Source organism: Cryptomeria japonica, chromosome 2, assembly GCF_030272615.1.
Source record: "Cryptomeria japonica chromosome 2, Sugi_1.0, whole genome shotgun sequence".
Taxonomy (NCBI): Eukaryota; Viridiplantae; Streptophyta; class Pinopsida; order Cupressales; family Cupressaceae; genus Cryptomeria; species Cryptomeria japonica.
In genome coordinates, this window is record NC_081406.1 from 426,325,593 (window position 1) to 426,469,771 (window position 144,179).

The 144,179-nt window shown below is 37.8% G+C and overlaps 1 protein-coding gene across 1 annotated transcript; it reads right to left on the reverse strand.

Annotated features, from left to right (window-relative positions):
* Positions 1-2,105: 2,105 nt before the first annotated feature.
* LOC131061966 (DEAD-box ATP-dependent RNA helicase FANCM) lies at positions 2,106-118,635 on the reverse strand. Its single transcript, XM_057995800.2, has 21 exons — positions 118,420-118,635; positions 117,903-118,092; positions 116,170-116,535; positions 102,226-102,589; positions 101,707-101,850; positions 96,351-96,433; positions 96,080-96,194; positions 95,670-95,761; positions 95,430-95,484; positions 95,134-95,255; positions 94,933-95,046; positions 74,495-74,688; positions 62,656-62,786; positions 14,333-14,393; positions 7,110-7,180; positions 6,882-6,931; positions 6,630-6,795; positions 6,350-6,477; positions 5,802-6,146; positions 5,630-5,696; positions 2,106-2,194 (listed from the first exon to the last, which is right to left on the reverse strand). The coding sequence occupies exons 3-21, from the start codon at positions 116,194-116,196 to the stop codon at positions 2,106-2,108; spliced, it is 2,418 nt and encodes an 805-aa protein (XP_057851783.1). The 5' UTR covers positions 116,197-116,535; positions 117,903-118,092; positions 118,420-118,635.
* Positions 118,636-144,179: the final 25,544 nt, after the last annotated feature.

Consider the following 144,179-nt stretch of genomic DNA (forward strand, 5'->3'; position numbering starts at 1 on the left):
GCTGTTCTCAGTGGCCCCCACACATGGAATAATATAAAGTCAGGTTTTCATTGACAGATATTCAATTTATTAAAGACCTGATACTCTAATGTTTGCCTTCAATAAATCAATCCTTCTCTAGAAACTGTTAACCTGGACAAATAGGAAACACCTGCAAATCCTATTATATTTCTGCATCTATGTGCTCAATTTAATGATCTTGAATTATCATTCAATGTGCACAATATAGTTTTCAGATATGTTTCTGTATCTGCCTTTGTATTTGGTACACTTAATACATAATGTTTTCATCTGATTAATTGCTGATAGAAGTATGCTTTCCATCTGATAATCCCTTCTGTGGATTTTAAATCTGATTTGTTATATTTATTTATTTCCTTAATAGTTCAAACCTGGTTCCTTGAATTTGTCATGAATCACTTGTTCCTACTCTGTATAAGGATGATCATAAAACTGCTACGTAGCAATCTCATTTGTTATTAATTTGTGCTGTGTCAAAGGTTCTTTCTGTAACTGAAGTCCACAGTCTCATCATAACATTTGATGCTCAATGTAATCTTCATAGTAACAATAACTATGAATGATGTCTCGATCTGCATTGTCTTTAGCAACAAAGGAATTATGAAGAATGTGTGTAACAATGATAATGAAGAATATATGAAACAATGGCAATGAGATTTGCAACATATTCCTCAATAAGTCCTTGACATCAATGTAAAACTTGTCATCGCAACTTTGACATCAATGACAATATTTCCAACAGGGGGACATTTCCGAGACTTGCGAACTTGGGGAAAACGTCCCCATACAACACCACCACTTCCACCACTTCTGGCGAGGACATTGTTGGGTCGCTTCCTATATGTTACATGCTGTTACATATTGATTGCAACCTTTAACTTCGTGAAAAGGAGTTGGCCTTTCATGGGGCACTCATAGAGATGTTATATTGCAGATTTTGCCTCGAAGATTTCAATTCAGCTCTATTTTTTATATCAGCACCACACCCCCCACCACCACTCTGCTGCCCATCCCCCCATCGTCCCCTAATTGTCCCCAAATTTAGGCCCTTGGTACCCCCATCACCTAGTTAGGAAACTTTGTGGAACACTGAAAGGAATAGACTTACTACCTCTAGGAGAGTAGAGAATCTTGGACCTATTCAAAGTGCTTTGTGTCTCATTGACTTCCATCTACACATAACACTAGATGGTGATCGGAGGGAAAGACATTGACTTATGCAAAGTCTTGTCGGAGCAACTAGTAGAAAATATCCAAAGCACAAAGAACGCACATTATCTATTCTAGTATGTAACATTAATCATTTGCTAAGCATTTTATTTTATGTATACATTATCATCACTTGTTGGAAAATTTTGGCAAAAGAACATATCAATAGCAACCCAAATCAATGAGCATATGCAATATTTCAAAGATACCACCACCTACAATGTGGTGTATTGGGCATTCTTCAAATCCTTTTAACAGAAAATGAAGCATTGGAAAAGAACATTAAATGATATCGTTTTCCTTTAAGATAAAGACTACACTAATGATGCAAGCAATCGAGCCTTCATGGATCTTGAAACTTCCATATGCAGATAGTGATGAGCTGATAGATTCATATGCTACAACACTATTAAAACTACCAAAGGACCTCATGAGGAGCACACGATTATACATCTTATTACTTGATCTTATATATATACAACATAGATGTACACTCTAGTGAGATGAGAAAATCAACTAATAATTGAAGCAATAAACAAATATCTGTGGCCTCCTCCGCTATCTTGGGCAGCATAATTGAAACATTTTTGAAGCAACTCACCCCATCTATTGAGTAAAAAAGGGAGAAAGGAGCAAAGGTAGAGGAAAACATGAGGAAACAATCATTGGAAGAAGTCGATCCAACCCTATTTGAAAACAAAAAGAAAGACTACCACAATAGTAGGCAAAGGGTTTAAAACAAAGGCTAGTTACACTGGCACGACGCCAAGACACTAAGACAAGGATCCAAGAAGAGATTAGTGTGGTCACAAAATGAGCTTATGTAGTATTGATACAAGAAGAAGATAATGCTCAAGAGAGTAAAGTAAAAATTTCTAAAAATCTCCATGAAGCAAAATAGCAGGAAGCTCCATATCAATGGTAAGAGCACCCACATCTCCTAGAAGGTCAAGAGCTTCCACCTCTACATCACCCATATAGGTCAGAAAAGATTTTCTAACTTAGAAAAATCCTAAGTTGTCAGATTCTACGAAAAATCCCACGGGTCCTGGTTCGGTTCGCAACAAATACTGGTCCGTTACAAATTCTCCCCAAATTCTGTCAAGGTTCGATTTTGGCCCAAGAAATTCTCTCAGAGGAACCTTGGCCGAATTTTGAAATATTTTGGACGAATTTCAGTGCCAGCGACAGAAACCAGGACGAATCTGGGTGAAAAAGACATTTTTTTTAACTTTTTTAAAGTTTATTTTTTGCCTAATTTAGTCTATTTGACCCTCAAACCCTAAATTAGACCACTAAAAAGGTCAAATAGGTAAAACCTATCTCATTTGTTCAGTGATGGCTGATTGTTAATGTTGACATTATTATTTTTGAACATAAACATTGATATGGTGGTGTATATTGGCATTTTGCTATGTTATTTGCCATTTGGACTAAAAGTCTACAACATTAATATATATGGTGGTGTATTTTGCTATTTATTTGCTGCTGCATATATGTATATATTTTTATTTTTTTATTTCTATATGTTTTTGTGCGGACAAACCCAAAGCGAACCCGAACCCACCCCCCCCAAAAAAAGGAACGAATTTGCTAACCCGAATCTCGAACCAAAATCCGAACCGGCAACTTAGGAAAAATCTATAATCCCTCGAGTTTCGGGAATGGGGACAGCAGGGGATGGCAAGACACATTTCTAGTATGGGGGTACTTTTTGGCCATCTTTTAGGGGACGATGAGAAATGGCTATTAAAAAATGGGAATTTTTTTTTAAAATTCGAGAAATTTCAACTATTCATATCATAACACAAATAAAATCATTCATCATAGAAATTATAGAAGCTTAATACATAACATTAGACTTGAGTTGACATTTCACATGAAAATTGACATGTGTTTCATTGGAATACAATGTTCTTAGGATCTACATGAAGTAACTTTATTGAAAGGGATATATAAACTTAAAACCATATTCAATAGAAAATTATCCAATCTAATCATATTACAATTACCAATAATATGCTTGTTCAGAGTTACTGGAATATTACTAGGACATGTAATCTCAAAGAAGGGAAATTGCATATTCATATTCAAAATTGCATGAGTATGCTAGATTTGCACCGACATCCATCCGGCCTTTTATTTCCATGTTGCTAGGCCCTTCTCGCAGGGTTGGGTTTTCTTCGTGTCAAGAACTTTGGGAAGCGTAAGGTTTTGTGGTTGGCCAAAAAAAATCCTCATTTATGTTCTTATGTTTGATTTGCAAAGGACCATTGAGGCTTAATGGTGACTGAAGACTTCATTATTTGTATTTCATTATATATGTATCATTGATGAAAAATTTTATTGAATTTGTATTTCATACTTGTTTAGATGAGTTTGCATGGCATGACAACCAAGATGTAGCATTGTACTTACATATATGTGCTTATACTTGCATCTACCACAATTACATGGGAAATGTAATTATATCATTAATATTTATATGAAAATCATTTCATTTTACAAATTGTACAAAATTGAGTATTTACTGATTGTGGAAATTGTTTGGAAATTGGGAGACACTTACAAACCCATGCAGAAAAATGCACTTCAATATGGAATTTACTCATAAGAATCGATTCATACTTTGATAAAAATCATGCAAACAATGAAGAGGTCCAGTGAGAAACCACCCCACAATTGGCTACAGTTCCAAAACATATGCACTAAATATGAAGGTACAATGAAGATTATAGAATAGACAATATGTATTATATACAATATGCCCTATGGGCCACTCAAAAATATATAGAACTCAACCAACATATGCTAACCAACTAAAAATCAGTCTAATTGTAGAAACTATACAGTACAGTTTATCCCATTTGTTTATACCCAACTATGCATATGATTTCAGCCACAACTCTAGCTATGACTTCAACAACCTTTGCAAACCCAAAAATTTCATTTTTATATACACATAGTGACACTAGATCTTTCGACAAGTGTAGAAACTAGATGGTCTCTTCTATGCCTCTTCAAAATGTAAATTTCCCTATGTGATGAAGGGACTTGGTGTTACAACATGATCCACTCTTCTTATTGTGTTTTTACCTTTCCATGGATCAGCCTTCTAGAATTTGTTTTTCTATTGCTATATCATTAGACTCTTTCAAAAGACCCTTAGACTCCGGGATCATTCGCTGCAGCGCCCCTCGCACCCTCAATCTTGCCAGCTCATTACCTCCTTCTTCTCCAGGCTTCCTCCCACGCGCGGTGCCAAAAGACAATCGAATACCTCTCCCAATCGCTCTAGATAGGTGAAGCCCCGTAGAGTGGTCACACCTCCAGTCAGACTCGGATTACCCAATGGCATTGTCCTACAGCTTACCCCTCGGTATTGAGGTTTTTCTCCACTGCTCCGGCTTCCTAGGGTTTGCTTGGTTGGCTTGTTGGCCTCGGCTCATTTTGTTGTTTTGTTCTTTGTGGACACCATTTGGTGTCCCTGCTGGTGACGGCCCTCCTCTTTTGTAACCTCCAGTCCCTTTGACCCGTTTGTGGTCACTTGCTGGACATTAATAATTTTATCTTATCTATACATACTAATAACCTTTGTTGTTGCTCTTGCACGGTTTTCTTCGCAAAATATCCATGTTTATGAAACACAAAGCATCTAAAAGGCACATTTTCATAACTCAATAGTTTGTTCCCATTTACTCGCACTTGTTTCCAATACTAATCTGTTAGATAGGTGTTTGTTAGGATATAGGCTTACAAACATGCATGCATATTTGAGGACTCGTAGATTTCTTATGAACTCTAAAGCTAACACATACTCTCATGGTATCTTCAATCTTCTTCAAAGCATTTTCATTCCAATATATTCTCAGATGCAACCTTACCCAAACTGGAACAATGTGGCAGATATGATCAATTTTAGGTCAGCAACCAGTATTTAAGTAGTGCACATGATTTTTTAACAATCCATGACATATTCACTGTCTAATTTTCTTGATAAAATTGTCATGTTTTATCCGCTCAGATTTCAAAAGTTTTGAGCTCTACTAGACTAATATCAATAAAGTTTTACATTCAAGGAAAGTCCCCTGAATCTGAATTGTCGGGCTCATTCTTTCAAAATCCCGAATTGGTATTCCTCATCCATTGAGAATGAAATCTTTGGAAGAGTGTTCATCTTCAGGTAACTGTTCTTCTACAAGATATTGGACAAATCCATGTAGTTCTAGTAAACTGGTCACATCTCACTCATTACATTTGAATTATAAAGCATTGTAGTCATCTATTGCAACTAATCACTTGCCATAAGGATTTTCTATTGTTTGTAGGTTTCCAGTGTCTATAAAATTAAAAGAGTAAGTTAAGCTCCTGTCAGTTGCACTCATTCATAACAATTTACCTTTTAATTCAGTTTTGTTTGCATCATCCGGAACATGCTGCGAATTCTCCATTGAAGAAGCTCCAACCTGTTACAGAAAAGAATATAAATAAAGCTCAACAAAAGTTTACAAATGATAACCAACATATAATATAAAAAATATACTACAACAAATAACAGCAAAGTATACTACCTCATTGTTTGGGAGGAGACTTTTAGGAACAAACAAAGATGCTTTGTGCTCTTTAAGGGATTGTAACGTGTCAATCAGCATTTCTGTTGTTCTGAATGAATGCTTTACATTATACACACGTGATGGAAACAACTGGTAGTGAGGAAATGCAATAATTGATGGTGTCCAGAACCCCTTATTGCTAGAACCAAAATATTTGCCAAGTAAATCCATTTCTGACTCAGACAAATCATCACCCTCTGGATCTATAGATGCAGCATCCCCTCTTACCTTCCTCCCCCGATGAACAAACTTTTCAATTGACATCTCAACAAACTGCACCTCTGGTTGATAACTATGTGGAACCTACAACAACATTCCATATGTATTTTATTTAATGAAATTGTTTCAAGTGCTTTCCAACTCCCTAAATGACCATTTCTCAAAAACGTTAAATTACCAATAAGAAAATCTTAAACATCTTTGCCTCCAGGATAGACAATTACATATTGACTTAGACATCGCTTAATCAAAGAAATAAATAAATGTTAAGACTGCACTAGAAATACCATACGCGGGCTGGAATGGAAATTGAAGCTATTGATGCCTCCATTGTGCATGTGCTTTCCTAATGCCTTGCCTTTAGCTTGCTTTTGCAAATAGCCCTGCAATTCTGATCCTTCACTAGCTAGAATGAGTAGAAAGTTGTGTCAAAGAAACCTCATATAAGCATATCAAGCATCACTAAATATTTTGAAAAGCAGTGATCCTTAAAATTTAATATACAAAATTAAAACTGAACTTTAAAAATATCCGAAACAGTCACTAATTTATGTTAAGAAAGGATATCAACTCGGCCATCACGTTTCCTTCCTGTTCTTCCCATGCGTTGGATCATCCTTAACGGTGAAACATTTGCATCAAAACATATTACAAGATCAACTTCCATTATATCCAAACCCTCTTCACCAATAGATGTTGCAACAATGGTGTTGTATCCACCTGCACGAAATTTCTGAAAAAACAAATAAATGTATATAATCAGTAACTGTAATGCTGAGCACATGACATTTAAACTGCAAACTTGTTTCATGACTCTACCTGCAAAACCTCTTGTTGAACTTTCTGACTCTGACCTTTGGAAGCTTTTCCTGACAAAGTGCAAATTGTGCTTTTTGAAATGTGCAAACAGCTCCGAAGAGAATTATGTATAAACTATGTAGTTATGCATTAATCCCTAATTGTTAAAAATATATAAAAATATAATTTATTAGAAGAAGAACAAAAGCTATTGACAAAAATATATATTAAAAGTTATCGCAAGCACACCGGAGCTTTGGCCAATAAATTCCATGGCTTTTACTGCATGCCCAAGAGTTGCCAGACAACCCATAATATCCCTGTAACTCGTCAAATATTGCATTCTCTTAGAATTTATATCACATTCGATAAATAGTTAATTTGTATAAAAGAAATAATCCAAAATAACAGAATTTAAACACTAAAGATACCAAAAGAAGAGAACGGATTTAAAAGTATATGGATTTCCAAAGTTAATTACAATAAGAAAATTTAGAGAATTGATAATACCAAGAATGCAGTTGGATCAGTGAAAAATTAACTACCATTAATATATATTTTACAAGAGCCCATGCATCAGACTCCCTAAGGTGGAAAATAAATGTGATAAAACTCAACGAACAAATAAGTTAATGGCAAATATGCACTTTTGAGAATAAAATTAATATTATTTCTGTATCTGTTAGGAAAATGTAACACATTTAAAACAACTAACTTTGAGGTAGCACATCAAAACAGGCTGAAAAACATATGAAACAAGCCAATATTAACAAGCTGCAGAGTTAATATCTTTTTCTGGATCTTTATCCAAAATAAGGTGTTGACTTTGGACAACCTCCAAAAGCGTGGATTTGTTTTTCCTAACAAGTGTTCTCTTTGTTGCAGGGAAGAAGAGTCAGCTTGCCATATTCTCCACCAGTGTACTTTCAGCCAGGAAATTTGGAAAATTATTTTTAGTAGGTGGAAGCTGAACTGGATTTTTCCGAACTCTCTAGGGGAGTCCTGGCAGCAATGATATTGTCCTAACCCCAACCCTAAGATTGTGGAGCTTTGGAAACTTACTTTCCCTAATGTTATCTGGAACATCTGGAAGAAGCGCAATAATAAGATTTTTAGGGATAAAATTGCTAATCTTGAAGTTGTGGTGGATAAAATATACAGAAGTATATTTGAATGTCTCAATGGTACCGATCATGGTCTAGCAGCTAAAGAAGACTTTAATGATAGGTGGAACCTTTCTACAACCAAATCTAGTAAGGAGAAGGGTAGGGAAGGTCTAGTGTGGTGTTTTCCTCTTCAGGGATGGATAAAGGCCAACTTTGATGGGGCGTCGAAGGGGAATCGAGGTAAAGCTGGTTATGGGGGCATAGTCAGGAATTTTGCTGGAAGTTGCCTAGTGGCGGTTGCTGGCCCTCTGGGTAGTCAAACCAATCATTATGTTGAAGCTCCAGTTGCTTTGAACACTTTGATTATTGCTAAGAACATAAATCATGACAACTTATGGCTAGAGGGAGACTCACTAAATATTATCAAGTGCTTGAAGGGGGAAACCGAGCCATCGTGGTCTATTGAAAACATAATTCTGAAAGCAAGAGAAATTATTGCTAGTTTTAAAGTTATCATAATTGAACATGCCTTTAGGGAAAAAAATTTGGTTGCGGATGGCTTGGCAAACCTAGGCGTTAACTCCGAAGCTCAAACCATTTGGCACGGGGAAGATAATATTAATCTTAGTATTAAAGATCTTCTAAGAAAGGATAGATTCACGGGGAAAGAAGGATCGCATAATCATGATAGTTGAAATAAGTAATTTATGCATTTATAGAAAGGTGATGATTACATGGCAAAGTGGCAGAATTGCAATCAAAGATATTAACACTCCGCACACTTTGTGGGTTATCATTTTCAAAATTTCGAGAGACAACGGGAAGAAAGCTTTGAGCTCGCAGAAAAACAGAGGTGACATTCTGAAACTGAATATGGGAGGGGATCTCAGAAGGGAGGAACCAGACAACATTTCCAGATGGAAAGAAATGCCAAAAGTTTGGAAGAAGCTGGAAAAAGGGTCCCTGACAAATTTTATGGAGAAGCTGGTTGGTTACGATAAAGGTAGGGTCAATCTCGCAGTTTCCAAAATAACTGGAAATTGGAGTAACGGGCCTTTTAAAATCTATGGTGTGAGGTTCAATTTGGACGCGGGCCTCATTGCGACTATAATAGGTATGCCCCACTCAGGGCTCAATTTCTTTAGAGATCTTAAAGTTTCCAATAATGCGGTTAAACTCTTCCCGCGTAAGGAAAAGGAGAGGGCTAAAATTGGTAAAGCCACAGGGGGTTATTATGATGCCTCTAACATCAAGAAAATTTGGGGTTGGGTGTTGAATGCGATCATGGAATACATAACTGTTGAGGGGCGTTTTACTAGGGCCCATACATACCACTTTGTGCTATTAAACCACTTCAGGCATGAAAAAAGGGTTTCCCTGCCCTACTATCTTTTCAGGTCTTTGTCAAGGTCCCTCAACAAACACAGCAAGAACCCCTCGAACTCGGTGCTTCACTGTGGCCTCATTCAGCTCATTTATGAGCATTGCAAAATCCTTGCCATTCAGGAAAACAAGAGGTTGTCGGCTTCTCCAAGGAAAGGCAAGAGAAAACTGGAGGAAGGCGGACCTAGCCAGGAAGAGTCAATTCAGAGCAAAAAAAGCAAGAGTGCCATTGGGATGAAAACCCAAGATGACAAGAATGACACAGTAAACTAGAAAAGAGGGCAGTGAAATGGAAACGGACGAGTCGAGAGGTGAGGAAAGTTGGAAAGATGAGGACGTGGGGGCAGAGGAAGATGAAGCTAAGGACGTGTCCGACCAAGATAGTCCAATTCACAGTGCTAGCTTAGGCAATGACAATAGCCAGCCTATGGTGGAGAAGGATGATAAGGTTAATGAAGAAAAAGAAATTGATTCTGGGATGGAGAAGAATAAGGAACCTGAGAAGGAAACGGCTAAGGATAATCTGGGTAAGGATAAGGAGCATGTTGGAGAAGGGTTATTCCTGGATAACCTCAAAAACCTTACCGAGGCTAGATTGGGGTTGGATAGATGGACTTATGAAGTAGTGAAGAATTTGGAAAAAAATGGGAAGTAGATGGATGAGAAAAGGAAGGAAGACGACAAGACCCAAAAGCAATGGAAGCAGGACATGGAGGAAAAAGCCAAAAAGATGGCAGCTCAGATTGACTATCTGGAAGAAGGTAAAGAGGCAATGAAAAACCTATTGGGAATGATCCCGAATATCTTGTCTGTTGTTACAAAGAACCTAGAGGATATTTCTAAGATCCTTGAAAGTTCCAGCTCTCCCAAACCGTTGGTGGACCTCGACATTGATGATGATATCGAGACTGGGAGTGGGGAGGCTATGCCTGGTGGAGCAGCTAAGAGAACTAGGGCGAGTGTGAAGAAAGCAGTTGCGGCATCTACTAAAGAAATCCCTAGTCTTAGGGATAATATCAAAGATTTGCATGGGATTAGCAGCAACTTGGCTAATGCCCTGAAAAACATAAACTAGTTCCTTTTTTGTGCTTTGTCTGGTCTGGCTAGTTCTCGCTGGTTTTTTGGGGCTTTTTAGCTGGTCTTTTCTAGTTGTTTTGCTGGTTATTCTCATGTTAGTTCCTTTCGGTCTCTTAAATGCTTTTATCTCGTAAGGCTCTATTGTAAAGGGTTTCGAGGCCCCTTCAAAACCTGTTTTTACCTTAATCAAAAACAAGCTGCAAAGTACTCTCTACGAATTCTACCAACTCCATCTCAAGCTTCTCACTTTAATTTATAAAAACAATAATAAGTGGAAAACTTTTTAAAAGTCCAGATACCAAAACTAACAAAACATGCAGAAATTGTTCTTCTCCATTTTAAGTCAGTCAAATAATTTAATCAAGGTACAAATACATCAAGAATTTGTCTCCCATCACAATTTCTCAATCATGAGATTATTTAAAGACCAACAAGCAAACAATTTAGGCAGTCCAAAAGATGAAAAAAATGGACACAATGAAAAATAAACATGTTAGGGGAGTTATTAAGGAAACTCTCAAACAAACACAATGCAATGTTGTAGATTGCTCCATTCATCAGAAAAAATTGGTCCCTAGAAGCAAATTCTACACTAAAAGATCCTTGATGGATCTCTTTTGCTGATCTGCTGTAATTTTTATTATTTTAAATTGATTTTTCCCGTTTATTAATATTTTCTTTCAGAAATAGACAGAAATTGCAGAAGGGTTGGATTATTTTTGTGTTTTGATGATTTTTCAACAAGTAATAAATGAAGTACAAGTACATGAACAAAGTACTGAAAATGAAGTTCATATATAGCCAAAACAAATTCGATTCAAGGCAGATTTCTGAATATAAAATCAAATACTTGACCAGATGAAGATTTCCAATAATTTCAGGAAGATTACAATCAGGAATGAACCCAACCTGGATGATGAAAGAGTAATATAACCAGGAATGAAGCTGCGGCAAGATTCCAGCCCTCCAAGTGCTGCACGTGGGAAGGAAAGTGGCTGCCAGGTACAGCCGTACGGCTGCCAAGTACACCCAACTGGATAGAAACCCCCAAACCCCACGCTAAACTCTGTCAGAATCACTGAAATCTCCAGAAAGTGTGTCGTACAATCTCCAAGATGCTAATAACTGCAAGCAAATCCAAACCACTGTATTGGGGGCTACGTCCCAAACAGGCAAGGCATTGGGGTTGCCGTCCCAGATGCTGAAAAGCTCTTCCAGAGCCAAAATCTCAAATTCAAAATGTAAAATGTGTAGAAGATACTTGATAATTAGGTTACCATCTCCTTATAACTCCTTCCCTCTAGCTCGAACCCTAAAAGTGTATGAAAAGTGTGCTTAGGCGTCTTATTTCTCATTTTTAGTTGCCAAGTATAGAGAAAACGCCACTTTTTTAATATAAAAGAATTCCGTTCATCAAAAGGGTCCCTGTCAAATGAGAAACATTTAGAAAAGTTCAAGACCTTTCCAACGAGCTATAACACATGGGCATATGCATCCAGATGAAGCCAAAAACCCCTTATTACTCCAAAATGGCTATAAACATAGCCTTATTTAATTAATTAAACGCTAACTTAGGAAATATTTAAATATATTAAAAATATAACCCAAATAGCTGCAGAAGGCTCAAATGACTTCGAAAGTCTGAAACGGAACCTGTCACCTGTCTGTGACTGATGTCGGAAATCATAGATCAACTGGCAGTCTCATCCCTAAAATCTAGGGATGCTCCTAGAAACTAGGAAACATACCCAAATCTCCTGAAACTGAAACCAAGGAATGGTCTCATGGAACCCCAACCCTGGACGCTGTCACAACCTCCTAAAAAGTAGGAACTGCCTCCTAAAATGTAGGAACTGCCTCCTAAACTCAAGGAACTGCTCCAAACTGGTCTACTACTGCCAAAAACACCAAATCCAAACACTGAATATCTTGACTGAGTCTCTATCCACCATTGCCAACCTACAAGACTCCATAATAGGCTAACTCACATGTCTCTGCTAGACAGAGCTAAAGAGGGGACATTACATACACACAGCCCTTTCCCTCAAATAAACTTCTTCAAAAGGGATTTAATCAGCCCACGAATATTACTTTCAAAAAAGAGGAGACCAAGAACAAGTTATCAAGCACACCACACTTGGAATGATATGCTTGATTCAAAGTGAATGAAGCAAACTGTAATGTCCCCTTTTTCGAATGATATGGTTTATGATTGGATTAGCCTATTATTGACCCTCGTAGGCTAAGACTGACAGTTAGAGGGTTCCAGTTGGCAATGCAAGAGGCTTATTCCCATTCTGGAGGTCAGAAATGTTCAGGACTGCTCTTCATTTGGTTCAAATTGGACTTCGTTTGGGCTCAGTTTCATATACTTACTATTTATAGTAAGTCAGGAGGAGGCGATCGAGAGGGACCTTTTCTATTTTTAGTAAGTCAGTGGGTTGGACAGAGGACAAAATGGTCAATGCCCCGGTGCAAACAGAATGAAGAAATATTGATTAATCATGGAGTTATGCTTATTTGATTATTAATAAAGTGATAACTTTATTAATAAATTTTATTATGAGGCCATTTAATGTGATATTATAAATTATTATTATTTCATAAAGAAAGGGTCATACTCATCATTAAAATGGGGCCATGTTTTAATAAATTATTGAGCACCTAGCCAAGGAGGAAATTAAATGACATAAAGTGCAAATATAAAATTATATTATTAAAGATTTATTAGAAGATTTTAGATGGCTGACTTCATAAGGAGGAATTAAAAGTAAAGGAGGATTTATCCCACATTGAGCATGGAGATTGATTTGGACTTTGAGGAGTCTTTATAAACAAACCTTGTCTTCCTTCAAGAGGATGTTATGAGATTATTTCATTGAAGCTATTTCTCCATTGTTGCTGGAAATCAGTGACTGGATTGTTCTAAGGACGAAAAACCCTTTGATTTCTTGTTGTTGGCGGAAACCCAAGCACCATTGTGAGGTGGTTTCACTCAGAAATCACTATGGAGTTTATTGCAGATTCTTAATTGATGCTTTTAGCATAATGGCAGCTAGGGTCTGCACACAAATTCATATTATCAGCTGCATATTTTTCCTAAAATGTTACAGCAGGGTTTGAGAGCAAATTAAAAGGGAAAAACATTGCAGATTGAAGAACTCTTTACCAGCAAGCGCACCATCAAGTATTTTCAACAGCAAACTGCCATTACTTTCTAGGTTTCTCATTATATATTAACATCATTTAGTTTGGCACATTGTACTTGGCCTTGGCATTCGAAAATAAGGAGTTACAAGGTTGCTCAATAATTGTTTGATGAAATGTCTTTGTTGTAGTTATTCATTTCAGCTTATATTGAATCACTAGTATGCATGCCAAGTGTTTGTCTAAATGCCTATTGGCTGTAAGTGACTATTTGCATAGAGTTTTACGTCATGACAAAGTGTCGTTGTTGTACCTTCATTTCGGAATTGAATAAATGCTTGCCAAGTGTTTGTATCAATGTCTAGTTGTTGTAGGAGCATTTTGGCTAACTTACGATGCATGCTATATGTTTGACAAAATGTCAACTAACTGAATATGATATTATTATGCATTCTTAGTTGGTAAATCTATTTTTAGATTCATCGCATTGCATTCATATGATCAAACAGCCAAAACCCAAAGAAAACTGCATAAGATGCAGAATTAGGCTAGCTGTCCAAACTGCATAACACGCAAGTTATTCAGTCTGAAAAACAGGAACAGCAGGCTATCAGACATCGTTTTCTCACAAATCAATTAAAGCAAATACTCATTCCTGAATGAAAAATATGCAATACAACATCAAAAAACAACAAAAAGTAAATGAATAAGAATCTTTTTCCATATTCCAAGAATACAAGTGTGAAAGGATTTCCTCACTTGACACTCTCTCTGAAATTTGTGAATATGATAACCCTTGAGTTTCCAGCATCTTTTGAATCTGTTTCAGAAGTAAACAAATCATTTCCCTCAGACTGCAAATATATTGTCACGTGAAAAGCAATAATGTCATATACATTGGCACTGTACACATGCAAAGACTAAAACATGAAATCATTACATTTAATAAACCAGCTCCTCTCAACTGCACAACTAATGCATAAAGCATTTATTAATAGCAAAAGTATTGTCAAAAAGATAAATCTTATTTGACTAATAACGATTACACAATTTGCAATTAATGAGATAAAAAATAATATTTTGGTAATCGACAAAGATGTCGAATTTGTATGTGGTGGGTAGGCTATATTAAGCTGAACAATACTAGAAGAGCCAAAGATAGTCACACTGATGAAATGTCCCTTTTCTATAGCCTTTCCAGTATCTTCAAACACTCCAACTTTCTTGGAGAATGACAATCTTTTCAACATAGAATTCCAACAATGGCAGTGAGTTTTAGAAATCAAGGCAAGTTTCATGGTTTTTTCTTAATGCAATTCACACATTCTAGGAGCATTCCACGCTTCTTGGAAAAGTTTGCTATTTTAGGAAGCACCAATTTAATATTTTTTGTAATTTTGGCTAGATGAGTAGAAAATAATTTAATAATTAAAGTTAATTGTTAAGTTGTCGAAAAAGTAAAAATTAAACGACAACTTATGTTGATTATTTAAATGGAATCTAAAGTTACTTTTTGGAGAGGAAATTAAGAGGACAAAAATAATACTATCTTATTATTCCAAAAACTGCTTATAAAAGGGGATTTGGAGGAAAGAAAGTTCATTCTTGGCATTTGAAATTTTATTGAAACCCCAGTTGTGGAGTTGAACAAATTTCTACCACCCCAGGGCAAAGACCCTCAAGTGAAGATTGGTTTCAAGAGTGAAACATCTTCTGTATCAGCTAATATCTCACAAATCATTGTATGTTTGAATATTTGCTTCAGCAACTTTTATGATAAATGTTTGTCAAAATTTCTATACATTATTCCATGTTTTCAAATTGTTTATGAAAATGTCTATGATCATACGTGAAGATTGCAGCTGATCTACATTGCAGAAACTCAGAAATAATGTTATTTGTTGTTCTACCAATTTTTTAATGAAATGTCTGAGAGCCAAAAAAATGATTTGAATGTTTAAATCACACATCAGCTCAGTCATCTCTATTCAAGCAAATCAACAATCTTATTAGCAGCAGTTTGAGGCATTCCAAGTCAAAACAATAATCCACTCTATTATATATTAATTCCAAATTTGTATTGGCAACTCCAGTTTTAATACCATTGGGAACTCTGTAAATTTATCCAAAAATTAATGGGATCAGCCTTTCAATGTTACTTTTGAAACTTGAGTGATCATTCAAGTGTGAAATTGCAATGATCCACCCCTGGATCTTTAATGCAAGTCTGATTTTTTTTGTTTGGAAATTTTCTGCTTTTCTGATTTTTTTTGTTGTGTGTAGTTTTTCTTTTTCTTTTTTTGAGTTTTTTGCTTGGTTTTGACTAAGAAGAAATGCAATACAAAATAAAGAATACTGAAAGGAATATTAGAGTAATCAATTCTTTTAGTCAGTTACCTTTTTAGCAGTGTTCCACCGGTGTTGGGAACGGGGGGACGCGGGAAAGGGTTTTCGAGACGGGGGGACCAAGGGCCTAAGTTTGGGGATGGCGGGGGGATGGCGGTGGGGGGGTGGCGGGGTGGTGGTGCTGATATAGTTATACATATACATATAGTACTTGAAAAACTAGTTTTGAAAAGATGTATGACAGTAGAATAGTATAAGAATTACATTTCAAAAGAAACTATAGGAAATTTGAAATACTAAATCTAAATACCAAGATTTTTTCAATGCTAATTGCTCAATAAAATTTGACAAATGAAATTGTCAAATTGGAGATTTCTATTATATAGAAAAAGGAAAATATAAATATCTGATGCCATTGCAAAGTCTATAATAATAAAGATGAATACATGATTCATCATTACAATGAGTAGCCAAATACAAATACTAATAGCAATAGCATTACAAAAGAGAGTAGAGTCAAAGACAAAATGACAAAACTCACTTTTTTTTTAAATTTTAATTTTAAACATTGCATATACGTCGGGGTGACGGGAGACGTCTGGGCATCTCCCCGTCCCTCAAGAGACATTTGGGTCTCCCAAGGAGACGTCTCCCCATCTCCGGCGGCGCTTGGGTGGCAGTGGCGGGGGACATCGTGTCCTCGTCCCCCCGTCCCCGTCTCCGAGACGCGGCCAAAAAGGCGGGGGGGGGGGGGGAGGGCCGCGTTCCCGTGGAACACTGCATTTTAGCTTCATGTTGAGGCTTTAGATTAACAGTTTGTTCATTTTAGAACACTATCTTGTAATTCCTTTATATACGGTTGTATATCTACAATTAATAGATCCGATTATTGAATATCATTCAATTATTTTTCATGGTATCAGACGGTGTCGATGGGATTCTTTAGGATGTGGCGAATTTTTTAAGAAAAATTCAAGCCTCCCTACCTGGAAATAATTTTCCAAAATTTTTTTTGTTCGATTTTTTTATGAAAAAATTTCGAGGTTTATTTTGGCACGACTTTTCTGGCCGGCTACAAACTTTCTTTCATGGAGTGTTTTCATGGCTCCCGGTCTTTGCATCGTGGGTTTTCTAAAAAAAATTATGGGCGCCCAAGATTTCCACGCATTTTTGTGACCTTCCTGCGTTTTTTCTGACAGCGATTTTATGTATTTCCGTGCAACTAGGGCTCATGTTTCTCTGCGACGGGAGTTCGTTTTTGGATCACGATTTTTTGGCAGAAGTGTCCAACCCATGTTGGCATTTTCCAAGTCTTGTCTATTATTTCCAGCGTTGCATTTTTCCTAGTCTCTCAACTCTGCAAATTGCGATTTTTATCTTCGTTTTGTTTGGCCACGCAGTTTTCGCGACTCTACGCACATATTTCACAGATCGTTTGGATACTCGCCTTCCCCACAGTCTATTTGCGTGCAACCAGTATTTTCGCGAGGGTATTTGTCTTCTGCGACCTATGCAATGTGGGTGCTTTTCTCTGCTATTCGTGTTTTTGGGTCCTCCGCACATTTTTTGCGCGTTAGGGTTTTTTGGTGACACTTAAAAATCTCAGACGGATTTGTTTTTTTTAATTTTTTCTCAAAAAAGAAATCATGCTATTTCCAGACTTGCGGATTCTGCTCTAATTTTCATGGTCTTTTAATAAAAAAATTTCTTTAAAAAAAAATTATTTGTTTGGGTTTTTATAAAAAAAATTCTCCATAAAAAATAATTATTTTTCAAGTTTTATAATTTTTGTCCCTTAAAAAGAATTATGTCTAGGTTTTTATGATATTTCCCAAAATAAATTATTTCTGGGTTTTTATAATTTTTCCTCAAAAATTATTTATGGGTTTTCTGGTTTATTGCCCCAAAAAACATGGGAGGGTTTTCACGATTTTTTCCTGAAAAATTGTTTGAGGGTTTTCACGATTTTTTTCTAAAAAATTGTTCGTTGGTTATTTCGATTTTTCCTCAAAAATCATTTGTAATTCACGAAGTTCGTGTGGGATTTTGGTTATCTGGGTTTTACCCTTTTTTTTCCACAGAAACAATGATTTATAAATCCAGTTTTCAGGGCTTGATAGTTTTTTACACAAAAATCGTGCTTTGTTGCAGTCAAGTTTGGGTCGCACATGGAGCTGCTAGGGCGAACATCTGCAACCATGGTATCTTGCAATCAGTTTTCGAGTTGCCGGAGCAAACAGTGCTAAGTACTCTTCTACAAAAAAAATTGTGGTTTTTGTTGAAGTCATGTTTGTTGCTCTTTGGAGGGTTTGCTGATTTTTCCTCAAAATCGTGGTTTCAGACTTCTATAATTTGCATGTGACAGTTTTATAATTCACATGTGAGGGTTACATCAGTTGGGCAGAATCAACTATTCTTGGTCATTAACACTTTGCAGATCCTGGGAGGGACTCCACAGCAGTGTTCTTGTGTTTGTGATCAAAAAACCTGCAGTGTCTTTTATCGGGTACTTAGTTGATACAATGACCATTAAGGGAGAGTATTAGAATAATTAATTCTTTTAGTTAGTTACCACTTTAGTGGTTCTATTAATGGTCATTTAGTTAGTCATTTAGCTTTTTAGTTCGTCATCTTAGTTATCAACTTATTTAGCTTTTAATTCGTTTAGTCTTTTAAGTGCAACTATTGCAATGCATAGTTTGCTTTTTAGTGTTTAGCTTTTTAGCTTTATTTAGTGCTTTAAACATTTTAGCTTCATGTTCAAGCTTTAGATTAACGATTCGTTCTTTTTAGAACACCGTCTTGTAATTCCTTTATATACGGTTGTATATTCGTAATTAATAAATCCGATTATTGAATATCATTCAATTATTTTTCAAGGAAATGGTACAACAAATAAACACACACAATACATAATTTTTTATGAGCCTTTATTGAGTGATTTGCTGGTTACATACCCCTGATCAGCATGTATAGGTCTGATACAAGATCTGGAACAGCAAACTTGCCTTGATGAGTTAGATATTTCACCCAAGAACGTTGTCCATGTGTCTGATCCGCATTATCAGGCTCATATAAGGTTTGATTAGCTCCATTAAAGGTCTGAAACCCCAAGTCCCAACTAGGGATTGGCTGCAAATGTTCCCAAGAAGGTATAGATGTAGGGACCAATATATGGTGGCAATTGGCTCAAATCTGCAAATTACTTCTTCAAACTTGCCCTTCACCCTTACTAATCTCTGATTCTTTCACCAATAAATCTGAAAATAGAATAATAACCTGTGAGAATACCCTTGGATGGTCTTCCACACCTGTAGTCTCTCAATCCTTTGAGAGTTTTCGTTCTCAAAATCTGATTTTCTACTAAAACCCTTGCTCTAGAGCTCCAAATCCAAGTAGCTGATGTAAAAAAAATTCATGAATGCCAAAATGGGCCCCCCAAAAGTCACCTTGTTGACATTAACCCTAATTGAACTCTTTTAGGGTTGCAAGATTTTAATTTATTAAATTTTAAATTGCCTCCTAAGACTGATCGAACTTTCCCATGAGGCCCTTATTAATCATTAAATTGTTTTTAAAAAAACATCTTATATCTCCTACGACCGTACCCCTCATGGTGGCCCCTATTATTCGTTACTTTATTAAATTTATGAGTGACTTTATTTAATAAAGCAACTTATTAATTTAATTAAAATATTAAAGTCATTACTTTAATATTTCATTGTCTATTCTGAAATCATCACATGTCCTCTCCAACTACAAACGGATACTGCAACTAGTCCCAGGGTGATGTCTAGAGATGTCTGGATGAAGCAAGCCAGCTGCCAATCTCCTCCCTAAAAATACGGGACTTCCTAAAAAATAGGGGACTACCTCTGATCATCTGAAAAATGCTCATAAGGCCTTCTGCTACGCTCCACAAGATCCGAGTGGTCGACAAGTTAACTGCCAATCCCCTCCTAAAAAATAGTAGACTAGCCTTGAGCTCCTGAAATGCCTCCCAAAACTCCCCAAAGGATCACAAGACCCCTGAATGGGCTCCCTACCCCACATATTAGCCTACAAGAACATTGTTGATAGGCTAACCTTGCTAAAAAAATTGACACAAAGGAAGGCGCAAAAATGGGGACATTACAAAAATGGATTCCCAATGGGGTTAAAAACTATTTGTGCTTGTTGGTATTCCGAACAGGGCACAACTCAATGGAGAATCATATTGTGAGTGTATAATGGAATGTAAAAGATTGTGAGCATAAGTGGCACTTGGATATGTTGACAAAATCTGCTATCATTTACCATTCTTTGTAATCAAAGAAATTATTAGTAACTGTAAACTAGCAGATGCCAATTCATGGAGGTTAAATAATTCATTGTTTTGTTGTTGGCTGTCCTCCAAGGGAACTTTGTACGACTCAAAACACCTATTTTTGCAACAATTTATTTTGATAACAGCAATATGCAAGCCTGGAACATATTTAACGAGCCGCCCAAGAAGGCTTAAAGAAAACCAAGCTTGTATTGAATGGGTGCATAAGATCAGAAGGACTTAAATTTAGATATAGTTATTTTAGCACCTTCAAATATGTGCAATCGATTTCACACTTCCAATGGTTAGTGATGCAATTGTCATATTGTATGTTGTGTCATTGTAAGCAATGCAATTTTGTCAAACACTTGTAAAATGCACCCAACAAATTACTTATTCCAGGATGACCAAAACATTATAAGGGGTCATTTCATGGAGGTCATTGTGAACATTCAAATTTTAAATACAGATTTTCATGGTGCAGCCACTTATTGTAAGAAGTGATATCATTAAAGGTCATTTCCATATATAAATGTTGTTGCTCTACTTACTTCAATAGGTCAATTTGCACATTTGATGCCTTATCCTCATCCATCCAACCCATCCACAAAATATTAAGTGAGTTGGATTGCTGATTTTGTCTAAAACAATTTTGTACGAGGGTTTGAACTTTTATCGCTACTTATACTAGTATTTTGTAAGTGCCATATTGTCACAATATCAATAATATCATTTGGTTAAGAAAGTGTTTCATAGTTTTCAAATTCAGCTGGGAATGTTTCAATGTTCTTGGTGAGCTCAATTCTCAATTTCAGTGGGTTTTGACAGCAATTTCTATTTATAGTAAGTGTCTGCATGGCCTCAATCTTTCTAGCTTTTTTTGGGTTTGTTCTCTTTGATCCTCAAAGAACAATACTATTTATAATAAGCAGTTGCATTGCACCAACTTTGATCCTTGAAGAACACTGCTATTTATAGTATGAGCTCATGTCGGCATCAATTATCATCTGCCAGCTTCAATTGGTTCCAGCATGTTTGATTCTTTTTTTTTTTTTTTTTGATCGGTAAAAGGCCGAAGCCAAAATTTTATTAATATTAAAAATAATTTTTACAGTATAACCCCACTCGCTGCGGGCGCTGGTAGGAAAGAGTGTGGTCGAGAAAACCTCCAGCCTTGCCCGGGACAAAAGTCCTATACCTGATATAGAAATATACGTGGGCATTCCCACGACTCGAGCTTTGTCGAGATTTCATAAATACATAGGTCCGTGGGCATACCCACTACCGAAAAAATTAACAATTAACAATTTACAAATTATAATGACAATGATAGTTACAATTTTGATCATATTTTGAGATATCATTCTGCGGTCCTATAACTTCAAAGGGAGCTTATACTTGGTGCCGAGTTGAGTCCTTCCTCCTGAAATGCATAACACTTTCCTTGACAACCAATGGTCAACTTATCAACTTTAAGAATAAATTTACCTTAGGCAGTGAGACCTTGTTCCGAGAGTACCTCATTAGAAATCATGGTTAGGAATTTAGAGCATAAATAATCATCCTAAACAGACCATAAAGGAGTGGGATACATACTGGTAAGATAAAAATACAAAAATACATGTAATCTTATTTATAAACATTAGTGACATCTACCTAATCTTACTAAATAAATAAATTAAAACTACAAGTAATAATCTAGATATCATTATGCAGTTAATCGTTAGTAGAGGACCTAATGAAAGAGAACCAGAAATAACCATTAAAACATCAAGCCGCCCAAATCTACATCATGACTACAAATAATGAACCTAGATTAATTCTAGCATTAACAACTTATAGTACTATTAAGGTCCTTAGGAGAACAGTCAGTCATATGGAGAGACCTCTATATAGGTATAGACTGGTGACTCTAGAAAGATCTAGTAAGCTCCATCGATAGCTGGAAGAGTTAAGAAGGCGGTACACATGTAGGGGTGAGCACGATCAAGGGAACGAGTGTCGAGTAATTATATGCCACAAGCAAATGCATATATTAATGATGGCAAATCCAACTAATAGTTCAGCACCGCAATCATTCTCTAAAAGGGAAAGCGGAGTAAGCAAAATCCCCTAATGCTAACAACATCTCAAAAGGAGGATACAATCAATATTGAAACTATAAGTTATCAAGACTAGGTATAAAAATATAGGAGAAAACCAAAATTAAATTATTCCAAAATGGATATACCATTTGCTCCTAAATTAGCTAGATTGTCTGCGTCAGAATTGCCCTCCCGATAGGTGTGTTTTACAAGAATCTCAGGGAAGGACTCAAGAATGTGATTAATTTCTTCAATTTTAGAATTTAGTATCCAATTTGGTGTCTTTTTAGTTCTGATGGCATTAATGATAATTTGAGAATCTCCTTCAATAATTAATTTTGGAAAATTGAGTCTTTTGCAGATTTTAAGGCCTTCGAGTGCCGCCAGGCATTCTGCCATGTTATTTGTAGTGGGTTTGATGGGTTGAGAGAATTTAGAGATAATTTCTCCCATCCAGTTCCTGATAATCCCACCAATACCTGCAACCCCAGGGTTGCCTCTGGAGGCCCCATCAAAATTTAGCTTGACCCAACCTTTCTCCGGTGGGATCCAGGTGCAATTAGACCTATTTGATTTTGATTTGTTACCTCCTTTACCAAAAAGTTTCGGTACGATCAATGAGGGCCATTTTAGTCTGATCTTGTTGTCCCAAGTTCTGAAAGAGTCTTCGTAGCACGTAGTGTCTCGCAGTTTGCTATTGATCTTTTCTGATATTGAAGCTTGGATTTTATTAGTGATGCTATTCCAATCTAATTTATGGTTTGTAAAGATTCTTCTGTTACGTTCCTTCCAGACTTCCCAAACTAGGATGGAGGGGGATATAATCCATATGTCCTTATATAGGTTGTCTTTGTACAGAGCTGGCCAGGTTTTGAGGTGGCCCAACAGGTCCGCAGGTAGAGCAGACTTCCAATCGAGGGACTGTTGCAGCCAATTCCAGCACTTCTGGGTGAAGGGGCAGCTTAACAGGAGATGATTCACATCCTCTTCCTGGTTTTCACATAAGGGGCACCTAGAAGGCCCCTCGAAGCCTAGTTTACGAATCCTATCAGCGGTTAAGATTCTGTCCTGCAAAGCTGCCCAAAGAAACATCCCAGCCTTGGGAAGGCAGGCTTTGTTCCAACAGAGATTAAGGGGAATGTCTAAATGATCCATATGATTCTCGCGAATTATGGTCTTATATCCATCCTTAACTGAGTATTCCCCATTATTGGATCCGGCCCATATAAGGGAATCCGAACGATTTTTGGTAGTGATGCTTCTATCCTTTATAATATTGAATAATTTCTGACTTTGTAGATCTGAAGGAAGACCTCTTGAGTTTAATACATCATCTTCATTTATTTTAATATAGTCTTTAAGGTAAATCCCAAATCTATCTTTACAAGTTTCTATGAAATTGGGCGAGAAACCTTCCTTGAGTAGCGAGGGGAAACCTGCCCAGGAGTCCTCCCAAAACAAAGCTCGGTCCCCAAGACCCACATCCCAAGTGAGGTACTTGCTGATTATGCCAATAGAGTCCTTAATGAAATTCCAGACACACAATCCTTTAACATGGGATTGGGCCCTAAAGATATTAATGGGATCGGCCTGTGGGATATACTTGTGTAGCAAAATAGAAGCCCATTTAGTGTTAGGCTCCTTGAAGAGTCGCCAAACTAGCTTGGCACCTAGGGCACGGTTTTGCCACAGTAAATTCTTAATCCCTAGCCCACCCATAGAAACAGGTTTACAAAGGTTATCCCACTTAATTAAGGCAAGTTTCTTTTCCTCAGATGAGCCTTGCCAATAAAATTCTCTCAACATCCTATCTAAGTCGTGCTTGATAGTAGTAGGTAGCGGGAGAATAGACATTTGATAAGTTGGTATGGCAGATAAAACTGATTTAATCATTATGGTTCTTCCTGGCTTAGTGAGCCACTTACCTTTCCAAGAACTCTTCTTATCTTGGACCTTTGCTAGTACTTGTTTCCAAAGTTTGGAAGATTGTAGACCTTTATCTAACTCGATACCAAGATATTTACAAGGGAAACTGCCTGGTTTAAAACCAAAGATATCACAGATTTTCTTTTCCAAATAAGGCAAGGTATTAATATAGAAGATCTCTGATTTTTGAGAGTTGACTTGTTGACCAGAGGCCTTCATATAAAGGTTAAGGACATCTTTGAAGGCCTTCGCCTCTTGACAGTTGGCGGATCCAGGGAGGATTGTATCATCCGCGAATTGTTGGTGTGTAATGTACGGAATGTTATCTGCAGCTTTTAAACCTGTAATCTTACCTTCTGATTGTTTCCTTGTGATAGTTCTCCCTAGGGCTTCCGCCATGATAACATATAGAAAGGGCGACAATGGGTCACCTTGTCTGATGCCTTGCGATATACCAAAAAAACCTTCTGGAGTACCATTAACGAGGACCGAGATCTTAGGGGTAGAGATACATTTGAAGATGAGATTGATCCATTGCTTGGAAAATCCAAAGGCTTCCAGGCATTTGCAAAGAAATCTCCAGTCCACCTTGTCATATGCCTTTTGAATATCAATTTTAATAAACATACTTGGTTCCTTGGTCGCTTGTGCGGTATGGACTAATTCTTGGGCATGTTTGATTCTTTGTTCACTATACCTCGACGAGTTTTTGTAAGGTGATAGAAATTATTTTAATATTTGCACTCGAGTGTTTCAAAAGTGACTTTAAGTGTCAGACATGCTTTAAAAGTAAAATAAATCACTTGTTGTAGCTATAAGGTTTATTAAATAAATAAAGTTATTTTATAATGGAGTTTCTAGAAAATTCCCAAAAAGACTTGTAACTAAGGAGTTTGAGAGCTCATTTGGTATGTTGAGATTTATTATTTCTCTCTGAAAACACTTGTAATTCTGGAGATTGGACTTGGTTTATCTCAGCCTTCCGAAGGACGAAAAACCCTTTTGGAGAAGAATGGCTTCGATGGTGAAAGATCTACCTTGACTAATGTTTTGACGGAGTCACTAAAATTTTGTAGCTGGATTTGATAGTGCAACAATTCCGCCCTAACTAATTTGCTGGAGACATCATTCAAGTCTTTCACAATGCATTCAAGGTTGAGCTATCAAACTCATGTTGTCTCTACAATGACGAATTTGCAGGAAATCGGGATAAATTGCTACATTTTTTTAATCTGGATTTCAGGAGGCTTTGGGCATCTACATTTGCTACATCATCTTGGTGTCTTATTGTGCTTGGCAAGGGATCCTCTATCATGGCATGAAGCTAATATTCTCTCTTGACATGAGAGATTATGACATTAAGGTCTCACCATTTTCTTCCATCTTTGGCATGGAAGCTCAAAACTTTGGACGTCACTGCAAATTTTTTCAGCATTATTGATGATTAAATATACTCAGAAGCATTCTCAGATTAATGTTGACTTATACTTTGCTGGCCACAAGGGTTTGGGAAGTTATAACTCAGATTTGGGCGGTGCTATATCAGACCTCTGAAGGAATATAATACTCTCTATTGCTAGTGCTTTTTGGATGCCATTAGAAGATATTTCTGGGTGTTGTTATATCAGTCATATCTCTGCACTTAAAATGAGACCTGGGCAGATTTAGAGGAGGTTTTTGAGCTTTGGCACTTGCTTTTGAATATCTCTTCTATATATCCGTTAGTTGAAAATTTAGTACACCTGGGAAGATGTGCAAATTTGTGGTTTCAGCCACAGTGTGTGAGTATAAAACTCTCCTAATTTAGGGAAGGCTCCCCCTTTTCTAATACTTAATTAAAACTGACTTAATCTAATATGGGTAGGACTAACTAACTAACTATAACTTATTCAAATTACATTTCTATTGCTAACTAACTTGTAATTTGTTTATAATTACAATTTACAAAGTTGCTAGTGAAAATTCACTTGTAATCATGAATCCTAACATTACATGTAATTTGTCAAAAACAAAATGCATATACAAAAAGTGAGTGTCAAAAGACACTTTTATTCTTTTCCATTTCTGGCCATGAAGGATTGGAAACTGTCGATGGATTTCTGCAATTCATCGGGATCAGGACCTGTTGTATTCTTGGCAACGGCAACTGTCTTGATGACATCAAAGTATCTCACTGTTGCCTCCCTGTGCTCCTCCAGAACAGTTTGCATTTTATCGAAAAACACTTGATAACTTACAAACTTATGGATCGAATCCACAGTAAACTGTTCTAACTCTAGCCCCTGTTAAATTTAAGCAATCAGATGTTAATCTAACTAATTAAATTATAATCAGACTGAGAATAAGCAGTAATAACAATAAAGCACAAGACACAAGACACAAGTACCCTAGGAAAACCTCCCTCTTGGAGGAAAAACCCAACATCAAAGATTCAGATCAGATCCTTTATTTATAAGCAGATTACATGAACAGTATATATCAGATTACCTATCTGATTGTAGTGCCAATATAAGGCAGATTCAAACCAAGTATATGCAGCTGTAGTATATCTTTAGAGGGGGCAGAATATCGACATCACTTGGAGAAGAAGATCGCTGAAGTATAAGGACACCAATTTGCCCAGCAAGCTGCCCAATGGATTCGCTCAATGATCAGATAGACTCGCAGCAGTATGAAGACTTAGATCGCTTTCTATCCTTCCAAGTTTGCTGATTAAATTCGCATAAGGCTAAGGCTTATGGTATATTTGCTTGATGAAGATAAATTGTGTTTGAAGTGTGAAATGAATCTTGTTTATATACAAGATTCATGTTCATGTTTTTTTTCCCAAGTCGTCTTTAACAAGATTGCCGCCATTTTACATATTTTAGGTTTGCCCTTTTTGGCGCCCAATTTGAGGCCGACATAAATTACAAGTTATACCACGTTTCATTTTGGGCCTAACCCTATTAGACATGTAATCGCTTAAACTTATTACAATATGATTAATATTTTAATTGCCACTAGGCATCATTAAAATATAATCCGAACTTAGCTATCCATTTCAACAACCCATAGCGAAGACTTGATACCAATTCAATAAGTATCGAATCTGCTACGAGCAACTCTCCATCATGACTTATAATCTTGTAAGACATTTTGTCAAAATTAGAGAGTATATCATGTTCCACATCATCACTCATTTCAAGTGTAGCTTGTACATCTTTGATGAAGTCTTTGATAACCAATGACTTCTTTGTCAAAAGTTCATCAAATTCTATATATCTCTCTCTGCCAGGTATCACCATATTGTCGCACACGATTTCCAATTTGATCCGATCCATCTCATGCCAGATTTTTGGATCTTTCTCAATTGAACCTAGACTTTGATTAAAAGCCTCTCAAGTCTAATTCAACTTTAACTTTGCTACTTTTACATTACTCAATACCTACAATGCCTTCTTAACCACTTGAGTACTTTGATCAATTAATTGATCTACCCAAGAATCAACTACCCCAGTCTTCTGAGCAGCTCTCTCTAATCATTTGACAGATTCTTCAGATGTGAAGGAGGTCAAAGGGTCAACCTATTCTGAAAAAATTAGTGATCTTCTGGATCACCGAGATGACCTATGAATTTTTCTCCTTGAGCTCATTCTTCTTTGCCAGTAGCTCATCATAACTTTGGACCAATGAAGCCATTGAATCCATCGCATCGTGGGTGATACCTGTATGTGTCTGCTTCCCAAGTTCTATCTTGGTGAGCTTATAATCTGACAGCTACATTTCTTCTGGCGGTTTCTCAACTAAAGGCTCGGCCACTTCTGCATATTTCATTTTATTGCTATCTACCACCACCCGCAAAACCATCTTTGCCTTCTTAGTAGCCCTTGGCTTAGGTCTCTTGAGTTGTTGGAAATTAAATATGTCAGGAGAGATCTCCTGCTTCTTCCTTTTGGGTGTAATTGAACTCAACCAAGGGGGTAATTCTAATGAGTTCACATCTGAGACTGCAACTGTGGTTTGTGAAGAAAGAGGCTCTACCTGTACCACAGTTGTAACTCTAGGAGAAGTCTTTGTCTGGACCGCGTCAAGCATCTGTTCGGATGTCAAATCATGACTAGCTTCTATCATGAACTTATCAAAACTCATAGCAGAAGTATCAACCTCAGAAAAAGATACACTAGACAAGATGGCATTTGAAGGATTCGCGTCGAAGACATTCTCCAAGCCACCCTGAGAGATCTCAATAAGCACTTTTATGCTAGCACAAGCAGATGTACTTGGCTCCATAGGTTCCACATGAACGATGGAGAAAGAGTCCACATTCGTATCAATTGGAGACATGGGGACATCCCATGGCAATTGGGGAACGGTTGTACGAGGAGAATCTGAACCTATTGAAGGTAATGATCCTGCTATATTCTCCTCATGAGTATCATTGTCAACATCAATAACATGTATTTGCATCTGTTGTTTCTCCTTCCCTTTCAGTGACATTTTCGGTGGAGAAATAACCAAAGTCCTACTGACCCTTAGCTTGATTCTAGTGCTGGAAGAAGCACCTTCTTTGGATTTGACCCTAACTTCAAATCTTCGCCCAATAGGTCCAGCTGAATCACCTTTTGTTCCACCTTTAATCTTTATAGTCTTCACGTTATTGTTCTTTAGCCAAGTGTTGGTGTTAGCAACAATGGGCTGAAATCTGTCAAAAATTGAATCACGTTCCTTCTTTGACCATTGAGAAGGAAGAGGGGCTTCAGCAACTCTTTGCTCTATGTACTCTGGATCAAGGATATTTCCATCACCCACCATCCCTTCTAGAATCTTGATCAAATCAAGATCTACAATCTGCTCCAAGGTAAGCCTGTTGTAGTACATTCTTCTGATATCTTCCTCAGTGCGAAGATCAACCTATATATCCTCGAGGCGATGAACATGAGTGAAGGCCCTCTTGATTTTGTCCTTCATCCCTCGATAATCAAAATCTTTCCCGTCCATGAACTTCCTCAATTTGATTTCTTGAAATTCAGTTTCCATTGCCTTAGCCCTTGCTGAGGTGGTCAAAGAATACCGACCAATCTAAAAAGGATTATGAGAGGAAATATTGATACCCAACTTGTGATTGGCAAGTTGTATTGCATAAACTGCCATCAATTGTCTTGCCAATTCCATCAAGAGTCAAGGGGATACTGGGGTAACATGTATGGTTGGCCTTCAAAACATCCAACTCTCATATAGGTGAAAGTTGGGAACTGTAGGAACAGACATCCGTATTCATTCCCTTTTCCCCATGCCGCCTAAGAGACTCTTATGTTCTTGAGTGTTTTGTCAAAAAGGCACATGAAGTGACTAAAGAATGCATCCCGCACCCTTCTGTAATGAATCTTGTTGGGTGTGAGAGTGAGTTGCTCATAGTATTTCCATACTGGCACCAGTGACCTGTCACCCTTGGTAGAAAGACCGGGAAATTGTCTGAGTGACGCCGTGATATACACCAAATATGAATTCACGTAGAAAGTGAGGGTGGTTGGAACTTGTGACAGCTTCTCACACAAGTTGTCACTGATAACTTCTCTCTAGAAAATGTGAGATTGCCCCTTCCTCATGATCACAATATACTTGTACATTCAGATTTCAAACCCATTATTCTGCTTAGAAGAGTGATCATGTCGCCAACTTCTTCAATGAATTCAGGGCGATACAACTTGGGCCATCTTGAAAAGCAAGTCCTGGGAATATTAAGCCATTTAGCATTAATGCGTCTAATGCAATCAGATCTTCTCTGGTTATAATAATCCAGAGCACTCTTCATGGTGATGTCTACATACACAGGAGTTGCAGGAACCTTGAAGATCTTGTCAATGGTCTCTGGATCTAACCTAATTATGACATTACCATTATCATCCTTGATTGTTCTAGATTCCTTATCAAAATGACAGCCACATGCAAGCACGAACTCAGGTTCCAGGGCAGCCACAAGGAAAGAAGAGACTAGATGGATATGACTATTCAAAAGCAACTGCATACCATGTGTTGGTGATCCCTCTGTTCTTTCCAAGAACTCAAACATGTCAACATGTCCGATCTCTGTGTCTCGGATCTCATCATTGAGAGAGACCACCTGAGTGAGAGAAATCTCATTTTGATACTTATCATACTTATACTTCATCTTCTTGTTTGGAGATGATGTCGGCTCTTCTGTCATCGAACAGGAATCCGCAACACTGTGATGAAAACTCAAGAGAGTAAGAACATCTTCAACAGGTATTGGGGATTCCATAATGCCCAAACCTTTGAAAACCAATGCTCACACCAACACTTGGGTAGGTTTTATCATGAAACAACTTGCACTGACTCAAAGATGCTTTGTGGATAAGCTTGGACAGCGATAGGATGGAAATCGGATCTCAAAGGGTTGGTTGCAAGCAATGGGACCTTTACAACTCACACTTGTAATCAGGTCTTAAAGACCCCACTACAAGTGATATAACTTGGAAGTGAATGAAAGGGGAAAGCTTGCAATCGGGCCTTGAGGACACGATTGCAAATGAACAATATGCAATATCATTTAGGGGAGCACTTTGAGTATAGATAGGTGGGATTACAAATGAAACGCACTTGATGTTGACAATAAGCCTCTACTTGAAGTCGAGTCTTCAAGACCCGATTGCATATGTGTAAAAATCGCAAAGAGGAAACATGAACTTGCTAATGGACGTAGGGATCCGATTTGGGTCACAAAACACAAAACATAAGCTTGCATGCGGGTCTTCCAAACCCAAATGCAAGTTTTTGAACTAGACATTTAAAGAAATAAGCCATGGCAATACAAAACAAAATGCACAATGAAGACATGATTAAGCAAATAAGCTTGCAATGCGTATAATAACAATCACGGAAAAAGCCTTCAAATTTGCCAATGATTTCATATTGAAAGAAACGACTTGCAAGGGGATGACAAAATCCGAAAGAGAGAAAAACGCACTTGCCTTGAGAAAGAAAACCCCAAGAAAAGAGATGCAACCCACTTTGATCCCCACAATGCCTCAAAGGAGAAGAGAAAATGATCTCAAAACCCCAACATCTTCCTCAAATAGACAAATGAAGAGGAGCACTCCTAATAAGCGACAACAACATTGGAGACAAACTCCAAGAAAAAGGCAAAAGAAGAAGGGCAAAGAGGTCGAGTTATGAATGACCTGATGCAAGCAAAGAGATTTCAAAACAAGTTGAGTTTTAAGAAGCCCGATACATCTTGAAAACATCTACTTGGTCTTCTTTTCAAAATGCACTTATAATCGGGTTATGAATGACCCGATGCAAGTGCATTTAAATCTTCTTTTTTTAAAAAGAGTGACTTAGCCTGTAATCGAGTCTTACGGGTTAAGCACTTTAACTTGCATCACAAAAGTATCACTTGTAATCTGGCTTTGAACCCCCAATTACAAGTTACTAAAAATCATAAAATAACAAAGACTTAAAAACTTGTAATTGGGGTTCAAAGTACCGATTACAAGTAAGTAATGTTACTTTTTGTTTAGAGGAAAAGACCCCCAACATGCACTCCAAGCCTTCAAACCCGTTTTTGCACCAAGGAAGACAAAACATACAAACAACAAACAACTGAAATACAGAAAAGAAAGCCAAAACTTGCACAAACGACCAAACAAGAATTAATGCCAAATTTTACGTTGGAATGCGTGCATTTAGAGAAGCAATAATATGAATTTTTGAGGAAAAATTCGTAAGGGTTGCCTCATTTTTTGTTTACAAAAATGAGGACAACAATATCCATCATTGGAGCTTCAGGAAGAACATAACTGAATAAAGAAGTTAGAAGTATTCACTGCTGCTGTATCTATTTCAGTTTGGCAAAACTCCTATAAGAGTCCTGCTATGATTTTCTGAGTGCTTCAATTTAAAGAAGGTTAGACTTCTAATTTTGCTCTGTAATAATTCTTCAGCTATTGCTTAATAAGAATAAACAATTATCTATTTCAGTTCTGTGTCGATGTTTATTTTAATTATTCAGTCAATTAATGTTCATCTTCATTTATGAGCAAAGAAACTGTTTAATTAAACTACTCTTGCAACTTTAAACAATACAACAAAACCGTTTGACAAAATTACTCACTCAGGAAAAGTGAAGAAAAATTGGGTGACATCAATAAGGGATCTTACAAGTACATTCAAAAGGACAAAAACACTCATTTTGTTTGAGATTTGGGAAGACAAAAGTTCTCTTAGAATCCACATTGTGATCAAGGATGAAAGCCCTTGTTTCCCATATCAGGTGTTTCCATCTATGGATCACAATTGTCTTGATTCATTGAGCATTTAAATTTTAAAGACAATTTTTAGCTTTCTACAATGGCACAGTAGTGCTTGCTGTTTATTTTTTTGAAGATCTCGTACCAAATTCCAGCGAAAGGGTGATTTGGTTTGCAAAAAGAGGGTTACTTTGTCTGCACTTCATTTTGGGAGGTTTCTACAGCAATTTCATAACTTTGTATGAGCAGCCTAGAATCATTATTCAATGGATCTAAGGAGTTGCACCATTTTGGAGAACACTAACTGCTACTCCAGCAATCTTTGGAGGGTTTTTATCAGAGTTACTTTACTCGCAAGTTTTTTTTCCTAGCCATTGTTAGGGGTAAATAACATGTGTTTATGTTGTGTTTATGATTATGTTGCGTTGCCAAGAGGTTCCCGTCGGGTAGTTGGGAGTTGGTGACGGTTGGCAACTTGGCCAACCGTCAGGTCTATATATTGTTCGGATGGAACCTCGGCAGGGGAGATTATGTATGGATATATTCTCGATAATTCAATAAAAATATAACTCTTCCGGTCTAGTTGTTTATCATTATTACTTATGTTGTGATATGTGAATGTTCTGTTAAATGAATAACTGGTACGTGTGGAAAACACTGTGTTATCTGTGAGTGTTACCAACCTTACATTAAGGACTAAACATTTTGGCGCCATTGCCTGAACGAACCTGGAGATAACCATGGCAACGGGCGGAAGGAATTAATGGGCCGGCCATTCAACCAGCAATTACTTGTCGTGGACAGCGACACACACGAAGAAAGTACCACAAAAGAGACCCGAGAGGATCAGTTGACGGTAGACTTGGTAGAGTTGTGGGACGTGTCGGTCACGCAATACGTGTAGAGAAAGGCTCGGGAGAGAGCCGTCTCGAAAAGCACCCTACGTGGTGAACTCACCGTCAGCACTCCCGTCTTTGACTTGCTCGGAAGTATTCCAAGGTTACTCGCCAAAAATCTGATTGCACTTCAAAACCAAAGGGAGGAAATTGCACGAGAACTCCATCGGCAACAAGTACTACGAAGGTACAAGGAGCGGAGCCGTAGGGAGGAAGAGGAGAGGGAGGCTAGTCGACACCGTACCTCTGGCACTTGATGCCCCTACGGCCAAACAAGGATAAATGTACCACTGCCACCGAAGGAGTAGACGAGGGAACTGTACGGAGATCTCTCCACATAAAAGAACAAGCCGAACGGAGACGACGGCTAAGGGAGGTTGTTGACTCAAAGAGCCCGAAGAAACGCAGCAAAAGTCGAAGTGTGAGTCGGAGTCGTAGTCGAGAGAGACAAAGGTCGTGTACGTGGAAGGAGTTGGCCGAGGTCGTCGGGAACCTGCCACTTCCAGACGTAGCGGAGGAAGATCTCGTCGACCAGGCCCCACACTCGACGTCAAGTGAAGAGGACTCCGAAGCCGAGTCGCAGAGCAACCCGTCAGAATATTCTGAACAAGGAGAGGAGGCGGTACGGGACCTGCACGAAGAGATCGCCACTCTTTTTGAAGCATCATTATCTGGCATCAGGAATTTGTCCGGGCATCAAAATAGGACGGTCAGATCCAAAAACCCCGAGAAGGAGGGACTATAGGAGCGAGGGTGACCAAAGCCTTGCAGACAAGGGTCCAACCAGACCAAGAGCGTACGGTACCTCCTAGACACATAATACCTTTCCGGCATATAGTCACTTCCAAGTGCTACATAAAACCCTCCAGGCAAGAACAATGGCACACACCCGAAAGAAACAAAAGCTTCCAAAATTCATGGGCGACGGGTCGGAGGACCCCGTACGGCATTGTAAGACATGCGTGACCATTTGGGAGGCAAATGGCTAGGACGACCAGGATTAATGGTTGAAGGCATTTCCAGCCACCCTGCGGGGAATAGCGATTGATTGGTATACAGACCTAGATGTCCATTATAAAACGTCCTAGAACAGTCTAAAGAAGGCTTTCCAAGAGGAGTTCAAACTCCTACGAGATGACAATGAAATCGTGGCGGAGATTTACAACACCTAGCAAGGAAAAAGTGAAAGTGTACAGGCATATAACATAAGGCTAAGGGAAATACTCAACAAAATGGAGAACCAGTCGGCTGATGGCCTTAAGAAGCGATGGTTTGTTGAAGGACTGGTACCGTCTCTTAGACGAAAGATGAAAGTGGTCCCTCCGCCCTCGTATGACGAAGCATACAACCGCGTGATGGATATTGAAAGTGAAACTAAGACATCCCGAGGGAAGCGTTGGGTGAGCAATTGTGACAGTACGGATGAAAAAAGTGATGGGGAATCCAAAACCGTGCAAGCACTCCGAAGGGATATTATGAGGATGATGAAAGAACTAAAGGCTGACAAAGAAGGTGGCAGGGAAGGAAAGGAGCTATGGTGCACCGACTACAAGACGGAAGGACACACTAAGGGGAGATGTCCCCGCAAAACCTTTTGTGACATCCGCCAAGTAATGGGACATTCCATCAAGGAATGCCCGTACAACTTGAAAGCATGGAGCACACAAGTACTCTACGCCCAACCCGACCAAGTCACACCGCCAGCAACACCTCCGAAGCCGGCAGCAAACTCTGACGCCTCTCCCGGAGGGTACAGAAACAATCAGCGGGGTAACAACGGGTCCAATAATAACACGCCAAGGAGTAGAATTCAATACGACGCGAAGGGACGACCCATGATTCAATCCAGAAAGTGCAACGAATGGGGTCACTTTGTGCGGGAATGTCAAAACGGGGGTGACATAGGAAGTTTGCTGTGCAAATGGTGTGGTCCAAGAAATCATGAGGACATAGACTGTCCAAAGCAAAAAGGGGTGAATATGCTGGAGGTAGAAGGACCAGGGGAAGGCATATTGGCAATCACAAGATTGCAAAACAAGAAAGCCATGTATCTTCACCCTCGCACAGAGAAGGAAAGACTCCAGGAAGCCAGGGCGGATATCGAGCGGGCGATGGCAGAAGAGTGGAGGGCCTCGCACCCGGCTGCCAGTACACCACTCTGGTCAGGACCGGAGAAAACTATCATTAAGCAAATGTTACAGACCACAATACCCGTACGGGTATCCGACCTTCTACAGACCATGCCACAGTTGAGGATGGCCCTGACGAATGCAACCAGTGACACCACCATCGGTCAGGAACACCGGAGGATGACAAAACCACATAATACGGCTCCGGTGAAGGAACCTGGTACGGACGCCATGGACCCTATGCTACTCACGGTAAGCATTCGATGAAAACCTGTCGTGGTGGAGATGGACATAATGGGACAAAAGCTCACAAACACCATTGTGGATGGCAGGTCCGCACTCAACATACTACCGGAGGAAACGTGGAGAAGCCTTGGCAAGCCTACTCTCTGGCCACCAACATTCCATCTCGTCGGTGCAGACCAACATGGTATCAAACCTCTCGGTACTCTCATGGCACAAAAGGTAGTGATCGGGACACAACGATTCCTTCTGGACTTCGTAGTCATCCCACTGGAAAGAAAAGCGTACGACGCCCTCCTAGGAAGGGGATGGCTGATCATGGCTAGAGCCAATCATAACTGGAAGAAGAATACACTCTCAATTGAGAGTGACGATCATAAGTATGTAATCGACCTAAGGAATCAGTCCGTCAGTGAAGAACTCGCGTCATCCGACTCCGACTCGAAGGATTCAAATAGATGGGAGTGTGCTTCCGAAGGAGACAGAGCAAGGAAGGAACCCAATGAGGAAGGAGTGTTGGAACTAGACGGATGTTCTGAAGATGCAACTAGTTCACTGGCCGGACTCTTCCATTGGCAAATGGAGGACTACGAGGTCTTCCACCCGGAGTGCCGCATGTTGCAAGTATGAGAGATTGGGGAATCGAGTTGCAGTATGGACGAACAATCATTTCCACCGGAGTACAGCAGGTACCAGGAGGGAATGGCACGAGTGGATGACACGCCAGCCCACCAGTTTGAACGAGACAAACCCATCAAGTATGAGGAAACGGGGGTGAGAAAAGTTAATCTAGGCAAGGATGAGGACCCACAGGTAATACTCGTAGGAGATGACTGGAACCCCGTACTGAAGGCAGCGGCTTTCAGGATATTTCTGGAATACAAGGACGTCTTTGCCTGGACCTACAAGGACTTGAAGGGGGTACCGCCGGAACTGTGCGTACATCGCATAACCCTCGTACCAGGAGCCCAACCAGTACAGAGGAGACCATACAGGATGAACAAGAACTACGCAGCCAAAGTAAACGAGGAAATCAACAAAATGTTGGAAGCAGGGATCATATTCAAAGTGGAAACTAGTGACTGGGTTTCCCCAATAGTCATCTCTCTTAAGAAGGAAGCTAATCAGATAAGGATATGCGTAGACTTTAGGTACCTAAACGCAGTAACCATCAAAGATCCATTCACTAACAGCATCTTGGAGGAAGTAGCTGGGCACAAGATATACACATTCCTAGATGGGTTCTCGGGATACAACCAGATAAGTATTGCGGAAGAAGACAAACTGAAGACCACATCCGTGGTGGAGGAAGGGGTGTACGCCTATAATCGCATGCCCTTTGGACTATGTAATGCACCTGCAACTTTCCAGAGAATAATTCTACACATCTTTGAAAAAATGTCCGTAGGAAACTTCAAGGCATTCCTGGATGACTGGTCGATTTTTAGCGACCAAGACACCCATTTGAAGGCTCTCGGAGAATGTATGGAGACGTGTCGAAAAGCTAGGCTGGCTCTGAACCCAAGGAAATGCAGGTTTATGGTGCCGCAAGGGAAGCTTCTTGGCCACATTGTTTGTAAGGAAGGTCTGAAGAAAGACCCGGATAAGATAGGAGTGATTGTCAACATGGAGAGCCCAACGAATGTGACAGGGGTGAAATCATTCCTGGGCCACGTCGGCTACTACCGGAGGTTCATGAAAGGCTTTGCACAAGTTTCCTCGCCCCTAGATAAGCTGACAAGGAAGGGAGAACTTTTCGTATGGGGTACGGAGCAGGAAGAAGCCTTCAAGGAATTGAAAGATCGGCTAGTGAGTGCACCAATACCGGTATACCCAGATTGGAATAAGGAGTTTCATGTACACGTCGATGCCTCCAACTTTGCAATTGGTGCTACCCTCGTGCAGGTAGGGATACAAGGGCTGGACCATTCCGTTTTCTTCGCCAACCGACTCCTGTCAAGGGCTGAACGGAACTATAGCACAACAGAGCGAGAAGCACTAGGGATGATGTACGTCGTACAAAAGTTTCGGCACTACCTATTGGGTACGCCATTCACAATTTATGTGGACCATCGGGCACTAATGTACCTAGTAAATAAACCAATTATCCAAGGTGTTGTGACCATTTCACACATCACCCCATTGCAAATGGGGACCCCTGCTTTTTGCTTTCTAGGGTTTGTTTTCTGGGTCTTTTAGGGTTTTGTCTGTTAGCCTTTGCAATTTCGAGTGTCGCCAGGAGATCAATAGGATAGCAGGTTCTGCTTGAGTTAGGTCAAGTTGGTGAGTGATGAAGTCTAGAATGTCCTGATCCTGAAATTTGGCTAAGTCTGGAATGTCCTGATCCTGAAATTTGACTAAGTCTGGAAAACTGAAAAATCCTCCAAAAACTATATTTTGCAGTATAGCTCCTAGAGGTCTGAAACCACTCTCAAACATCCTGAAAGTATATATGGAATATAACTTAACACTTATACTTAAATGTTATATTCCATAAAATGATCCTGACGAAGAGTTCAAAAAGTCAAATTTCGCTCCTGACCCTTCCAAAGGGTCCAAAGCGAATTTTCGCTCCTGACCCTTCCAAAGGGTCCAGGGCGAGAATCAACCTAGGATTTATTTCTTGCCTTATTTGACCAAATTTGGATTTGCAAGGCATTTGAAGGGAAAAGTGGACATGTTTGGACTTTTGAATTGTTTGAAAACCTTGAAAAATGATGGATTCTAGCCTGGAAGAGGGATTTCGCTCCTGACCCTTCCAGAGGGTCCAGAGCGAAATTCATTATAAAATTCATTTGCCACCTTGTTTGAGCTTGAAAACTTGTTCCTAACTTGGTAAACTATCTAATTTTGCCTTGTGAAGTGGTTTGAAACTTGAACATTGAACAGTTTAGCCTGGGATGAAGATTTCGCTCCTGACCCTTCCAGAGGGTCCATAGCAAAAATCTTATTTGAGCTTATTTGTCACTAATTTTGGCTAAAATTATATGTGCAGGGTCTCCTGGAAGGAAGATTGGATATCACTTGATGCATTTGGAGGTTTGAAAGCATGAAAAATGGTGAATTTTGGGCAACAAAGGTAAATTCGCTCCTGACCCTTGCTGAAGGTCCAGGGCGAAATTTTGAATTTCCCTTATTTTGTAGTGAAAAAGAACAAGTCTTAAAACATGAGTGAAATAAAGACATCTCCCTTTACCCACCTGAGAAAGTGTCAATTTGAAAAAGTGAAGGATTTTGTTGAAAACTTGAAATTCGCTCCTGACCCTTACTGAGGGTCCAGGGCGAAAATCTTGTGGGAGATGTTTTTTCCTCAGTTTTGGTTGAATTGAAATGCCAAAGGTATGATGAATAGTGAGATGAACTTAATAGAGCCCCTAATTCGCTTGAAGATGAAGGAATTTTGCCCAGAAGAGGAAATTCGCTCCTGATCCTTACTGAGGGTCCAGGGCGAAATTCTTTATAAGCACAGTATTTTACCTCTCTTGGACATGACATCATATTCATAGCATATCACAGGGTGAGATCTTACTTGACAAAGAGGTTTCAAAGTGAAAAGTGGAACATTTTGGTTAAAATTGCAAAATTCGCTCCTGACCCTCTCAGGAGGCCCAGAGCGAAATTCTCAAAAACACCTCTTTCTTGCAAAGACAAAATGATTTTTATGGTTGGAGTGAAGGTGAAAAGGTATGTTTTATCCTGTGAAGACAATTTGGATGGCCAACAAAGGAGCAATCAAGCTAAATAAGGAAAATCGCCCCTGACCCTTGCTGAGGGCCCAGGGCGAAAAACCTAAAATTGGACTTTTCCTCCAGAATTGAGCGAATTTAGGCCTAGGGATAAGCTTGAAACGATGTTTGAATTGATTTAAAGTGAAAAGGGATTGTTAAGAATGAAGGTTTTAAGGATAAGGAGGAAAATCGCTCCTGACCCTTCCTAAGGGTCTAGGGCGAAATTTCCAAGTTCTCCCCTTTTTTTTGCAAAATTAAGACAAGATCTTGCTATTCATGATTTGGATGGGAGGGAGGCATGATGTTCTTTGCCTTAGAAGTGATGTCAAGTTAAAAGCATGAAGAAATATGCCTAAAACTCAAAATTCGCTCCTAACCCTTCCAGAGGGTCCAGGGCGAAAATCCTAAAATCTCCCATTTTGCCTTGCAAAACGAAATCAAACTTGGATTGGGAGAAAGAAGAAAGATATTTCCTAGCATTGAGAGGTGGACTGAAGTTGGAATGATCAAAAAAGAGCTACAAAAAGCAAAAATTGCTCCTGACCCTTCCAGAGGGTCCAGAGCGAAAATATCCAAAAATCTATTATTCAACCTTGTTTGATTGAGTCTAAGGCAAATTACAAGATTGAGAATACAAAGGCATGGAAATTTGCAAATATTGGTTGAGAAAATTTCAATTTTATCTAGTGAGCAAGTCTAGACAAGGGGTTCAAACCATCACTGTGGATATCTTGATGCTTAAGGAGTCTTGATCAAGCTTTAACATTCCTAAGCTAGCCTATAGCCTTTCATTAAATTTGCCTATTTCAAGACATTTGGAAAACTAAAGCAAGTTCCCATAAATTAAGGCATTCATAATTTGATTAATTAAATTCTAAGCCTTAAAACAAATGAAAAAACCCACCTTTGAAGCCTTGAAATTAATTTTCAAATTTTAAGTGAAGGTGAGTGCTCAAATACATTTATTTGCTTTTACAAGCAAGTCGGCCTCCTTTTAAGTGGGATTTTATCTTATTTTAAAGCTAATTTACCAAGTCGGCCATCCTTCAAAAAGGGGGGTTTTATTTCATTTTTATTTCCTTTTATCAAGTCGGCCTCAACAAGAATCAAGGTGAGCGCTCTATATAATGGGAGAGGTTCTTTAGCAAATTCAAATCATTCTTGCATTATCTCTCATGCGAATTTAAAGAGCATATTTGGAGGTGCGAAATTGGGCAAGCTGAAGGATAATTTCCAGATTTTGGAAGGTGTTGGAAGGCGATTTTTGGCCAAGTGTGGAGACTAAAGAAGGTGAAATTCATTTTGAAGGCTAATGGAGGCGTAATTCGTCCAAGGGAGGACTATAATCTAAGCCTTGTCCATCAAAATCCAGTCTTCTTTCATCATTTTTCAAGGTTTTATAGTTGGGCTTTCAAAGGAGGAGGTATGAAGAATCATTTTGAAATTCTTATTTAAGATTTATTTTGATTTCATTGCCATTAATTTAGAAAAATGAAGAATTCTGGATTTATCATGACATTTTCAAATTAATATCTTGAATCTTCCCTTTGGAGAGTCTTAATTTCATGCTTTAGGGTTTGATGCTCAAAGACTAACTTTAACCTTTTGTGTAGGCATCAAATGGCGACCCCGGAGTTGGAAGATCAACCACTTTGCCGACTCTCATCAAGGAAGATCAAGGCATCGACAAGGACGATCTTCTCCAGTCCAGCATCATTAAGGCCGACCTCCTCCAATCCAGTTTCATTAAGGACGACCTTCTCCATCTATCTTCCAATCTAGCATTCCAAGGCAAGGTACATCATCATCCTACACATGAAAGACAAAAGAAGTCAGAGCAAGGGTTCGTTGAAGAAGCAAACAGTTTCAGCATCGAATTGGATATCTACCAAGTTACAAGTATCAGACAAGGTGGCATCCTAGTCATCACTCCTTCAGTCAGATTGGTCCACCTCAGCATGTCCAGATTCAATGTACCTAACTCATTAAAGGTGGCACAAACTTCGATGTACCTACCCCAGCTATCCATTGGTCGAATATTCCAGAGAAGACATGTGTCCAATTAATACAATTATTTCATTGGTCAGAATTGAGTTTGTTGTAACAAACCATAATTAGGGTTTTCATTGTAGAATCTTGGCCATTGATCTCAAATTGATCTTAGCCATTGAATTGTATTAAGGGCACTATATAGCACCGGCTCTTCATTTGTAAAGGCAAATAGAAAATAGTTAGTGAATAGGAGTCAGTAATAGAGAGTAGTTAGAAGAGGAATAGTTAGCTAATAGTGGATAGTCAGTTGATAGAATAGCAATTAGAGTAGAATAGAAAGAGAAGGCAAAGATTGTTGCCAAGATGTTGTTGTAAAAGACTTGTAAAACTTCATTGAAGAAATGGTGAAATTTATGGGTCGATTCAACAATTTGCATGGTCTCTATACTTCTCAGTTTTGATTTCATGTTATTAGATGAGTGGAAGAAATGTGTTTGACTGATGGTGAAATTCGTATATCCATACTACTAGCAGTTTGTTGATTGCAGACTTGCCTTGTGCAGTCAATTGGAATCATTCAGCTTAAGCTTAACTTCAATTGTCGCTTCTTCATTGATATGCATCAACTTGATGGTGTCTATACCAATAGTGATGATCTGAACATCATAAAGCTTTCCTTCGAAGATCGCACTAACCTTGTGGAGATGGTCCTGGGATGTCAAAACAAGACTTAGTTAGAATTTCATCAAAGATCATTCATTGCTCCTACATTCTTAGTGTTAGGATTAGATCCTTTCCTCGCCCTCGTCTTTTTTCCTTTTTTCAAATCAAAGCTAGTAAAATCCTGTGTTCCAGCAATATTCAAAGCAAATCAGACGTTTAGGTCGTCAAATGTAAGTCCCCTTGTGATTCCAGCAAATCACATAATACCAAAGAGAGCTTATCCACACGTAGAGATCCTACAATAAAGAACCTTGAAGTCATCCCGATTGATCCTTTTCGCCACATCTTCAGCATTCGGAGACTTTAATCAAGAGAGGGTAAGATACTTCGGTATTTTATTTTGTGTTCGCATGTGCATAAAAAACACATCAACACAAGGTAGGGTAAGTAGATGGCTACTGCTCCGGCAGGAGTTTACCTTCACCATTATTGTACGACCAGGAAAATCCCATGTAATAGCCGACCAACTATCAAGGATCAGATCAGGTGAACGAGGACTTTCCAGATGCACACTTGTCCCAGATTGCAATACTACCATCCTGGTACGAAAAGATTGACCGGTACCTCTCTACCTCCACATTTCCAAGAGAGATGCCCCCAAGGGAACGGAGGAAGCTGGCACTGAAGAGTAAGACCTTCCAACTAATCAATGGGCTTCTATACAAAATGGATCCCGACCATATCTTGAGGAGATGTGTTATGGAGGAGGAAATCCTCGGTGTGTTGAAGGAAGCACACGACGGGTTAGCATGCGGACATATGGGACCAGATGCGACTGCCAGGAAAGTACTTTTGGCTGGCCTACGGTGGCCAACTCTACACACCGACGCTCAAGAGTGGGTGATCAGGTGCGATACTTGCCAGCGTGCGAGAAAACTACTAAAAAGGGATTTCATGCCCCTCTTTCCTTCGCAGCCGCAAGAGTTATTCGAACGTTGGGTCTGCACTTTGTGGGACCTTTGAAGCCGAGTAGCATGCATAGGTGCAACTATATTGTAGTAGCTACGGAATACCTCACCAAGTGGGCAAAAGCAAGGGCCTTGCCGGATAACGTGGCTCTGAGTACGGCACGGTTCTTGTATGAACAAATCGTCACGAGGTACAGGATACCCCTTCAAATCACGAGTGACAGGGGAGTGCACTTTGTCAACCAAGTAATTCGTACCATGACCGTAGAATTCAAGATCTTTCACAATCTCTTTAGTCCGTATTACCCCCGAGCTAATGGGCAGGCAGAAGCAACCAACAAGGTGTTGGTGTCAATAATTTACAAATCATGTGGGGTGGAGCAGGAAGACTGGGAGGAAAGGCTACCAGTCGTACTATGGGCTTACCGCACAACGTACAAAGTCACTACGGGGCATACCCCGTTCCAGCTCATGTATGGGCAGGAGGCAATGGTACCAGCCGAGTATACCGTACCTAGCCTGCGGGTGGCGATGGATAATAGACTCGGCGATGAAGAGAGCTTGAGTGCAAGGCTTGGCAGCCTAATAAAACTGGACGAATGGAGAATAATGGCACAATGGGCAACAGAGGTGGCACAACGCCGATGGAAGTGTTGGCATGACCAACACCTACGGCAAGTCAACTTCTGGCCGGGGCAGTTAATTTTGAAGTATAACGGCCGAAACGAACTTCAACCAAGGAAATTTAAAGTTCGATGGCTCGGACCCTATAAGATCAGAGAGGTCGGGGAAAACGGGGCGGTGAAGCTTTCGACTCCGGACAACAATCCAATCACGAACCAAGCTGAAAATCTACAAAGAACAAAACAAACCGGTAATTGAGATTAATATGCTGGGATACGCTACCAAAGGGCACTGAACCATTGCCAGAGCAAGGAAGTCGAAGGAGACCCAGTGGTAAAAGAACCCTACCAAAGAGATGAAGACTAGGCGAACCCTTTTGCGGCCATGGAAGAACGACTTGTACTGAAACAGGTAGAAGGTGTGGCGGTTCCCAAGATCCACAAGCACCTCACAAATGCGTATTTTGGGGACCCAGCTATGTGGGTGCGGGTTTCAGGACATTGGAAGAAGCGGGCCCCATACGAAGCTCTTCGGGAGGGGTACGTAGCATATGATATTGATCAAGAAGCGGAGGCCCGAAGGAGAGCCGAGAGTGCAAATAAAGAGGAGGAATTGGTAGACCTAGAGGAGGAGCTTGACTTAGAGGTGTATGGGGCAACCCTAGGTCCCTATTTAAAAATGGTGCTGAAAATGGAAGATCTATTCGTCATCGCCTCCCAGCCAGGCGAAGCAGAAGCCGGACCCAATTCATTATACCGAGTGATCCCTAACCCCGCGGGACCACCGAAGGTTGACGGAGAGAAAGTAAAATGGTACCAACAGTACGGGGGCCGCTACATTGACGGGCGATATAAAGGGGTGGGACCCGCTCCATTAGTTGACAAAATATGGGACCTGGAGTACATAGGGACATGTTGTGCACAAAAATGTTATAGGAGGTTGCCGAACGTCTGTATGTGGTTGCACGATGTGGAGATAAAAATGAAGACTCGGAACGATCCCTCAAGAATGAAGAGGAACAACGGTGGGGATGGGGACACCGACCAGGAACCAAACAAAAAATGGGAGGAAGACAGGACATGTGACGAGGGAAGAGCGAAGAAGTATAGCACCCGACAAACAAAAAGAAAACGAAGGGGGCGGAAAGATCATTCAGCAGCAGTGGTAGAAACAATAAACTGGCCAGTGGACCCCAAAAGACCATCTAAACGGCACAACCTGACCAAGGGATACCTTGTTAAACTGAAGGTACGTGGAATTACATTTAAAAAGTGTTGTCAAATAAAGGAATTAAAACAATTGTTAAGAAAGGGGGTATTGAAAGTTAGGGAAGGGAAATATATGGAGAGGAGAAAAAGATCAGGGTCAGCAGGTATTAAGAAATTAAAATGCCAAGCAAAAATAAGGGAAATAAGTAAGGAAAAAATACGACTAGTAAAAAGTCAATTATTTTGTAAAAAAATTAATAAAGTATTTGAGCCTAACCTTAACCCTGAAAAGAGCGAATGATTATAAAAACCCCTCAGAGGTTCATTTTTACACAACACACAGGCAAGAGTGTACAAGTGACAGCAGAAAGATCAAGAAAGCAAGCTCTGACGAAAACGCAGCCAAGGGGAAGTCATACAATACAGCAAGGGAGAATCCGTACGACGTACGGATTACAAGTATCAAAGCATCACGAGGCAGGTCGTACGAAGGCGGTAGTAAGTCGTACGACGATTTTGGCAAAGCACATAGGAGATCCGTACGGAGGTTAACATCTCAGGAGAAGCCGTACGATGGAGCCATACAGCCTGGGCAATTGCATCTTGGGGCAGAACCATACAGTGTGTCCGTACGGTGCACGAGCGCACACCAGCAAGAGCCATCGTACGAGAAGGAGGAATCGTACGGAGGAATTCCGTACACATCATGTACGGAACACCAACAACAACGGTTTAGTGACCGTACGGTTAAAGGAAGTACGAGAGAAACAAGAAGGAATACGTCGTACGGAACAGAAAGGATAACACGTACGGTAGACTTCCATACGGTATCAGAAGAAAGCTACAAGATAACACGTACAGTAGTCCATACATAGCAGGCTGCGCTAAAAGAGGCGTCTTGTACCATCCGTACAGAGTTGGAATCAACGTGCATAATCCGTACGGAGTTGGAATCAACGTGCATAAAAACGGCTGGAGGGTCAGGGAAAGGAAGTACACAAGCTCATCAAGACACTAGAGAAGTATCAGTTGGTCTAATGGTTCGTACCAATTGGCGAGCCACACTTTCAGACAGTTATAATAAAGGCAGAAAAACAGAGCAAAGTAGTTGTAGTGCAGCCATGACGGCCACAAAGCCAGCCAATAGCAGCAAGAAGGTCAGAATCAGGCCAAAGGTACAGAAGGATTTGGAGGGAATCACGGCAGAGAATGTAGCATTTGAGAGTATGACTAGCAACGAATGCCGTACCTGGTGGGAAGAAACCCCTCCGGACCATGTGATAAAGGATTCTCTCAGGAAGGCCCAGGTAGACCATGCTATCCAAATGCCCACATTCAGCATCAAGGATTTTGAGCCAGTACTGCGGACCATGGTGTCCAGATACAACCCGCAGGAACGAGCTTCCGTCATTCAGTTTCAGGGGTGCACGGTGCGAGTTTCCTTTAAACCAGAAGACTTCAGAAGGGTATTTGGTATACCCGAGAAGGGGGCATCCGCGGCCAAACCAACCAAAAAACTCACCAAGGAAACAAAGAAATGGTTGATGGATTTGGTATGCAGGGACGATCTCACAGAGGAACAGTGGAAGAGTGCCTAGTCTGACGACAGGGGGGTGAAGCGTGTTGTTTGGATGATAGGGTTAATGAACGGGATTAAGTGTGGGAAAGTGTACAACTAGGCGCAACTCCTGGCGGAAAGAATCCATGATTTTCTCAAACTGGAACACAAGACATTCTACATGTGCCATCAGCCTATTCCTGGACGCCATACGCCTGCAAGTACCACCAAAAATGTGGGGAACCTTTGAACCGCGCAAACGGGTGGAACCGAATAAACCTACCATGTACTACTATACCCACCTGGACACACTAGGTGACACTGCGCAGCCGGTCAAAAAGAGAAGAAAGTTGGACGCATCCATAGAGGTCGAAGATGCCAGCAGCGCAGAGGATTCGAAGGAGGAAGCAGAAGAGACTGAGGAGCAGGAAAGTGGTGATGAGGGGTTCCATATGGCACCACACACAACTGCAGAGGATGAAGGGGAAGCAGAGTCGCAGCAGCAGGAAAAGGAGGAAGAGAAGGTTCAACACAGAGGGTTACGGGCACAATGGAAGAGTACGAGGGTAAAGTTCACACCTCAGAAATTATCTTCGACACACTTGGTACTGCAAGAAGCACTTACAGTGGCCAGCCTTGTGGGGGACGTACAACCAGTAGGGGTGTTGTTCCGGAAAATCAACGAAGGGGAACCACCAGCACAGAAGCGAGTATCAAAAAACAAATCAGCTTGGTTGTACTTGTGGCAGAAGCCACGGAGGGTACCAGTACGGTAGACCAAACAGTGGCAGGGGAGGTCGTACCAAGAAAAGACACAATGGCTGAGCAGGGAATTGGTACGGCAAATCCAAGTTCTGGTATGGCAAACATTGGTACGGTACCAGCAGGTACTAGTCCAACATCAACGGGTATTGGTACGGTACCAACAGGTACTTGTACAACTTCAGCAGGTACTGGTACGGTTCTAGCAGGTACTGGTACAACTCCACCAGGTACTAGTACGGCCCCAACAGGTACCGACACACCGGGTGCTAATACAGTTCCAGCAGGGAAGGAGAAGGCAGGGAGTATATCGATGACTAGGGTTGGCCTGGAGGAGTTGGCTGCACTAGAGACACTCACGGATGAAGATATAGATGTCTCGCTAGATGGATGGCTGGGGCAGTTCGCACTCACTCCTCACCTTCCCCCCTCCCCCACACCGCACAGCATGGCCATTGGGGCACACCTAACACCGAACAGAACTATTACTATCACAGACCAGGACGTGGGGATGTTTGTTGACCGAGAGCATCAGGCCCCAAGAAGTGGCGGGCAGGACCAAAAGAGCAGCTATGATGGGGAAAGCGGACCAGAAGGATCACTGGCAGGGCTTCACCTCACTCCACCAGATCTAAGTGATCCAGCAGGCTCACTCCAGCGATTCCTTGGAGAGCTACAAGGGCTCTCCCATGTTGCACGGGGAATGGCACAGTTGACAGGCAGATGGAGGCCAGCAACTCTGTCGATGCTACGCAATTGTGTCACTTCATGACTTCAGGGTGTGCAGATGAGTTTGCACACCACTTCAAGCAGCAAGGGTGGTCGGACCGTAGTACGCCAGAGATGGTTTAGGAATGGACTCGCAGGTACCTGATGGGAGGCAGGGGCACTTTGGGCACCACCTTCCGCAGCATGGAGGGGCCTTCTGGGATGTGTACTTGCGGATGCAGTGGCACCAGATAGAGCAGGAGGCCCAGCGGCTGTATATAACAAAACTGGAGAAGGAAGGGGAGAAGCATGCACAGTTAGCTGCAGTAGAAAGGAACCTGCAGAATGAGTTAGAAATGAAGATGACTACCTGTTGACGTGTATTTTGTACACCATCATACACAGAATAAAATACCAATAGGCATCTTATCCTCTCTTGAGAAAATAGTCTCTAACTGCTGAAGATTCGCATAAAGGATCAGTTAGGTAGACTCCAAGGTTCTTTTAGTAGGGTCTCTACGTGTGGACAAGCTTCCAGCGGTATGATGTGATTTGCTGTTTCCTTCAAGCGGTCTTACGCATTCCGAAAGTTCAAGATTTTACTAAACTAAAGAAACTTTCAAAAATAACAAAAGAGCAGGGTTTGAAAGAGGTCTAATCTAATCTAACCCTAAGAGTGACTTCGTGTGAACAAGACTTGGCAAGATTCAACCAACTTCAATTTTGCCATAAGATAACAACTCAATTGAAATTAGTGCGATCTTCTAAGGTAATAAAATGATATTCAATGCATCAAAGATCATGGACGCTACCACGAAGGTACATATCCAAGATACAATAATGATTGAAGATTGAGGGACTCAAAGTATTCTCCAGTCGACCACGCAAGGCGTTCCTACAATCAGCAAGAAGCTAGTGGTTTGGATTACGAATCCTACTAAAAAATGAAGTCTCACACAATGTCCTTCAAATTAACACACTACTTTGATTGAGCATGATTCAAGTAAATTGAACAACCATGAAGATAACCAAGAAAGTTGCAACAAAACACCATAACTTCAATATTTTATTGATTTCCAAGTCATCATATACAACAATTGCTTGAATTCCTCTCTTCAAAACTCAATCTTGCTACAAAATAAAATTGCTTCTAACTCTAATTTCTCTAATCTCTATTCTCTCTTACATCAACTATCGACTATTACACTATTATCAAATGAAATGAAAAATGGGGGTATAAATAGCATCCCCAATTACAATGAAAGGTCCAGATTGAAAGTAGATCAATGGTCAAGATCATGACACCTAAACCCTAATTAGGGTTTGTTACAAATGGCCTCCTTTTTACTGAACAATATTAAATACATAGCCAAATATTAAATTTGGCACAAAAACCTAGGAGACATAAACCAATGACAAATAAGATGCCATGTCATCTATAACAACCTTTCATCTAGAACCTTATTCCCTTTCCAATGCTCTTTCTTAGCATATGCAATGAATCTTGAAACGATTCCTTCGATTTCTGCAATTGGAATCTCGGGAAGATTCTTCATACTCTCTTCCAAGTGGATAACTTGATCGAATGCATCTAGAAGAGCTGCGTCCCATGAAGCTTCAAGTTCCTTTGTTCTTTCAATCAGGAGCATGGTGGCAAACATCTGATCATATTGCTCATCTGTAACATTAGCGTCCTTGCAAAAGATGATCTTGATTCTATCCTCTAATTCCTGCATATCCACATCTGTCTCGACCTCGATCCTTCTGCCAAGAATGGTACGAAGTACCTCAAATACTCTGTCCTGGATCGGATTGATCACCTCCTCAACTTGGCCACATCTAGTACTGATGTCTTCAAAGAAAACACTCTTCATATGGAGTAAGGTTGACCAATGAAACAAACTGTGAGATTCTCCCTCCAAGATCCTCTCCTGCGCTAAAATCTTCCTTGAAGTATGTCTAATAACTTTCAAGATAGGAATGATAACATCCTTGGTATGGGCGAATGCAGCTACTGTTATCATCAAATTGTGGATCATCTCAAGAACCTGGATAGCTTGATGAATAATCTTCATCATCCTTGTTACAAACTCTATAGCCACTGTATGAGATCTATCCATCCAATTACTTGTACGTTGGACCGTGTTCCTGAATCTTTCTGCTTCATTGATTGATTGAAGTGGAAGTGCTTGTACTGGTGATCTAGCTGGATCCTGACGTCCCAAAGGTTCATTGATGTGACTGAAATATGTCCTCCATGCACCGACCTCTCTCTCAAGCTTTCTATTCTTCTCCATTTCTTCTCTAAGCTTGTCCTTCAATGCCTCAAATGAGTCGGTAGCATCATCTAGTGTCTGCTCTGCTGTGGATGGTCCTAACTCAAAAGTCTGTATATCATATTCTTCTGCTAGGATCTCACCTTCACATTTGTCTACTGTCGGTGTAGCTATCTGCAGTTTTCTGGATCCAGTCTCATCTCGAATCATCTTGGACATCTTGGTAGCCTTCTTCTTTTCTGTTACTTCATGTGAGCGTCCAACAAGGCTCTCTAAATCAATTGCATTGTCCTCGTCCTCTACTACGATCACCTTGGTTAATCTTTCCTTCAACCAATCTGGGATATTCGATCTTGTCTCTTGAACTTGTATTTCTTTATGCACTATTTCTTCTTCTCTGGGAGGAGATGTCATCGCATTGTCTTCTTTATCTTCATCTAACTCATAGTCCTGGAGAGATCCATCTGGTGACCCATGCTGTGTTTGTCCTTCTTCCTGCCTGTTATTTTGTACCATAGACTCCATGGATTCTTCCACTTGAATTGTTCTCTTCTCTGGTCTAGAAGAAGTACCGGATGATTGATCTCTGTTAGCCTCTTGTTTCTTCTTGGAAGATTCTCTCTTTCCAGGTCTCTCTTTCCTCTTCGAACCTCTTGAATGGAGATTGCCCTCACTGGCACATCGAAGGTCTCCTTCACCTAAATTTCTAGGATTAGGATTGCCTTCACTCACACTAGCTCCACCTTCGGCAGGTTTCTCTTCCAAAGTGAAAGACATAGCTATGCCTTGTTCTCTCAACTTCTGATGCTGAATGTCAACCCATCTGCGAGTACAAGACAAGACTGGTGCCATCAAAGTATCTAAATCCACGACCTCGGGCTCATTCCAATCTAACCTTATCGTTTTGCTTTCTCGATCATAGGATGACTAGATATGTCTGCCACTGTCCTGAGCTTGGTCGGCCACTCTGTAAATCCTGCATTTCCTGATGAAATCCAAAGGCAATCTAGAATGCATTTTCCGTTTTACTTCAAGATCATCTAAGAGATTCATCATAAAATCTTCTATTTGGTACTCATGCCTAAACCTTCTGCCGACCGTCTCCTCTAAATGTCCATGTGGATCAAAGCTTTCTCTCAAAGCAAAAGATGAAAAAGAATACAAGGCTAACTCCTTCTCTGCGTCATCCATAGCTAAAGCATTAGGACATACCTCAACTGAATTACCCAAAATGATAGGTACTGGAACTCCATTCTGATGTCTGTGTCTGAATGCCTTCACATATGCTGCCAACTGTCTTGTTACTTCAAGTAACACAATTCTGTCTGTCGGATATCTTGGCAACATGTATGGTGGTAAAGGACATCCACGCACTCTAATATAAGTGAACTTCGGAAACTGAATGAACCAAGCACCGTACCTCTTTATGAATTCCTGTGCATCCTGAGATAATCTGTTGTGAATCCCACCTTGCAACGTCCTTGTGATGTTCATCGTGAAGGTATCATTAACCAACCTATAGTTGCTCCCTGGCGGATGATGCAAGTAGGCATAGGAATCACAAGCTCTGACCTCGCCGGGTCCTCTTCCAATCACTCCTCTGTGAGGTAGTCCTGCGTATTCAACACTCCTGATCAAGGCATAGATGACATATGAACTCATGTGGAAGGACTTAGTAGCCTTGAGTCTCCTCAACTGTACGTCTAAGCAATGGCTAATTATCCTAGCCCAATGTATGGTACCTTTCCCTTGAACAATCACCTGGATGAAGTAGAACATCCACTTCTCAAAATAGAAGGCGTGAGGGGCTCCTGTAACTCGGTTGAGCATGGTAATCAAATCTCTGTACTCCTCCTGGAAATCAATCCTGTGCGGTGTGTTCGGGACCTTGCTCAGACGGGGACGGCTCTTGAGTAACCAGTTCTTATTGATAATGCTTAGACAAGCATCTGGATCATCTTCGTACATTGATCTGGCTCCTTCTATGCTCTTGTATATCATGTCCTTGTGCTCTGGAAGATGGAAAGCTTCACTTATAGCTTCCTCTGAAAGGTACGCCAAAGTGTTTCCCTCTTTGGACACGATCGTTCTGGATTGTGGATCATAGTGACGAGCACACTCGATCATCAACTCATGGCACTCAATAGCTGGAGGAAAGCCGGCCGCCTTAATGATGCCACTCTCGATTATTCTCTGGGCGACAGGTGATGGCTTGCCAATGTAAGGGACCTCTCGGAACCTCTTCGTGCTAAAGTTACCCAAGTTTGTATCTCCAATGTTGCTCCACTTCGACACGATCTTGATCTCCACTTCTTCGGTCTTCTGATCTTCTTTCATGAGAGCTGAACGACTGGTGGATGCTCCCGCCTTCGGGGTTGCCATACCTACACAACATTTCATAATGAGAAGCTAGATTTTGCAATAAATAACATAGATTAGAGGGTAAATTTCAGGAAACTTCATGATAAGTCTTTGAGTTATCATTTCCTAAAATAAAACGATTGAGCTAGGAATTCAAAATTCAAAATTTAAAATATGACGATCAACAAATAAAACAATAAAACCAAATCGCCATACCTCAAATCGAGAGCTAACTCTAGAGTGCAAAATAAAAAGGATTCGCCTAGGCAAAATTGACGTTAGATAGTCTCAACGTAATCTCTTCTTCAAAATATCAATTTCGCCACTTTTTGATATGTCCTTGATGTGACCTTCAAAGCAACGTTCCTCCTATTAACTTCGCCACCTTTCAAGTTTTTGACGTGATCTCCAATGGATTTGACAAGTTCGCACAAATGGAAACCTCAAGTTCACACCACCTTGCTTGGAATGAAATTCGCTCCACCTTGGATATCAATTTGCACTTCTTCCTTTGATCGCATATGAGATGAAAATGATAATGTGAAAATGAAGATTTTCACCCTCCTTTTATAGCGCTCACCTCACCATTCACCCCAAGGCCGACTTGGTAAATAATAAGGCAATTTAAACGATTTTTAAATAAATACAAGGGCCGACCTCTAAAATACCAAGCGCTATATTTAATTTTTTATTAATTAAATAATTAATTATTAAATGCCTTTGTTATTATTTAATAAATTCGATTTTACTCACAAGGCAAAATAATTAATTAATACTAAGCGCAATATTTTAAATGCCATTTAATTGAATTTTCAAAACATATCGAATTTTAGCATTTAAAGTAAATTTAAAAAAAATTTGTTTTGGGCGCCAAAATTTGAAAATGAAATATACATACCTCATCGCCCTGGTCCCTGACTGAGGGACAGGAGCGATCCATCAATTTGGTCTTGATCTTTGCATTTTTGACGTCCAAAGTCTTCATCTCCACGTTCAAATCGACATTTTAGCTGGGTCCTTCGAGTTTGATTGACTTGTTTGTGCGAAGGAATGTCTTTAAATGTGATATCGCCCTGGTCCCTTGGAGAGGGACAGGAGCGATCCTTGTCTTCTAGCTTGAAATTCATCGTTTTTGATCCTAATTCTTCGTTCATTGCCTTCCAAATGGCGTTTTAGACCCTTTGCAACTTGTTTTGTTATGATCTTCGAAGGATAATAGGTGTTTTGGCAAATATCGCCCTGGTCCCTTGGAGAGGGACAGGAGCGATCCTCATAATTTCTCCTTGACCTTTGTAAATTCGAGCCTCAATCATCTTTGTGAAGGACAAATAATGCTATTCTTTCATTCCATGCTCATTTCGCTTGAATTCCACAAGACATTTAAACGTTGGAAGGATCATCGCCCTTGTCCCTTGGAGAGGGACAGGAGCGATCTTGAAGCTCTAGCTAAAACGCATCATCCTTCAACCTTGGTTCCTTGTTCATTGCCCTTTAAAGGACGTCCTTGATCTTGCGTGAACCTGCCTTGACATGCATTTGAAGAAAAATGAAGGATCCTATGCAAATCGCTCTGGTCCCTCCCTGAGGGACAGGAGCGATATAGCCTCTTTGTTCAATTTGATGATCATTTAACGTTTAACCCTTTTGCATATCACCTTGTTATGATGCCTTAGACCTTGTGTGATCCACAAAAACCTTGACCTCACGTGATTTTTGAAGGAATTAGCAAATGCATTCAATATCGCTCTGGTCCCTTCCTGAGGGACAGGAGCGAACTTCAAGTCTTTGGGTTCATGCTTGCGTTCTCCAACTTGCAATTGTCTTCCTTGGGTAAAGCGTGATCCCTTGATCTTCCTTAATCACTTGATGCTTGTTTAACTTTCGAAATCTATGCCTTTATGCAAATTTTGCTCTGGTCCCTTCCTGAGGGACAGGAGCAAACTAGGGTATTTTGTACAAATCTTTCAATGTTGACGACCCTTGATGCTTTGTGCTTGATGGAGATACCTTAAGACGTCCTTGCCACCTTGTTCTCCGCCTTGGAGTGCCCTGAACTTGGAGGAACGGCAATATAACCATTATATCGCCCTGGTCCCTTGGAGAGGGACAGGAGCGATCCTGGCCTTGTAGGCTCCACATCACATTGCTAACCTCTAAAATTATCTTCAACGGATTCGTAACATTCCATTCCATTCATCCATGCCTTGGGATCCATTCAAATTGAGCAAGAAAATCATCTAAAGTAAAAATCGCTCTGGTCCCTCCCTGAGGGACAGGAGCGAACTAGGCATTTGAGGTCCCTTGTTGGCATTTGGCAATCTTCAATTTATCTTCAATGAGTTCATTTCACCTCCTTCCTTGCCTTCAAACATAAACTTGACTTGATCTTTGCCTGAATCTTGCCCTATGAAGAATTTCGCTCTGGTCCCTTGGAGAGGGACGAGAGCTACAATGTACTTCGCCCTGGTCCCTGACTAAGGGACAGGAGCGATTTTGGCATTTTGGACCATTTTTCTTCATGTTTGCTCTTCAAGTTATATTCATTCGATAAAACATATCCCCTTGGACATCTTCAAATCGTCAAGTCGTTGAAATCCTGCAAGGACAAAGCAATATTTGATTTGTAGCTCCGGTCCTTCACTGAGGGACAGGAGCGATTTTGCTCCTACAAGCCAAAATATCATGATTTTGCACATTTAGTCTCTTCGCAAGGCGAAAACAAATCATTCCCCATGCCCGGGATCAAAATCAAAAAAAACTCAAAATTTGGTCAAAAATTACTCAATTGGAAAAAATCACATTTCATCATCAACACTTAGACAAATTTAAGCTCTGCACTCAAAATTCCAATTGAAAATAGATCATTTTGGCGAAATCATTGCATTCAAAATTTGCATTCTTACAAAAGAAGCTCAAAAGCTCTCAAAATTGACTGGATTCTGGCCTAAAAAGATGGCAATTAAAACCCTAAGGCTTGACCCTAAATCCAGACAATTGACTGACTAACAAAACCCTAAAAGCGAAGCGAAAAGCGAGCGAAAAACGAGCAAAAAGAGGGGGTCCCCATTTGCAATGGGGCGATGTGTGAAATGGTCACAACATCTGGCGACACCACTAAGAAATGTTGAAAAACATTTGGGAATCAATCTTTCTAAAAGAAAACTCAGAAAACCTCCTCAACAAAACCAGGAGTTAAGAAACACTTACAAGAAGAGACCATCATATCGAGACAAAGTATCAAGTCCACAGTTACCCATGTGTGTGCAAATGCGTTAATTCCCCTCAACAAGACAATCATGATCTTCAGGTTCCCCTGTGATAAGCTACGTAGTTCGTCTAAACTCCAAAAGCATCCTGGATAGAGCCTCGCTGCCAGTCAGACGTCTATAGTCCCGACGAGGTTATCGCCGCAAGCTCACGAACATTGCTCCATTGCCAGCCAGGCGTCTATAGCCCCGATGGAGTTACTCGTAAATTCCCTTTAGCCAATTCGATATTTCTTTTTAGCTCATCTTTTTCTTTTGATTTTTTTTTTATTTTTCATTTCTTTTGATATTGCTTTTCAGTTCCGTCAATTCTTTGGCTCGTGAGTAGTGAAACTCACTAGGGTTTGAGGATTGCGGTGGCGCTGAAGTTAGACTTTAGATTTTTCACTGATCACAGCTTCGCCTGGAAACCATAATGACTCGAAGATTATAAGTGTGTGAAAATATAATAACTGGAGGACAAAATACGTGAGTTCAATAAGCTAATCTACTTCAATGCAAATACGTCCCGACTCAAGACTTTATTAAAAGAAACTCCCCTTGCAATTCCAAAAGACCTCATGATTTTCCAAATGCAACCAACAACCTAGTGGGAAGTCAGAGCGTTACATGACAAAATCACCCAATGTCAAATGGATACCCCTTAGGACAAAACAACCAACCTAAAACAAAACACCTAAACTAAAAACGAAAACAAAAGGCAAACCAAAGCGAAACGAAAAACAAACAAACGGAAAACAACGAAAGCAAACTAAACTAACTATGTACAAGGGAAGGCCTTGGGCATTTCAGGACTGGAAATAATGTTTGAGATACCTCCCATTGACAGGCAACGGGATGTCTTCTCCAGTTAAAGTCTGCAACCTAAATGCGTTTTCTCCCAATATCACTGAAATTTGATAAGGGCCTTTCCAAAGCTTATCAAACTTATCATGTTCCCCTCTTTTCTCATGTGCTTTGTCCCAATACAGGACGAGATCTGAAATTCGGAATGCCTTAACTCTTGCTTGTCGATCAAACCATCTCTTCACCACTCCTTGGTGTTTCGCAAAGTTCTCTAATGCTTGATCTCTTTTTTCTTCCAGGTTCATTAATTGCGTCAATCGGGCTTGCACTGCATCAGTATCTTCCATATACTCCTGAATAAATCTTAAAGTCGGGATCCTGAATTGCATGGGGAAGACTGGGTCTTGGCCATAAACCAGAAAATAAGGCGAAATGCCTAATGCGTTCTTTGTTCTGATTCTATCTGCCCATAAGGCGAATCTTAACTGGGTGTGCCATTCTCTCGGACTTCTCTCTAGCAATTTCTTAATAACACTGAGCAAATTCTTATTGGTGGATTCTGCTAACCCATTACCCTGAGGATAATAATTTGATGAGAACTTGAGGGTTATTCCATATTCAAAAGCCCAATTTGAGAATCTCAATGATGTGAATGCCAATCCATTGTCGCAAACCAACGCATAGGGACATCCAAACCTTGTGACTATATTTTCCTCCAGAAATTTGATTACAACTTCAGTAGTGCAAACTTTAAGTGCTTGTGCTTCTGACCATCTGGTACAATAATCTGTAGCTGTAATGATGTACTTGTGTTGTGCTGAGGACGCGGGGTTAATGACACCAATAAAATCCATTCCCCATTTAGCAAATGGTCTGGCCTCAATCACTGGATTTAGTGGCATGGCAGGATTCCTTTCTCTAAAAGCTGCGACTTGACATGTATGGCAAGTCCTGATATGATTAAATGTATCTTTGAAAAGCGTAGGCCAGTAATATCCTGCTCTTAGGATCTGGTGAGCTGTAGCGAGGTTGGCTCCATGTCCAGTTCCAAACTTGGAATGGAAATGTTCAATTATCTGCTTTGCTTCATCTTTGCCAACACACCTCAAATATACTTCTTCATGATTTTTACGATATAAAACAGATCCTTGAAGCATGTAGTGTTGACACTTTAATCTTAATGCTCTCTTCTGTGTGGGTGTCATATGAGCAGGACATCTGTGATTAAGCAAGTATGTCACAATATCTTTGTACCATTCATCAGGGGTGACATCCTCTAGTTCATAAACTTGCTGGACTAATCCTGGTCCATCAATTGCCAATGTCTGCGCCAAAGCTTGTCCTCGAACAAGTTTCATGGGCTGGATTTCAATATCAAATTCTTGGATAATGGCGACCCACTTTCCTCTTCTTTCTCCTAGTTCATTCTGCATGAGAAGAGTCTTGACTGCTGCATCAGGTACTATTGCATAAATCTTGGCCCTTAGTAGGTAATGTCTGAATTTCTTAACGGCCTTTACTAATGCGTATGCTTGCTTTTCAATGTTAGGGTATCTAAGTTCTGCATCTTTCAGCGGGGTGCTCATGAATGCAATCGGATTCTCATCCCTTTCTTCACTTCTCTGGGTCAGAATAGCGGCACAAATGTAGTTAGAAGCGAAGGAATATAAATAGAAGGGCTTGAGATAATCTGGACTGATCAATACTGGTGCTTCTGTGATTGCGGTCTTTATTTCCTCAAACGCCCTTTTGGCTTGTGGAGTCCATTCAATCTTTGCGTCCTTCTTTAACATTTCATTCAAAGGTCTGACGATCTCGGCAAATCCGGTGATGAACTTTCGGACGAAGTTGATCTTGCCGAAAAATGACTTGAGTTCTTTCTTGCTAGCCGGCAAATTGATAGTGGATATGGCCTTCACTCTTTCAGGATCAATGGAGATTCCCTTTTCTAAAATGACATGTCCTAAAAGCTTTCCTTCTGTGACCCCAAATATGCATTTCTTCGGATTGAGGGAGACACCGTATCTCCTGCACCTTTGGAAGACTCTTCTTAAGTCGTCCACATGATCTTCTCTCTGCCTAGAGAAAACTGTGATGTCATCCATATATATGATAATGCATTTACCAATTAAATCTCTGAAAGTGATATCCATAGCTCTCTGGAATGTGGCCCCGGCGTTTATAAGTCCAAAAGGCATCCTCTTGTAAGCAAACGTCCCCCATTTGGTGGTGAAAGCAGTCTTTAGTCGATCTTCAGGTTCGACTAGAACTTGGTTCTATCCCGAATATCCATCTAGAAAGGACATCATCTGCGATCCATTGACAATCTGCAACACCTCATCTAATGATGGTAATGGATAATTATCTTTCTCTGATGCTCGGTTGAGATTTCTGAAATCAACACACAATCTGATTTCTCCACTTTTCTTTCTAACAGGTACCAGGTTGGCGACCCACGTCGAATGTCTTACTGGGAAGATGATCTTGGCTGTGAGTAACTTCTTCACTTCTTGGTATATCAGTGGTTCCAATAGAGGATTAACTGGTCTTTGTCTTTGCCTGAATGGCTTGCTTCCTGGCTTCAACGGGATCGTGTGAGTGATAATTGCAGTGTCGTAGGTCTTAAGATCTTCATACCTCCACGCGATGATATCTGGGAAGTCCCTCATATTTTTCAGGATTCCATCTCTTTCAGTCGTTGTGCAGGACTTTCCAATGAATACGTTCTTGGTTTGTATTTCATCACCTAAATTGATTGTGTCGCACATGTTTCCTTCTGAACTGTGGTTTTTCTTTTCTTTCAACTTGTCAGGATCAAAAATCCTCTCCAATTCTACCATTCCTTTTGGAATAGTATTTGTCTTTAAATTTAGGACACCTTCAGCATCGAATTCTGCTTCACCTACTTCATCTTCATCAATGATCTGGGCTAGGAAGACATCTGTGTTGGTTAAGAACTCCAAGATGTGCTTGTCGTCCTCGAAAACCTGAAAATTGGTAATGTTATCTGGGACCGAGGGAACTAATGTTAACTCAACTGTGAATTTCTTCAATCCTTCCATTGCTAATGGTATCAAAGAACTGGCGGCCTGTGCAAGTGAATTGGCCACTTGATTCTGGTGTCTATATATAGAATGGATATTGAAAGCCTCAAAACTTTCAATGAGATCCCAGACTCGATTTCTGTACTTGGTTAATCTTTTGTCATGGCAAACATACTGCTTCCTGATTTGCCTTACGGCAATTTCTGAGTCTCCATATACTTGCAGTACTTTCGCCCCCTTTTGGATGGCTAATAATAATCCATGAATCAAGGATTCATATTCAACTACGTTGTTGGTACAAGGAAATTGTAATCTGTGAGCGGCAAGATAAGTTTCTCCCGTTGGGCTAATCAATTCATAACCAGCTCCAGATCCTTGTTTGGACTTGGACCCATCGAACCTTAATGTCCATATTGCATTCCCTTGATTTTCTGTCTCTGGACCTTTCTGACTTTCAGATGATGTATCGGATAAGACTTCGTCTTCCATGGAACTCTCGGTTTCTGTAGAGCTTTCATTCTCTGAATCTTGAATTTCTTCGAGAATTAGTGTTTGCGGGGCTCTTTTGTATACTTGCTCCAATGCGGTCTGGCATAAAGCACAAGATAATTCTGAGTGGACGGCATTGTGAATTCTACACCAATTTGGAAGAAGCAAATCTCGGACGGACTGTGCATAACCGGTGAACAATATAACTTGTCGGTGAACCAAATATCGGTGACTGTGCATAAGTAACTGAACTTGCCAGTGAACATAATCAAAGATCTCCAGAAGGATAAGTGTTAATAAGTGTTGACATCAATGACAAAACCAATGCAACATATCCATAATACCAACAATCTCCCCCTTTGGCATTGATGGCAACACAAGATGGAAAAACTATCTAAGTGCCAAAGCAAAAATGCCAATAGACCAAAAACCAACAATCTCCAAAATAGATCAATACCAGAAATCAAAATACAAATGCAGAGAGTAACAATCTCTCCCCCAATGAATAATTTCTCCCCAAAGGATAGTGTGTTTAATGTTTTTCCATAGATATCTCTCCCCCTTTGACATCAAATGCCAAAGCAATACAAATACCAGATAAAATCAGTTCATAGAACCAAAATACCAACTTAACCAACTGCTCCCCTTGAGAAGTAGCTCTCATCCATCAAAGCCGGAAAAAAGTTTCTCTGTAAATTCTATCGTTTTGATGCCAAGCATCAATTGTCTAAGTCTCTACTGGTGAGGGTATGACCCCAAGCTGCTCTCTGAGATACTCAAAAGTTTCCTTAGGCAAAGGCTTAGTAAAGATGTCTGCAATCTGCTCTTTAGTATTTGCATAAACCAATCTCACTTCTTTTGCTTCAACATTCTCTTTCAGAAATATTTGATAGAAACATGTTTAGTTTTAGAGTGAAATACCGGATTCTTAGATATATCAATTCCTGCCATATTATCACAATAGATGATTATAGGTTCTTTGCATTTTACTTTTATGTCCTTCAACATTTGCTTAATCCATAATACCAACATGGAGTTGGTGACGTTGGCCAACCGTCGGGTCTATATATTGTTCGGATGGAACCTCGGCAAGGGAGATTATGTATGGATATATTCTGGATAATTCAATAAAGATATAACTCTTCCGGTCTAGTTGTTTATCATTATTACTTATGCTGTGATATTTGAATGTTTTGTTACATGAATAACTAGTAGGTGTGGAAAACATTGTGTTATTTGTGAGTGTTACCAACCTTACATTAAGGACTAAACAACCATTAAGAGTTGGTTATCGTACCAACATCATAAGTCTAATTTCAAGTCACACAACTTGAGTTCTAGCTGCCACACATCATTACCAGTATTCTTGTACCACCCTACCACATTTATTGCACATTGTACCGGTCATATTTTTTGATCCACATGTTTGCAACAGTCAATACAGAAGCTGTACTATCAGTTTGGGAGGACGATTTACATTTCTTCATCCATATTTCAGGCACTAGCATTGGAGAAGGCCCTACACAATTCCATTTGGTTGTTTGAAGGTCTGTAGCAATCAAACAATCTTCATTTTTCTGCTGTACAAGGTCATACAAGTCTAAAAATTGCATTACATCAGCAACTATATCATCCAATCATACCATTCAAAAGAGGCCGATTTGTGAGTAAAATTTATCATTTTCACATCTGTAATTTGTCACAAAACATATTTCTGCCTAGCCATAATTCCCAGCAGTTGCATATCAATAAAATCATACTTGTGAGGGTTTCTATATTCATATTGGGTTCATATCTGAGTATTGGTGTCAACTAAGGTTTATACCAATAGCCATAATTTATAATAATTGGTGTAAATATAGGGCAAACAGAAATTGTTGAAAACTTGAAACTTGAATCCAAATGAAGATAAAAATATGAGAAAGCATTTTAATTTTTAAACAACTTTGAGCAACAAACTGCTCCAGAACATTGCCTTTGAAATATTGTGATTTACAGCATGCTTGTTTGCCAAAACTAAAGCGTGTAAACAAAAATATTATTAGAAGTATTGCTGAGCATTCGAGCACTATATATCAAAAATAGTGTTAAGCCAGTTATACCAAAATTAATAGTTCTTGTTTTCAATCTAATCATGGCTTTTGAATAGTGTAGAATAAATATTCCACTATTGAACATATTTCACTATAAAAGATCATCTTGCATTTTCAAAACACAACAATATAACAGAAACAAATTGAAAGATCACTTTAAAATATAGCATCCCAAACTCCTCAAGATGCAAAAGCACAATAAATTGCATGACAGCATAGAATCAAGTTTGAGCACAAAATTATAACAAAAGTATTATTTTATACAAACATATATCTTTATAAGATAGTGAATGAAATATGCTGATTTAAAAGTACTAGGTTTGATATATTGCTATGCAAGAAGAAGAACTAATCAAGGATGAGATAGAACATACGGAAATGATCCATGATGATTTCCTTCATTTTCACTATTTTGGGATTTGGGGCTCCATGTCTTACACTTTGTTGCATGAAGGCCTTCACTTGCCATAACGTTTCATTTCTTCCAATAAATCTTGCAAATGATCTATCTTACCAGAAAATTACAAAATGTCATATTTTCAGAAAAAAAAAATATATATTTCACCTTAATTAATAAAAATTAAAAAGCAAAGTATGCAACTATGAAGAAACTTCAAATATAAATGCTTGAAGAATGTGTTGAATGGATTTAACCAAGAAGCGATTGAACTATATGCAAGATCATGTGTGGCATGGATTAAAACGAGGAAAAACCATCATCTCACTTCAAAACATAAAAGGTCGGACAACTGATATGACCACAGCAATGCATGAATGCTACATGTCAACATGTTGTCACTATTTACTACAGAAATCGATACTTATAGCTTACTCTACTATTAAATATACCCCTTTCCACCTCTATGAGACAATTCATACCTAACAGTAACAATTTAATAAAAATTTCAATAGTAATTACAGCCATCAACGATCATAATATGTAAGTCATACCTTCCATTTACAAGAGTATATAATTGAAAGAATTCCCACAAGCAACTTTGCTTATTCATTTTTATCGTTTTAATTCACATCTTTCTATATGACACACAACAGAATATAAACTATTCTTTAAATCAACAAGGAACCTCCCTTTGACTTGGAATTAAAATATTTTTCAAGTATAGAATACAAAGAAATTGAATTTAAGACCTAAGTTTTTGTTTCCCAATCTAAAGCACAAAGTATTTTCAAAACATCTACTCTAGATAAGAACTTTTTATACATACCTATCAATTGTCAAAAATAAACTAGTACAACTAAAAGATGTTTATATCTTTCGATTAAACGCAAAGATTGAAAATTATTAATTGAACAAAGTTATATTTGGTGATCAAACACGAGGATGTAAACACAGATTATAAAACAAGAACAAACAATTATGTACAAACCCACAATAGTTCTTCCAATATCTTTAACAATACAAAACTTGCTAAAGTTATTTAAAACATAGAACTCAGAATATAAACAGTTGAAGGGATAATAATTTTGTGAAGAGTTCAGCAATATGTAAACTTGAAAATAGTCTATTTTCAGAAAATCAACAGGTCAAGTAATCTTGGTAGTATGTTACAACAGATACCATACTCAACCAGTGAGTATATAAACGTATGTACTAAAGAAGGAGTCTCTTACTGCTCTCTTCCTATCATAAATGCTTGTAAACTTTTATGACACTTTTATTTTCAATATAGTATAGGCCTCTGGCCTTTTGCCCTAAAAAAAATACCATTAATCAACCAAGTGCAAAAAGGCACTTGTTTATAGTGTTTACAAGGAATTGCATGAAAATGAATGAAAGAATTCAACTATGATTTATATCATAGGGATAACTTTTTATGAATAGATTTGCCACAAAAATAGGAATCTCTCCTATAAAAAATTACTAGCCACTAAAAATAAATCTAAAACAGGCAATGTATCAACTAAACTGATTATTGAGATAATTAAAAAACTAATAACATATTACCTAAAATTTATAACATTCACATGAAAAGAAATCTCAGAATAGATTTCCCACAAAAATAGGAATCTCTCTATTCCTCAAAATAGCCAACTAGACTAAAAGTATGGATAGCTAAAAATAGCTACCTTTCATCTCCAATGGACTTTCCCAGTGCTGAAATCTTCTACAGTCTCTGCAGGGGTTTATCCACCATAACTTCCCTATTGCTAACACTAAACCCAATTGCACAGTTGAGTTTGAAGAATAAACTCAACTTTCAAAATCAATTTTTTGAAGTCTTCTAATTTTTTTAAGCCTTCTGGAAGTAAACTATAATTTTGTCCACTTGCTAGTCCTTACCAAAAGTTCCCCTTATTAGTTGTTGGAATTCACCTTGAACCTTGTCTAAGTTTCAGAAAACTCTCAATTCATCAAAGATCTTTCAAGCTCACACCAAATATAGCAGGCTGGTTGGTGTGAGCTTGAAAGATCTTGATCTTCAGGAGTCCAGCAGTTCCAGTGAGGAGTTCGCAGATGATTAGAGGCCTCCATTAGCTACATTTTGAGTTTTGTCATTTTGTCTTTGACTCTAGTCTCTTTTGTAATGCTATTGCTATTAGTATTTGTATTTGGCTACTCATTGTAATGATGAATCATGTAATCATCTTTATTATAATAGACTTTGCAATGGCATCAGATATTCATATTTTCCTTTTCGATATAATAGAAATCTCCAATTTGACAATTTCATTTGTCAAATTTAATTTAGTAATTAGCAATTAGCATTGAAGAAATCTTGGTATTTAGATTTAGTATTTTTAATTTCCTATAGTTTCATTTGAAATGTAATTCTTATACTATCATACATCTTTTCAAAACTAGTTTTTCAAGTACTATATGTATAACTATATCAGCACCACCACCCCGCCACCCCCACGCCGCCATCCCCCTGTCGTCCTGTTGTGACCATTTCACACATCGCCCCATTGCAAATGGGGACCCTTGCTTTTTTGCTTTTTAGGGTTTGTTTTCTAGGTCTTTTAGGGTTTTGTCTGTTAGCCTTTGCGTTTTGAGGGTCACCTAGGGGATCACATGGATAGCAAGTCCGGCTTGAGTGATGTCCTGATCCTGAAATTTTGGCTAAGTCTGAAAGTCCTGATCCTGAAATTTGGCTAAGTCTGGAATGTCTTGATCCTGAAATTTGACTAAGTCTGGAAACTGAAAAACCTCAAAAAACTAGATTTTGCAATATGACTCCTGGAGGTCTGAAACCACTCTCAAACATCCTGAAAGTATATATGGAATATAACTTCTTTCTTATACTTAAACGTTATATTCCATAAAAATTATCCTGATAGAGAGTTCAAAAAGTCAAATTTCGCTCTTGTCCTTCACTGAGGATCCAGAGCGAATTTTGCTCCTGTCCCTCTCCAAGGGTCCAAGGCGAATCGCTCCTGTCCCTCACCAAGGGTCCAGGGCGAAAAGGCTTATTTGAGGACGAAATGAACGTGATAAAGCATCCAGATTTGATTAAAGACAATGAAATGATGGAGTTTTGCCTAAAAGGGTAATTTCGCTCCTGACCCTCACTGAAGGACCAGAGCGATTTTCTTTATATACACATTTTTAGACCTTTCTTGGACTTGAACTCTTATTCATGTCATGTAACAAGATGAAATCTTCCCTAGCAAGGACATTTCATGGTGAAAGATGAAGCATTTCGGCCTAGGAGACAAAGTTCGCTCCTGTCCCTCACTAAAGGACTAGAGCTTGAATTTCAAATTTGCACTATTTTTGCAAGATCAAAATGATTTTATGATTTGAAGAGATCAAGGAAAACATGATTTGTGCGTTGAATATAATTTGAGTGGTCCACAAACAAGGAAATATACCAAGATGACAAAAGGCGCTCCTGTCCCTTACTGAAGGACCAGGGCGATTTTTACAAAATCAACAATTTCCCTCCAAGATTACGCTAAGGCAAGGTTGTGCAGGATGGAAAAGGTCTTATAAGGCATGGTGAACAAAGACTAGAGTTTTAAATTTGATAATCCTAGCCTAAAATGCAAAAGTTGCTCCTGTCCTTCACTGGAGGACCAGGGCGAAAATCTTTGGAGAATCAATTTTGCCTTGCAAAAAACGAGTTAAGCATGCATAGAATGAATGAAAGGGATCATTGCTTACCCCACAACGAGAGTTGGCAATTTAAAGATGAAGGATTGAGGACAAAAGTAAAAAATCGCTCCTGTCCCTCTCCAAGGGTCCAGGGCGAAGTTAGTGGCATTCTTCATTTTTTACCATATTTTGAACATTAATATCCTCCAAATCGCATGAGATGCCAAACTTGCCAACTTCGAAATATTTGAAAAAAATTAATTAAATTGGCATTTAATAAAGAACATATTGGCATTTAATAAATTAATTTTGAGCCTCAAAAAATCGAACTTTTATTGTGGAGGCATCTAAAATTAATTTTGGATTTAAATAATTAAAAGATTAAAGGTTGAGCGCACAAGGCATTAGTTTGTCTTTATTTATCAAGTCGGCCTTCTTCTTCTTGGTGGTTTTTTATTTTATTTTAAGGCTTAATTGCTAGGTCGGCCTCAACAAGGATCAAGGTAAGCGCTCTATATATTGGAGGTGTTTTTTTTTCACAATTCAAATCATTCAATCCTCCTATCAGGTGCGAATTTGGAGAGCTAATTGAAGGTGCGAAATCTAGCTGGAGTGGAGCGAATTTCTACTAAGTGTGGAGACTAAAGAGGGCGAAATTCATCTTGAAGGCTATTGGAGAGGCGTATTTCTTGCTAGTTTGGAGGATAATTTCCAGATTTTTTGAAGACATTTGAAGGCGAATTTCCAGATCTTGAAGAAGCTAGTGGAAGGTGGAGTTCTTTTCCAAGCTAAAGGAGGTGCACTTTATCCAAGGGAGAGCTTTGATCTACACTTTGCCTAGCAAAATTCATCTATTTTTACATCATTTCTTAGAGTTTAATACTCAAGAGGAGGTATGGCGAAATCATCTTAACACCCTTGTTCAAGGTTTGATTTTTAGACATTTTTTAGAAAAGTCTAAGTATTGCTCTAAGTATTGCATGGTTAATTAGGAAATGATAACTCAAGATTTATCATGAAGTTTCCTAATTAAAATCTTAAATCTTCCTTTTAAGTTTAATTTCTACACTTCAAGATATATTATTAATTGTGAAATGTTGTGTAGGTATCAAGATGGCGACTCCCAAGCTCGAAGGATCTACAAGTCAGCAGGCTCTCATCAAAGAAGATCCAGTGCAGAACAAAGATGGCCTCCTCCAGTCTAGCATCGACAAGGACGGACTTCTTTGGACTAACGTCATCAGGGGCGACCTCTTCCAATCCAACATTACAAGGCGAGGTACATCATCATCCTGCACATCAAAGACAAAATAAATCAGAGCAAGGGTTCGTTGAAGAAGCAGATAGTTTCAGAAGAGTTAATTAAAGACTAGCTTCTCAGCAACATCAAATTGGCATCAACCAAGTGTCAGATGAGGTGGCATCCCAGTCATCACTCCTCCAGTCGGATTGATCCACCTCAACAATGTCCAGATTCAATGTACCTAACTCATGGGAGGTGGCACAAACTTCTATGTACCTACCCCAGCTATCTATTGGTCGAATTTTCCAGAGAGGACATGTGTCCTAAAGATATAATTTTATCATTGGTCAAGCATTAAATGTTATGTAATGGTTGTAACAAACCCTAATTAGGGTTTTCATTATTGAATCTTGGCCATTGATCTCAAATTGATCTCAGCCATCGAATTGTATTATGGGCATTATATAAGCCCCGACATTTCATTTGTAAAGGCAGTAAGATAGAAAGCAATAGAATAGAGTTAGTGAATAGAGAGTGGTTAGAAGGTGATTAGCCAGTTGATAGAATAGCAATTAGAGTAGAGTAAAGAGAGAAGGCAAAGATTGTTGCCAAGATGTTGTTGTAAAAGACTTGTAACTTCATTGAAGAAAAGGTGAAATTTATGGGTCGATTCGACAATTTGCATGGTCTCTATACTTCTCATATTTGATTTCATGTTATTAGATGAGTGGAAGAAATGTGCTTGATTGATGGTGAAATTCGTATATCCATACTACTAGCAGTTTGTTGATTGCAGACTTGCCTTGTGTAGTCAACTGGAATCATTCAGCTTAAGCTTAACTTCAATTGTCGCTTCTTCATTGATATGCATCAGCCTGATGGTGTCTATGCCTATAGTGATGATTTGAACATCATAAAGCTTTCCTTCGAAGATGGCACTAACCTTGTGGAGATGTTCCTGTGATGTCAAAACAAGACTTAGTTAGAATTTCATCAAAGATCATTCATTGCTCCTACATTCTTAGTATTAGGATTAGATCCTTTCCTTGCCCTCATCTTTTTTCCTTTTTTTTCAAATCTAAACCGGTAAAAGCCTGTGTTCCAGCAATATTCAAAGCAAATCAGAAAGTTCAGTCATCAAGTGTAAGTCCCCTTGTGATTCCAGCAAAATCACATCATACCACAAAGAGCTTATCCACACGTAGAGATCCTACAACGAAGAACCTTGAAGTCATCCTGATTGATCCTTTTCGCGATATCTTCAGCATTCAGAGACTTTATTCAAGAGAGGATAAGGTACCTTTAGGTATTTTATTCTGTGTTCGCATGTGCGTAAAAAACACGTCAACACGTCCCCTCGCCATCCCCAAACTTAGGCCCTTGGTCCCCCTGTCCCCGCATCCCCCCATCCCCAACGCCGGTGGAACACTAGTATAATATTACAGTATTTTTATCAGATTTTTGGGCAGATTGTTGGAGGGTTTATGAGCATTGATTGGGGAGTGGTTGGCATTGAATTCAATGTTGTACGGCCTGTATTTTGTGACCCCAGCAGCAGCTGTACCTCATCTCCTAGGAAGGGTACGATTTTGGTGAAGGAGCCCTCAATAAATTCCATAAAAATCACAAAAAGGGGCGCAGGGTATAGGAGGAGGACTTGGCATCTTCCGAGGGGATCATAGTTGCTGTTTGATGGAGATTCCTACAGCCATTAGCCCTTGCTTTTTCGACCAGCACTTATAAATAAGTTATTCCTTCAATAAATGGTATGTCTTTTTATGTAATAAATTCCTATGATGAATAATTTAAGGAGAATGAATGATATCAGCTATCTTTTCCATTGAAATAATTAGTTTCCAATTCCAGAAGTTTATGTGATCAAACGCATATGCTTTTTATGTAAAACTCTCTCAAAAAACAAAAAAAATTACAAACAACAAAACCAAAAACAAGTATTGATAGTTTCAGCAGTTAGAGCCTGTTGGGTTCTTACAAGACCTAAATCAGAATTATAAGAAAATATGGAAGAATGATATGAACATTTATCAAAGAGATCAGAACACAAATAAAGATCTGCAAACAAAAATAAAGCAGGCAATGAAGGAAAAGAAGAGGAAACATTAAATCAACAATCAGAGAATCAAACCTGATGGAATAGAAAGGATTCACACACACACACACACACCCACACACACACATATATATATATATATCTGAGTATAGGCAGCAGATCAGATTAATATAAACAGCAGACTTGTGCATTTAAAGAGGGAAACAACATCGAATTGGATCTGTCCAAATTACCATAGCAGACTGAAAATACATAACCTGCAATAATTCTACAAGTATATTGAGCAAGATTTAGTATCCTCCCAAAAGGGGACATTACAGACTGTCATATCTTGGCCGAAACTTCTCTCGTTGCTTCTCCCTAGGAATAACATAAAGAGTTGTTGCATTTATCCCAAAATACATCTATTTCTCCTCCATTGTCTTCACAATTTCAAATTTTCGAAATCATATTTTTCCTACATTTTAAAAGGCTAACAACAAGACCACCATCACAAATTTTAACTAGGAGAACATATGACAGACTTGTCTTTGGTGTATTTTCAATAATTTAACAACAATTAATTGAGAAAAATGAGGCTTAAAATAGAGTTTTGAAGCTGTACCAATATTATCCAATATCTGATACGCATCCATGCATCCAAACAAGAGAGGGAAAGTATCTAACAACTCTACGTCAAAGGCTTTACGGAAAGGATGTATATGAACCCCTTGCATACAGTTATTGTAAATTTCTATTGTAAATGTGTTGTGTCATTGCACATAGCCCTTCATGTAGCATTAGATGTCCTTCTCATGCATACCTGTATTATGCCCATTTCATCGTACACACAAGACACGTATGCACAGGTGCATGCATACTCCTATATATCAAAGTACATGCAGAAAATGCATTCATATTACATGCCAAACATACAACATCAAAATAACTCATATACAGCTGCAGCCAATTGCCATTAGAATTTGAGAACTTCAAGCCAAAACCTAATACTATACTCTTCCATCCATCCACTCTAATCCTAGAAATATGGAGCATATATATTGTTTAATTGGACCAGTATTAGAGACAACATCCACATCTAAGATGAAATGATATTCTGAGATCTAATCTTCGACAAACTATTCAATGTCATGTCTATTTAAGGAATAAGTTAAGTAAAATAATGGTCAAAACTATAGTTTAAAAACTTCAACTCAAGAAAACTCAGTAGACCAAATTTTGACTTGAACTTGGCCACTCGGCAAAAGCTCAAAAATTTAAAAACGTAAATATCATGCAAAATATAGTTACAAAAAATATGAAATGAATCTATAAAGCATTGGGAAGTGTTCTCAAATAGATTTGAATAAAAACAAAAGCCATACTGCATTAGCATGCAAATACTAAAAGCCAATAATACGAAAAAATTTGCACAAGCCATGTTTTTGTCCTCGTACTTGTCCTTGTTTCAACATTTACCTCTAAGCTAAGGCCCTAAACCTAATGTTTTCTATGGTAAAAAAAGTCTCTTCCTTCAGCTAGGCTTCAATGAAGTGGATAAGCCACAAACTTGTAGACCACAATAGAAGCCCACTATCTTTGTCCCTATATCTTCCTCCTATTTCTCACACCATATTTGGATTCATTACTAGAGCAATTGTTATTTGTATCAATGACTTCTCTAATCTTTTTAGTTGATCACAGCTAGGCCCATATTACCTTCTTTTCAACCTCCAATTAAACATTCAAGCACACTTCGATGTTGTAGCTATTAATAATGAAAGATGGTATTTGAAGCCATTGTTGCCTCCACTCATTTTTAGCACACAACAGTTGCAAATGACTACTACCATGGTCAATCTTGGTAGACCATGCCTTCAAGTGACATCCCTTCCACCATGATTTACACTTCCTAATGCCATTTGAATACAATTTAAAAAACGGGCAAAAAAAGAAAAACAAATATGATTTTTGAAAAGCCTAGCATTGATTTTTTTTTTATTGCAGAACCATGGCTTTGAAACAAAATTAATTAAATAGAAACTTTCAATAACCTATATTAATTTGAATTGAATGGGTGTACAACAAATATGGAAATGGAATCCTTACATTAATTAAGAAATACATAAGAAAGCTAATGCTAATTCTGAAAAAATAATAAGAATTAAAACATAAGTAAAGAAATTTGCAGAAATTTCTCTTCTTCAGTCCCTTCAATCACAACCTCAAAGAGATCAAGTGCAATTGTTGAAAAACGAAACAGAAATGTTGACAGGGGGGGTGAATCAGTATTTCAGTATCTTTAAAACAAATATAGCCAAAACAAATTGAAACCCATATCAAACTGAGAGGACACAAGAATTATCTCGTGGAAAACCCTTTTGGGTAAAAAACCACGGCACTTAAAAACATCTATTAAAATGAAATGGGCACCAACCCTGTTACAGAAGTGAGCTACACCTCACATTATGAGCACCAACTCAATACAAAGGCTCCAACCTTAATGAGCACCAACCCAAACACACAAAGTACAAGTTTAGGAATTTGTATGAACATGCAAGCTCTCTGTTTTACTCAAAAATAAGTAAAACTCTTAAAAATCAATACATTGTCATACTAATTGATATTATGATTCAGCACATTTCGATCTGAAACAAGGATCTCTATACGCATTAACTGAAAACTACATGTCACTGGACTTTTGTTGCACTACACAATGTAATCAGATTCCCATCTCGATCATCAAATATTTGCCTCCATTTCTAATACAAAAGTCTGTGCACTCTCACGCTGGAAAAGTATGTGTCCATACACAGTTAGAAACAACTGTAAAAGATCATGGCTCCATCAAGGCACATTCCAATGTAACAAAAACTACCCAAAAACTTTTTTTAGCTCGAAAATCTTCAGCCCAAAATATACTCCTTTTTCCACACTACAAAATTCAGAAAACCGCTTCACAGAAAAACTTCACATCCCTCAGATGTTTCTGCGCATCTTCATCTACCTCTGATCTCCTCCTTCTCAAACACAACCCATCAATCATCAAGCTCCAGATACTCTAAACGGTGCAGTAAGTAATAAAAAAAAATGCTCAGAACTGCCACGACACACATACTTACTCCTCTTTGTATAATCAAAGATCTATATGAAATAATCACATAAGCCAGATTTTCACCGCCCGTTATGAGAATATCGTATTTTAAAAAAAAAAAAAAACAAAGGAGCTCCACCAATCAATACAAAAATAAAAATCTTCAGCTTTCAAAATATTAACTTTGCAAAGCAAGAGCCATTTTTCTTCCAAATACATCAAAAATTATATCTGAACAGAAATCGCACAATGCTACATAGAAGGCTCGAAAGCACACAAAAAAAAATGGCACTCTCCAAAATCGCACAATGCTACATAGAAGGCTAGAAAGCACCCAAAAAATCAATCAATATTCTGAACTAAAACAACTTCGCCAGAGAGATGCTATCCACTTGGGAATACCAGCGATACTGATAAAGAAACGGCTCTGTACAAGAAGTCTTACAAAAAAAAACGGCGCTCACTGCAAACAATCTCATAAACAGAAAGCAAAAGAAACACCTTGCTCCTTTACCAAACACGACCAGCAAAACATTCAAGTTTCTTTAAACCCGATACCCATTCCAATGTAACGTCTTTGGTATAAAGACTGCGTCACCACTGCCATAGAAAATACCTCTGTACACTCAGGTTGCACAGGTCGAGGAGAATAACACTTAGCATACATCAAAGATTCATACCCAAGATTCATATGCTGGAATCTAAAATTGAAACTGAATATGCAGAAGCACACTACAGCTACTGAAACACATTGACACACACACATATCTAGACAGTCAAATGCATCTAACATCCCAATTTGCTATGTTCGAAACCATGCAAATATTCTTGACATCAATGAAAAAAAAAACTTTTGTGAGAGACAAAAAAGTGGTCAGTGCAATTAAATCGACTTGTTTTTGGTATTTACAGATGTATGACATGTTTTTGCTGCCTTGAAATGCATTTGCTGTCCACATGAGCCTGTGACAAGTACTTGTCAAAAAACTTAGTGATTTCTCAACACAAACTTTTCTACGTGCAGCAGGTGAGTTCGACTGCAGCTACCTGGCTACCTTCTCAGCTCATGACCAACATTAGCACTTGGCAACTATTAAAACCGCAGTCATATGGGTTAATTGGTTGCTAAGAGTTAGCATGTAGTTATGAGTTGGTGGCTAATAGTTAGTCTTAAATCAGTTGATGAAGTAACTTGAGATGTAGTGCAAGCTTGAATAATATTCTTTGGTATTCAGTTTCTTTCTTCTTTTGATACCCATGTCTAGTGAACAGAAAAGTACACAAAGAAGAAGAATCCATATACTAAGCATGAATACTTCATATGATAAAATTTATCAGTAATTCAATGCTTCTTCAAAAAGAAAGAAATATATTGGTTTTTACAAATGACTAGAACATTACATATGGAACTTCAATCTTGCATATTACATCTCAAAGCTTATTCCAGATATGTGAAGCACACAAATTAATTTATGTTGCAAAAAAACAGTCAAAATGATGACATACAAATCAAAATGACAAATAACTTGTGTCAATATTTCACAGTTCTAGGGTTTGGGTAGGATGTGATTTATATATCATTCCTTAGAGGTAGTGCACATCCTTGGAAATAATGCATAGAAGTAAATATAATTATTACAAAGCCTATTTTTAAAACCATCAGTTTAAACTTATTTTTAAAATTCTTGTTGATTACAATTGTCATGACCCACTATTATCTCAATGGTCACCAATATTCAAAAATAGCAAGCGTATTCAATGAATCATACCCCTGTTGCAGCTTTTGCTGAAGCATCTCAAGTGCAGGTCTTATCCCATGACTAAAAAGCAACTTATAAATATGAAAAAGAGTAATAGCTGCACCAAAATATGCCTCCACTTCTCCATACTGTGGTTGTGCAAGAAATGCAGGAGGAGATTGACGGAATTTATCTCTTGCTGTTAGAAATTCAAATGGTGTTAACTGCACCAAAAGTTGACAAAACGATCAGTATAAAATAGTATGTATTCACACTAGAATACTGCCAACAAAACAAAATTTAAGAACGAAAACAAAACAAAGCAAAAAAGCAGTAATTAAACAACCAAATAATTGATTATTATTTGCTTTACTGCAAGTTGTGAGGTGTACCAGAAAATTGTTTGACATTGTAGAAAGAACAAAACATAATTCCCAAAAATAGGACCAAAAAATCAAGAGAAATTGTGGTAATTTTCTTACAAAACATGCTTGTGGAAATTAAAGACAATATATTTTATCCATGCTGCAAGCTCCTAAACTTACTCAAATGGCACCGGTTCTATAGTGCCTTAGAGTTGTAGAAATGTGTAGCTTACTTGCATACCTATAAAAAACGTGAAGACAAGGATATAAACCATACAAACAAGGATTTTATCCTCAAAACCAATGGTGAGGAAAACCATCTGAAAGTGGCAATCGAATTTCTTGCTCTTCCCTTGATCAGTAAAATCAACACAAACAGCTATCAAAGCATAAAATCATACTCTTCTTCCTATCTTCCAAACGATGCTGTGGAAAAATCTACCAGAGACATAGAGTAGTTCCAACTAAACACAGCTGGTTACCCTACAATACATTACTAATTCACTTCATCTCCACACTCAAACTCTTTTTTGCCTCATATAGAGACTTATGTCATATGAATAATTTTAAATAGTCCTACCACATACCAAAGGATTCCTAAGAATCCTAGAAATATTGTCTTTATAATTTAAAATAATCACGTAATGTCAAACACCATTTTTTTGCAAAAATTCACCACTGTCAAATTGATTCAACCAATGCATGCACGAACGAGTTTGGTTCACATTGTAAGAAGCCACCTTTCATGTATCAAATTTCTCCTCTTCTTATCATTCAGTAGATAGGTGTTTGCACAGTTTGCACGTTTATGTTTATTTGCAGGTTTATATAATGCCAGAATTTTATGAACATTTATACTCATTCAATTATAAAATGACAACTCTACTAGGATTAATTTCTGCTATTGAAAATCAGAATGTAATCTTTATTGCATACTATTTCCAACTCATAAATACAGGGAGTGATGCTTTAATTTCTAACCTCAACATTGATTCAAAGTTTCGGAATAAATGAATGTTTGTTTAGTGATAAGACACTTCCAGTAGATAGTAACCCTTCCACACGCAGCCCAAACTGCGATATATTGCAGCAGTAATTAGACTTCATAGTCTATGCACAGGTCTGACATGTATCCCACTATCTTGATTTCCAGCATTAATCGATATCTTGACACTCGAAGAGATATGTTTCCAAGTATGGCACCCTCTGAAATAAGCTCAAGCATGAATACATTTAAATTTGTGAGTGGGATACACGCCATGCTGCCCAGAAATCTGCATATGAATTCCAGCACTCAGAAAATTGTCACATCTAGCATCCAATAAGACCCAGCGCCTGGATAAGGGGTAATAACCAGTGATATCAAAGGACGCGTTTCCGGACGAAACGGACCTGTTTCGGGGACGAGTACTTGTCCAAGGACGAGGGGATGCCGGGAAACATTTCCCTGGTGTTTCCAGTCTGCAAAAAACAACCTGAAACAATTCCACTTGGGGGGGGCGTCCATCTGTCCCAGGGACAGTCAGGGACGTCTCAAACGTCCCTCGACTGTTTTGGGGACAGCCGGCCATCCCCCTCGGACGTCTCCACTTTTTTATTAAAAAAGCAACGAAAACATTTAAAAAAACATACGCTCTTTTTTGCTGAGTGACCCCACACCTGCAGCTCGCCCTAAATGGGCAAAAAGACCTAATTTTATGATTGTGTTGTGATTTTGTTGAGACCAAAAAAGGAGAAAGAAGCAGCAGTTGAAGGAGAGAGAAAAGAGAGGAAACGTGTAATGTCCCCATTCCGGACCTAAAAAGATAAACAATTAAATAAGTTTAAATTAAAGATTTAAAGTTATTATTAAAGGGAACAAGCAGACAAGAGTCAATTATAGAGTTGCAGCCCCATATGGATGACTCGCCATCAGCTCATGACCAAGTATGTGGCACTCAGAAATTAATGATAATCAAATTAAGGATATTATATACCATTGTTGACTATATCAAGAAGGTTGATAATAGAATGGAATGTCAATAGCAAACATCAATAGTAAGTTGGGAGACAGCGACTCATATCCATGACTAATTAGTAGTAGTAAATGATTCTGCCCAAAAGGAAAGCCGATATGATTTGCATGGATGCTAAGTCAGAATGATAGATACATTGAGTGTTACGATCTTCTCCTTGATCGGCATTGGAGGATTATTAAGGCAATGAAGTCTCATAGTCCAAGTCAAACCAATTTTACGTGGCTGAGGAGGTGTGGTTGAGAATATAGACGATTTTGATTACCATCACAAAAGACTGCCATTCAGCAAATAAAGAAGTCAAGAAGTCAACTAATCTATTTTGTATAAGATGGTGCGATTAGTGTCCAAAGGGATATCGATTATGAGGACCATGATTACTAAAGTATAATCGTTATTATGAAAAGGCACAAGCTATAGTAGCAAAGGCAGCGAATGATACATGACAATGATTATGTTAATAAGCAATACGATGGGAATTATGATCAAAGAGTAATCAATACCAAACAATAGTTATGAAGGAAATTGCTTACTAAAAGTTGTACCCAATCAAAAATGAAAAGGTATGATCTGTTTAAGTTTGAAGAGATATGTCTCCTAACACCCAAAGGATGTTACCATTCGGTCTTATAAGATATATAATGGTGTTAGTGTTTTGCAGCTTCGGGAGCTATTTTTCCTTAATATAATTGATTCAAGGCAAGTCGGCCTTTGTATTGTAAAACAAAAGAATAAATATTTAAGGCAGGTCAGCCTTATATTATAAACAATTATTGTATTACAAAGCCCGGCCCTAGAAAGGTGGTCACCTAGCTTGCTATATAAAGGAGGTGGAGTCTCCACATTTGGGATATAACAAAAAAATTATTCACTCTCCAGTTCGCATTTCCTAGCAGCAGTTTGCATCTTTCAGCAGCAGATCCAATTCTTTGAAGAAGTATTATCATTCACTCAAGGAGAAGTAGCATATATTATTGTATAAGACTTGGCCAAATTCAAGGGGCTGATTTTGTATGCAGACTTCTGCACTTATTCCTTTAATAAGAAGATATTATTTGTTGGGATTTTTTCTCCCTCGAGTAGGAGGGTTTTCCCAGGGTAAAATACTGTGTTCATTGTTCTATGTGTTATGCTTTCTGCTTATTGCATTTCTGATCTAAAAACAACAAAAGGTTATTGAATCCATTCTCACAACAGGATCGATTGTGTTTATATCTTGTTTATTATTCCAGTTTGGAAGAGCTCGAGTGAGTAAGGCCAAAGGCCCATAATCGGGTGCATACACCAATCAGATTCATATCAGAGACAGCCCCATAATTATTGCAAGTATCCATTGCCAACATCAGAAATGGCATATCAAATTGTTGTTGCAAGATTACAACTTCAAATCAGAAACAGCAACCCATCACTTAAGGCGATATCTTCTTAAATTGCATATTTCTATTGTTATACCAGACACCGCAAAGCATATTGCTGCAAGCAATATCATAGCGACTGCATATGCACATTGTTTATATCAGGAATAGCATCTCTGTACTATCACTATAAGTGATAGGAAATATCATATCCATAGCATATTTCATATCAATATACTATACATTGCTATTAGACATATCATATTACATACATTTACTGTAATTGAATCTGAAATAGCAGTTGATATTTTGAATTATCTCCATTACATAATCCAAGTGCAAGTATTTGATAGAGTAAGTGAGAAAAGTTGAAATTATTGTCCCAATATCTTAGGAGATTAAATAAGGGGACATTACAAAACAGCAGGATTTGAAGAAGCATTTTGGAGCATTTTGAGCATTGAGACCACTCCAGGTAAGTCCATTGTTCCATTTTTTGTTTTTGTTTTTTTCAATTTTTTCAATGTTTGAAGAAGAAATGTCCATCAAATGTCTGATTTTTTTCTAATTTTTTTCCCTAATATTTCAGTTCTCTAAACTTGCATTACAGTGATTACACTCATAAAACATGGCCAGCAACAATGACAATAATAGTAGTGACCAAGAAGAAGTTGGAACTGAAATAAATATATCTAGGGGTGGGATTAAGTGTGTTGGAGGTGAAGCACAACCACAAAACAGATTTGAGTGATATTTCAAGACCAACACGATGTAGATGATCATACATGGTGCTACCTCCACGAACAATATTATTTGTTCCTCCAGCCTCTTGCAATCAAGATTCTCTCACAAGTAATTTTTATTTTTCAAAATTTATATTGTAGTCTTAAGTACTTACCATTCTTTAGTTTATTTAGCATTTTTTATTTTCGAGTTGTGTTTGGTTTTCTCTCCAATTTCAACAAGTTGCAAGTTCTTCTTTGGATTAACTGAATTGGAGTACATACTCCTTTATCCACTCAGTGAAGTGTAACCGGTTGGCTGTAAAAAAAGCAGAAGACTTCATTTATGTCCATTCCAACTTGCATCTTCTATCACATAAGAAATATTGTGACAACAAAGGGGCAACGAAGCATTGGGATATAGCTCGTGAGCATACCAACTTGGATGCATCTATTGCAGATCTTGCTAGAGTCAATATAGATGACGACGAGACTCTTACACATGATGTACCTAATGGGAATGACATTTCATTTGGTTGTGGTTCAAAATGATGATGACCTTGATTTAAATCCTTTTGATGAAGATTGAAGACAATTATACAAATGTCTAATTGTATTTGCTTCAAATTTTTTAATTTTAATGATTTTCATTTGAATCGTCCTAGACATATAGATATATGACACAATATTGAAATTTCGAACTATAAATAGACATTTATCTTTATCACTACCATTGATAAATGATGAAGTATCATACTCTCAAATGTATTTACAATTCTATATTTTTAATAAATATTTTGCAAATATTAATACATACAGACATATTCATCATCTATAGTGACTCTAGCAAGCTCCACAATAGATGCATCTAAGTTGGTACACTCAATAGCCCCCGAGTGTACCAACTTAGATGCATCTATTACGGAGGTTGCTAGAGTCACTATAGATGGTGAATATGTATGTATGTACGTATGCATCAAAACTACCCCAATCCCTTCTCCCAAAGCATCACACTCTAGTACAAAAGGAAGTTATCAATCAAAAAAACAACACCAAGCATGAACTCATTACCTCCTTAAGACTCCCTTCTTTGTTAAATCCATCAATGGTATGACCAACTACGAAAAACCCTTCACAAACCTCATGTAGTAACTTCCAATACCAAAGAATATTCTCGACTATGTTAGGATCTTTGAAGGGAGCAATCTAAGTTTGTCTATATATTTTGTTGATCCATATGAACACCTTGGGCATTGCCCCACGTACAAAACCTCTATCATCAAACTCACATTTGGATGCCTTGGCAAAAAAAAAGAATGCTACTCAAGAATACCGAGCACCTCATCAAGATCTCTCAAATGGTTCTCCTAGGTCTTGTTGTCAATTAGAATATCATCAAAGAATACAAACACAAACCTCCTCTATTAGTTAATGAATACCTAATTCATACAAAACTCAAAAGTAGCAAGTGCATTTGTCAAACCGAAAGGCATGACCAAAAACTCATAATGAATGGCAGTTGAAAGACTATCTTGTGCACATCTTCCTCTCTTACCTTTATCTGATGATACATTGATCATAGATCAATCTTGGAGAAGTATCATCCTTCTTCTTAATAAAAACCACTAAAGAAGAAAAGAGGCTAGAACTCAACCTAATGTGTTTCATATCCATGAGCACATCAATTGCTTTCTCTAGAACTCCCAGCTTTAGAAATAACGCCCAGCGACACACTCCAAGCTGTAAAGATAATGCACAGCTGCACACCAATCACTCTATATACAGTCCATATACATCCATCTCTTCAAGAGCGATATCCAGTTAGCAAGGTCATACATTAACTTGAGCTGCTCCCCAAATATAAAAAACCGTATATATACTTCATTGGCACATGCAAAGATTTTTTTTAATTACAATACTCCACAAATTCCACACACCTACCGAACATGAAGGTCGTGCTCATTAAGTTCTCCGTTTTTTAAAAAAGAAATTCTCTGCCAAAACAGCACGACAGCCCTGATAATGATAATTTTGATTTTTAAAGGAGGCGCTATTACAATAGCTCAATATAGAAGACCATTTCTCTTTTTTTTTTAAAACATCTTCAACACTTCATGCAAGCAATACGATATTGGTTAGCGCTTCTGTTGTGTCAGAGGCAGGGATTTTTTAAAACAAGAAACTACACCACCAACAATCACCATGTCTTCTTTAAAAAAAATGCACTCAGCAAAAACAGCTCCAGAACATTCGACCATATTCAAGAAAAAGACGAATTCCCTTATTTTTAAATCAAGACGCTACTTAGCTTCTTTAATTCATGTGATATGGAAAGTAACGCATCCCATCGCAAGAAATAAAGATGTTGCTTAGCTTCTTTAATTCCCTTCTTTAAATCAAGGCGCTACTTTTTTTTTATATTTGGCTCTTGTAACCAAGTATCGAATGAGCTAGAAGTAACATATTCTACCCAAAAATTTCTCACCGCTCAAATGAAGTTTGTGACCCACCAATTTCCAAAAAAAAAACACAGCCCATAAAAGACCATAAAAGATTAATTCGATTCCAAAACAACCATCCTTTTGAACATACGATTGATGACATGGCAAATAAGTCTGACTTAGCTGCTGAATTGTTGACAAGTAAGCACATAGGCTAGTGATGCAGACACTCAAGCAGCTAAAGCAGGCACACACACACCTCAAGCACCTCAAGTAGCTCAACCAAAATTAAGAAAATCTAATGAATAAACAGCCGCTCAAAAAGCACTTCAAACTTAATCCAATATTAATTTGAGCAATCCTCTAGCTTGAATAACATAGGCTTGACAAAAACCACTTTGACATCAATGACAAAATGTCTAACATACCAATACTACTCAAAAGCCCCTACACATCATCCCTCAACAATGTGATTCTAGTCCTAAACATCATGGCTCTACTCCTATATGACATGGATCTACTCCATGTTGACCACCCCCTAGCCCATAGGACAAACATGCATGTTTCTTCACCAATACAAGAATCACACAATCCTTGAACGTTAGGAGAAATTCTAGAGGGACTGCTTTGTTTCCACCTTACATGACCCTATGTAATCCCCCAACCTTCAACAATCCTGATTAGCATTACCAAATCATGGATTGATCTTTTCATAGTGATCAACAATGGCACTGATGGTTTGTCCCTTTGATGCTCGAAAGAAATATGAAACTTGTAACCTATCATCCTTGTCTAAATCAACCCTTGCACTTTGTGAATTTTGATCCCCTCAAATGACTATTTGTATCGGTTTGATAACCACTTGTATTGGTGTCACATTACTTCATTTTGGTTTTAGTGCTTTAATTCCTTTATTTTGCTTTCCTCTAATGTTTTGTTCCTAGAATTTTCTACTATAAACTAATGGTTCTCAAGTCCCATTGAGCTCGTTTTGGTTACTCATGGGCATTAATATATTTTTCTACTAACAATAGGTGAATAGGAATGCTTTTGAGCAAGTATCCCTTCTATATTAGAACCTTATAAACATCCATTTTGTGACATGTAATTGAACAATGGAGGTCCTCTAGCTAACCTTTTGAGATCAGAAACATTGTAGTTGCAAAATAGTTGTGCTTACTAATTCTATAAGCAACCAAAAGATATATTTTCGTCCAACAAAGCGTCTGGATTTTCTCTACACAAGCATACATTCAAGCTAAGTCACAAGGTTCGAGTTCGAGTTCGAGTTCGGCAGCTACGGAGTTCGGATGTAGTTCGGCAAGGGCAAAAAGTTCGGAAAAATAAAATTCGGCATCAAATTCGCCTTATATAAAAAAAATTTAAATATTAGTAATATATCCAACAAATTATCAATATACTTAAGATCGCAGAATAGATTAAAAATCATTATAGAAAGATGGAACATTCTTAATATAAACCATAGGAAACATGTGATATCACGATTGTCAAGTTTTTTTTATCAAAAAGATACAATCAAAAGTCGAGACTTTAGAACTTTAAAAAAGCTACAAGTCATCAAGACTGCAAAGATGTTTTTAGTCAAAAAGGTATAATCAAAATTCAAGACTATAGAGCTTCAAAAAAGATCTAGGTCGTCAAGAGCACATGGCTGAGTTGATGATGTAGCATCATCATCATCAGTATCACTGCCCAATTCATCATCCACAAAGTCATCCTCAGGCTCATCTACAACTCCAATTACCATGTCTTCTGAAATTCATTGTTGTGAAGAAGATGTGGAGTCATTTGCTGATCTATTCATGAACAATTTTAAATTTCTCTGAATGTAGACAAGATCTCCCAACTTTCCGGATAGTAACTTGTTCCTCTTTTTGGAATGGATGTCGTCAAAGCAACTCCAGTTCCTCTCGCAAGCTGATGAACTAGCTCCCTGACTCAATATTCGAATGGCAAAGCATTGTAGTTCAGGATTTTGTGCTCCATAGCTCATCCACCATCTATAGCCAGGTACCTCATCTCGTGTCATATCATCTTGGGTTGCTTCTATTCCAAACAACCCTTCTACTCTCTTGTATTTCCAACTTTGGTCTCTAATTAGACCTGCAATTGTTCTATCTCGTTCAAACCTGCTAATGGCTTCATAAAACCCTGGCATGATTTCAAGATCACCTTGTCTATCAATATGAAATAACTTAGGCTCCAAATAGCATGTTGTTGCATGCAAAGGTGTGTGCATCATCTTCCATCTGGAATCAACTGTCTCCCAAATCTCCATGTACTCTGCTTCTACATTATTTAGTGCTCGCTGAATAGATTCCTTACAACGGTCCATGCTTTCATAAAGCATGCCAAGGCAAGGAGTGTCACCATGCACCATACGAAGAACATCAACAATTGGTCCACATATATTCAAAACTTTCAATCCACTCTCCCAAAAGTTGCTGCTCAAAATGATTTGCTCTATGTTCTTCCCCTTAGCACTTTTAGAAAGTGTTGAACTTTCCCACTCATTGAAACAAACAACCAATCTCCAAGCTGCTTTCTCTTCAATCACTCTTTTCAAAGTGATAAAATGAAGCAAACATTGTGTCACAAGGCCTCAACAACTCCCTAGATGCATGTTGTCTGTATAGACTCAATGTGAGACGATGGTTTCTAATGAAATTTGGCATTGCTCGGCCTCTATTGATTGCTTCATGTATCCATGGGAATTTTGCCAAGTCATGAAGCAACAAATCTAGACAATGGGCTGCACATGGGCTCCAATATATCTGTGGGTACTTCTCTACAATCAGCTTCCCAGCACCCACAAAATTCATTGCACTATCAGTAACCACCTGAACCACATTTTCCACCCCTACTTCAAGAATGGCTTCATCTAGTATCTGAAAAATATATTCTGAAGTTTTCTTCTAGTTCATGGTGTCAATCACTTTCAAGAAGACAACACCTTCAGGGCAAGCTACTAAAACATTAATCAATGGCCTTTGACATATATCTGACCATCCATCACTCAATATGGTGCAACCTGTTACTTTCCAAGAAGCTTTGACCTCAACTAACTTTTATGTCACTCTATCTTTTGACCTCTCTAAAAGAGTTGTTCTAAAAACCTATGAAGTTGGAGGTGTGTACCCTTTGCCCAGCTCTGCAACTTTCTGAATTGCATTACGGAAATGAGGATTTCTTGCCACGTTGAATGGAATGGCACTTGTATAAAACAAATCAGCCAATGCATCATCCACTCATTGTTTCTCTACCGGTTTCCAAAAGCTTTTCAATGTTCCACTTCCTCCTGATGCATCTGTGGCCTTGGGTAATCTGGAAGAGGAAGAGATAGATATAAACCTGGACACGTCATCTTGAATTCTTTGGTTTTTTTTGTCGTCTTGAGCATTCCTACAATCGAAGAGTATTGTTCTCTTTCTAAAGAAACTCTCATTTCTGCAATCACTTTTGGACATGCAGTAACACCTCCTCCTACACCCCCACTGATTCTAAGTAAGTGGTCGCTTGCCCTTGTTAAACTTCCTTTGAAAGGTTTCTTACATTCCTTACAAAAGGGTTCATTACCATCACGTGTCACATATTTCCATACTAGAGAATCTGATTTTTTAGGAGGCATTTTATTACAATCTGTATGTTTCAAAAGAAAAACAATATTTAGTATTTAAATTCTATTTAAAAAACATCAAAACTAAATATATGAAATTTTTACTTTTGACTCTAAAAAGGAAAAGTAATATTAAATTATATTTCAATAAGCATAAAACAAAAATATATCAATTTTTATTATTAAATCTTAAAATATCTTCTAAAACAAGTTTTATCTTTTTATGTAAAACATAAAACATAAAATATAAAACATATAAAATATAAAAACATCTATTTAAAATATAAATTAGAATACATAAAATTTATCTAAAATATAAATTACTATAAAATATAAAAGTAAAATATAAAATTTATCTTAATATCTAATAAAAACATAAAAATATAGAAACATTTATATAAAAGATTGCAGAATATCTTAATATCTAATAAATATATCCAACAAATATTTTACAAAAGATTGCATAGCTATTATGTTTTATTAAATAGATTGATATTAAGATATTTTATAAAACAGAACGAAATTAGTAAAACATTTATGTATAACTAATATCTTAATATCAAATCTTTTATATAAAACATTTATATAAGATATTCTGCAATCTTTTATATAAAACATAATATCTTATCTATTTTACTAAATTTTAAATATTAGTAATATATCCAACAAATTATCAATATCTTAATATCTAATAAAACATAAAAATATATCAAAGTTTAATAGTTATGTATTCTGGAAAAAAAACAACAAAGAAAAAAAATAGCGGAGGAAATAAAAATGGCAAATGTATGATGGCCTACCTGGGCAAGTCAGGTGACTTGGGTTGGGAGCTCCAATGGCACGAACACACAGGCGCGAATGGAGAACACGCAGGCGCGAACACGGCGCGAATGGAGAACACGCAGGAGCAAACACGGCACGAATGGAGAACACGAAGGCGGAAACACGAACAGAAAATACGATGGCCTTGTTTCACACCTCTGCGCAAACACGAACAGTAGAAAAAAAGTCGAAAATCCTACTCACGGAGAACTGATACATTTTTTAGATGAAATCCGCATCATATTTATTAAAAAAACGTCGTAAACCCTAAAAAGCGCCTGAAAAAAATATGTTTTGAAAATTGGGACAATGACGTGGAAGCCCTACGAACTTTAGGCGTTTTTTTACGATTTTTTTGAAATGTTTATGGGTTCGCCGAATTCCGAACCCCAAGCCAAAAGTTCGGCAAACTCTATGACACAGCATTCAAGTGTGTTGCTTTATTTCATTTTGCATAATAGTGTTGGAGTGCATTTCAAAGGAAACATGTATAACTCTCTTGTATTCAAATGCATCTAGGAAAGAGAATTCATATTGGGCATACACTCATCATCACGATATATGCCTAGCTGTAGTTACAAGCCAAAACGAAACAAATTCCAACAGTTCTTGAACTTTGTACCTTATATATTTATTTGAGGTAGCTTCATTGTAATGTCCCCTTTTGGGAGGACACTAAATCTTGCCCAATATACTTGTAGAATTATTGCAGTTATGTATATTCAGTCTATTGTAGTAATTCGGACAGATTCAATTAGATGTTGTTTCACTCTTTAAATGCATAGGTCTGCTGTTTATATCAATCTGATCTGCAACCTATACTCAGCTATATGTGTGTGTATGAGAATCCTTTCTATTCCATCAGGTCTAATTCTCTGGTTATTGATTTAAAGTTTCCTCTTCTTTTCCTTCAATGCGTGCTTTATTATTGTTTGCAGATTTGTATTTATGTTCTGATCTTTTTGATAAATGTTCATATCATTCTTCCAGATTTTCTTATAATTATGATCTAAGTCTGCTCCAAAATCTGCTTTTAACACTTCAGATATTTTGTTCTACTCCATGCATTCTACCTTGTCAAATGAAAACTTCTCCACTTTATATCCTCCAATGTGAGGGAGAGTCACACCTCTTCTTAATGGTCACAACCTTTCACAATTACCACCCTTCGAAAGGGTCATAACCTTTCCTCATTGCTGCCCCTTTGAAAGAGTCAATTCCTTATCTTCTTCCCATTAATGCTTCCTTAAGTCCTCTCTCCCTTTTATATCTCATGTTTGAGGGAGTCGCAACTTTTCATTTTATGCCTTTTGACCATTCATTAAACTTAACTAAATTTTAATTATATTAATTTTTATATTTATTCTTTTATATTTAATTTATTATTATTATTTATTAATAAATCCTATTTCAACAAGGGGACATTACATTCATCCCCAAAAAAATGGTGAGTGCAGTTTGTTGACCTATAATTCAAACAAATGGCAAGCTGGTTATGGTTTGTGCTTGGTGTTTCCTTCCTCTAGAGGTCGAACTTAAAGCTATCTTTAAAGGTATTTGTTATTTATTTTTCAATAGAATTATTGCGATAATGGTCCAAAGGCAGAAAGATGAAGTTATTGAATAAAACGTATAATTGAAGGCAATGGATTTTCATAGACCATGCCAATTCTTCTGGATTAAACTATGTTTGAAATTTTTTGGTGTCAACATTTCAGATCACACTCCATGAAGCATCATTAGCAAGTAGAGAGGAAAAAAGTAGAAAAAAAATAAAATCTTAACAAAGTATTTACAGAAATAAAATGTGAGTTCAACGTTTCAGATCACACTCCATGAAGCATCATTAGCAAGTAGAGAGGAAAAAAGTAGAAAAAAAATAAAATCTTAACAAAGTATTTACAGAAATAAAATGTGAGTTTTACTTTGAGAGTTCACATTGAATAAAATTGTTAGGAGCTTCTGTATCTGCCTTTATAAGATGTTTGAATTTCGATTTTAAGGCCTCTCTGATGGACCTATCATCAGGGTAAGAAATTACATACCAAAGGTCTACATAAACAAATGTGATAATGTGTTTTTAAGCTTTAAAAATGAACTAAAACATGACAAGACAAAATTGATAACATAAAAACAATTAGAAGTGTTTCAACAGAAGCGAATTCATTCTGTTTCAACAGAAGCGAATTCGTTCTGTTTCAACAGAAGCGAATTCGTTCTGTTTCAACAGCAATAGAGACAATAAAAGCTTAACATGAAAAGGCTATATGATTACCACAATTTTAAGGAAATTAAAATAATAATTTTAATTATTTTATTATTTATAATTTTAATTATTTTATTATTTATAATTTTAATTATTTTATTATTTGATTGATCATTTCATAATACAGCAATCATTGAATAGCGTATGTCTGAATCAAATTTACAAGTTCAGACTTACAAAAATAAATAATTTATGGTCAGCAAACACAGCTATAACTCATATCAAAGGCTTTGATTCATAATACCTTCAAGCTTAGACAACTTTATCCAAAGAATGAGTCAGCAAACACAGCTATAACTCATATCAAAGGCTTTGATTCATAATACCTTCAAGCTTAGACAACTTTATCCAAAGAATGACATCATCTGACAACTAAGTAGAGAAGTTGAAAGAACGGGACATAATAATAGGGGAAAGAATAGGGAATGTAAACAATGGATCCATATCAGCAATGCTAAGTTAAGCATTAGTGATGTCCCAAATATTTTAGCTCCTCTTATAGGCTACAAGATTGTTAATGTTGTAGCTGACTTCAACATTCATATTATCTGCTCGGTAATGGAAAATTAATTGTCTTGACAATTTATCTAAAGGCAGAGATGGAGCCACAAAACCTTTATAAAATTATTTTTTCTTGTTTTATCAATTAATTTGACATAATTAGCTTTCCAATTCCACCTCACTGATATCAATTCAGCGAAATTTCTTCAACAAAAAAATGAAATCCCTCAATTCTAAAACTATTTTTCAAATATATATATATATATGCAACTCATGGATAGGCTTCAAGGCCTGGAATTCTTGTGCAACTGAACTAGACTCTTGCAGGAGTGAAGCAATGAATTGATCTTTTGTCATCAAACCATCTCTATCAGACCTTAGGTTCAATATTTTCCCATTTTCCAGAGAATACTGAATAGAATCAACCTATGGTACCAAATTGGCCTACTTACCTACCGATTCTGGGTGCAAAATGGTCTGGAATTGAAATCAAGCTAAAAATGCCTACAAATTCATTCCAGGTTTGTCTTTTCCAAGGCAAAATGATCCAACCAAAAACTTCTTGTACATGCGCAATTCTATCAGCTACATTCCTATGGAGTTCCATACCATGTTGTGGGGTCAACAAGGGTGACTTGCCACTTCGAGCGATGCTAACACTAGTTAAACCTACCACTACACACGAAAGAAGGGAATCACAACCTTTATGAGTTGATTAATGACCCGCTGCCCATCAAAAATAAAGAATCACAACACTTACCCATGCTGTCATACAGTTTACGTAGGTGTCACACCATGTTTAAAGTGGTTGTACAGTCATAGGAGGAGCAAAGAAGAGTTTTGACTGGAATACTGACTTTGATTGAAGCTATTTTTCTGTATGTAGCTTATAAGAATTTCATTCTGTAACAGCAATATTCAAAGTTATAAAATAAATAAAAAATTACATTTGGCAATAATTTAGTATGAATGAAGTTGTTATCAATATGTGAATTGGAAAGTGGATGTTATGATGATTATATGTAATATCTCTCAAAACAAGTTGAAACAAAACCCAAAGCAGCTGGAATGTTAAGAGTTTGACGAAATGTCTGTGCACTATACCATATGAAAATTGCAATATTTTGGTTTTAAAATTTTGGGCAGTATATTACAGTCATATTTATCTATACACTTCTCAATCAATTGGAAGGGAAACTATCTTCAGGACTTTATTAAATCTCAAGATCAAATTAAGATGTGTCGCACTGTAGCAGCTAATGCACCATTCACTTGCCAATGAAAACCTCCAGCCTGGCAGCACCTTGAACAAGCCATAAATCCAACCACCTTTTTCCCTCAATTTTAGACTCAAAAACCAACAACTTTCATACCACCCGTTAACATGTTGACAAACAAGCTCTTGGGATCTCTGATAAGAGAAAAAAAATAATTACTCTCCTTCAACCTGACTGCAGAAGTAACTTGAAACAAAAAGTAAATATTTGTTCACTGGCTCAGTAGTTCCACTTTCAATAGCACTAATTTTCTCAAAAAGAAATCAGTAATCTAATAGTTGTGTGGAAGCTCAGGCTTAATCTCGCATGTCTTTACTTTCTCATCCTGCACTGTTGTCATTGTGCCAAATTAAGTTTCCACCTAGCAGAACTATTGTCATAGCAGACATCCAACCTAATTAACTTTGACTAATCTTAATTTGGGATTCAATGTCAGAATATAATGTCATATCACTCCCACATCTCCCAGCTGAGAGTTAAAAAATAAATAAATAAATGTTTATTAAAACAGTATTTATATAATATTTTTAATAAAATAATAATAATTATAATAAGCTCTTTTGTAGCTGGCTGAATTTTGAAATTTTTGGGCTCCAATCTTTTTTTATGGTGAAGGCTGACTTGGCTTTGCAGGGAGGGAGGGAGAGATCAGGTATAAAATGTTGAGACATGGACCAGCTAGGAATCGAACCTAGGACCTTCCATACGCTGCTGAGTGCTCTACCACTGAGCTACTGGCCCCTCTTGGACCAATCCATCATCGGTCCAGGTGTGGCTTATTTCCAACACCAACACCCCCCCTTAAGCCACACCTCTCGTGTGCTTGGGGCTCCTAGCCTGGACCTGGCTCTGATACCATGTTGAGACATGGACCAGCTAGGAATCAAACCTAGGACCTTCCATACGCTGCTGGAGTGCTCTACCACTGAGCTACTGGCCCCTCTTGGACCAGTCCATCATCGGTCCAGGTGTGGCTTATTTCCAGCACCAACATAAAATAAAGTTTTTTGCCATTCAGAGGACATCGCTGGAAATTATTAAACTGATTTTGTACTTGAATCTTGAAGCCAAAAACCCAAAGAGAATGAAATCCCTTGGACGCAAATTGTAAAGGTCGGACAAAAACCCTATCCTCTATTAATTACCCTTTTTTGCTGAGTGTAGTAAGTTCAGTGAGTTATTCAGTCTGTTACAGGACAGAGTGGAGATTGAACAGTATTCTTTCTTTGCAGGGGATCATCATACTGTGATGCCATTTTGGGAGGGTAATCTAAATCAGATCTGGAAATTGAGAACTCTTCTGACAATCTGAGGGCAGTAGCAAATCTTCTACAAACATCACAGCAACTAGAGCACTTCCCAATTCCATGACCAGCCCCCTGGAGGAACTCGTCCAACAGTCCCAGATCTAGTATTTTCTTCACACCTGGGAGATACTGTTCAAGTGACTTGACCAAATGAAATATCCAACCCTGTTGTGGATATTTGACTTCTGATTTTTTTGTTTTCGTGGTGTTCTGATCTTCTTGTGATTTTTTGCAATTTTCTGACTTTTTGTTTTGATATATGAAAGCTGAAATATAAATACTTGGAAACAAATGCTATAAATTAAAATAACAATTCCAGACAATACAATAAACAATTTCTTCAATCCCTGAATTCCAGATTGCATTCAAATGATTTAACAAACATACTAAATCAGCTACAGGCAAGAATAATAATTCTGAAAATGCAGATCCAATGCACAAAACCCTACATCTCAACTCTGCCTGGCAACCAAACTCTAAACGTTTCATGGCAAGCCTGTAGAATTAAAGAACATTACAAGATCGGTCTGGCTGTAAACCCTTCACAAAGACCACGATCGGAAATTACAAGAATAATAACGACATCCATACTTTGCCTGTAAACCCTTGCAAATAACAGATAAATTGTCTTTTGAGTGGCTTCACAATCTTGCCTGGCAACCCTTTAAATAAATTCAATGAGCACTATAACCCTGCATATAATATATCAATCTTTGTCGCCCAGCTGTAGAAAGATGATAGAAACAATACCCAGAACCAAAAAGAACTTCCTCCAGAAGATATGAACCAAAGCTTGTAATTGAGAACTCAAATGCAACCTCTGAAATACTTCACCAAAATCCGCAATTAATGGCTCAATTGCAACCTCTGATTGAGGTTACCTGCAATGATGTCCTTGGGTGATCTTGCACACCTGTAGACACAAATCTATGAGAATTTTCGTTCTCAAAGATTCAAAGTTCTCCGGAAACCCTTGTTTCTCCTCAAGCTCCAAATTTGTGCATTCAAGAATAATGAAATAAGTAATAACAGCTCTCCAAAATAAACTTTTATATTCTCCTCAGAACCCACTCACAAATCATAAAGTTTAACTTTATTAAACTTATCCAAAGTAGGTGCCATTTTATTGACAATTTATGTGACTTTACAAAGTCACTTTATTATTATTTTATAAAGTAACTTTATAGTTTATTTTAAAAGTCAATTTATAAAAAAGTAACTTTAATTTATTTGAAAAAAACATTAAAGTTAACTTTATATTAACTTTAATATTTAAATATTTATTCATAATCATATCCTGGCCGCTAAAACTGACAACGGGTGTTACACTTGTGGCCCACTGGTGACGCCTAGAAATAGAGGTACCTCCTAAAAAATAGGATGTCACCTCTGAGCTCCTAAAACACCAAACAAAACCCCCTACAAGTTCCACCAGTCCCCGGATGGGTTCCCTATCCACTATATTAGTCTACGGGAACCACTGCTGATAGGCTAACCTTGCTAAAAACACTCACACTAACAAAGGCACAAAAATGGGGGCATTAATATCTAGTGTTTAATGCTTGGTGCAGGCCCATTGGAGACTAAAAAGGGGAGAGCCAAAGTAATTTCAACCGGATCCCTAGAAACAGCTCTGCCAAGATCAGATTAGACAGAGCTTTCATTTTCTGCCAAGTATCATATTTTTGCACTAGGCTGATCTTACATTGCCAACAAGGACTCCTAGTATAATCTGATCCACCTAAATGGAAATATATCAGTGAGTTGTAAGAATTAAACAATCCAAATATGAATCTTTACATGCAGCAATTATAAATTCTAATGTTTCCAGCAAGGCATTTTAATTTCTCTAATCTGTTCTGTGTTTGCAAATTGTTAATCCACTGAATTTTATTTGAGTACTGCTGTTATTACTTATTAATGATAGCCTAACAAATCTAGCAGTCCATAATTATTGAGACAGCCATCAAAACCATAGGTATTTGTATTGTTCATGCATTTTGGATCATCCAATAAACTGTACGTATATCACATATCAAATGACAAGTAGCATGTTTGCTGCTTCCATGTCCTCAATGAATGAAACCTAAATAGCTTAGAGATTCTTTAAGTGTTAGGTCTCGTGACTAGCTTTGTATATGTTTGTTCTTGATTCAAGAATTTCGATCAACAGTGGACCACTCTCTAAGATGTAGCATGCAAATTTCAAAACCTGACTTGCAGTTAGATACTTAATGCCTTCCAATTTCATTAAGAAATAAGGATTTTGAACACTAATGTATGTAAACCAATGGAACTTGTAAAACATAGCTTCCATTTTCCAAAATACCAAAAGCCAAATTACTTTTTTATGATTAGCCAAATGTTGTTTTTGAGAATACAAGAAATTTTAGGTATTCAACTCCTTTTTGTGACATTATTAACTGTTTAAGAACATTACAATACATTTAATTAAAGTTACATGTATGTCAGTGTTGGCAAATCCCAAACCCATAGTTTTCCTTACTTTCGTGACATATTTTGAGGTTCAAGATTTCAGACAGGTCATCTTGTGGCTACCAAAACCTCAAATCCAGATGTTTTGGACTAGGCCAATATTTCAGCTTATAATTGATTTGCTCTTTCTTATTTGATATATGGCAAGTCCTATTAGCTTTTCAAAAAATGTTTTAGATAAAAAACAGTACTTAAAAAAATTAAAAATCATTTGCACACCTTTTTGGTGACTTGTCAATCTAAATTTCCTAATCTCTATCTTCTCATGACACATATTATTCCTTACTTTCGTAACATAGTTTGAGGTTCAAGATTTCAGACAGGTCATCTTGTGACTGCCAAAACCTCAAACCCAAATGTTTTGGACTAGGCCAATTTTTCAGCTTATAATTTATTTGCCCTTTCTTATTTGAAATATGGCAACTCCTATTAGCTTTTCAAAAAATGTTTAAGAAAAAACACAGTACATGAAAAAAATTAAAATTGATTTGCATATCTTTTTGGTGACTTGTCAATCTACATTTCCTAATCTCTTTCTTCTCATGACACATACTATTGCTGTTGAGACTGAAGCACAGTTTGATGCTATACATTCTTCCATGGGTAAAAACAGAAAGTGCAGTTCAATTCTGAGCTGCTGAGACTTCTTGTCTGTCTATGAACAGAAATTCCCATTCAATAGCGAATCCTTTGTAATAATTCGCAATATAAGATTAAGATTTCCTAACACGGAAAATAAATAAAAGAGAAAAAATTCTTAAATTGTGGACAAAGAGCCTTTCAAATAGGATCTGATGACACAATGGCATGGTAAAGGCGTATATGTAGTCACTTTGTAACATGTAGACTAATCCTTGAGTGAACTGTGAATCAGATTGATTTGCCAAAGATAGAAACTGGTTGATTTTTGAAAGCTAAGATTTGTTAATCAGAAAATCACTCTTGATTATAATGTATGGTCTAATCAGATTCTAAAAACTAAAATGATCTAATTTGAAAAAATACTATTCAACTAGAGCATAAGAACATTTCACATAGCTTGTGAATTAAATTACGCACAGTTCTAACTTCATAAACATTGGCACCTAATGCTCTTTGTCATACAATACTTAAGTCTTCTTTTCATAACTGCATGCAATGAGGGTAACTTGCTAGTCAGCTTAAAAACTGTCATATTGTTATTTACTAAGTAAAAACCTTTCACCTAGATAAATATATCAGAATTAATTTTTATTTATAACAAAGAAACAACTCAGTAGCATACCGTAGTCACATCTTTGCTATAAAAAACTCCAAGGCTACACAGCTTCTGTACAACAGGTGTTATAACTTCCAGCAAAAGATTGCTTACATTCACAGATTCTTTACCCATGGCCACCTGATATTACAAAGGAACAGGTCATACAAGAAGTGCATGATAATAAATAAAAGAACTATATAATTATTTTATAATAGCATACTGTACCGTAATCAAATCAATGTTTTTGTTGTGAACGTACTTCCTTACATCAGGATCATTTTCATTGCGATACTCTAATGTTGAAATTTGAAGGTTATCAATAACCATCTGAATAGTTGCTTGCTTTGCTAAAGCATTAAAAGCCCAGGACAAAAGAAGCAAACAACTTTGTAAGTCACAGCTTTTACTTTTTCATTTCCTATCTTCCATAGTACTTTGACTACTCACTCTATATATCAGTTTATCCCACTCTTGGTATAAAAATCTGATCTATAGTAATCTCTGAAAAAAGTAAAACTTACATCCAGGGGTTGCTGTTAAAGCCAAGATACGGAGCTGCACAGGTACGGCCATTATCTGTGAACAAAAGTAAGGAAAAGTATAAGATCGGATTACCTTAATGAAGCAAAAGAACATCTCATAACCCAAACAAAAGAACCAAAGGATATAAAGTTTATTTAATGTAATAGTTTATCCAAAGGCAGGAATATGCATTCAACAAACACAGATAATCCTCTTAATTAAGAAATTATAAAACTTACTTCACGAACAACTACACAATAAGCATAATTTCCCATTGCACGATGAGCCTCATCAACTACAAAACAAACAAGTTCTTTCACCAAGCATGAACCTATAGACAAATCCAAAAAACAAAGTTATTGGTGACAAAAAGAGAACCCATTCTCCATTAATCCAAAGACTTGAGGTTTGATGTCTCAGCAACCAACTATTAATTGCAACTTCAATGACTTCCAGCTAGTGCCTTCAATAGTTGTTTAGATGTAAACCTCAATTCCTCTTTTCACTAAGGTTAAAGCTGTAAAGGGAAATGAGACCTAAAAGTTCTCAAACATCACAAGTTAATATGATAACAAAATGTAAGGACTTCATCTATTTCTCATCAGTCAATGCTATCCCTTGTTTCAGTGTAGATGCAATGAATACTGACCAGATTGAATATCTTTTTCAAGCACTTGAGGTGTTACAAAAAAAACCCTCTTGCTCTGCCAGAATCCCAATCGCTGTGCTGGATTCATCTGTCCCGTCATGTCAATAGTCCATTCCTATCAAATCCAAACAAAGATACCACAAGGTTCCCAAATGTTTAAACTTTATATTGAAAGTCACTAAATAAGTAAAGAAATACTTAATAGTAAGAAAGCATTCAAAATAGCTGCAAGAACTAATCATAAGAACCAGCACTGCAACAATTAACTTACTTGAGGAATGCCCACAATATTATGGCATGCTTCAATTTGTTGCAAGACAAGTGGTCGAGATGGAGCAGTAAAAACAATCTTCCCTGTGAACAATTCACTTTAATAAGTTTCCATTAATTAACAATAGCAATTATGATGTTTTGTTAAACTTTACAAAGAAATAATAAAGTACACAGATTTTGCAGACTACATCATCACGCTATTAAGTTTGATTAAAGGCAGTGGATTCTCAATGGTTATTTGGCATAGAAGATATCTATTGCAGCAGATGGTATGATTAAAAAACAGCATATATTTTTCGATTTCTTTTGTTTTAATGATATTCTTCACTACATTGGAGTACTTTCAAGCTTAAGTCATCACCACAATGATCAAATTTCATGAGTAGTCATTACTTTCATCAACTTTATAACATGTATGTTTTTTTTGGTAACGACAGGGGTATCCCCACAACCCAGCCCTGTGCCCAACCTGCCTTACCTTGGACTTACTTTATTGCCAAGTTGGGGTCGAGGAAGGGGCGAGCTGAGGCGAGACTAGTTCCCTGCGGGAAGGATCCACAGCCCGCAAGCAGTCCCCCCTCTTAAACCCGGGAGGGAGTCAAACCCGAGACCAATGGGGAGCAAACCCACAGCCCAAGCCAACTCACCTACCCGTGCGGGCTCAACTTTATAACATGTATGTTACTAATAATCACAAGACAAGATGTGAGCACTTCTATGCATTTAATAGGATGGTGGGGGGAATCGAGTATGGTGATTATAATCCATCACTTTGAGATTTCGACCCTATAGCATCTTTCTCAATTAGCAAAGCGTTTGGTGACTATATGATTTATAAGCATAACTTCTCTCACAATTATTATCAATGTGGGATTATCATAATTCAACATTTTGTTAACAAATGTGAGCTTCCAAACTGGAGTATTATTAATATATTTTATAATTTGTGGGATGTTTCACCACATTGTAATATTTTCATGCTCAATTCATCACTAATGGCTATTTTTGTCATGTCCCCATCCAGTTAGATAAATGATTATAGTAATTTAAATTAAAGATTTAAACCTATGTCAGTTTATGGTCTACAGAGTCAACCGATTCAAGGATTTCGATTATGATAGAAAAGCCAGTTTCATAAGTCATAAACCATAAATTTGAAATCACCAATCTTATACAAGTTTGTATTGAAGGTTGCGGGTAAGTAAAAAATCCATATGCTATAACAACGACTTCCTTAATGGTGTTGTCGTTAAGAATAAACAGGCGACTTCCTTAGGACAACAACTACAAAGTAAGATAGGTAATGATTAAGTCGGCAATGTAAAGATGTCTGAGCATGAATAACTAAGTTGGATTCTAAAGAATAATCCATTGGCAATACACAGCTATAATAAGGAATTTGTAGCGACTTGTGGAAGGAGAAGTGATTAGGTGAATCAAGGCAACGACTTCATTAGAAGACAAGGAAGCAGCGATTAATTGCTGACACAAATGATAAGTTTAACTAAGCATAATATTAATCAAGGGCAGCAATTTATAATCAGCAACTATCAAAGGTAGAGTTCGTTTAGAAGCAACAAGTTAATAAATGATTATTAAAAGCTAGTGCCTCATTAAGGAGAGAAGGCCAAGATCTTATTAAGCAATAATGAGACAAAGTGTGATGTTTCAAAAGCAGCGATTCATAATAAAAAAATAGCAAATTAAATAGAGGGGCATGAAAATTGGAAAAGATGACTCTTGGGAAGAGGTTCATACTCTTCTAGGAAGGTATAAGGTTTGGTGGGAGCACTATGAGACAGGGAGATTAGAACATACTATTTTTTTAGACATTTTATTTGGAAGTTTCAGAATGGGAATTGCTCTATATGAACAGAGTATTTTAAAAAAGGAGACAAGATATAAAACCATACATCAGAGAAGGTTCCGAAGAATAAGTTGTAGGGTTATAAGGAAACCTATCAGGCCTCTTACTTGAAGTAGAATTGCTGATTCTAGAATAAATTCATATTTCTGTCACCATAAAAACATTTGGAAGTAATAAATAGAGACGTATATATTCATTTGTATATTTCAATACAAATCTTTATGAATATCTGTTTCTTTACAGCATTAGATACTTAGTCATTAAGAAAATTGGCCAAAGTTCACATTGTTCCTAAAAGGGGACATTACGATTTTCTATTGGTCATTAATTGTGTGATGTTAATCTCATGCATGTTTATAAGAATAACAAGACAAGGGGCACACTTAGCGGACTCGCTAGCTGTTTGGGCCATCTAGGGCGGATTTGGCACATGATCTGCCATCTCCTCTTGCCAAATCCCTTGCACAGTCTACAATTGAACTCGCCCTTGGTATAGACACTTAGCAAACTTTCTTACCATTATGCATGTTTATCTGGAACATCTGGAACAAACCCTCGTCCGGAGATTACACCCTGCTTTTTACACTTGGATACACAATTTTTTTATTTCGAAGACGGGAACGTTGATGCCATGACCCGAGGAACCCAATCCTAGGTCTACTTTCAAAAAAGCAGAAAAAAGCAAAAAGCAAGCCAAAAAAGCAAAAAAAAACAGAATTCCACAAAAATAGGGAGGTGCTAGAATTGACCCTAAGCAATTGTGATCTTCGTCCTCTGGGTCTTCAAAGCACTTTGACGATGTCCAAACACTGATCTGAGCATGAATTCCCTATTTGGCTTGGATGATTTCTCAAAAATTCCAACTCTAAACTCTCGAAAATAGAGACTTATGAAATTTGCAGAGCTAAGACAAAACCCTAAAAAGCAAACTACTAGGGGTACCCATTTGCAATGGGGCGATGTGTGAAATAGGTCACAATAGAATGTTATTTCATGCATAACTAAAAGAGGTCTATTTATTTACAAAACCAACATTGTCTTGCAAGCAAACTGTTTGACGAAATTATTTCAAGAAGAATGCAAAAGAAATTCAATGGCAAAAAGGGGTAGGGCATTACATGTTGTGCTCCATGAAGGTCTGTGTGGTTTTGAAGGTCTTCATCTGGGCTTGGTGGCGGGTAATTCGCCCCTCTACCCCACCCTGTATTGTGACAAGAAACACGCTAGGGGTGGTACCCCTAGACCCCATGAGGAGCATTGCCCTCGACCCCATTAGGGACACTACCCCCACTGGGTGTGCTACCCCTCAACCCCATTGGGGTGCTATGTGATGTCCCCATCTTATTCTTAATCTAACTTTAATAAGTATATGTTCAGGGGTGGCAGTCCTGAATCTCTAACTAGTATTAGTTTACAAATAAAGATTACAAACCATCAAGTTTATAAATAAAATGGTTTCCTTATCATTATCTTCCTTATCCATTGGAACAAAATAAAGGGGCAAGAAGAATCTTAGTAGTGATTACCTCCAAAACGAAAACCTTCACTGATGGTTCACTATTTACCTGCAATATTAGTTAGCATCATATTATAAACAATAAAGACTTGCAAGCATCCTCGAAATAAGCAATTGATCTTCCATCAAAAGAGGAAATGTACGTTCTCTATAGTTGCCATGCAAGATGACCACAACCATCTGCACACCTGTTCACAATCATACCATTCCATACATAAATTCAAAAAGAACAATGCATAAGATCATAGGGTCATGAGAAGATCATCCACGGAGGAAGCGCATCATCATAATGACAATCATATGGCCACCCACTCCATCAAGTTCCAACTATACCTGGTGAAGTCAATGACCATACGTACAAGAAGCAGTGAATTACTTATTACAAATCAGACTGAAGGCATTCCAACTGTATGATCAAGGAATCCGATGAAATAAGATAGACCATAATGTGGATTAAGTATGTATCTTTGCCAGCTATCAGACAAGGACGATCGGATGACCTTAAAACCATCAAACCATTGATCGCTTTACAATATCAAAGATATCGAGCATGATTAAGTAGATAAGCTGATTCCTTAGGAATCAGCTTAATTAACAAAATCAATTAATAACCTGAAGTGGTGCGATTATGACTTGATAAAAGAACTTGTCTCTATCCACCAAAAGACACAACCTATCTGCCCTTGGGCCTAGGGCAGAGGTTCTCTAGGGCACCCTATCTAGTTCCCTTTTTCTATGTTCTCTATGACTGAATTCTCAACATTATATGGTGCTGTAACCAAATGTATATCTTTGCTATCTCAATATTATATAGTACTGTAATTAGATGAATATCTTACACTTGCATGAATGATATCTTATGCACATATGAATGATGTTTTCAAATTAAGGAAATATGGTTATTATTTGTCTCCTAACTTACTTGCAGGGGGTTCAGTCAAGGTAAGAGGTATCTCTAAGCCTTATCCTTTTTTGGTTAAGGCAGAAATAGTGCATCTTTAATTTGGGGACATTACAAGTGGTATCAGAGCATGTTCCTGCCAACCTGAGGGAAATAGTTGATGCAACTAAGTCAACCTGAGGGAAGTATATTTGTTGCATATCAACAGCAAGTCAGCATTAAAGTGGATCGGTTATGCTCCATGTATTCATCAATTGAAACAAAGAGATTTTTGGTAATCCTTGTTTTATCTCCAATCAAAAAAATTGGCAATATAATTCTTTATTTTATCCTAGAACCTAAACCATCATGTTATGCACATAAAGTGTTAGCACCTAAGCATTTGAATAAACAATAACAGCATATTCATTAAGATCATAAAGATTCACAATCTATGATATTTTAAGAAAAACTATTAATATTCAATTTTCAACTGTTGATATATTTGTCTAGTGAACCCCAACTATTGGATATAGTCTAGTGAACCCCAACTATTGGATATATTCATTCCCAATGCATTTCATTGGCTAGATCTAACATTAAGTGTTTCTTCTCATAACTACCTATCACAAAAAACATCAAAATTCGCTACAAACCAACAAATACATTCTTTTCCCAGAAGAAACTATACCAAAACACCCTTCTCTTGGTTGAAATGCTGTGCTTAGACCTCTAAGAACTTCCCGATACATTTTGCTCAACAGTGAAACCCATTCCCATTTCTTCATGAGACTATACTAGTCTGTAGAGATTTCCCAGTTTTTTCCTTTTTCTAATTTGAACAACAATCTTTTTGGGATCCTTGGCAATTAAATGCATTCAAAAGTTTGATAGCATTGATAATTTGATACAGTGAAAGTCTATTTTTGTTGAATTCTTGAAAACTTTCATATCCTCAAATAACATTAAGAGTACAGAGGTTCACATTTTATCTGCAAATTCCATACAAATACAGAATATGCATTGCACAAAAGCAAAATTAATTATACTTCTACAAATCATTTATAGTGGCAGCCTAGTATAAATCATACCAGCAGGGAACCATCGGAAATAATTGTACATCACAACCGCAGCAATCAGTGTCTTTCCAAGACCAGTCGGCAAAGACACTAGGGTGTTTGAGAACAACGCTGTCTTGACAATTAAAAATTGGTAGTCACGAAGAGGAACATTTCCTGCCAATAAAATATTCAAAATAAAACTATTAGATCCATATGTTGTCAAGTGCCCACAAAAAAATGTATGAAAGAGCATAAAATAATCCATTTGCTTAAAAAACAAGACCAATAGTCAAAGTCAAACTATAGTTTACATGATGCATAGGCAAGACATAATCATTACTGACCTTGCATGCATTTTCCAAAGCAAAATGCAAACCGGATCACTAATAAAAAGCACAATGGTAGAAAGAAATGAACTGCAACAGAAACTTTTGCCACTGAAACTTTTGATGCAATATTCAAGCCTACCAACCATTTACTAGTAACGAATGAATCTCAAAAGATGTATATCTAATTTTTAAAGTTCGCCTGATTAACAGAATCTACTACCTGGATAAGTCCATGTCTGGGCCGCAATAGGATCAATATTAGTTTTACTGCCACCCATGCTATATAAAACATTGTCATCACCACAGGTAGTCGTAATATTTGCATGATGAGTCTGATGGCCTTCTGAGTGTTTTTCACTCACTTCCACAAATTTATCAAGAGTGGATTGCCGGACAGCCTTATCTAGCTTCTTTCCCACCTTATTCTTGTTTAGTTCTAATGTTTTGTAAATGGGATTCTTAACACCATTATCGTCATCATTATTCAAAAAGCTAGGGGATGCATCCTCGTGTAATGTTGTATGCAACACTGCTTTGTTGCAGGCATCATCAATCTCTGCAACAGCTGCTTCCCAATCGAATTCCTGAATATGGTAAACAAAAGTTAAAGGTAAATTATGCAAAATTAAATGAAGTTAAAGCTCTGAGCAAAAAGATTAATTGTAATTGCTGCAATGCTTACCCTGCTTGGACAAAGTGAAAAGAATCCTAACAAATCAGCCCAAGCTATGTAAAATCAGATGAAGTAAAACTACTGAGTAAAAAATGTACATGCAACTGCTTTTGTGTTTATCCTACTTGGGCAAAGTGAAAAACACAAAATCCTGACAAATCACCCCAAACTATGTGAAATCAGATGTAGTTAAAACAAAGGATAAAAAATGAACATGTAATTGCTTAACTGTCTTGGACAAAGACAAACAAGAACTTAAAACACAAAATATTGACAAACCTCCCCAAATGAGGATGTAATGTCCCATTTTTGACAATTTCCTTTTATGAGACAATTATGACAATTTGCTATTATGAGACAAATACTTCAAATCCTTTTACTTACTATAGATTATAATATCAGATTGAGATTATGAATTATATCATCAATAGCACAAATACAATTATATAGATATACTGACTCTTTCAATATCACTTGCTCTTCCTAATTGATGCAAAATGCAAATGCTAAGTGAATGAGATGCCTATAAACTTTCCGTTTCACCAATATTGATGAGGGATGTTGATTGGATAGGGTGCTGTTTCTGATCTGACTTTATCAAATGTGCTGCTTATGATTTTCCAATCTGCAACTAGATTTGATTGCTCCTTCCAATATGGCAATAGGATTGTGCAATGATCTTTGATACCTCTGCTGCTATGTCTGATATAATCAATAATATATGCAGATGTTGATATTGATATCACTCTGTGGTGATACATTGCTGTTCCTGATATTTACTTATGCACTTGCAACAATAGATGATAATGCTGTTTCAGATATGACTATGAATTCACACAAAACTGGTGCCTTCTCTAATGGGCAATTTGTTCCTCATGCAACCGATATTGTGCCTTCGGCAATTGCTCTAAAAGAGCGATCCAATCTGGACTGAATAAGAAATACAAAACTCCATGATGATGTTTGAATGATGGAGAATGCCTTCTTATATCTTGTTGTTGGGCTGATAAGCCACATTACCAAAGGATGTGTCTTAAAATGTGTCTTACTAATCGCACCACTTCATTACCATTTGATTATTGATTAGACATAATCACTCTTTTGTACTTCTTCATGAAATATCAATTATTATATGATTAACATTTTGTGTTTGCGTTGGTTTAGGGATCGATCATTGAGATGCTGACATCTATTGCTATGTATCTGTGCCTTAGCCCATTGTCCATATGATCAATATTCGATCTTTAGATTATTATTTATCATCGATGACCAATATTAGCCACTGCCCCTTGATTCATAATGATCTACATCATTAATGGATATCGTCATCGATTATGTAACATTATATTTTTCCCATCAATGCTTGGTGATTATATTTATCCCTAATCTTCATTGATCTCCATGCAATGTATAGGCTTTGAGCCGATATCTCGCCGGAATGTGATGACCTATATCTTAAGAGAATCTTCCCCATAGTCGATCTATACTTATATTCTTTCATCATAACCCTCTCATAAATCCTATCAATGATTTATATTGTTATTGATCACTGATCTTATATCTGATATCTTAGATTATTAGTCTTCAATTTGGGATTTGATCATTTTATTCAGTGATAGTCTGTTAATATGTTGACGCCATGTTTTTCTTAATCGATATCTACCCCTTCTATTAGAAACTCAGGGGTGTGAAGCGCTGATACTCATTGATTGCTGAGAATGGCATTTACTGATTTTTGACAGTGATATGGACTGCGTTGATTGGCATTCATTGGATCCACGGTTATTGACAATTCATCTGCTCTTACCATACTAATGAAGAACCAATCTCCTTATGTGATCTTATTTCATCCATGCATGTTATCTTCATGATGATATTGAGCCATCTTATGAACATCTGATTATGACCTTATTATTGCGTATGTTGATCTTAGTGGATCTATATGCGTAATGGTAGGATTGTGAGCATGTGTGTAAGATGGTTTGAGGTTATTATGCTTGACATCTTGTAGCATGGTATGTTGCATATACTTGAAGTCCTCTTTTGATGGAAGTTCAACTTTGTATACTTATAAGATGGCGATATAAGTCTTTATGCCTCGGTGATTTATTCTCTTTCTTGTCTTTTACAATAGATACTATCTACATTTTATACATCCTACTATTGATACTATGTACATTTCATTACTTTCTACTCCTAATTATTCAAAATTTTGTTATCAAGGATGCCACCCTTGATCACACAACTGTACATTTCTTGTTACTGTCTAGGTTAAAGATGGGGACATTACAGATGATCAGAATTAGTACAGGTAATTCAACCTCAAATTCACAGATTGGACTAAAATATAAAACAAGCATAATAATGGATAGTAGAAGCAACCTTTTAAAAATAAATACATTCCATCAGAATGCATCCCCTAGCCTTGTACTCCCATCCTTGTACCAAAAACATTTCATCAACTGGGGGATGACCAGAAAACGTCGCCTCCTCATCCCCTTTTCTCGCAGCGAACAAGAAACATTTCTGCTATGCTCCAGAAACAAGCAGGGGACATAGAGGATGGAGTCGTCCCCTACAACCCAAGCATAATTTGGGCACCACTTTAAAAAAACACATTTTTAATTAAAAAAGGGATGGGCAGGCCCACAAGGATGCCCTCCCCACCTCCCCATCCCACCACACCTTCTAAACAAAACCTAAACCTAACCCATAATTCAAAACAACCAAAAAAAAAACTCATCCATTTTAACATTTGCAAACAAAGAAAAGTGTTGAGACATGGACCAGCTAGGACTTGAACCTAGGACCTTCCATATGCTGCTGGAGTGCTCTACCACTGAGCTACTGGCCCCTCTTGGACCAGTCCATCATCGGTCCGGGTGTGGCTTATTTCCAACACTAACACCCCCCTTAAGCCACACCTCTCATGTGGTTGGGGCTCCTAGCCTGGACCTAGCTCTGATACCATGTTGAGACATAGCTCTGATACCATGTTGAGACATGGACCAGCTAGGACTCTAACCTAGCACCTTCCATACGCTGCTGGAGTGCTCTACCACTGAGCTACTGGCCCCTCTTAGACCAGTCCATCATCGGTATTTCCAGTGTTCCACGGGGACGCGTCCCCCCCCTTTTTGGGCGCGTCCCCCCGTTAGGGACATCTCGAGGACAGGGGGGTGGGGACGCGACGTCCCCCGCCGTCCCACCACCGCCACCCAATCGCCGCCAGGACATGGAGACATGGAGATGTCTCCTCGGAGACGTCTGGGCGTCTCCTTGAGAGACGCCTGGGCGTCTCCCGCGTTCCCACGCCTAAACGAACTGAAAAATGCCATATTTTAAAAAACAAGTGCCTTTTGGGGGGATTAAGGGGTAACCCTAATTGGACGTGGGCCCACCCAACCCCCCAAAACAACACAAAAGCATGTTTCTTTTAGATTTAACTCTCATTTTGGTAAACTGATTTTTTTTCCAGCAAGCTAAAGAGGAGGAAAAACTTGAAGAAGACTGATTGAAGGGGTGAGAAAAGCTGATTGCAAGCGTAATAGGAGCTAGAAGAAGCAAGAAGAAGAGGAAGAAGAAGATTCTTCTACATTTTGGAGAGATTTTTCAAGCACAAGGTAGGGTTTTTCAACTTTTTCTTGTTTTTTTTTTTGTTTTATTTTCTGATTTTCATTGTTCTATGTCATTTTTGGATTTTTGTTCCCTATTCATCTCAAGACTCAAAATGAGATTTGATGTTGAATCTTGAGGGCAAAATCATCATTTTGCCCTCAAGATTCAACATCAAATCTCATTTTGAGATTAATAGGAAAAAAATTTAAAAATATATTGTTAAACTAGGCTGATTTTATTTTTATTTTATTTTGTGAAATGCAGTGTCAATTTCACAATGAGCTCCCAAGGCATGAGTGAAGATGACATGGAAATCCATTCTCATAGTGAGAATGATTCAGAATATGAACCTAAAAATGAGGGGGGTTACCATGGGGCTGATCCTGGAGCCCAATCTAGTTCTATGGCAAGTGCACCAGCTAGTACAGGTTGCCCTTCAGAGTTGTTGGCACCATATGCTAGGGGTCATTTTGATCCTAAGTCTCCTCTAAAACAGTTTGCTTCACGAATATCAGTACAAGGCACTGCATCACATTCAAGTGGGGGAACAAGGAAGTGGAAGTGCAATATTTGTGACACAGAATGGTTCGGTAACATTAGTAGGGTGAATGCACACTTTCTGTTTTGGAGAGGAAAAGGCGTGAAACATTGTAAGTTTTTGGAGGAAGCCAAAAATATACAGTACAGAATTGAGTTTAACAGGCTTTGGGGGGTTCCAGATGACACAAATATTTCAATGCCTACTACTTTGTCTACTAGGGCAGCACTTCAGGGCAACCAGAATGTGCCACATACTTCTCATGCTTCGCAGACGGGAGGAATGATGTTTGGATCTCCATCCACTTCCACTTCTGCCGCCAGGGCTGGGAAACGTAAGTTGCAGACACCACAAAGCAACCCCATTGCTGATATGTTTAATGTGCAGCTGAGAGATGAGATAGATGAATCCATTGGCAAGTTCTTCTTTGCCAATGGCATTCCATTTCATGTTACACGGTCTCCTTATTATAGGGAGATGATGGCTATGGTGGCCAAGGGAGGACCATCTTATGTGCCACCAGGGGAGACGAAAATGAGGACCTCGATCTTGGATAAAAGCTATTCCAAGATCAATATTTTGATGGAGAAGATGAAGGCATGTTGGGTGGCATCGGGGTGCAGCATAGTTATGGACGAGTGGACGGACATTAGCCATCGTCCACTCATCAACGTCATGGTCACATGTGCAGAGGGCCCATACTTCCTTAGAGCAGTTGATTGTATAGGGCATCGTAAAGATGCTGATTTCCAGTTTCAGGTCCTCAGGGAGGCTATTGAGGAGGTTGGGCCACAAAATGTGGTCCAAGTAGTGACAGATGCAGCCCATGTGTGTAGAGCAGCAGGGAGACTCATTGAGGCAGCCTATAGACACATTTGGTGGACCCCATGTTGTGTGCATGCCATGAACAATGCACTCAAGGACATGGGGAAGATAGACTGGATTAGAGGAGTGGTCACCGATGTGAGAGATGTGCAGATGTTTATCTGCAACCACCACACTTCACATGCACTCTTCAGGACCTTCGCGAAGAAGGAGTTTTTGAAACTAGTTGAGACTAGATATGCATCCTATTTCATTCTCTTGGAGAGAATGATTGAGTTGCAAGAGGCATTGCAACTCATGGTTATGACTAATGAGTGGAATAGGTGGGCTGAGGCCAAGACAGAGCAGGGGAGAAGGGTGAAGGAGATAGTGAAGAGTGATGTGTTTTGGACTGATGCGAAATACATTGTCTCTATCATTTCTCTAGTATTCCAGGTGATCAGATATGGGGATGGGCATGCACCTAACCTTGGAGAGGTGTATGAGTGCATTGACTCTATGCTTGACCAGATGAGGGCTGCTGTGCGAGTGAAGGACCCCTCTTTAGCATTCTACAATGAGAAAATCCAGCCTATCATTCAGCGTAGATGGGACAAGTTGAACACTCCTTTGCATATGGCTGCCTTTGCCTTGAATCCTAAGTGGTACAAGGCTAGACCGGGTAGACTGACACCGATTCAGGATGATGAGGTGAAGGCGGGTTTCTTTAGGTGCATAAAGAAGATGTTTGATTCAAAAGATGCCGGCACAATGCACACTGAGTGGGGAAGATTTGCCACTCTTAGAGGTTATTCAGATGCGGCAAAGATGGATATAGACAGCATGGCACGGGAGGACCCACTTTTATGGTGGAATTGTCATGGCCCGAAATCTTTGACCACCACTCTAGCCATCCGTCTGCTATCCCAGGTTTCCAGTTCTTCAGCTGCTGAGAGGAACTGGTCTACATATAGCTTCATCCACTCTCTTAAGAGGAACAGACTTACCTCTAAGAGAGCAGAGAAGCTTGTAGCTGTACACAGTGCTTTGCGTCTCATGGACCGCAAGACACTTGTGTACAAGGAGAGTCCAGCGGCACGATGGGATGTAGAGCCAAAGGAGCCTTCACAGATTGATGAGGATGATCCTACCACTTCAGATGCAGGGCTAGCTGGTGTGAGCTTGAGGGACCTTGATCCTCAGGAGTCCAGCAATTCCAGTGAGGAGGAGTTCGCAGATGATTAGAGGCCTCCATTAGCTACATTTTGAGTTTTCAGTTTTGTCATTTTGTATTTGACTCTAGTCTCTTTTGTAATGCTATTGCTACACGTATTTGTATTTGGCTACTCATTGTAATGATGAATCATGTAATCATCTTTATTATTATAGACTTTGCAATGGCATCAGATATTCGTATTTTACTATTTTCGTTTTCCTTTTTCGATATTCATATGATAGAAATGAGAAATCTCCAATTTGACAATTTCATTTGTCAAATTTTATTTACTTTTAGCAATTAGTTACGTATTACTAATCTAAGTAATCTTGGTATTTCCTATAGTTTCATTTGAAATCTAATTCTTATACTGTTATACTGTTATACTGTTATACATCTTTTCAAAACTAGTTTTTCAAGTACTATATGTATATGTATAAGTATATGAGCACCACCACCCCGCCACCCCCTCGCCGCCGTCCCCAAATTTAGACCCTTGGTCCCCCCGTCCCGGAGACGCGTCCCCGCGTCCCCCCGTCCCCAACGCCCGTGGAACACTGCTTATTTCCAACACCAACAAAAAGTGCAGCAAGAGAGGAGCAGCAGGTGATGAAGTAGAGAACAGCAGTTGAAAAGGGATTCTAGGGAATCAAATCTTCTACACTAGAGGTAAGTCATTCATTTTTCATTTGTTTTTGGCATTTGCTTTACATTTTTTCAATTTTTCCAACATAAAGGGAGGGCATTGTGAGTTTGTTTTTTATTTGAACTTGCGGCTCTCTTTGAAAGTCTCATCAAAAAAAAGAATGAGCAGCAATGGGAGTAGTGATAGTGAGGATGTTGAAGTCCAAATGCAAGAAAGAAGTAGACCTAGAAGTATGGCAGCCATTGGGGGATCTTTGAGTACAAACCCAGCAAGTTCAAACCCATTTGATTGTCCTTCCCAACTCCTCAAAACCTATGCAAAAGGCCCATTTAACCCCAAAAAACATCTATTACAATTTGCATCAAGAGTTGATAAAGCTATTAAAAAAAAAAATTCGGGGGGCAGTAGAGTATGGGAGTGCCATTTGTGCCACAAACAATATAGGGGTAGCTATACTAGAGTTTATTGCCATCTTTTATGGATAGGTGCTCAAGGGGTGAAAGGTTGCAAACAAATAACTCAAACTGAGAAAACTGAGGCAACTAGACTGCATATGGAGGGGGAGGCATTAGGTAAAGGGATTCCATTGGAGAGATTGCAGCCTACTTTGTCAATGCCTACAAGATCCGTAAATGTTGCTTCTCATGGGGGAGAGAGTTCTACTACATCTACTAGGGGAAAGAAGAAAAGTGCTAATGTTGCATATCCATTTAAAATACAAACAAAAGATGGGGCTGAAACCCCTATTGCTAAGTTTTTAATGCTCATACCATACCCTTTCATGTCTGACATTCACCATATTTTAAATAAATATTCAAAGATAATCAAGTTGTTGGTCCCTCATCTGTTCCAAGAGAAACTAAGCTATGCACCACCCTTCTTGATAGAGTACTAGAAGGTGAGTGTTTTGATGGAAGATATGAGACAAACATGGATAAGGACGGATGCTCCATAATCATGGATGGGTGGACCGATAGCAAACATCGGCCACTCATCAATCTTATTGTCACTAGTTCAATAGGCTCTCATTTTCTTAGAGCTATAGATTGTTCGGTGAAAAGGAAGGATGCAGCCTTCAAATTTCAGATTTTGAGAGATGCCATAGAGGAGATTGGAGCCTCTAATGTTAAGTAGGTAGTGACCTATTCAGCCCATGTGTGTAAGTTAGCTCAGTTAAAGGTGGAAGGTGCTTACAAGCACATTTTTTGGACCCCATGTTGTGTGCATGCATTGAACAATAACTTGAGGGACATTGGGAAGATAGATTGGGTGAAGTCAATGGTGTCAAAAGCTAGAGATGTGCAAATGTTCATTTGCAACCATCGTACTTCATTGCTTTGTTCAAAACATTTTCAAGGAAGGAATTCCTCGAGCCAATGGAGACTACATATGCCAGCTACATCATTTTATTGGAGAGGATGCTTGAGGTCCAAGAGGCTCTACAATCAATAGTGGTCAATGCAAAGTGGGGCAAATGGCATGAGGCAAGCACATCGGAGGGAAGAAGTGTGAAACAAAAAATCCTCGATGATAACCGATGGTCCACAATATTTAATATTTGGAAAGTTAATTTAATAATTTCATATAAGTTTCTAACTTGTATAACATGTTCATTCTTTCTTATGATTTTAATTTTTGTAACTTGTTTGCACTTGCAGATATGTTTGCTCCTTCATTTAGCCTATTGTGCGAGTGATTAGATATTTTGATACTAACTCTCCTAATCTTGGAGAGATTTATGAGACCTTTAATAGCATGCTTGGACAAATCAAGCAAGCAATTCATTGCAAGGAACCTAATTTGGGATTTTATGAGGAGCATCTTAGGCCCATTGTGACAAAGCAGTGGAACATTATGAACACCCCACTTCATATGGCAACCTATGCTCTCAATCCCAAATGGTATGCACCGCGACCTAGGAAAGTGCCTCCATCTAGTGATGAAGAGGTGAAAGAAGGCTTCATGAGGGTCCTTGCAAAAATGTATACTGAAGAGGAATATACTATATTTCACACACAGTGGCTTGCATTTACCAATCTTCGTAGTCCAACCTTTAGCAAAGCAGAGGCAATGTCAGATAGAGCTACATTAGCTTAAGTCGACCCTATTGGATGGTAAGTGTCGCATGGCAGGGATGCAGCAAAGTTGAGAGTACTTGCAATTTGTCTTCTTTCATAGGTTGCCGATTCATTTGCTGCAAAGAGGAATTGGTCTACATGTAGCTTCATTCAATCAGTCGAGAGGAACAACCTTATCTCTAGACAATCAAAGAAGTCAGTGACTATTCACAGTGCTTTGCAGCTGCAAGATCACCAAACTCAAGTATTGTTAGACTCTGTAATATCCCTTGCTTATTATGTATGGTAGAAATGATGATTTTGATTCAAGGAATATTGTCAAACAAGTTACATACAATCTGAAACTTAGCACTTTACTGATTGCAAAGCATATAGGAAACATATAACAACCTAACTATCAAGGAAACAACTCAAATTTCATCAATACTAGAGTTGACATTATGTCAAATAGATGTGATACATGCTTCAGAAATATGGAAGTCTGACATATGTTACTGCTGCAATTAATTTCTGATTACTATTTCAAACCATCTAAGATATACAATGACATTCATTGATACATGACCAAATGTAACTGATCACTAATGGCTGCCCCCTAATTTCTGAACACCAGTAGCTCAGAAAAAATAATTTTAATAACAAATAATGCTCAGAACTTGATTTGGATGATGCCGAATGGAAGAGGAAGTCACCCTAATGAAGCCTGATTTTTATCTGATTTTTCTGAGCCTTCTAGATGCCAAATCTACCCCTTGCTAGAGGCTGCCTCCTGCCCTTGGTTTGCAGATGCAATATAAAATAATAACAGCAGTCCTCTGCCCCAAATGTGTGATGAAAATAATTGACTCGGTACTACGAAATGAATGAACAGATACCCATAAAAATCTGACCTTCCAGTTATGAGCATTGAACAAAAATATAGGAATCAATAGGTCCGATCAACCTCCATGGCAGACCTGGTATGAATCTCAGAAACACCTTCAATCCTCTTAGAATCACCTCCAAATGCCTCTAAATAAATCGCTTATCTCCTTCTCAAAGTGCAGATACAAAAGAGCATGAAAAGACCATAAAGCTGAAGTATGTCTCCTTATTATTCTCCAGGAATATCGCTGCAAAAACTCAATAAGCTCCAATGTGAAGGACTGAAATATCCCTCACTCTCAATTGCAACCCTTCGGAGGATCTTTCACCACCTCAGTTATGCCAATCAAAGAGAGTTATCGTTCTCTAAGACTGAAAATGAAATGCAAAAACCCTTGGCTCCACAAGCTATCAAGCAAAGAAGATGTCAAAACATTTGATGCCCCAAAAATGAGCCTACCCCCTCTATTTATTCTTTTTCTCCAAGAGGTCGGCCACCTTCTAGAAGATTCCCTTTTAATAAAATAATATTTAATTGCACTTTTAACTAATATTAAAATATCCTTATAATATAAAATGCAAATAACATCATACATGTAAGTACATTATTTCACCCAAAATCAAATGTGAAGCCGCGAGTACTGCCCAAGTAACCCTCTCATCAACTCCTTGGCCTACGAGGGTCAAGTAATAGGCCAAACTCCATCAATGTCTGAGAACTAGTGAGAAGGGGACATTACCGACTCCAACCCTATGTTGAAATGTCAATCTTGAAGACGATATGCATATTGATGAGGAAGAGACACCTAAGGGATTGGTTGGAGTTCCATTGGTTGAGGCAGCCCCTTGTACGGGTAGCGATTTAGATTTGAGCTTTGATCATGATTTAGACTCTTGGACGTACCAGATGTTGATTAAAGACAGCCATATATTTTCTTAGTTCTATGTTTATTGTTTACAATTTATGTCATTTCATAGTTGAAATTTGGAGTCTTTGGACATTTTTGTTATAATTCTTATATAATATGTATACACATTGACAATGAAAGCATTTGAATTTTGTTAATTTGTGAGTCGATTATCATGTGAAATCTCAATTCAAGTCTAATGCTATGTATTAGGCTTCTACAATGTCTATGATGAATGCTTTATCAATGTCATTATATGCATATTTAAAATTTCTCTATATTTTTAAAAATTTCCCTATTTTTTAACAGCCATCCCCTGTCGTCCCCTAAAATTTGGCCCAAAAGTAACCATGTACCAAAAACACATCCAACCATCCCCTACTATACTCGTTCCCAAAACTCGGTGGAGCTTAGAAACATATATCAAGTTGAATAGAAATTTTCTGGTTGATCTGCAGCTTAGGAATCTACCACAAGGATGAAAATTACCAATCCTTTCACCAAAGTTATAATTTATGTGTAATGCCCTCAATTTATGACCTTGGTTTTATTGTGGATTTATTGCTTGGTGTTTACTATATGGGACCACGAGATTTGAAAAATAATATAGTCTTCAATACAAGTGGACCATGACTTTGTCTAGTAGTGTCTTTTGAAAAGTTATTCCTTCAAACATTCTCCAATACAAATATTCAATTCTCATCTTGAGTTAGCTTGTATCATCATATACACATCCAAAGTATAGTAAAGGTTAATCAATTAAGTTCTTTATCATTCCTGCACCAAGAATAAAAATTATTTGATTATTGTGTTAGTGACTGACTTGGTGATTCTATTTATAGGAAATCTACCTCAAACTATGTTTTCAAAATAAATGGTGTAGGTGCAATCCCATGGATGGAATAGTACTTATTAAATAAGCTAGTTTCTATGGCTCCTTAAACAAAAGGCTAAATACAAAAGTAGGTAAATAAGAGTTTTATCTAGGTACTAGTAAAAATACCACTTTATTATATGACAACTAGAGTTACTTTATTCTTACCAAAGACTCTTATTTCCACCAACAAAAAGAGAGAAAAGCACATTGAAGATCATGGGCACTTCACTCAAAGGAAGGATTCCATTATATAAAAAAATCTCCAATTATGTTCATTTGATTATCAAGAGGTATAGTATGATCAAGAAGAAATAGAGTAGAATCTCAACCATAGCATATCAATCCTCTATGCATTGATTGGTTTGAAGGTGATGCCATTGCCCTTCTATGCATGTTAATGACACCTCCTAGTTGCTAAATACTGGATGTAAGGTCTAATAGGCATAATATAAGGCCTCTAGGCATTATATGCTCTAATTCATCTATGCTTAGCCTTAAGGTGATACCATTGAGGGAGAGTGTACATGTCAATGAAACCTACTAGTGGTTAAATCCAAGATGTAAGACCTAACATGCATAACAGAAGACCTCTAGGCATTATATGTATAAGTCCTTTGGACATATTGTTAATCCTTCACTTTGTAAATCTTCCACTTGTAAAATTAATGTATTATATGACCTGCAAAGACTATGTAATGACCTTGGGGAGGCTAGGCCAAGGAATCTCAAGCTCCAATAAAAACTTTATAAGACCTCGAGAGTATCATTTTTTAAAATACTATGATTCTAAATTATGACAAGATGACTTTCCATAAGTCCAGAATACATGATCTTCATATTGACATATATTTGTGTCCCTATTTATCACTATCAAAGAAGACATGTTATTAGGGCATTTCACTTTTTCTTTAGCAGACATTGACAAGTAATGCACCCCAATTAACATTAAAAGGAAGTGTTAGAATATAATGTTTTTAGAGGTCATGCCCTTATAACATTTAAATATTGTTCTAATTTATGGTTATAAAACCTTATATATGATTATTAAGTATATCCTATTTAAAATAATTTTAGCCTAATAACTATTAGATTATATCATTTATAAATGGTCGTTTTGAATAGGTGTGATTGATACCCTTTAGATATTTCGCAAACTCTTCTCCTTCCCCTCATTAAGAGAAAATAGGAATTTGAAGGCATATAGTGAATTCTATCACTATGCACAAGAGGTATTATTGGCGATGTGGAATTGAGAAGTGATATCCCCAAGTTCTGTCTACATTTTTTATAAAGGCAATTTTGTAAGTGTTTTGATTATTAAAATGATGTTGTATAAGGTTTTTTACTTAAAAAGGTTTTCCTCATGTATATATTGTGTAATGTGTTGAATCTATATCTTACAATTCTCATTTTTTTATATTATATTTATTTGTAATGATTAGTAACCTAAATTCCTAATTTCTAACAGTTATGAATGAAGCGGGAGCATCTACACAAAGGAAAATTTAAAGGTATTTATTAAAATTGTGTTTTTGACTAAGAGTTATCACTAGAGAGAATTTCAAAAGAGATTAAAATTAATATTTATATGTTCAAATAGTATATATATTTGTCAATCTTCAAAGTTATGTTTACTTTGAATATGCACAGATAACACCTCAACAGATTAGAAATAACATAGGCAGCAACCAATTGGCATAACACAAACATGGACTTGAAATTAAGCATTCCAATTTTGTTTTCATCATTTGGTCCCCATTTATTCAAACAGTCACATTTGAAAACTCTGCATAATTTTCAGTTATTACTTCACCTCTACAATCTCAAACGGTATATTTCTTTTATTATTCTATAGAGGAGATTATACATCCTTACTACCATCCAGTTGCGTGAACTAAGAGGGCCATAAGATTCCAAACAGCAGCATAACCTAGAAACTCACCTCGTCATTATTGGAACCCAATGCCATATGCAAACTTTGTCCTTCCTCTGCTTATTGAAATTGAAGATGTTAGAAACTTACAAGGCTGTAAGCATGTTTTTTGTGTTGTGAGAAAGAATCGTCCATTAGAAAACTGAATCAAAATCTTTCTGCAGACTATCCAAAGGAATAGGAAGTATATAAGTTAGAATTGAATGGATCTTCCTCCACTCCTGCCGATTGCATAATACTATACAGTATACAGAGTTGCCATCCCGCACTTTTTCATTTATTCTGAAGCCGCTGACCTTTCCACTCCAGGAAAACCTTTTAGCCTTACACTTCTAAGGGAACTACCAATAGTCTTGAAGACTAAAATTTCAAAATCTGCATGCAAGTACTTGTCAGAACAATGATAAGTAAATTGTTGCTGAAAGCATGAACTTCATGAAATATAGAACACTGGTAGAATGCATAAAAAATGACAAGAGATGCATCACCCAATCATTTTTGTTAACAAATTGGCAGCTAAACGTACAAATTAAATAATTCCAATTTCCAACAAATTCCAAAGACATAGAAAATGTAGCAGTAGCTAAAAAGGCAAGAACTTGCAGGTATAGATGGCATTTTGAATTTGGAACCTACAAAGAGAAAAATATAACAAACTCAATGAAAAAATAAGTTCAATGAAGATTAATGAGTTAGCCGAAAGTTTTAGGAAAATATATTTGAACAAAAAGCCAAAAGGCATAGGACAGATGACCATTTAAAAGAGAAATACAAAGAATGCTCGGCAAACATCATTTTCTGATTTTTACAAATACTGACTCTATTTGCTGAGCACAGACTACCAAGATATCAGGGAACATTTTTTTGCTACTGAATTTTTCCACACACTAGCAAAAGAATTTGGCTTAATCAATTGCCAGATTTAATAATACTACCTACAAATATGTATAAAACAAAAGCAGATCGTCCCTATGAAAAGGAAATTATATATTATACCACAAGAAGGCTTAATGGTCTACAGTGCTGAGGTACATGAATCGGGTTCAAAGTTCTTGAGGCAAAGTTTCGAACATTAAAAAGGCTACAATAATTTTATCCAAAATCTATTGGAATACAATAAACCTAATGTTTCTAAGGATAAGCCGAGAGTCATCTAAATTTCAAAATGTGTAGCCCTCTTGCATAAAGATGTTGGCAAGGGAGAGAATTTACAAGTTACCAACTAAAAAAATTTAATAATAATGCTCTCTATAGCTGAAGAATGAGAAATTTCGTGCACTAATGATAAAACCTGATATTTTGTAGAGTGAAGAATCAATACACACGAGCACATTGTCGTTTAGAAATGGAAAACATTGTAGAAGGAAGAACTAATTCACATAGGCCCATTACCATTTAGAAAATAAAACAGAAGATTATGGTGGCAAACTGTAGGAATACAGCAAAATCCATCTTGTAATCTTCATCTAAGGAATATGAAATTATCTTCGTAGTTGAATGACAAGTGAAATTAATTTGAACATTTTGACAAGAAATCAGAGCATGTGTATTCTTTTTAAAAAAAAGGCATTCTGAGCTCAATGATTATCCAGGAGTTCAAAATCATTGTAGGCTTGCAAAGCATATATGACAGGTCAAGACAGTCAACATGAGAAACACACCAATAAACAATTTCCGAAAGTACTATTTATAAATTAGAGACGCATGAGGTTGGATCTTTGTTATCAGAAGAGGAAATGCACCTATCACTTTGCTCGAATCAGATATAATAAATTAACTTGTTCAGTGCACTGTGGCAGAGTGTTGCAGAAGAAAATCGCTAACTGCCAGTCTGCCACAACATTCTGACAGTATTCAGCATGGTTATTGCCGCCGCCTGCCCACTGAATCTAAGAAGTGACCTTGAGACATATATACGGCAATTATAAGACTCTGCAGGTTTCAATCATAAAAAGCAAAATACGTGTTTAGACTCATATTTTGTCAGAACCATTAAACAATTCAAAAGGGCTGTGGTGATTTCTCCAGCCATAAGCTGTGAGCATAGGGTCACAAGGGCACCTGCTCTCTACAAAACATATCGATAATTTTTTATCTGCATGTGAACTTTGAATTTGAGCATTGTAATGAGCATCGATTATCATTGCTACAATTAACCTCACCAGTTCAAAATCAAATATCAACAGAAATTCAGAATAAAATTAGATACTTTGAGATAACAAGGACGTCGCTCCGTTTAAAAAAAAAAAAAAATCATACAGATAGGTTTTCTTCTACAGATATTTTTGATGGCCCAGTAGAACCTGCCAATCCATTTGTGCAATTAACTCTCGAGTATTTAAGTGCATCAAATTTGCTTGGCATCATATCAATGCTATGCACTATCCAAATTATTCCCCCCTTCCCTTGTCTACACCATGTCAATAAGTCCACTTGATTCTAACCCAACCAGGAATCAGAACGCAAATGAAGGCAATGTGTCAAACATGGATTCACCTTTAACTCAGGACAAGCTCTTCAGCTTCTGTCTGGGCAAGGTAACAATGTTGCGGAAAAAACAATCTCGTTTCATCAACAAATGGCTGAAATTTCAAAATTCTTAAAAAAAAAACAATAAATCAGCACCAACCTTTCTTTGAAGTGAACTTTAAAGCCGACAAATATTTTTCCGCGTTAAACCAACATCATTGAGAAATGCATTTTGCTCATCCACTGGGTATTTCATAAAAATTTAACATTAGAAGAAACTGTAGAGGGAGGAAGAATGTTACCTTAGTGATTGTGATTCTTGGGCAGTTTCCTTTAAAAAAAAATTATTGCAACCCTCGCGCCACTTCTTACCACAATTCAAATTTAGATCGATTTATAGTTGCTAACCTACACATCGCTTAAATTTGATGGCCGTATACCTGTATTTTTTATATTTGACTCTATATCAATTCAAATTTATTTTTGAAATTGTAAAAAAAAATTAAATGTATTATATTAATGTTACGATTAAAATTTAAAATTTTTTAACCTGTTAATGGGTCTACGGGGGTTGATCCAGCTCTTTCTTCAGAGAAGATTAAATGGGAACCACCTAGCAAACAATGGATAAAGATTAATTTTGATGGTGCATCAAAAGAAAATCTGGGAACCTCAGGTGTTGGAGTGGTGGCGAGGGACGACAACGGATCTATCATATTCAAAGGAGCTCAGCGATTGCAGGATGGCACCAATAATGAAGCAGAGGTCTAGGCGGCTTTTCTAGCAACAGAACTAGCCTTAAACATGAAAGTCCAACAGCTGCACTTAAAAGGGGATTCTCATATAGTTATTAATGCAATAGCTAAAGGCAACACGCCATGTTGGAAGCTAAACCAATGGGTGGCTATGATCCGAGAGAAACCCAACACATTTATGGAGTTTCGTGTCTCGCATATTAGGAGGGGAGCAAATGCAGTGGCAAATTTGTTGTCTAACATTGGAAGTGAACTGGATAGTTGCGCGGCCAAATGGTGGAAAGGTGATGGTCGCGTGTGGGAATGGTACTAATTGCAGCCTTTTAGAAATGTGGAGTCTTCAACTTGTTAATGAGAGCGAAATTTGGCAAGTACATTTGTTAAGGTGGCGCATGCTCTTTGAAGAAGGAGTTGTCTGTGGCAAGTCGTACAATTGGAGTGAGTGGAGGATGGCAGTAAATCCTGCTCTTGATCTCATGGCATTAATGTCTTATCCTTGGCACTCATTACCCGTCCTATACGATGGAGGAAGAATTTATTACCCTTTGAGCTGCGTGTCAAGGTTGTTTGAAGTAGAATTAATTGTATCTTTGTAGCTTTGTATGACACTGCATTATGGGAATTGTTGTTTCAAAATTGCAGGTGACCATGGAGGCTAATTTCACTCTGCGAACAAACAAGAAGCTGGTGCCTTTTTTGGGCAAGGTATCAGATAAGCGGATGCAAGGACTCTTCTGGTTTAAGGCGGACAAGTTGTGGGCAGCAGCTCATCTCGTGCTTGTTGAGGAGGTGGTTTATATTTGTGATCGATATCGAACTAACATGGAGGTGTACTCTTTGCTTTTGGCGTGGGCCTGTGAGTTCGAACCGGAGGTGGAAAAGGTAAAACTCACACTGATCAAATTGATCGATAGGGAGTTCTTGATTAACCTAGATTCAATCTTGGAATGGGCGGTACCGCGAGTTGACATCCGAATTAAGGGTACAACCAGGAGGAATTGCTTACTTTTATTCGTGGTCCGGAGGATGAAATCAAAGACCAATGTCATGAACGGGCTCGAGTGGGGTGGGAAGCGATGAAACTCTATGTGAAATTAACCCGAGTGGATGAAGTCCTAAATGCTCTGCATGTGGTGGCAAGGATGGAAGTTGGCAGGGACCTGAGAGATAGATTTGAAGAAGGTAGGGTCATTCAGTTACTGGCGAGTTTGGAGGGCAACCCTGACTTCGAATGTCTGGACTGCATCCCAAAGATGAAAGTTGAAGCGGCAAAGGGGAAAGCGTCGACTTCTGAGGAGGGAAGGAAGGAGGCGACCCAGGGGGATAGTGAGTGAGTGGCCTGTCGGCCAGTGTTTTTCATTTGCTCCTAAAATGTTTTCATCTGTTAGTTTTTACTCTAAAACTTTTATTATTTCTAGAACATTTGGTTTGGAGAACCAACAAAGAACTGGTTTTTTGTTGATGATATAAGTTGTAGGGTAGGGTAATTCATAAGTTTGGACTATGGGTAGTATGGGTTTGATATTTTCTGCGTTTATGCATTGTGGAAGACTGCAAATTTTGTATATTTAAATTTCCGTATTAATAGAATGAAAAAATATTTACCGATAAAAAAAAATTAAATTAAATTTTAAAAAAGTATTTTTTTTTAATTTTTTATTTATGGCAAATCTATATATAAACAATGTTGAAAATTTGAAATAAATAAATTTTTATTTATAAAAGTTTATATTTTTTTTGGTTTTTCTATTAATATTGGTTTCTATAGTTTTTGGTTGTTGACTAGAATCTTAAATTATCTAAAACAATAGGTCTTGAGAAGAGAAAGAAATTAGGGCTTGTAGGAAATGAGCTAGTAGCAACTAATTGTTTCTTAACAATTGATCTTTGTTATACAACCATACAATTATATATTTGTTGGTTAGTTATTTCTCTTGATGTTAAGGTCGTGAACTGATTTTGTTGAGATCATACTCAAATCATTTCAATTTTTGTCATTAAGACTCTATAGATGTCTCTTTTTTAGATCATTCTTGAATAATTCAACTTTTTGTGACTCATATTGTGTAAATTTATCTTTATGTATATACATGTTTTATTTTTAGAAATCATATTTGAAATACTTAGATTTTTATTAATATTATCTATTTTATATAATGTATATTCTTTTTTTTTTTACGACAATTGAGCAAGTGTGTAGAAGATAATCTATACACTTTACTAAATTGACAAAAAATGATCCATGAGGATATTTTACTTCATTAGAAATTCATGAATTATGTGTGCATGCAATTGGCATTTTGTATCTATTGAATAGATCACATAATTGGTAAAAAATTTAAGTATATTTATTATTTAAAACTTGAATATGTGTGTGTGAAAGACAATAATGAAGACTAAGCCATACAAAAATCTTTCGATATGAGATCCTTTTATTGCCCACCTCTGTAATCTCATCTAAAATTAGTAATTAGTAGGATAAAAGATTTATTTTGCTCGAAGCAATACATACCTAAGTGTGCTCTCAAAGAAATCTTTGAATGTTGGCCAACTCTAGGTAGGAAAACGGTCTAGGGAGGTCTATTGTACACCATCCCAACAAATCTGATTTGGATGATCTGGAAAAAAAGGAATAATCATATCTTCAACAATGAGGAGACGGGAGTTACATCTTTAATCAATAAAATTTAAATCTCCATTTGTGAGCAGGTTAACACTATTGTGGCAGGCCAGAGACATAATGTTTTCACGAGATGGGACAACATAATGACACATCTTATCCTCCCGAAAGTCAAATCCTTGAACAACACAAACACAAGGGACGACACATCACGAGGGAATTCTGGTCTTTCAGGCACCGGATTCATTATTAGAGATGACAGGGGCAGATTAGTATGGCAATGTCTATCCAGCCCCTACGATGCACCGACATCTTATGCATACAATACATGTTGCATATATGCAACATGTATTGTATGCATAAGATGTCGGTGCATATGCAACATGTATTGTATGCATAAGATGTCGGTGCATATGCAACATGTATTGTATGCATAAGATGTCGGTGATGTATTGTATGCATAAGATGTCGGTGCATTGTAGGATCCTATGCATACAATACATGTTACACATCCTATGCATATAATACATTTTACATAGACATATAATTGCATGCAGGGGCATCATAGGGTTTAGGTAGACAATGTCAATTAGTATGGGCAAGTTCAATCAGCTATCAAGGTAGGCCTTACATTGTGTAGGGATAAAAATCTGTCCAAGTGACTCACTAATTGTTGTCAAAGTGATTTGAACAAGGATAGTACCAAGTTGGAAGTCCAAAATGTGGACTGACAGTATACAGTGAATCCTACAAGATATTGAAGACTATTTTATAAGGCCAGTGTACAGGGAAGTAAACTGCAAAGCAGACATTCTAGTCCAATCACACAATTGGTCAAGAGGAACCATCGATCATCGACTGTGATCCCAAAGCATGGATCGACTTCAACTGCAACGATGATCTTGAATAACGAGTCTCACGAGTGGAACAGACTGGACGCCTATATAATAGGCACCGATAATAAGGTAAAAATGGTTAGTCCCTCCCAGCTAATTTACATCTCGGCTTGCTCCTGCAGCTACAACCAGGGCTTGGTTGAGTAGCATTTGAGGGATTTGTTTATTATGGAGGGTGATGTGGAAGCGGATGTGGTGAGGAAGATCCTAGGAGAGAAGCTTTTGGACGGCCCCCATTCCCACAACACCACCTTGTCTACAATATCACCAGAAACACTGGCGATCGTGAAGCCACAAAAGCACGCCATTCAGCGAATGGTTATCCCTCCACTTAGGGAGATGGTTGTGGAGGTCCTACAAGAACTGGACACTACTACTTATATGAGTTTGGTCGCAGACTCTTTCAGCGTGGAGGAGCTGCTAGAGAATCATCACAAGTTCGAAACTATTAAGGTTCTGAGGGACGGTATTGGGAGAAACAACCTGGAGACCTATGAATCTGGAATGTCTATAAATGGGAGCTTGTTCCAATCACATCAGATTGAGAAATCACAGGATGTCATAGAAGCCATCAGAACCCTGTTGTTCACTCTCTGCAACTAATTATATAGGAAAACTCAATATTACTTAAAAAAATTGGCATAGACGCTTTAGAAGTTTTAAATATGACAAGCAAAAAGTTTAGAAATCTTTATGGAAATGGTGAATCTTGAGACTTGGCTAAGAGAAAATTGTAGCTTTGGGAAGAAGAGCTTCTAATTCTAGTCAATGAGGAAGAAAATGCAAAAACTCTTTAACAAAATACATGTAGAGGCAACCAAATACAAACAAGACCACCTCAAATTCATGTCTCATGAGCCTTTGTATATAGGAAATGAGAATTTCAATCAAAGGTAGATGGCAATAAGTCAAGGGGATAAGAGAAGCAATCAAGGGAGTGATTTGTGTCATTAAGACTCAATAAGGCTCTCAATCATTGGAAAAAATGTAAGAAGAACAATTTAAACTAAAAGATCCATGCGACCAAACACACCAAGCTTGCCTCTTTTAGTAAGGTGGGTCACCTATTTTGCAGAGACATGTCACTTGGATGACCCTAAGGTCTCTCAAGTACCCTTGCAAATAAAGGATTGAAAACTTGATATTGGAGGACAAAGAGATGTGCAATTGAGGTATGTGGTTTGCAAGGATGGTGAACACACGACAAAGGGTTATCTAAACATGTAACTTTTGTAAGGAAGAGAAGTTATTCATGCAACATGGGTTTAAGTTGGATTGTCATATAGGCCCATCCAGTTTTGGGTAAAAATTTGCACCCTTTAATACAATAATCTAAATGGAAGGTGGTTATCATTTTGGAATATTTAGGCATGTGGGACCTACATTCACATAACCAATATGTCGGTGGTGTCTTGCATATGGACCTACAAAATGAAATGTGTGAACATGTGTAATATGTTGATCATGAAAAGATGATAAAAAATCGAAAGATTACTTAACATCAATGCAGGGATCGTGGGATACTACCTTTGTTGTACATGCTCTTGTCATCAATCTAAGACCTATATGATGGGGAAATGACAACTAATTCAATTACATATAATCAAAGCAATGACTTATATTATATAAATGATAAAACATTACATGATGGAAAGTTGTAAAATATACCTACACCTACCATGATTTGCGTGAACAACCTACCTAAAAGGGTGGAAAATAAGCTCATATTTGCAAAATTGGATCATTTCAAACTTAAGATGTTATTATGGTGAAGGAGAGAAAAGAGGTGCCTTGGATGAATAATAATAGAATTGCACAAACTTATAACCAACTGAGAGATGTTGATGAGGGAATCAAGATTATGGGCTTTATTCATTGTCCAATGGTTCCTCAAGTAGAAGAACTAAGAAAAATTATCTCTTTTGCCCTAGTTTTAATTTTTGTCTAATTGGTATCAAAACAAACAACAATATTAATGCCATCAATTGAATTAGATTTTTGTTTAGGTATAAGATGCTTTTATATTTTATTTATTTTATTTTTCATGTATTTTTATTATTATAAGTTGCTTGGTGTTTGCTTGCGTATTGCATGGGTCACCCCTTTTAGCTCTCCAAGGTCATATTTTTTTAATAGAGTAGGGTACCTACTTGTAATTTCCCCATTTTAAGAAAAATAGATTTGTGAGCAATTAGCAAAGCTTTCAAATTCTCTTGAAAGCTAATTGGTGAGCAAGGGGGAACTCCAAAGTTACTAGAGATCATAAGATCAATCTTGTAAAGTTGTTATTGGTTGTGAGCATAGTTGGTATCGGTGACCCTTGTATTACTTTTAGAATTGTTTTATAGCCTTTCGGGAGCTTTCCAAACTTCTTAAAGGAGCATTTTTTTTGTAGTAAATATCCCAAATGCTTTGGTTCAATGTCTGATGACTTTGAGATCACCTTGGTATGGTTATAATTGCATATTGTGTCATTTAGATACTTCTTGCAACTTGGGTAAATTGTTGATTTCTTAAACGATTATTCACTTAAGTTATATAATATCAAAAATATTAAAATGACAACTTAGTGTAATAACTCATTAAAAAGGTGTTAAGTTGTGTTTCAATTTGGATGTGTAGGCTCAGGGGTATTTTCCACATGGAATTATCATTATTTTTCAAACAAAAAAAAGTCTGTAAGGTGGAAAAAGGATTATGAAATTTTATTTATTGATATTTTCCCTATAGGAATTTTTTAAAGGGAGGTTGAGAGATCAGTTAGAGGGTTAGCCATCAAATTGTATTTGCTTTTACATATGGAGAGAAATTGTGTTCTCAAAGTTTCTTGAGGATGATAACCCTTGTGAAATTGGTTTAGGGACAAAATCCCCCTAGCTAGTTATAGTGGTTTCATATAGGAATAACTAATGAGCTACAAAGTGGAGTTTTAGTTTTTGGGTGTAAGAATGGAAGATTTTGATGTGTTTTGAGTTGAAAATACTATTGCATATTATTTTAGAAGTTTGTAAAGTATTTTGAACAATGATTTGGAGATAGTCATAGGTTGGTCGTACACCCCTTAGTAGGTTGTTCTTCTTTCTAGGCCATACCATTCACAATAGAAGGTATACAAGATGAATTGAATATTTTATTATCTACTAATTACCCTTATTATTTGTTGTTCACTTTGTTAGTTGAACAATTAGAAATGACATCACATGTGAAAACCTAAGAGAAACCAAAAGATGAGTTGAACCAAGGGATGAATCATGAATTCTTGAAATAAGGTAAGGTTGTAATTTTCTAACATGCATGTTATAACTATTAAATTAGATAGTACGATGATATATTTATAGTGAATGTAAATTAAAAGGAACTAATAGTGTCTCATGTAATAATCATTTATATAAAATATATGTAACATTGGTAAAACAACTTTGTACTAAGTAAAAAGCCATATAGACATACAATGTTATATGTCAATAAAACTAAAATACATGTACAAGAAAACCATATAGGAATACAAAAAAAAAATTATGGACATACAATGTTGCATATCTGTAGTACAAAAATATATGTACAAACTACCTGATAGACATACAACCAAGTCATAATGCAATCACTTCCCTCCAAGGAGAGGGAAGAGTTCGTGAACCTTTTCTTATTGAGTGGATAGATATACAAGTAATGATGATTTCTTTTGAACCTACTCATTTGATCTTCTCTCTAATTTTTTTGGAGCTCCACCTAATACGATAAAAAAATACACATTAATATAAAAAAATTGAATTATAGAATGACATGTAAATGAATAATCACTTACCACCTTATGGTGATCATTTTGGAGCAATCATTTTCTCCCTTCATTTGCCTAAGGGATAAATGCACAAGCTAAAGTTATGACCCATTGTGACAAGCATCAAGAGATGAAATTAAACTATAAGTGAATATTATCCAAATTCAAACCAATAAATGTGGGATAAAATAAAATGTGAAATTTAGTAATTTGCCTCTTATCTTTGTCAAAGGCATCAGAGATAAAATTTTTGCAACAACACTCACCTCCATTATTCTATAAATAATAGGAGGAGTGTGAACTAATATCATCAAATTGAAATAAAACAATGTTATTTTACCAAAATCTAAGTAATATTATTTTAATAACATTCAATGATTAAAAATAGCTGAGATTACCTCAGTGAAAGATGTATGACTAATCCCATTGATAGGTATCAATGTTGAAGGTCCAACATCCACATGTTCACCATCCAATATCAATTTTAATATTTCCATTCATATAAGGTAAAAATATTTACATGCATTGTATTAACTATTTATGTATTAATTACATACACATGGACTCAGCATGGTCATGTACTCGAGTGTTGAAGGGCCACCAAATGTAGAGTGAACCCTTTGACCCTATAATTTAATTATAATCAATTTAGATTCATTTTCAATAATATCATGGATAAATATAGTTGATTTTATATTTCTAAATAAAATCTAGTAAATTATATTTAACCTTATTCAAATTTGCATGACTATTAATACCAAATGTCTAATGTAGTAGGTCATTTATGAACACCATTTCATCCAATACGGATGTGTCTTATTAGTGTCCATGTGCATCTCGAACATCCTCAGACCCATAACCACAAAAGCACCCATAATTTCAACAAATGTGAGTTGAATGTTAAAACTTTGAAGCCTCACTCTCATCACTCCATGCTAGAGGCCTAATATGTTGTAATATCATTGTGAGGGAGCTAATGGACTCTAGAGTCCCCCCATCAACACTCTCCTTAAACACATATTGGATTGTTACATGCTCAATGATTTTCCTAACAAGGGGTCTCTATGTGTAGTCTTGTATATGATGTTCCCCTTCTATATCCTATGTAAAGTATCCACCTCTACTTTAGAACCTAGGCTTGCCAAAGTAGTTTGGTATCTCATTAAAGAAAAAATCATAATAGTTTCCTCAAAAAATACTGTGAGACCTCATTATTGTTGCGTAGTGTTGAACACTAGATGTCATTGAGAGGGGGGTGAATCAGCGATTTTCAAAACAATTCCCTTTTCTATCCTATGTGTGTATACCGGTTAACAGATCTAACATAAAGCAGACATATCGGTTAGATGGAAAGATAACACAAATGCAATCACACATAAAAGGGACATCTCATAACACCAGATGTACGAGAAAAACCCCAAGATCAGAAAAACCTCGATGAGAAATGTTGCTAGAGACTACTGCTCCAATCCAACATCACAATGAAAACCTCGGTTACAACATTTAGGGCACCAGCCCAAGGAGTACCACTCCTGCTTTAGGGCACCAACCCCTAATTTTAGGGCACAAACCCTTGCACCAAGATCCAACTCAGTGATTACAATATCATTTGATAAATGCAAAAGTAGTTTCCTTGTTACAAAATAACTTTGTAACTCTCATGTATGTCTCTCCATCGATTCTCCTCTCTCCAATTCTTTTCCGATTCTCTGCTCACCTTCTCATGGTTGCAACCTTATCTCCTGTTGCAACTCACTCTCTGCTACAACCATACTAGTCCAACCTCTTCTTCTTCTCTGTCGGTTCATCTCTTCGAACACTACTGGTTCTCAGCTTGTCGGTTACTTCAGTTGCAAGTTTAACTTTGCACTTATTCTCTGGGTTGTCGGATCTCTTCAACTGCTTGCATTGCACTGCAACTCCTTCTCTGCCTTTTCTTTGCAGGTTCTAGCACTACTGGTTTACACCATTGCAACTCACTTTGCAGTTTATCGATTTCTCTGTCCTTGCCAGTTTTGCCTTTGCCAAAACCTCTCACCGGTTGCACCTTCAACACTCAATCTATATGATCTTCAATGAAGTCTTTGACTGATTGGCTCATTGTTTCTCTTTCACTCTCTATCCTCTTTCATTCAGCTTGCAACATCATCACATATCTTCAGTCATGAGTCGACATACTTATACTTGAGTTTTTTCTACCATGACTGACACTCAAACTTCTAGCGTGCTAGGGTTTCTTCCACTAATCACGAGGACTATCAAATCTAATCAGATATCATTCTGCACGAAGATAAACAACCTACAATCAATCAGACATCATCTACCATATCTTATTTCTTCCAAAGCATGCTTGCTATACTTTGCAAACACGAACAGTCTGTCGGCATGGCACTTGGTAAATCACCATAAATGGTTCAGCAGATTGCATCGCCTCGTTCTGCAACAGGCATTCTACATCAATCGATGCATCCCATCGATCACCTCTATTTGACCTTCCTCGAGCTGCACACTCTTGCAACACCTCCCATGATTTACGTGGTCTGTATTTAATGTTGACCGACTCTGTAAGTACTTCGTCGGTGCACACTCCATCTACCGCAACATGCATGTCCACCACCTCGACTCCACGTGGCACCTTTATCAGTATCCACCTCAGCTTATACTGATGTGTCGGTCCAGGCAAGATCACCGACCAACCACACAACTGGGTTCATCTACCAATTAAACCCTAACCGGTCTGCCTTCAAACTTGCACTTTGTTGCTCTTTCGGTGGAACACCTAAATCGATCACTTCACCTACCAAGCCACAACATACTCAACTTCATCGGACAAGAGTTATTCACTTGTCACATTGTCAGCTTTACCGGTGGACATCTACATTGGTAGTATCTTATGCATGTATATGTTGGCATTATGTGAACCGGTATGAGGACATAATGACGTTGTATGTTGTCATTGATGTCAATATGTTGAAGAGGAGAGAACTGGTATATATGAGAACCAGTATAACACTGTGAACCGACATTTGTGCCAAAGTAAAGCGGTGTGTTTGCTTAAGGTGAACCGGCATGCGGTTATGGGAACCAACACATGGAAGCTTTGTATGACTACCAGTTGGTAGTCACAACTTCAGGGTTTCCGGTTGAAGTGTCTCAAGGCTGTGTAACTCAATCGGTGACTTTGTGTGATGAGTTAGCATTGTAACGAAGAACAGATCATGGTGCCACGTCAGCCTTGTGCGCGTGAAGGATCTTGCACGAAGGAGATTGTTCCTATCTACCTCGAGAATGTGCGAAGTCTATAAATAGTGATAACGTGTGATGGGTTATCAGCCGCCATGAAATCGGTGGAAAACGAACAATGGAGAATGTCTTGAGATTAGATCAAGACTGTTGCATTTAATGCAGTGTGCTCAACAGTCAGGATTGAACCGTTTGAATTACTTAACCTAATAGGTTTAGGGTTTAGGGTTTATGCTACCAACCTATCTGTTTTCCTATAAGGTCGATGTTGTGTTTCTTTCTGAGGTTGTTGGCAAAAGTTGTGTGTGTATCCAAGAGAAGAGATACGTGATTCTTTCCAGACCATAGGAGAGAAGTGATACCTGCAAAGTGTAAGTGCAGAAGGTGAAGAGGAGCTAAAGCAGATCTGCATTGGCATTCCGTGTTGTTACCAGATCATTGTAATACCTGTTGATCTCTAACCACCTCAACAGTTTGTAAATCACTTAATAGGGTAGCTTTAACCGGCTTGCTGTAAATCCTTTAACAGGGTGACTCAAAACTATTAAGTTCTTGAAATCCTCTAAAAAGGTAACCTTTAACAGGGTTTAACCCTTAACCAGGTATTCTAGCCATCCCTTAACCGGGTGATCCCTAACAGGATCGGTTCCTAACAGAATCTATTGTATCAATCTTTAACCGGACAAGGCTCCTAACAGAGCGGACTTCTTAAGAGTTCAAAAACAGCTTGTGGGTATTCATCCCCACCGTGGCTTTTCCCAGTTGGATTTCCACGTGAAAAATATGTGTGTCATATGTGATGCCTTTTTCATGTGATGGTATGTTGTTTTCTATCAAGCAGTAAATCATGTTGATCTAGCTGCTTATATATCTTTTGATGATAGATTACATGTTCATGCACTAGGGTGAAATGGAAATGAAGTGTTAGAATGTATGAAAAGATAAGTGTCAACCGGTTTATGCTTGTCTCAGTTATTTTGGGTTTTGTCAGTTGTACTCTGTTTAAGACCGGTGTTACTATTTGTCTGTCAAAGCACAGTGTCTGCTGACAAACCGGTTTAGGATTGTGTTTTTTATCTATACTGATTCACCACCCCCCCCCTCAGTACCGGTTTGGTACTATCTGCTCATCATTGAGTTATCAATTGGTATTAGAGAAACCTCCAGGTCCTTTGTGTTGTAAGCTTAACCGCTTGAGGTAAAGATCTCAGTCTAATGATGAAGAGGGAAGGTCCAAAGTTCAACAGAGAAAATTTCAGTATATGGAAAGACAAAATGAAGATATACATCAGAAGTATGGGTGCTCAACACTGGAGTTATGTTGAGAATGCCTCTGTTGCTCCTACCGGTACTCTCACTGATGATCAAAAGAGAGAGATGCAGGAGAATGGGCAAGTCATGGAAGCCCTAATTAGTAGTTTATCTAACATTGAGTTTATTGATGTCCAAGATAAGGTAAATCCCAAAGAGGTATGGGATACTCTTGAAAATATCTATGGCGGTGATGAGCATGTAAAACAAGCTAAGGAAGAAAGCCTTAGAGGGAAGTTTGAAGACATGCAGATGGTTGAAGGTGAGACCATTCAACAGTATGGAATAAGAATCAAAACCGTTGTTGGAGATATCAAGAGTGCAGGTGGTAAAATAGAAGATTCCACTGTGGTGAGCAAAGTCCTGAGATCCTTATTACCGGTTTATGAAATAAGGGTTGTTGCTATTCAGGAGTTGAAATCAATAGACAAGACTAAGGTATCCCTAGACTCCATCATTGCAAAGTTGATAGCCTATGAGCTAAACAATTTTGATGGCAGTGTTCAAAAGATTGAATCAACTTTTAAAGCTTTTGTTGTACCATCCAGAAAAGGAAAAGAAGCTAGCACAAGTGGTGAACTAAGACAGAGCAGAGAAATGGATGATGAGGAGATTCTGATGGCATTTGAAGCTCTTCTTGCCAGGAAACTTCCTAAAGGAACTGACAAATACAAAGGTAAGCTCCCTTTGAAATGCTTTTCTTGTAACCCGATAAGACATATTGCTGTAAACTGTCCTAATGGCGACAACACGGACAAACCAAAAAGGTTCAAGAAATTCAAAGGAGGAAACCGGAGAAACTATTTTGTGGCAGTTGATGAAGGTGTCACAGATGAGGAATCAGAAGATGAAGAAAATGAAGATATTGTGTTTGTTGTTGTTAAGGAAGATGTGTCAGACAAGAAGGCTCTTGTCTCCCGGTTTGATAATTCCAATGAGTGGATTATTAACAGTGGTTGTTCTCACCATATGACTGGTGACTGGAGCAAGTTTTTATCCTTGGAAGAGTATGATGGTGGTGTGGTTCGCTTTGGAAATGATGCACCATGTAGGGTCAAAGGTAGAGGGTCCATCTCTCTGAATGGAAAGAGTAGTGCTGACAATGTGTATTGGGTTGATGGTCTCAGACACAACCTTCTGAGTGTTGCCCAGCTGAATGAAAATGGTCTCACTCTGGAATTCAAGAATGGAGTGTGCAGAATCAAAGGAAAGAATGGTGAATTGGTGGCCACCGGCATGCAGACCAAAGGTAACCTATTTCAGCTGAATGCAAATATAAGTACATGTCTTATGGCTAAATTTGATGATAGCTGGATATGGCATAGGAGACTTTGCCATGCAAACTTTGATAACATTGTGAAGGCCAGTAAGATCAAGGCAGTTAGAGGGTTGCCGGTGCTAAGCAAACTGGACAATACCTTGTGCAGAGAATGTCAATTGGGGAAAATGTCTTCCTCAACCTTTAAAGGTAAACCTTTCATTGCTGACAATTTGCTTGATCTTGTGCATACTGATTTGCGTGGTCCTATGAAAACTAGGAGTGTGTAGGGTGATAGGTACTTCATGATTCTCACTGATGACTGCTCAAGAATGATGTGGGTCACATTCTTGAAAGATAAGTTTGAAGCTTTTGTAAAGTTCAAAGCTTTCAGAGCATTAGTGGAGAAGGAAAGCGGTAAAAGGATCAAGTGCCTGAGAACTGATCAAGGAGGGGAATTCACTTCCGGTAAATTCAACAAGTACTGTGAAGAACATGGCATCAAGAGGCAACTGTCTGCCCCCCGGACTCCACAACAGAATGGCCTAGCAGAGAGGAATAACCGGACTGTGGTTGAAGCAGCTAGAACCATGTTGATTCAAGGAAAGGTAGCTCACACCTTTTGGAGAGAAGCGATGAGCACTGCAGTCTACACAATGAACCGAGTACTCATTGAGAAAGGTAAGGATAAAACTCCTTATGAGTATTGGACCGGTAAGACACCTGTGGTTAGCTACTTTAGAGTGTTTGGTAGAAAATGTTACATCAAGAGGAGCGAACACTAGAGCAAATTTGATGCGAAATGTGATGAGGGAATATTCCTAGGGTATTCCACCAAGAGAAAAGCTCTTAAGTGTTTCAATATTAGGACTCAGAGAATTATGGAAAGCATCAATGTAAGAGTTGATGAAACCTTTGAGAAAACTGAGGAAACCGACAGTGAGCAAGCAGTAAATGAACTGGTTGTAACCTTCTGGGAACCGGTTGTCAGTCAACCAAGTACCAGTAATAGTGTTCCTACACTGTTAGATGTAGATGCTGATACTGATGGAGATGAGGATGAAGAAGAAAAGCAAGAGGAATCTATCAAGACCATTCCTCGGTATGTCAAGCTGAATCATGATCCTAAGCAGATCATGGGAGATAAGGATGCAGGAATCCTTACAAGAAGAAAGGTTAGAGAAAACTCATGTATGATCTCTGAATTTGAGCCTAAATCATTCAAAGAGGCACATAAAGATGAAGACTGGATCAAGGCAATGGAAGAGGAACTTGACCAGATAGAGAAAAATGGTACATGGTCTTTGGTACCCAAACCAGAGCATAAAAATGTCATTGGTACCAAATGGGTTTTCAGAAATAAGCTGAATGAGGATGGCACAATGATTAGAAAGAAAGCCAGATTGGTGTGCAAAGGATATGCCCAAGAAGAAGGAGAAGACTATGGAGAAACCTTTGCTCCTGTAGCCAGATTGGAAGGAGTTCGTATGCTTCTTGCATATGCAGCTTTTAAAGGATTCAAAGTATATCAAATGGATGTAAAATCTGCATTCCTAAATGGTGTACTTGAAGAGGAAGTGTATATAGAGAAACTAGATGGGTTTTCCCTATCTGAAGACAGTGACATGGTGTGTAGGCTACATAAAGCCTTATATGGTCTAAAGCAGGCACCTAGAGCATGGTATGAACGCCTGTATTCCCATCTTGTGAAGATTGGATTTGAGAGAACAAGTGAAGATAGCAATATCTACTTGAAGTCTAAAGGAGATCAGATCCTGATCTGTGAGGTATTTGTTGATGACATTATCTTTGGTGGAGATGACAAGATGAGTCATGAGTTTGCAAATGAGATGAAGAAAGAGTTTGAGATGTCACTCATAGGGGAGATTAAGTTCTTCATTGGACTGCAGATCCAATAGATGAGAGATGGAATCTTTATCACTCAGTCCAAGTATGTCAAAGAGGTGTTGAAGACCTTTGGCATGGAAGATAGCAAACCGGTTGGTACACCGATGGTGACCGGTTGTAAATTATCCAAAGAGGATGACTCAACATTGGTTGATGAGAAGGAATACTGATCAATGATTGGTAAGTTGCATTATGTAGTACATAGCAGACCAGATATTGCACATGCATTTGGCATTACTGCAAGGTTCCAGAAAAGCCCAAGAGAATCCCACTTGGTTGTAGTTAAGCAGATTCTTAGGTATCTGAAGGGAACTATTGATTATGGATTGTGGTATCCATATAGCAAGGACTTCAACTTGAAAGTATTCACAGATGCTAATTGGGTAGGTAATGTAGATGACCGGAAGAGCACAACTGGTGGTGCATTCTTTCTTGGTGGTAGATTGGTCTCATGGATGAGTAAGAAGCAGAGTTGTATCTCTCAGTCTACAGCAGAAGCAGAGTATGTATTAGCTTTCATGAACTGCACTTAAACTATTTGGATGAAGCATGTATTAAATGGATTCAAAGTTCCTGTATCTGAACTGGTAAGTATATTTTGTGACAATACTAGTGCAATTAACATCTCCAAGAATCCGGTTTTACATTCAAGAACCAATAACTTTGAGCTTAAGTATCATTTCTTGAGGGAAAAGGTTCAAAACAAAGAGATTGCACTAGAACATGTCTCCAGTAAGGAGCAGTTAGCAGTTATATTCACCAAGCCTCTCCCAAAGGCTACATTTATGTACTTAAGAGGTGAATTAGGGGTGCTGCCGCTTCAAGAGGTGAACTAAAGATATATGCTCCACATTAGCCAGGTATTGCATAGTCAAATTTTTCTTCAGGATTGATGTGTTGAAGGATGCTACTAATCAAGGGGAGCAACATAATGGAACAAGGAAGCTTGTGCCTCCACTTTGGCATTGTTGTCAAAGGGGGAGAGAAAGAGAAGCGGAGAAGATATCTGTAGAAATTGGGGGAGAAGATGTGAAGCAGAGAGATATCTTTGTATATTGCCATCAATGCCAAAGGGGGAGATTGTTGGCATTATGTGAACCGATATGAGGACATAATGACATTGTATTTTGTCATTGATGTCAATATGCTGAAGAGGAGAGAACCGGTATAACACTGTGAACTGGCATTTGTGCCAAAGTAAAGTGGTGTGTTTGCTTAAGTTGAACCGGCATGTGGTTATGGGAACCAGCACATGGAAGCTTTGTATGACTACCGGTTGGTAGTCACAACTTCAGGGTTTCCGGTTGAAGTGTCTCAAACCTGTGTAACTCAATCAACGACTTTGTGTGATGAGTTAGCATTGTAACAAAGAACAGATGGTGGTGCCATGTCATCCTTGTGCACGTGAAGGATCTTGCATGAAGGAGATTGTTCCTATCTACCTTAGGAATGTGTGAAGTCTGTAAACGGTGATAACGTGTGATGGGTTATCAACCGCCATGAAATCGGTGGAAAATGAATGATGGAGAATGTCTTGAGATTGGATCAAGACGGTTGCATTTAATGCAGTGTGCTCAACAGTCAGGATTGAACTGTTTGAATTCCTTAACCAAACAGGTTTAGGGTTTAGGGTTTATGCTACCGACCTATCTGTTTTCCTATAAGGTCGATGTTGTGTTTCTTTCTGAGGTTGTTGGAAAAATTTGTGTGTGTATCCAAGAGAAGAGATACGTGACTCTTGCCAGACCAGACGAGAGAAGTGATACCTGCAGAGTGTAAGTGCAGAAGGTGAAGATGAGCTAAATCGGATCTGCATTGGCATTGAGTGCTATTACCAGATCATTGTAATACCTGTTGATCTCTAACCACCTCAACAGTTTGTAAATCCCTTAACAGGATAGCTTTAACCGGCTTGCTGTAAATCCTTTAACAGAGTGACTCAAAACTATTGAGTTCTTGAAATCCTCTAACAAGGTAACCTTTAACAGGGTTTAACCCTTAACCGGGTATTCTAGTCATCCCTTAACCAGGTGATCCCTAACAGGATCGGTTCCTAACAGAATCTATTGTATCAGTCTTTAACCGGACAAGGCTCCTAATAGAGCGAACTTCTAAAGAGTTCAAAAACAGCTTGTGGGTATTCATCCCCACCATGGTTTTTCCCAGTTGGGTTTCCACGTGAAAAATATGTGTGTCATATGTGATGCCTTTTTCATGTGATGGTATGTTGTTTTCTATCAAGCGGTAAATCATTTTGATCTAGCTGCTTATATATCTTTTGATGATAGATTACCTGTTCATGCACTAGGGTGAAATGGAAATGAAGTGTTAGAATGTATGAAAAGATAAGTGTCAACTGGTTTATGCTTGTCTCAGTTATTCTGGGTTCTACCAGCTGTACTCTGTTTAAGATCGGTGTTACTGTTTGTCTGTCAAAGCACAGTGTCTGCTGACGAACCAGTTTAGGATTGTGTTTTTGTCTGTACTGATTCACCCCCCCTCTCAGTACCGGTTTGGTACTATCCATTCATCATTGAGTTATCAGTATACTGGTAAGATACCATGCACACCGATGGCACCAAACTCTATCTTCATTCTAGTTGCACTCTCGATCTGCAACTGTTTCAACTTTGTCTTCTTCATCAATAGATTGGTTCTCCAATCAACTAGTTTGTCAAAGTGACAAACCTATCCTTGTCTTCTTTTTACTAGAAACTCATCATGTATGCCCTTGCTAATTCGGTGCACATTTGTGGTTTCATGCACCTAAGGCAATTTAGTGTTTCACCAATTGATCTAGTGTGAGCCTTCAATCACCTGCCTTCTACTCTTCTATCTTTAACTCTTGGAAACCTATCCCGAAGAGATGTAATGCATTCCAATGCATGTTACGGGATAAGCTCCATAAACCGGTGGGAGTGGATCCTTGTCATCTACATTTGGCATTGTACCAATATTTCTTCCCTGTTTGAGCATGCATATCTTCAAATAGGCACATGTGATCCGGTTAGGCATAATCACTGTCAGTCATCTCTTCATTTGATGACTGCAACTTGATCTGGTGGGAGTCCTGCAGATTGACATGCAACAGTATACCGATGGCCTGGACATACTTCACCTCTGGTGTTGATGTGATTTTTGTAACATTCTGCCTCTTCATCACAATCAATAACCCAACATCTTTCTCTCTTGTCGGTTGGCAACAATGTGTATACACCTAAAAATGGTCTGAAGATAATTAATTAAATAAGCAATTATTTAATTAATCCTCCTTTCCAATTTAATTGAATTCATTAAGCAATTTGATTAAATTTCCCCTTTCATCTACTTATTAATAAATCTAAGGATTTATTTAATAGGTTCATTTCAATAACCCCTTTAATTAATTAATTCCCCCCATCAAATTCATTTCTTCTAAATCCTTTAATTAATTAAAACAAATCAATTTATGAGTTGTTGAGATTAATTAGCCTTTTCTTATTATTTGAATTTTTAAATTCAAATTCTCCTAACTTCTACCACTCCTAAACCTAACCCATTCCATCCTAACCACCATGTCCCCTTTCATCCAATCTCTTCTAGAAGCTTTGTGACACTTGTCACTAAGTGTTCCCTTTCATCTAACCCCTTCTAGAAGCCTCTTGACACTTGTCACCATAGAGATGACAAATGTTCCCTTTCATCCAACCTCTTCTCAACCCACCTCCAATTTAACCATTGATATCTTCAGATCAAATATCGATCATTGATTCATGCCACATCACCCTTAGCCTTGGGAAATCCTATAAATAGACCTCATTTTGGAGCTCAAAGGGTCCCGATTTCATATCATTTTGCATCCCGATTGATTCATCTCATTTGCATTCAAGCACTATTACTATAGGCATCTAGCTTCTAGTTTATCATTTCAAGCATTGTTATCATGTTCAAATCTTAGCTTAATTGCATCTTCATTCTAGCCTGTTTTCTAGAATTATCATGAAATCATGTAGCTTAATCGTGCTATCATTGCTAGATCATGCATCTTCATCATTTAAATCCTCCATTTAAATGTAGTCAAGTCACTGGAGTTTGCATACCAAGATTTGAGAGCAAAATTCATACTCGCATTTACTAGGAGGCGATAGATCGCTTAGCTATGGTTTTGTCTTTCTTTGATTTAATTCACTAGCCATTGCTTATAATGATTTATTGAGTGAATTGTGTTTGCAGGTACAGGTACACTTCACAAAGCACGACATTTTGGCGCCCACTGTGGGGCCGGAATCATCATTTTTGGCCTCTCAAGCTTCAACAAACATCCATATCTGCTGGGACATAATCAAAATGTCGTACGAGTTGATTTTCCAACTCGTACGAACCACCTTTTAGTCTGGTACAAAACCTCATCTTATGTCATACGAACTCATTATCCCTGTCGTACGAGGTCTAAATGCATGTCGTAGGAATTTCTAACTAAGTGAATTATGTGTCGTACGAATTGATTTTCTATGTTGTACGAGAGCTAAATGCATGTCGTACAAATTTCTGGCTGCTAAATCCTATGTCGTACGAGTCCATTTTGGTTCCGGTGTAATATCTAAAGTTCTGTCGTACTAACTGGAAAATTGTGTCGTACGAGTCTCTGCATCTGTGATTTTTGATAAACTGTAAGTTAGGGTTTTATGATTCTAATATGAAATTTTCTAACACTAACCCTGACTGGTTTATGAGATTTTTGGTAGCCTAACTCTTTTCTGCAGGACAACTGACGAAGATATGCTTGTCAAAGACATAATTCAAAAACCAATCAATGACTACTAATAGATCTATTTTGCAGGTTGCATATGAATTCGACTAAACTTTGTGTATTCATTAAAGTTTTCTAGGCACACTTCAATTTTGCTTAAAGAAATGAACAATCATGTATTTTGTGTCTTTGATGATAGGCGAGTATGCTCTCACCTTTCTTTGGTGATCAGAAAGCTAGACTCATCTTTTGCTTTCATTAGTGCATTTCTTTAGCAGGCCTGCCCTCCCGAGGAGTAATAACTCTTAGCCATTAAGGCCGGTGAGAGGGGAATGACCTAAGTGGGAACGGCTAACGCCAAGTAATCCAACCCACTATAAAATAAATGTGTTTTTGATAAAAATAAAAGCAACGATAGTGCTCGGGAATAGCTCTCCTTTGTACCTTCGGGTATATCAAACCTTGGTTTTCAAGGCTGGGAGACCTCTTAATTGAGTTTATACCCCGACGCGTCGAACAGATCCCGTACTAGTGCCGGTTAAAATAGAAGCTGCTCGATTCACCTCCAAAAGGGTGATAATCTTTGTGCAAGAGAGATAGTAACTCTCCCAAGACACTTGCCATATCATGTCCCCATTAGCATTTGGAGTCAGATAATATGGTGTTGAGAATCCATTGCGTGATGCTCAACGACCGTATTCTGATTAGCTATTGGGTGTGTACCTAAGTCTGCAAGCAAAGGTTTTCATTCTCAGCCAACTTCCTTAGGGTTTAGCATGCTTGGAGTCACTTATCATGTCATGTGTTTGATGTGTATTCATCCCTAAATCGACAAATCAGACATCTAAAAATTGGAAGACATAAGAAAAATATTAAACTTCAGTTATCAAAAATTCAACCAAACAAACATTTTTTTATCTCTGTCTGGTTATCTGTCGTACGAGTTAGGTTCTCTGTCATACGAACCTATTTACATAAAATCTTTTGTCGTACTACACATCATCTTTTTTCATATGACACATAATCTTTTGTTCGTACTACACAAAATCTTTTGTCGTATGACACAAAATCTTTTGTCGTACTACACAACATCTTGTGTAGTACTACACATAATCTTTTGTCGTACTATACAACATCTTGTATAGTACTATACAGAATATTTTGTCATACTACATAGCATCTTGTGTAGTACTACACATAATCTTTTGTCATACTACACAACATCTTGTGTAGTACTACACAAAATCTTTCGTCTTACTACACAACATTCTGTGTCGTACGAAATACTGCTTTTTACATGAAATTTCTGATTTTTCGTATGGTTTTGTAAGTTTTGTCATTCTAAACTACGTATCATGTCATATGAAACTCTGTATTTGTCAGTCCAGAGCTATGTATGCATGCCTGTTTTAGATCTGTCATATTTGCTTGATCAATTTGCAGTAAACATAAACACATGTTATCTGTTATTCTCTGCTTGGATTGTCTCCTTTGTTTGCTTGGTCAAGTTATCATCAGTCAAAATCAGACTTTAGAAAATATACACCTTAAGATTTTCAAGTGCTCACCCTTAACAAGTTCAAAATCTAAACATCTCAAAGTGCATTATTTCCCCATTTGATAAACTAATCACTCAAACATAGTTTCTCATCAGGATCAATCATCCTTTATCATGAAACTGAAACGTTTGGTTAGGATAATCTTGTCCCACATCGTAGGATATATCATTCCTACTGGACTTGGTTCTTATTAAATCATCATCATTGCACTCTAAAACTGAAGATCAAAAAACTTGCAAACTTTTAAACACTCGAACCATCTTTTGGTGTCATATCACTCTATCGTATCTACATTGACCATTGATCACTTATCAAAACAACTTTTAGACAATCAAACCCCTGAAACAGAAACAGAAACATTTGAAATAGCTAAAGATCATATCAACATGGAATACCAAAGCAAGACACAAGTAACAAGACAACATATCAGAGCAATCAAACAAGTTAAAAATCAAAATCAAACTATGCTAAAACCTCACAAGGATTTAAATACATCTCAAAAGAAAAGTGGTTCTTTTATGCACCTCTTAAAGAGATCTCTAAAAGATTTGGCTAAGAAAGATCAAGATCGCGCACCTATGTCTAGCAATGGCTCATCCCCCTATAAACAAATTGATTCTCCAAAGGCATCTATTCCTACACCTCTTGAAAGCTTGCAAGAACCTTCCATAGCATCCTTGCCAAACAATACATCCAAAGCTGAAGTTTCCCAAGGGATATCCATAATTGCCATCAAACCTATTTCAGAGGATCCTATTCAAATCTCATCTCCTTCATATCCAAGCATTAATTCATTGAAAAATCCCCATAACGCTCTCTTGCAAATTGAAGTCCTCAATCATAGAACACCTGTTAAACGAGTCCTAATAGATGGGGGAGTTGGCTTGAACATTTGCTCTATGAATCTTGTCCATGATCTAGGCTATTTAGAAGATGTAGTTGATCCCCTGAAAAATATCAAAATCAAAGCATATGGTGAAGAAGAACATTACTCTAAAGGAATTGTAATATTACCCCTCAGAGTGGGACCTTTGCAAAAAGACACAACATGCCAAGTTCTAGACTTGGACCTACCATACAATATACTCTTGGGGAGACCATGGATTCAAGACATACAAGCTATTACATCAACATGTCATCAGTGCTTAAAATTTCCATACAATGGACAAGAAATTACAATATCAACAGACTCAAATCCATTGCAGTGTTGTAATAATCAGAAATCAGCTCAAGAGGTCATTGTTTCACATAACAGAGAGGCAACACCTTCAAGCACACAATCCAAGGGATAATCATTTGAATCAATTTTGTCAAACATGGAAAAACAAATATAGCTAAGAGATCAAGGGACCAGAGAACATTTGCTATCAGGGAAAAACAAACTAGAGCAACTTGAAATTGAAAGGGAAGAAGAAGATGTAGAAGTCGATGTAGTTTACACGTATGCATGACAAACATTAGGAACTAGCCTACTTGAATCAGAATCATATTGGACTGAAATGGACTTAACCGAGGATGATCAGGAGTTTCTTACGAGAGGTCATTCTGATGAGAGTACTATCCTAGACATCAACATACATACTGAAAGCTCTAATATCTCTATCATGACCCCAAATATCTTTGACATAATTCAACCTGAAGATCATTTATCCTTAATCCCTCCTGAACCTATGGACTGGGAAAATGAAGGACATACTGCTATTGATTCCTTTCCAAATGACCATGCCATATCCTTATATCTTAATGAAATCAAACTCGCAACAACTTTCACCAGGGATTCCGTTAACGTTTCTTTAAGTCAAGTGGGTGTTAAATCTCCTAGTCGCAAAAATGGAAATCAAGAAAACAATATCAGATATAATGTTGAAAACCATTTATTGGCAACATTAGACCGGGAAAAAGTAAAAATAAAGGACGCATCTAACAGTGAAAACCTCCTCAAGGCACCGAAAGATGGGAGATTTGACACCTTACCTAAATGTTATCAAGAGAAGTTATCTATCATAATAGCACCAACAAAGGAAACTATCATTGGCACAACTGATCTACATCCAACAACTTCTCTATCAAAACTAGCAAGACAAAAATATTTGAAACCATTCAAAAGATGGCAAGTCAATTTTACCTGGTCATATACATACATTCCAGGGTTCGATCCATATCTTACAATACATCACCCGAATATCAGTCCGGGAGCAAGCATCAATAATGGAACACAACACGGATCAGGAGCAGGAATTCTGTTCATCACACCACAAGTTCATACAATCCCGAAAGCATACAAATTAAGCTTTCCGTGCACAAACAATATAGCAGAGTGTGAAGCATTGGTTACAGGTATCAAAATGGCTATAGAATGGAACATAACACAACTTCAGGTCTTTGGAGACTCTCAGCTCATCATTAATCAAATCAATGATGACTATCAAACAAAAGATGACAAACTCATGCCTTACAAAAAGATGGTGGATGATTTCAAGAAATACTTTGTAGAAATAACTTTTGAATAGATTCCAAGAAATGATAATAAAGTAGCAAACACCATGGCTACACTTGCTTCTCTATTAAAGACACAGGAAAATCAACAACGTTATGAATTCCTGGTAGAAGAGTTGTTTCATCCCGCCTTTAATTGTCTTGATTCCTAAACCATCTGTCAACTTATTAGACACGATTCCTCCCGCTATGGCCAAACTTACACATACCTGAAAGATAACACCCTACCTCCTGACTTATCAAAAAACCAAAAGCGAAACTTTATTCGCCAATCCTCCCATTTTACTCTTGTCGTGGATACCCTGTTTAAACGAGGTCTAGACGATACTCTCTTAAGATGTCTCGAACAAGAAGAATATGAGAAGGCCTTACATGAAGTCCATAATGACATTTTTGGCACTCATTCAAGTAGTCTTACCCTTTTGAAAAAACTCATACGCTTGGGCTATTATTGGCAGACCATGGAACGAGATTCTTTTCAGATAGCTCGCACATGCAAACAATATCAGATCCATGGGAATTTGATTCATACACCACCACAAGAACTTCATTCTTTAACAACATCTTGGCCTTTTTGCCAATGGGGTCTTGATCTGGTAGGAAAGATAAATCCTTCTTCATCTAATGGTCACAAATTCATCCTGGTAGCTACAGAATATTTTACAAAATGGATTGAGGCGGTACCTCTCACAAATATCATAGGAAAACAAATTGCTGCATTTATCTTGAATTACATCATCTGTCACTATGGAATACCAATGACCATTATCACTGATAATGGGTGACCATTCAAGAATCAGGATGTACAAGAGCTATGTGAGAAGTTCAAAATCCAACACAGATTCTCCACACCATATTATCCATAGGGAAATGGGCAGGCATAAGCATCTAACAAAACTATTCTGAAAATCCTCAAAAAGATAGTGAATGATGCTGAGAAAGATTGGCATATTCAACTGAACCTTGCTCTATGGGCCTACCATACCAGTATCCACAC

Excerpts from the sequence above, each read along its gene's own strand:
- LOC131061966 (XM_057995800.2), bottom strand. The coding sequence starts at position 116,196 with ATGGCATTGGGTTCCAATAATGACGAG. Across the intron at positions 95,485-95,669 it reads ATTGTGTAGTTGTTCGTGAA|ATAATGGCCGTACCTGTGCA; the intron begins GTAAGTTTTATA and ends TTTTGTTCACAG. Across the intron at positions 6,932-7,109 it reads ATTTATTGGCCAAAGCTCCG|GAAAAGCTTCCAAAGGTCAG; the intron begins GTGTGCTTGCGA and ends GCACTTTGTCAG.